Source organism: Camponotus floridanus, unplaced genomic scaffold (genome assembly GCF_003227725.1).
Source record: "Camponotus floridanus strain SB8 unplaced genomic scaffold, Cflo_v7.5 scaffold15, whole genome shotgun sequence".
Taxonomy (NCBI): Eukaryota; Metazoa; Arthropoda; class Insecta; order Hymenoptera; family Formicidae; genus Camponotus; species Camponotus floridanus.
In genome coordinates this window covers 657,122-762,519 of record NW_020229270.1, presented here as the reverse complement: position 1 = coordinate 762,519, position 105,398 = coordinate 657,122, and the positions used below count along the sequence as shown (strand labels likewise).

Here is a 105,398-nt window from a genome sequence, read left to right as displayed (position 1 = left end):
AAAGTAATGGCAACTTATTATAAAAAGGAAAGCAAAATTAAACTTAATATCGATTTTGAGATTCGAGTATTTTTATATCTAATAAAGAGACAAGTGCCTCTTTGGAGAGAACTCCGTTTGAAAAAGCATTTCCGGAAAATCAGAGGTTTGCTCGTGTACTTATTTGCTAATTACGTCCCTTACTTGATGAGATACGTCAATCTTGCTCATTTGTCCCTCGTGCAATTTGATCAAAGACCCATTACGATGATGCATATATCATATTGGGTTCGTACTAATGGTAACTGCACGCATAAATTTCGTCAGAAATTACGCTCGGCGCAAACCGAGTACAAGAGTTTATTTTGTTATTTATTTCACCATAAGTGTAGAATAAATTTATCGAGTCCACAAAGTAAATGTGACACAAACAGCTTGTGCATATTTATCTCAATTTATATAAAGAAATGGTATTGCCTCGAATTTGTCTTTTTCCTGACAATTTGTTTGGCCGAGGACACGGGGTCTCGCGTCATTCTTTTTTCCTCGCCACGAACTGCTCACTGAGAAATAGCGTGATTTTCTTCTGGCCATTGGTGCGATAAGATACGTTTCCCCCCCCCCCTTCTTGTGCTTGCGAGACGTAAGGGTTGACGTTATCAATCAAGCCGGCGCCGGACCGCATCGCCCGCGGTGATGTCATGCATGTCTCGGAACGGAAATGAACACTCACGCTGAAGTCGGCGATTAGAGCTGGCATTGAAAGAGCGATACTACACGTATTGTGCAATTCTCTTCGAATCGCACGAACGGTACTCTCGAACCGCTTCGAAACTGAACGAGCAGACCAGGCTTCGTCGGTCATAAACACCTCGCAGCTTACGTGCTTCGCGAAGCTCGCTTAAGCTTCGGCTTAAAGAAGGAAGGAAAGAAAGCTGAAGACGTCGCCGTTACTATCGGAAGCAATAGTTTCCGCCACACTATAAAGGAGAACGAGACGTTTTACGATCTATTAAGGTGCGATAAAGTCAGCGAATGAATACTTTGGTGACAAGGATTCTTTTAGAATTATATGTGAGGATTAAGAAAGAATTGATGAAGAGGATATACTATTGACTTTCCCTTTCTCTCTCTCGAGGAATTCCTTGTTTTGTTCATTATTAAATTTGCACGTTGCGAGTAAATTCGCAATCGTGTCAGTGACGTTTTATAAAATTTATTTTGCATCCGATATAGCTTATATTTTGATGTAGGCATATTTGTTTGAAAAGATTGATAGTTGCACGTGTGCAACATTATCGATATTTTATTATTGAAACTGATTAAAGAAAGTTAAAGTGCTGCGATATAAACGAGATCCGATAATCAGTTAACGGATCGATGGAATCTGGGAGGAGGGAATGATTTATAAGGTGTACCTTGAGCAACATTACATTGTATAATCTCGGCCGCTGGTTTTTATTACTATCCATCAAGGAATTTATCGATAACCTAGAACTTAGAACAACACTATCGTTATAAGATCTACCGTATAAACATCGGACAAAGACGGTGATTCTCGAGACAATGGATCGAACGAAGCTATTGATCAGATTCTCAATTCCCTTGTTTTGAAGTAAGTCGGTTGGACGAAACACGTCGGTGAACATGACGTGTTTCAAACTCTAAATAGACCGATCCCACGTTCTTATATAAATGATTTCTGAGGTCGGGGCGTCCCAATAGTTTCGAGATAGTGCTTAAGTGCTTCAGGAATCGTTCGACCAGAATTGTCCAATTGGAATTCTCTGACGAGCAGTGCATCCGCGCTCTACGTTCCGTCGATCGCCGGCGAAATTATCGATCCGCATGAGGTTATTCTTGTGTTGTTACCTTTTCCTTACCGTTACCTCCCCTCGAAGTACTTGTGTATGCGCGTTATCGAAGCAAAACAGAATATAACCTCCTGCCCGATAGAAACGATATTAAAAGTGTCATCGCCGGAGGCTAGTAATGATCCTCCGGGAGTATCCGATGATTCTGCAGAAATAGCGTCTAGAGGATGAGATAAGAGACGAGATATCTGTACAAATCTCATTCCAGCGAAATCACAATGTTCGATATTCTCCTGGGCGGCAGGGGGGGAGAAATTCTACTTTCGCGATTGTGAACGAGGTCATCGAAAATTAAGATCGTCGCGATCTTATTTCCAGAGCGGTTAACGAATCGGCGGTTTTACGATCTCGTTCCCGTCGAATCGGGTGACCTCGCGACTTCGCAATTTATAATTTATCGAGCTCCCCGTGCATTTTCATTCCCACGATCTCGGTCGATGTGTTACACATATTCGCTTGAAATTTATCCGTTTGTTTTTTTCGCGAATAGAGCTCTCGCATATCGAGCAACGCGAAACTTGGTGTCGCAATATTGCTTGTCCAACGGGGAACAAAAGAAATCCTACGGGAGAAAAGGCTTGTCATGATTTACGAGGCCACGCGGAAATTATGACAGGCGGCTTGCTTCTCATGCATTTAGTTCCGACTTAATTAATGATTTTCGTACGGAGCATGCGCTTGTCCGGTTAATTCCACGACGATCATAGGATCGTCGTCTTCATTCTTTCTCGCCGCATACAATATTTTCCTTGCCCTTTATACACGAAGTAGTCGGTATATTAATATTAATGAAATATTCCCCGCGGAAATTAAAACGACAATTACCGCGAGCCAAACGTTCCTTGTCGTTTTATTTCTCTTTTTCTTTTGCGCCTTTTGCAAAGAAGAATATCGTTGAACATAAATTTCTCGTTCATCGCTTATCATCCCGGTTAATAAATAATATGAGCGTGTAACCCTTTTCCTCTCTGAGACTTCATTAATTATCATTAGACGTTCGCTGCTCCAAACAGCAGAATAGGCTATCGCGTGCTTCGAGACAAGTTCTTCAATCGAGAACAGGTGTTCGGGATTCTCTCGTGTATGCGTTTACTTGCCGGATATTCCGGTAACCGACGGCGCCGTCTGGAACCGCGCGTTAGAGGCAACAAAATCCAGACGAGCGTGAATTCTGGGAGAACTCGAAAGTAAAAAGAGCGTTTCAGCTGACATGGAACGCTCTTTGGAAAGTGGGACAGCGAGATTTTCTCTAACAAACACGCTAGGACTCGTGCCTTGCCGAAAAGAAAAGCGGGTGACAGTTGCCCTTCACGTGCACATGTCTCCCCTTGACTCTACTCTCCCGTTTCTTATGTTGAGTCTGCCCTCGTATCTCGTCTTGTCTTTCAACTTTTCATCAATATGTCTCGCTTATCCTACGAATCGCACTTGTTTCATACACTTTTAAGCGCTTTCCATTTTAAGTCTCGAACTTTCAAAAATTCACCGCGTTTCATCCCCCGAATTTTAATTTTTATATTTAATAAAATTTTCCGTTCGAAATAATCAAGGACCCTCATCGAGCAGTATCTTTGTCGCGTGTGTAAAATAAATATGCTTTCCATTATAAATCTCGAACTTTCAAAAATTTAATATTCATCGCGTTTCATTCCCCGAATTTTAATCTTTATATTTAATAAAATTTTTCGTTCGAAATAATTTCGTTGAAAAAATTTCATCGAGTAGTATCTTTGTCGCGCGTGTAAAATAAATGTGGTTCCAAATAACCGCGTATGAGAGTTGGATCGAATATCTCCACATGATCGAGCAAGCTTGTTGCGTTTTGACCTCTTGGCCATTTTCCAAGCACACGACTGTTTCGCCTGCTAAGTAATTGAAGGGACATCCGATCGATCACAACCGAAAATGTTGACTCGTCGTTGTGGACGTGGCAAACTGCTAGATGGACTGTCAGTTGAGACAGGTATCGTATTCATCAGAAAGAGAAATATCTAACTTATAACTGTTGTTCAAGGACGGCACAATCTTTTCTTTTCAAACTCGTTGTTTGCGAATGACACTTGAATGATCGCGATATTTTTAGCTGCACTCATTTGTCACGCGAAAATTCCGAGATATCTCGCAACATCGTGTCTCCACGACCGCCATTCGTGATCTTAGGTGATTCGCGTCCTCTTGAATGCTCGGAAAATTTTTTCAAGGATCGCACGTAAACGAGAATCGATTATCTTATCGCAGAAATGTCAATGAGGTTTCCCGGGATGTGCTGTTTCTCACAACATTGCTGGGTTTAACGTATTTTACGAGATCGAACGGTATCTTCTATATCTGAGTAGTGTAAACGAGGGACTAAACTGTCAGTTACATTTATCTCGACGTTTACCCCGTGTAAACGACCGAAGGAATTCGTCCCAGTTACTAACGAGGATTCGTGCTCTCAATTGAGTTACTGGTTAATTAAGATAAAGTGACTGAGGCGTCGTGATCACGTCGCCCTTATAATTAAGGCGAAACAATCCTTACTTCAATAATAGACGACATTTATGGATTCGGGCAAGTTTGATATATTGACTGCTCACTTCTTTATTATTCCTTCACGATTTGCGCTATTTGTCATTCTTGAAGATCGTAGAAGCCCAACGACAACTAATAAGCAAGTCAATTACCAATAAGTTGTTGCTATTCAATAATGATTGGAGTAACATCTTTTTCCATCATTTCTGCGTTGTTCGAATTTTCATTCGAGAAGAGCGCGCACTTAACTTGACCTAATTGATAGTAAGCTGTTACTATTCAACGAAGTTCAACCACGCGATTGGCATCTTTATTTTTACTCTTACTCCAATGTACGTGAAAGCCGTGTGTCCGTATTCGCTGCGAGATATAGAATTGGAAAGGAAACTGCTTTTATATCAAGTAAATTTAGCATTCGGGGTCATACACACACAAAGCTGAGAAATAGAGCGAAGAACGAAGGCGGACAAAGAAAAGGAGCGGAAAAAGACGCGTTCATACTAGTGCCCCCAGAAAGTTTCGTTCGAGAATTGCAGGAGAGAGAAGGAGAAAGAGAGAGAGAGAGCGAAAAAAATGACAGAATTTACTTGCGCCTGCCTGCTTAATTTTCAGGACGGTTAATTCCCTCCAGTTTTGTAATTTATTCTTCGGCCATGTTACGAAGCAACCTTTCCAGCATACCTTTCCGCGTTCTTATGTGACGCTCTCCGGCTTTTTACCAGACCGGAATTTGCTGTTTCTTTTCTCGTATTTTTTTGCGCTTTTTGTATTTTTTTAATTCTTATTCTGGCTTATCCCGCATTTCTTTCTGCAAATCTCCAGCCGACTTTCTATCTCTTGATATTCAAATTTAGCTTGCAAGCGGCGTCACATGGAGACACCAACATCATCGTCGTGCATTATATTTTCTGCTTTTATCGTCGGAAATTGTGATACGGAGGCGAGGTAGCAATCGCCCATGCGCTGTCGGGCACAAATTATTCCTATTTTACCTCTTATTCCCAATGGAACGCCTTGGTGATGTAGTTTGAAAAGCAGCCAAATGGATCGCATAATAATCCGATCCTAGGAAAAACGTTCATCGCTGTCCGAGAGACTAAACCGATGACAAGCCGTTGATGCGATAATACGATAAAAGAATCATCCGGACAGGTGCAAATAAAAATCGACTGACATTGACAAAGCAAAGGGTCGTTTGCACATGAAACCTCTCGGCCACGGTCGCAATTGATTGCTCACCTTTCGTGAAAACGGACAATCATTTTGGATATCTAAGTAACGGTCTCACAACAAGTGGCCATTGGCGTATTCTCGGCTCTTCATAGCCCGGCTACCAGCTTCATCGATTGCTCCGTCGACAAGCAATTAATTAACTAACTATGACAAATTCGATTTGCGTCTGCACGAGAACAAATTTCACGACATTTACGTCAGCGTCCGCTACGTCTTTGAAGATGTATAAAGTTTTTCCAAGAGAAAGAAAAAAAGAGTTTACGTGAAAATATTATTTTTTAATTTTACAGGTAAACATGTCTTTCCCTTCTTCGAACTCCAAGTTTCTTTCGCGTAGATTACACGTTAAGTGTATACGTAGAAAAATTGCAATCATCGAACATCGTAAACAAAACGGTTACGTCATTTGTCTCGATATCTCTGACACAGGCTGAAAAATTAAATGCGCGACGATCCCTATACAATATTTCTTTGTCATAACCGTTCGAGAGATTTTATTTCTGAACGAGCGTACTGATATGGTAAATTATTTCATCACGATAGGTGAAAATGTTCTTTTACACGTGCGCGAGCTTCAATCTGGTTTTCTCGGTCGATCGATACTTACGAAGCAACGGTTTAAACTTTGGACAAATTTAAATGTTTAATATCGCGTGAGATTACAGTTAAACATTCTACGGTTACATCGGGCATTGATTATGCATTGTTCATTTTTCTTAGCGCTTGTTTTGACACATGCAAAGTATCGGAGATGTAACGGCGGACTGAGCGTCGATTTTAACCACTGGCTGTATCCAGTGTAGCCTATTTTGGCTATATAATTACAGGAAGTTTGAAAGTTTTGAAAGTTTACGAATCTGCATGCGTACGCTCGAACCAGTTTAACTTTTCTTCGCTAGAATAAATCCCTTATCTTCATTCTTTTCACGCCGCGGTGCATGACCTTTTCATAACTCTGGCAGGATTATGGCGCTTTACTTTTATTTTGCTGCGTTTTACTCTACGTCTTATTTAAAGTACTTACATATTTATTTTTTTTATTTTTATGTTATATACACGTTCATCTCTTTTATTTCCTTAACATTAAACTATGTATTATCATTGCAATAAAATAAAGAGTGGGTCTGTTGGATAGTATCTGAACATTTATTATAACAAATGTTATCGCATGACTTTAATCAGTTCCAAGAAATGTATCAATTAAATTATTCTCGTAACAAGAATGACGTGGTTCATAAACGAGAATGAAATAATCATTAAATTCAGGTAACAATCCGTACAGACATGTATGTGAGCATCGCTTAACAAGCTTTCCATTGTGTCAGTTCCTAACTACTTCGAATGACCAGATTAACATACCATCTTTGTCTGATTAGAGCTATAAGCAAACAACGAAAACTTTCAAAGAGCATGTTACTTTAGTTACTGGAAATTTGTGTCGTATTGCAAACTTTTGTCGCGTGCAAATTAATGTAAACGAAGGACGATAAATGTAAGAAAAAACGCGAATGTAAGAAAAACTTCGCACTCTTTTTATCGATATGCAAAGTCAATTTTTTTGCACTCTTAATGCACTTCAAGAAAGGATTAAGATAGCAAAGAGCATGTCACGTATACTTTTGTTGCATTATATTCTTATATTGTACAATACGACCGTGTTTTGTATCGTATCTTTTCGTATATGTCATTGTAGAAATAATATTTATCATATTTAAAGAAAGCAAAAGGAAATAATTCTTGTTCTTGTTAGATTTTCTCCTATTGACTTTCATTACGACAGTAATGTAATTACGACGTACTCGGACTTTAAAAGAATAAATTGAAGCGAGTAAAAGAGTTACTCCTTTTTCATTGTTCTTCTTTGATAAATTAAAAACGCATCATATTATTTATTTAAGAAGCATAAATGTTCATTTGGTCAATTAAAAATGCACAAATTAAATATTATAATTTTTTATATATTTATTATAAGTCAGGTTTTCGCAGATTTTAAAAAAAAGAATATTTTTTTGAATTTCGCTAATTTCATTTCTTCGTTAATCATAATATCTTTATCATTTTTAAAGCTGAGAATCAGATAAAATATGTATATACCGCTATAATATATGTTTGTGTGTGTTTATGTGTGTTTATGTGTGTTTTTATGTGTCTTTCTATAGTTACATATTATATAAGACAGGATTATATATATATATTTTCACATTAAAATAGTGGGATATAACATTTCGACGTATACATTATATGTCTATCACTGTTGCTGTGACGTGAATTATTTACACAGGCGTAAATCTCTCTTTCTCTCTCTCTCTTTCTGTTTTCCGGTCATACATCTTCACCGGCGTTCGTGATCTGGACCTGTTTCACGGGCCAGGTTTTTATTCTCAGCTGTGAATCGCGCGCGTACAAAGCCTCCTCGATAAAGCGCATATGTATTTTATGCTGTACCGACGCTCTCGGCCCAACCCGCCATTTTCTCCGGACTCAACCTTAGGGGTTAGCCACGATGGTTAACGACGAAGAACCGGTCGCTCCGTCCCTTTCTGCCTTTCGGTCTCCCTCTCCGTTTCTCCGCCTTGGAACCTCTTCCACCTCCTCCTGCCCGTCTCTCCGTCCGACGCTTTCTCTCTCTTCCACCATTCCAACCCCATTCCTCCTCCCCTCCCGGAAAATCAATATGAAGTGGCGTTGGTATACGATGTGGTGGCTGTGCTACCGCGTGCCGTCCCTCTCTCTCTCTTTCTCTCTCCATCTCTCTCTCTGTTTACAGCCTTTCTTCCTGCCTCTTCATCGCTTTTCTCTGTCCTCCCGTACCTCTTTCCATTTCCTCTTCTTTTCCTCTTGTTGGCGCGCATACGACCGTTTCTCCTCCACGCCGTCCGGCTCTCCGTCGTCTGGTTCTTCCACTTGACGCACCTTACATCTCCATCGTCAAATCCACCTGGATCTCTCCAGGGACGCCTGAGCTCCGATAGCAACCTCCGGCCTTGCCTCCGGCCGGCGGGTGGCGACAGATCGGTCACCGAGTCACCAGGATTCATTCGCGCAAACTGGCTCGTAGGTCAACATCCACCATTCCGCCGCCACTGGTTGAATACCGCCTCGTGGCAGCGCCGTGCGTGTCATCGTACTTGGCGCTTCCGGTCGGCGATCCGGTCGGCCCGCTCCCTCTCATACGCGAGGAAAATGATTTCTCTCGAGATCGCGTCCCTCCCTTGTCTTTCCGACAATGGAAAAAATATGACACGTCGGCGCGAGGTCACGGAGAGCAGACTCTTTCGCACCCTCCTTCGTGAGTTCGCCTCTTATAATTCGATCTTATCTTTCGGACAAACCGCCGCGCGAATGCAATGTACGCAATTTCGCGCACCGTCTCGATCGATATATCGTCGTTGTGGCACGCTAACGACGCAATGCATCGTGATCTGGTTTTGATAACGTTCTCCCCGTACGGTCTTTTTCGTTTTGCATTAGACGATGCCAGAAAGAAGTTTCTTTGCACCCCGTACACGCAATACTTATTTATCATACGAGATACCGTAGCGGTATCATGAAAATTCTACGAGCTTGAATGCATCGCTACCTTAACATTCTTAATATTGTATCGCAAATATTCCAGATGATTCTTTATAAATATAGAAGGTTCGCGTCTGAGGGATTGCATTTATTTCAAAGATATAAACAAACAAATGTCAAATATATACAGCCAACGTGATAATCAGACACGGAAACAGATATAAATCCTAATCCGGAGATCCATAAATTTTAATTTCTAGATGGGGAACAGAGATACATATCTATTAATATTTTTCTTGGAAAAAAAAATCTCTTCTTTCATTACTATAAATGACGTGACATTTCGCTACGCGTGCAAATGTCTTACATTTGTCATATGAGGCATCGACATATAAAAAAAAGTGATAGAAATAGAGATTCAGCATTCGTAAAAAAAAAAAAATCCTTTCTCCTCCGGGTACTCTGCGGGAAAAACACGGCACTGCGTCATGCGCGATGGCGCCTCGACCGGCAGGGGTGGTGGTTCTTGCGCCCTAGGGGTTGATCGGCGTCATAGTGTGGAGACTACGGGGCGCGGGGAGGATGGGTTTGGCCAGGTAGCCGTGGCGAGAGGGTCGGCGGGAGAGGAGTCACGGCGAGGCGAGTCGAGGCGAGGCGCGGCGAGGCGAAGTGAGGTGAGGCGAGACGAGGCGAGGCGACGCGAGAGGTCGGACACGCTAGGTTAGTAGCGGAGGTACACGTTGTACCAGCCGGCAGTAGCGAGTGCCGTGCTTAACACGGCCTACCCGCTGCGCGCGTAGAGCGTAAAAGGCGGCCGCCCCTCGTCGATCCGCTTCTACCCGCGCCGCGCCAGGGCGAACTAGTGCGTCGTGTTTCCCTCTTTTTTTTTTCTCCTTCCCACCGGAAATACATACGGCGCGAGAGGCGCGCGCCCGGCTGTGAGGAACGGAGTGAGTGGATAATGGTAGCGAGGAAGTGCCGGCGTCGTCGCCGTCGTCGAGTGGCGTCCCGCCGCCGCCGGCAGCCCGAGCGACGCTGTTACTCGCGTGAACGACGACAACCCGATGAAGGCTCGGAGTGAACGGCCTCTCGCGTGATCGACTCCTCCGTTCTACGCCTCCGTTGGACGCCTCGGCGTTTCAGGATTTTGGGACGAAGAGGGCGAGGAGGGCTCTCCCGTGCGCGCGTGAACCCGACGACGACGATGCGTCGTCGTCTCCGTCGGCGGTGCGTGCGCGCGCGCGCGCGCGGATGTGCGTCGGGAGGGAAAAAGGGCTTTTCGCACTGCGGGGGTAGCGTGTACTGATCGAAGGGCCCCGAAGAGTGAGCGGCGTGATTGCACGCGGCGCTGTGTTCTCGCGTGAGGTTTCGCTCCCGCAAACGAGCGCTCGTTTTCGTTTATCGGAAACTTCGCGGACAGGCGTGAAAAAAGCTCGCGAGCGTGAACATTCGTGAGTGCGCGAACGGTACGTGCGCGCTTCTCTTTCTCCGGGGTATTTTGTTTCAATTTCTAAAGAGAGGAAGGGAAATATAGAATATATTTTGATGCTACTCCGATACAACGTAACGACGACGTGGTAGATTGATTAGTAATAAAAATTCGAGGACTTTGAATTTTATGCATTCGTCAATTTTCGTAAATCAAATGTTTGAAGAGAGACAAAAAGGGAGAAAAATATTATCAATTAGCTGGGTGCGCCCTTTGTGGAAATTTTATCAGTCGTACGACGTTTAATATTTATGTCTATGTATGAATTTTGATTGTTTCAATTGAAAATTTTGCATAACTAGCGTATGAAATTTCGATCAAAATAGAAAAACGATAGAAGCGCATGCCTTTTCCTCTATCGAGGAAATATTAATCGATTGCGCCGGCAAGGATCGATACGCTAAGCAAACAGATGATAGGCTTTCCGGATTCACATAGTTTGCGCAAAATAAAGCCGAGCAGGCAATTTCGGTGTGCCACGAGAATTCCGCGTTATAACAGAATCGTACTTTTACGTACCACACTCTTATAGTCGAAACTCTCTGACTGGTTTTCCAATCAAACGTAATAAAATTCCACGGCTTTGCGTTACGGAAATTGATACCGCGGATGAGCCGATTGTAACCGCAAAAAAAGTGATTTACGCCTTTTTACTGTGAATATGAAATTTCTAAAGCTTCGATAAAAAAAAGTTTCATCTAGATAGATTAGCAAGTTTATTATTACAAGAACATCTGCATAGGTATACAAATCAAACAAAGTTTCATAGAGATAGTTCTGATATAATCTTGCATAAACACAAAGTAATACAGTACTTAGAGAAGTATTTTATTAATCAATACGACACGTGTTCTTTAATTCAAGGTGTAGCGTATTTATTATTAGCATAGCAAGTTTTGTAAAACGTTATTTAGCGTTGTAGTATGTTTTTTTATAGTAAGATTTGCATTACAGAGAGAGTGCAAATACTATGACTGTCAATGCACTTTTCATAGACATTGTATTGTTGCCAAATAGGACAGAATTGTAAGACATTTACTTTATTGGCAAAATACGACACTATTAATCTTAGCTAAATAGGAATACTAACCGCTATCATTTTTATAGTCGCGCTGCGACTGGCAGTTAATTACTTCAGACTTGACATAACAATTATAAGGAAGGAAGAATTAAAAAAAAAAAAGAAATCTAGTTATTTATTTCGTGGAACTTAATTTTCCGGTTCAAGGAACTGTTATCTCTCTTCTTTGCCAGAAGCCTGTTTGTAATAACATAAACTATTGAGTTACAAGGGCGAACTTTGCTGTAAGTCTTTCAGAACGGAGCGAAATGCAAATTTGTTAATCCAGTAACTTCCTCGATCGAAGTAATAAAATAATTCTCGGAACTTTCTTGATTACGCGACATTCAATGCTTTCCCATCGTAACGAAAGTCACGGATCCCTAATGATGAAGTTGCACGCGAAATATTCCCCATGGATTTGTCGGAGGAAAGCAAACTAAACTTTTGAAATATTAAATCGCCTTATGTAGACTTGCATTTGCGGCTACATCTCTCTCTCTCTCTCTCTCTCTCTCTCTCTCTCTCTGCAAATTATATAAAAATTACACACTTACATTCGAAAAATTGTGTTAAAACAAATGTAGAATATTACATGGAAGAAAATGAAATCTCGCGAGCCTATCGATCTGTCATCTTCGCATGGCATATTGTCGTTTAGCCTCTCCACGTGCGATCGCGGCAATTTGCTTTCTTAAAATTAGCGACAAGCTGGCGATAAAGCCGAGAATAAGATGCCCGCACGTATCGATTGCCGGGAAAAAAATGCGAAAGATCGTTTGTTTCCGACGTAAACGAATTACGAGACGGCGACACGTCGAGCATGTGTGTTGTGTTTTCAGTGGTACCACAATCTGTAGAGAAACTACTCCGAGAACACGCGTGAGAATCGTGACACGCGAGTAACGAGAATTAAGTTTAAGAGTGCTCTAAAATCTCAGTGTTATTTCACTAGTGTCTCACGAAGAGAGGAGAGTCGTGCCAAGACCCGGCAAAACTGGAGCATCAAGAAGGAAAGAATTCGCGCGATCGAGGATACGAATTCGCAATTGGATATACGCAGGGACCAGCATCGTAAATGAGTGATATCTGGTGACATATCGGGCGGAGGTGACAAAATTGGGCGAAAACGCTCGCTCGATGAATTACAAACTGGTCTATGTTGATTTAATGCGATAACATCATCACGAATAAAATAATCCTATTAATAATAATAATAATTCTCTTCTAAATATATAATAATAATAATAATAATAATAATAATAATATATAATTTGTGTGTGGAGTGTGATTAAAATTTACCGTTTGTTCTAAATTTGAGAGAGATATATATCGTCGTATAAAAGAATCTATAAATATATGTATGTATACGTATATTTGTATACATGTATGTCGTTGATGAGATAATGATATAGAACGCCGCAGAAGAAGAGAAGGAAGGTGACACTTAACGACCAAACGAAAGTTGTCAATTACTATTTAATCGTCGTGTTAAAGTTTCCACAATTCAATTATTATAAATGTTAAAGTTGGTTCGTCTGTAGTTCCCTGTTAAATCTACCTCTCTTGAGTATCGACAACGAAAGCTCGAAAAACGGCCTACAAACAGTATCTATGCTGCGTGTCACCCGCAATTCGAAACCTCGACAATGATTGTACCTGGTTTGATAAGGTATTATATCTCCTTCTTCAAAGACAAGAGCGCCGTGTATCTCGTTTCAAAGGTAAGAGAAGGATTTATTTTTCAATTTGCCCGAACAGTTTCCATGGTGATAATTTTATATTCTCGGAGATCTTCTGCTAAGATCCTCGCTTACTAATTATAAAGTCAAATTATATTTTCCTGACATCGGGAAAAAAGGATCAGCTTTCGTTCGGCTTACTTTCAATAAAAATGTCAGCTGCATATTATTTCATATTGAACATGCATATATGTGATGTGCGCACGTGAAAAATTTTTCGAAAATTAAAATACCTCGGGCGCAGTGACATTTGACGTATAATTTGTCGAAAAGTTCGGTAAAACTCGGTATTGCAGCTGCAAGAGAGGATGCATACGTAACGCTTTTGAGTACGCGACGTGACGCGCCTCTTGATCCGAGCCGCGACTTTTATTTGCCTGCGTGCATCCGATACATGCCGCGATACATGTTGCGACGTCACATATATATCTGCCATTTTCCCTGCTGTCACAAAACCGGAACAGAACGGAACGAGGTGCATCGCGGCCGATTATTGCCGCACGCGTATACAATAGGTCTCCACAATGAAGCTCCATGCATTTGTCGTTGTCACGTTCGCTTACGGGCGGCATAATGTCTGCAAACAAGAACAACATTTGCCTCAATGTACCTATTGTTTTAAGAAAAATGTCGGGATAGTTCTCGGGGGGGGGAAGAAATGAATGTGAATGAGTCGCGTGCACGTGTTATCGTCGCATTATCCTCGTAGTAATTAATAGTTTGTCGGGCAAATTACGCATAGAATATTAATTATTAGTCGCGAGCTAATTTAATTTATCCGCGTGTCTCTTAATAAAGCACTAATTGTCTCTGAGCTTTATTTATATTATATCTCAATCACCTAACGAATGGTGATACTCGTTCGAAACTCGTGTCTTCGTGGGAATATTCGGTTACGTGACGTGATAACAAAGATGCTGTTGATCCTGCCAGATTCGAATCTTCTAATAAGTCTTCATCTAAACGCATTGCTCTTTCCGGAAAGTCTATCGCGCGCTATTTTCTGAAGCTTAGAGACGACAATTAAGAATACGACGTGGATCAAACTGTTGTAATTTGTTGCCGGAATATAACCGCTATTACAGCGAATGCTCCCTGATATTTTTTGCTCCTTTCTCTTCTGATCGTTTCCTTTTATCGCCGTCCACCCCGTTTTTTCCGCATCGTTGATCTCAATTACGTATCAGTCGGTTTGGTCGAACAGTAGACTTCTCCGTTACACGATGATCATTCTGTGGTCGTTTCCATTGAATGCCTACGACAAGGCGGAATAGCACTCAGTCGAGACAGTCGGCTTTCCGATCGACTTGATTGAATGGCCGCGGAAAATAGACGGAGGGATATAGTTAACGTGTAGCAATAATATGCAAATCAATCGACTGTCTGATTTTTCAAAATCATATTATTAAGGGAAGCGTATTCTATTTTATTTTAGTTTCATTAAATGGAGATGACATATTCAAAATTTATCGAAATATTCGAAGTATTCGAAGCAATCCTAATATATCGCTGCAGTTATTTTGTCAGACGTTTTTCTTGTAACATATTGTCATTTTAGTATATCTTCAATCAATTGTCAAAATCACTCTAATGTGAATCTTGAAATAGTAACTAGAGAATTTTTGAAGAATAGTTGACGTAAGATTTAAATAGTCTTGAATTAGTAACTAGAATTTTTTAAGAATAGGTGACGTAAGATTTAAAGACGATATGAAACCATTTGAAAAGCTGTTTATGGCTTTGCTAATAATTGTGATTAGTATTAAAAAGCGTGCAGACACGTGTCGCGATACTTGTTGGTGTATTTTCAGATTCATCAATGTAATAGCAAAGTTTATCTGCGCGTGTCTGAAGGCTTGTTGTGTTGGCTTTAATGTGTTTCGATTCACGCTTAGTGTTTTATGCAAATCCCGGAACACGGGCAACAAAGTAATGATACGACGCGTGATATCGTGACGTCGCGATAAGTAATATGCAGATGAGCGGCTTTGCTGGTGAGCTGAGCAGTTTTGTGCTACTTTTGGCATATTAAAAATATAACGGGGCACAAAACATCACACACTTTTCGGATCGATTAAACCGTAATGAAAATTCAACAGTCTTCTTTCTCGGCGTATTACGATGGTTAAGCTACTCGTGTCTATTAGTGCGCAACAAACGAGCCGGGAACAAACCGATGCAATTTCAGCTGAGCTAATTACGCGGTTGATGCCGATCGTTGCATGAAGCTGAACGATTCTATTCGACGTCGAGATATTTTTCCGTGGAAATCACTGCGCGCGATTACACGAGCGGTAGAGACGCAATTGTGCGAGAATCAAGATACGCGTTCGCGTTTATCGATCAAGACATGACAATGTAAAGGGAACGTAGGCGTGACCATCATGAAAATTGAATTATGAACTTTGCGCGACGTGTTAACGTTGCTCTTCTGTACGTAACGCCAGGCGTTAAACGATGATATAAACGGTCAGTCGGGTCCAGCAAACGTTATCTTTTAAAGTGTGAACAATCCCGATGCCACGTCGCCGAATATTCCAAATCGAATATCACCCCGCGCGTCACCCCTCTCTGACCTCGTGCTTTAAATATTTACAATCGATGCCAAGGGTTCAAGAGTCGTTGACTCCTTCTCTGTCTCTACTGCTCTCTTTTTTCCGTCTCTCTTGTTCGCTTCCGTTCGTCGGTCCATCTCGCCCTCTCGTGTGTCCGTCTCTCTTTCCTTCCACCCCTTTTCTCTCAGCGACCCTCTATTTTCACCCGCTTTTCTCTCCCCCTTCCTCGAATCTCTTATCGACTCTTCTTGTAGCCCATCTTCCTCGCTCTCTCGTGCTCGATTCTCCGCACTTTCCCCGATCGCCATTCTGCTTTATCTCTTTCTCACGTGGCCTCTCTGTTTCTCTCATCGAATACTCGAGTCTACTACTCGACTTCGGAAAAGCTGTCTTCCCTCACGTCAAGGCCGACTTATTTCGAACTCGAGATATGTGCAATGATATCGCAGTCCGCTCCCCAGAAGCTCGCTACCCAGAGACTTGCAAACTTTTCGCAATAAATATACGTATTTGAGAGAGCTCGAAGAATTGTTTCGACGGATATCGCGAATTCACGATTACAAGAAAATCGTGGTTATTTTCGTTAGAATTTATAGCGTGCACGTAAGAGTTATTTGAGGGCAGCCAGTGAAGGAAAATTCAATTTGTCTGGAGGTACAATGTTCGGATATTAATTTATTTTATCGGAAAAAGAGATTGATCCGCGAATGACGATAAACACATCGTGATAATTATGTTCGCATTTAGGTGAAGATATAAATAGTTACAATCTTTTTTGCATATAAAGTGATTTTTGCAGCGATAACGATGATATGTCATTACGTCTGCTCGGAACATGTTTTATCGTAGAAATATTTGAAATTGCGAAGAAAACTCATTCTGAAGAGGGCGAAGAGCACTTTTTTATTTCTCAAACTTTTCCATTCTGTCATCTATATCGTTTCTCAGATCTCTCGCCACAATTTTCCATCTTAAACAATTATACTCGATTTAAAAAATTTCTTGTCGCTACGTTCTGCTTTCGTTGACGATTATATTTTTCCAGAAACGATGTGTTTTCTCGCGGAATAACCACGTTCGTGTTTCAAAATTTGATTGTTATTTTTACGACTTGGCGAGAATCGCTAGATTGTCAGCGTTTGTGACAGTCGTGTCCTATTTTCTTCGTTTATCTCTATTATTTCCACTGTCGCTAGTTTCTCCAAGGAGGCAAGGATAAGCTCTCTGTGTATTTCGTAATTGTTCCTCCTGGTGTACTTTCGCCGCGGAATAATCCGGTTGTCGATGGGGACTTTTTATCTCGCTTCGTGAGCTTAAAGATTTTTTTATTTAAAACACGTGGATGACGACGGCGTCATTTAAATTTTATCTCACATTATATATACAGTACCGCTACGCTATAATGTTATTTAATTTTATAAAAATGGAAGCTGCTCTGTGTCAGAGTCATCGACGTAATTAGAAACCTCCGGTAAATCTTGATTATTAAAAGAAAAATGTGTCATACATATTTTGCTGGAAATATATATTTGCGTGGAAATTGATGACATACGACAAATTTAATTTGCAGAAATTTATCTCGGTGATATTACGATTGTCATATTATAATTAATCTAGACTAGTTTTGATTAAATCACTGAGGACTCAGGAACGACCTGCCTTCGAAAAAACTGAGCATTTCATTTAATCTGTGTCAGCGTTAATTGTAACTTTTCTTAATCTGCATGTCACACCGAAAGACACTATTACGCAGCCCGCATTTGACCTCTCAATTTTACATTCGTAAATCTCGCGTGAACTTGCAACACTGCGACCTGCAAGCGTCACTAACTATTATTTTTTCATGAAAATGTTTCGTGTATTTTCAATGCTCGGTTGCAACAATACGTCACTACCAAATCAATACCTTTCTGTTTACCGCTCGTTATTTATTTTTTGCTTTACACTTAAAAATACTGCATCATAAATTTGTTGAATGCAAATCCCATATAAATATCGAATTTATATCTATTTGCAACTACCGCTGTTAATCCGAACAATTCTGTTATCGCAGTTTTATTGCTGTCAACAAACAGGATTAGGTACTATTCCACGGTAACTTTATAGCAATAACTGTGATATGTCACTCGAATTTTTCAATATTTAATGATTTTTGTACGATTCGAAACTCTCATCTGCACAAAAGGTCACATTTTGGTTATATATCCCTTAAAGCTGCCAGCACTTTGGAATCGTGAATTTTGGATATGAATTGTTACCTCGTAACTTTTTGTATCTTTAATTACAATAACAGACTATCGCAGTTTATCTTCTCTCTTCTTTTCTCTGAAATATCGTAACAAAGTTTACGAGATATCGAGCTCTTTCAATAAATTGGGTAAATTATCTGATAGTATAATTTATCAAAGTTTGATAAATTAATAATGCAGCAGTCAATGAGTCGGTGCAAAGCAGATGATATAGAAGATATTGACGAGATTTCAATGTACGTCGCGCCGGAATAAACCATCAACCGTCGAGTTCGTAATAGAAATATCCTAGCATTTGAAGAGTTGTCATTGATTTTGTATTCCGCGAGGTTCGCCATTGTGGAAAAACTGAATTTATTGCGCGAAAGCGCATTACGCGAACCTCAAACCGAATGGGCTTGGAATTTACGAAATTGGCTAGAATTCACAATTCGCCACAATAGCTTTAGAAATGAAATATTCTCATGATTATATTCGCTCGAACTTTGATTTCATCAATTTATTTCTGATATATTTTTACGAGAAAGAAAAGCTCTGTGTATTTTCTTTTTTTTTAGCTAATGACCGAAAACGTTATAATTTCGACGTGTTCCATTTTCGACGCTATAAATACGCATTGTCGTAGATAAAAGAATATAAAATGTACTGTCATAAATAAAAGAATACTTTGGAGCGACTCTGATTCATTATAATTTCAGAAACAATTTACTGAAATATCGCTCGTTTGACCCATGAATGTAGGGCTCCGAAAAATCTGATTCTTGAGTATTTTCTCGACTTATTACATTCCGATTTGATGCGACAGCGGCCAGGACTGTTTTGCACGACTCATCCTTTAAATCCCATTATTCAGGAGAGAATGCAATAGAGTAGAGACATCTCGTATTTCTGCTCCTACCCTCGTCTTTGGAGCAGTCTGTCTCCCTTTCGTTGTTTTTCATCGGGATACATGTATATACATATATATGAAAATAACTCGGAAGATCAAAAGGTTTCGGGGCTATTATGCGACAGTTCCGCAGATTGCATTGTTGAGCTCCTTCCCCTTTCTCCATTCGTTTCTTTTTTCATGGCGTTGCATTCTACGAGCACGCGCGTACTCCGATTATATTGCACACAAAAGGATGATCGGCTTGGAGTAATGTAATCTCCTCTTGAGGAGACATGATTCGATAGGGGACAGAAAGAGGATGCACGCCGGTGTTTCGTACCGACGGTGAGAACGATACAACTTGCATCATCACGCCGGGAACAGAAGTGCATTCTCTTATCCAGAGCGCGCAAGCTTGCGCTTTAGTAGGATTCTATTAGTGCGAGAATTCCAATTACCTTTAACGCTATTAGGCGATCTTAGAGAGGCATCGAGTTGAGTCATTAAATAACTGGCGAGCTATGAAAATAGCTGATTACAATTTTACTCCACGAAAATATTCAGAGCGAGAAAAATAATATTATCCTAGAGCGTAAAAATTCATTAATTATTTAATATTTTATTTAAAAAGATCATCTTTATTAACATTACAATGAATGAACGTGAAGGATGATTTCTGTGCAATAATAAAAGAAAAGAAACTTTTCGGTTTTCCATCCATCCATTAAAAACAACACGCTTTTAAAAATCTATATATATTCTTTTACGTAGTATACTTATCTAGTATGCTTTAGCGTATTTGCTCAACAAAAGGTACATTCAACAATGGGTTTTCTATGTTAATTAGCGTATATCTGCTGGCGCAAAAATTTCGGTCACGAACGATCGTATGAAATCTACACGAAGAAAAACAGTGAAATGTCGGCTGCGAGGCTAATTCATAAAATTGACGTTGATATTAGAAGAGATGATTAATCTTTCTCGGCCTGAAGCGCGCGAAAAACGAGGACGTGGATTACAGATAGAGCCCGTTATCGTTCTCGCCATCCGTAGCCTGATGACTCTCAGCACTTTTCATCGAACGAGAAAAACAGTGAGAGCACAGATGTATTAACGACTCGAGCGTTTAGGACGCTACACCTCCATTTTATCTTTGGACTCCGCGTCGCGATACCGTCCTAACGATGTTTTCATGCTGTCGTCTAATGAAGCGACACGGCTGATACCGGCGATGGAAAGAAATTGCGTCAGCGCGACATCGTTACGGTGATAAACAACGCGGAAAAACGAAAATTGAAAACGGACGCTGCGACTTGTTCGATTCAGTTGTTGTTTCGTTTGTATCTCGAAAATGTTGGATGTATTATTTCGAATTTCACGCTGACATCCCATACGCGCGTGATATGTCTTCATTATTTCGCTTTTCGCAATTTTCGATATTACGAGCGCCATTATAAAGTTATACATGAAATGAAAAATGCTAATAACGTCATCAATGTATCGATTTATTTACTTATAATAATTAAAATTAAAAATTAATTATCATTATCTCGACATATTTCATGTTTCCTCACGAAAGATATCGGTTGAATAAATATTTGGGACAACGCGATTAAATTTCTCCATAAAATGAGATAATAAATACAAAATGAAAATTAGAAATGTATTTATAAAATTTAGACGGGAAATAAAGACGGGAAATATAAAAATTTTAGATAGATTACGATATTAAATAATTAAATATCAAAACTCGCGGGTTATAAGTCATAAATAAATAATTACGAAAAAAACTTGGTACCTTTCCTACCTATTTAATAATTTATTTATAATTTTATAATTTCACATTTATAATTTTTGTTCTTTATTTATTATCTCATTTTATAGAGAAATTCAATCGCAATCTCTCAAATATTTACCCAATCGGTATTTTTTGCGATGAAACATGAAATGTTACGATAATGAGTTAATTGATTTTTAATTTTAATTATTAAAAATAAATAAATCAATAAATAAGCTTAATATATAAATTAATTTTTTTAAATTTTAAGTAATGAAAATAACTAATTTTTGTTATATAAACAATATTTCTATGATAAAAGGTTTATACTATTTGCCCGTTCTATTTCTCTTATGTACATGATAATATCTGAATCATATCATTCGCAAGAGTTGCCTTTGGAAAATTTATTGTCGTACCAATGCATCATATGCAATCTGCCGACCTCGATGCTATCTCACATTTTCACAATTTGTCCAATAATTGATCGCGATTATTGCTTCCTGAACGCAATCCTCTTACGGCTAAAGTTTTCGATGCAAATACATGCGAAAGAATCTTACAACTGCAATCGATTAGTTCGGTCTTTTTTTGCTCTTTTCACTACGTCAAACTTTCGCGTAATTTCTTTGATCGAAATCAAATGGGTCTCTTAAAATTTTTCAACATTATTTGACATTATAATAATTTTGCATCGCCATTTTGTATACGTGATTCGAATCAAATGTTATCAGATTTTATTATGCGATCTTGATATCGAGTGAATGAAATATTGTATATCAATATGCATCGAATTTTACGAATATTCGTCAATCAAATGTATAGAAACTGCTCCTTGCACGTCTCGTATCGTTCAATAATCCCGTGCTGTGCATATCCGCGTCAAATTTGTTGAATAAACGTCACTGAAGAGGATCGCGTTTAGCCGCACGCATCAGAAAATTGTATAACTTGTCGAGAAGATTATGTATGACTGCAGTCTATCCATCTACAGTACGCGAGGGAGAACTTTATGGAAACTCTAGACGTTTGTGCCCTCTTCACATTTTCCCTTGTTTCCTTGAACGATAAATCTTATCGTACATCGCTTGCATCTCACGAGCACAATCTCGGACGAATTTCTTTCCAATTTTCTGCCTGCACTAGAAAAAAATTTATATATATATATATATTTATAGCGCATTCTTTTACTTTTTCTTCGTTTATTTTCTAGTGCGGTTAACCGACATATGTTGAAATATCGAAGTCAAGCAATGCAATTGCAATTTTAATCCTGAGTCACGTTTCTCGTTTTCTTTATAAGGTGAGACTGCGCAGATCCCCTAGACAGACGAATATGCTTTATACTTGAGACTACGCAGAGAATTAACTTTCTTATGCCTATTTTATTATATATATATGCTCCGAGAGATGCAAGAGAGAGAGAGAGAGAAAGAGAGAGAAAGAGAGATCTCGCCCCACTTTCTGTATGCGCGAATGACACTTGACGTTGTTGGAAGTTTTGTGAAATAACTCGAGGAAATGCACATAGAACCCGGGAGCTTTTGCACATAATGAAACTATGCAGACACTACTCACGGATTCTTGTAAGTCCGCGGACGGGATGGACGTGCGATTTAAGTGAGTTACACCCGGTCTCGTCAGAAAATTTCATTAGCAAGCTTAACCAACTATGCTGCGGAATAATTGCACGATGCAGCTATTTCATAACGATACAACTATTATATGCAATTTTAAATAATGAAATAATTTTCGTTTTTTTCCTCTTCTCTCCTCCTATAAAACGGAGGGAGGTAAACAAGTTAATGAAAATAACTTTGTAAGTATACAAAACACTAATGCTGTACATAAATATTTGCATCATGTCCCGATCGGTTGACTAAATTGCGAAATAATTACTACATATATTATACTCTTTTGCATGCAATTCATTATTATTTCTTCTTTTTATCCATTTTCCGTTTTGAATTATACGCCACTAATGCAAATACATAGAACATAGAATAAAATGATTAAATTATAAAATTTGCAACTGATTATTAATTATTGTTACTATTTTGATATTAATTAAATAAATAATATTTAACCGATTAATTGTGTTGACTATGATGTACGTATTTTATTTTCGTGCAACAATACGTTTTAGTCTATAGTCTTCAAGATGAATGATGCCGCAAAACACGATCGTGTCCATAAAAAAAATATCCTATTTCATCCAACGAAGCCATCGATCTTCCTCACGTGTCCTTCTCGATGGATACGTGATTACAGTTAATAAATTGCGATCGGACGCAGAACACTTTAATGCGCAAGAGCATCTCGTTTAATTTCAAGCGAAATATAATAGATAACATTGTACAAGTGAAAATAATAGTGAGCAAATTAATCGTCCTAATAACACAAAGTAAAAATTGAATAGACTTGTACAAATATATTCGCGTATATGTACATTCGCGCTATTTTCCCACTGAAAATATCCTTTCTCCCTCTGCGGTTTCTCGCAAAAATAAATATTGAAGAGATATATGATTTCTTGTTTTCTTTTTCGCTATTCGACCCGTAGGGAAGCTAGTTATATCGTGAATCGCAAGAGCTTGTTTTCGTTATATATAATTTTTCAAATGTCGCATACGATTTTCCAAAATTCAAAAATGCACAACAATATTTCCTCTCTCGGATGGCTGAGTTGACATTAATATTATGTACATACAAAAACGCACAGACATAATGATATGTATATTTTAAAATATTAAAATAAATACAGTAAATAAATAAGTAAATAAATAAATATATACACACACGGATCGGATGCAGAATGTTTTAATGTGCAAAAACAACTCGTTTAATTTCGAGTTAAGAGAAAAGAAGCAAAAAGGAACTTAAACTATATAAATTATAAAGTTAATTAAGATTCCGAGAGCAAAATCCTGAAAGATTTAGCGAAAGTATGCAACATATATTCGTTCTTTTCTAATTTATAAATTACGCTCCGTTATTCAGGAAGCTCCGCAAGTAATTCTTCCGCGACCATGGTCAATATTTTCCTTCTTCATTCATCGACGTATCCGAGCTATGAGACTGCTCAAGATCGGAATCCAGATTAAACGGAATCCTTGAATTAGCGCGTTCCTTCCAGGGTCGTGCTTATTGCCTCACCTTGAGAAACGTTAGAAAAGGAGAGCGTGCAATAAATATTGAATCAACACAGTGAAGAGATATCTTTATTGTTAGAAGTCGGATTGATGCCATGACATAACACTAATGACAAATATGTTTGCAAAAGAGAAGAAAGAAGCAACTTTTACGAAAAGGAAAACGCGAATATAAAGCCATGTATCACGTTTTATCGAAGTTATCTCTTTTTACTTCTTTGGAACTCTATCTACATATATAAATATTCATGATTCTGATATTTTAAATATTACAGAAGTGATTTTTTGGGATTATCCGGCGCGCGCAATCTTGCTTCTAATTATTCAGCTAGCGATACTTTCATTTATGTGAAGAAAAATAATATATATGTGTTATTTTAAATTCTATCTAAATAATAATTGCGAATCCTATGCAGTATAATTCTGTATAATATTTTTGCATGCGTAAACATGTTCCTTCACTTATTTTTTCAAATTCTTATAGTTCACTCGTTATTTTCTTTTCTTACCATTTTATAAGTTTATATTTACTACAAGGACTTTAGAAAGGTTGCCTTAGATTAATAATAACTGCTTTAGCACGTTTTTTTCTCTTTCTTTTTCCCTTCTTTATTCTGATAAGCGGATAAATTTAATTGCGTCTCGTTCCATGCGAAATGTTTTGCTTGGAACTTGAGGCAAACCAGAGACGAAAAAGCACGATTGCGCGATCGCGAGTCAGGATAACAGCTGACATTATTGCGCTTCATGGATATTCAGGGCCACGCTGTAATCTCTCCATTTGAATATCCGGTTTGTGGCCTCTCCCGGGCCTGGAGTTTGTACTGTACAAGGTGCAAGGGGCAATCCAGCCACTAATTCGATAGAAGCACGTAGACAACTGAATATTCTCTATTCTTCCTCTCCTCTTCTCTGCAGTAAAATCGTAAAATTTAACTTATCATGTCGGAGAAGAACATTTTTTATGACGCTCACGTTTTCGATTCACTCGATTCTTGAATAAAGCCGACAAATGAAGGTACGTTCTCGCGTCAGTACGTCCGCAATGTGACAGCTCATTAGAAAAATTAAAAAGGATATTACGGCGTGGTTAGAGAAATACGAGATGGGAATCTCGCAATGGGATTATCGAGAATAACGAAAGGGGAAACTCGGTTTTATCACATCACGTATATCTACTTTCGTTTCCGACGAGTCTTCTTGTCAGGTTGAGTACAACAAGAGTCCCTAACGTTTTTCTCTTCGTCGTCACCTCGCCCAGAAACAGAAAGAACATCATTTACGCGGGTTTAGAAGTGAAGTAAAGCAACTGGGAAATACTTTCGTGGTTCGTTACTTGATACTTTGAGTACACGAGTCGAACGGCCATTAATCGATCGCTTCGTGTTCGAGGCAACGCGAGCCGTCTTGAGATTTTCGAAAAATGATCCGTTACGATGAGTTCGAGGGGAAAAATTCTCCCATCGAAGCAAAGGTTAACGATCTCGAGATTCGCTCTTTGTATTGATTTATTTTGCAGTAAATACGAAACAAACAAAATTGATCATGAGACCTTAAACTTTCTCGGACATGGTAAACCTCGGGACTATTATTATACTGCCGAAAGTTGCGGAGAAGGATCCCACTCTCAAATATAAAGTGAAGTAAAGTTTCGATTCATGAGTTCTTCAGCAGTTTGAAAGATTGCTCCCGTTACCGTCAGCCCTCGCGGCGCCGTTAATCGGTTCACTAACTGTGAATCGTTGTAAAATTGCTGAAGTTCAACGCTTAAACTTTTTCAAGTCTTGTTCTATGTCTACAGAATGTATACTCGATAAAATGACGTAATTCGATTTTTGGAGGGAAGCGAATATCATTAAGTAACTAACCATCATTATGTTTATTATGAAAATGGACACCCTAAAACCCGGAAAGATATCAGATACCGTTCTGGCTCCAACCAGCCACGACTGTATGCTTCTCTCTTGTTCATCGAAGCGAAACGAGGAGCCAAGAAGCGATGGATAGCATAGAGGGTTGAAAACTAATTGTTCCGTTGGTTGACTATTCCGAAACACTAGGGACAGAGTAATGGACTGGCCACGTTTCGAACTGTCGTATACGTATAACAGCTAGACAATTCACCGACATCGATCGAGGTCAAGTAAGCCCGATGAACAAAACGATGAGTTTATTCCTCCTCGGCCACGTATATCCGTCGATCAGTTTGCCTGACACGCAGAAATAATCGGTCATCTCGTAAAGTCTCGCGGTCTGTCTGTTGCCAAAGCACTGAAATTCTACGTGTTTTCTTAGTTTTAAAGGATTACTTACTTATTGAGCCTTCAATCTGATGAGCCAATGCGATTTGCAGTAAACAGCTTTTGCGAGGAATTCGAAGAGATTAAAGTTTTGATTGAATTTCCTCAATTCTGATTTCAGTCGCCACATAAGATGTTCTAAGATCGTGCTCTTTTTATTTGAATATTATATTGACATTAATACATGTATAAATATACGTTTATTATTCATAACGGCTACGTTTGACGAGATTTAGTAAATAATCCGCAACTATGTGAAAGCGAATTATTGCCTCATCCATCTTGCAAGACCCATCGCGTCTCTTGCAAACTTGGAATTCAGGCTTTGCTGGATGGTTTAGGGATTCAAGGCTACAAGTTTTAGGATCCTTCCTTCCTTCCTTCCTTTTGAAAGAGCAAATGGGTTAACGGTCTCAAAGCAAATCGATTCCTCTTCCCATTATACGTGCCGTTCGGTGTCGACTTTTTTTTATCGACTTCTTTTCGATCCTCGAATTCCTCTACAAGTAACTACCGTCATCCGAAAAGAAAATGATTGCCCTAATTAATCTTCTAGTTACTGCACAATCATCTTGCGATTCTTTATTTTAATAAATTCTTTATTTTAATAAGCAGCTTGCGAAGCTTGTGTTTTCTAGCTATATAATATCTCGTGAGTTAAATGCAAAAAGTTCGTAATTAAAATTTTTGCCAATAATATAAATTATTCATTTCAATATTGCATTTATCTCTGGTGCGCAAAAATTTCTCTATCGATATTTTATATATAAAAAATAACACTATGAATAAAATATATTTATGTTAAATTATTATATTGAATATATATATTTTACGTGTTAAATTGTAAAATTTTAACTATGAATATTATATTTGCAATGAGATATTGTGCAATTTTTCACGATTATTCTGCATATGTAGATAAAACAAATGGACATACTAACGACATTCGCCATATTGACGCGGATGGAAGTTTGACAAGTGTATATCTCGTCGCGGATGCTTTGATTGAATTAATTGCGAGAGCATAAAATATTCAACCAACGCTGACCGTAACACAACGGCCAAGTGGACCAAGCACTTTGTTATGCCGGATCATTTGAAAGTTTTAACATCTGTTGACCAAAGCACTGCGGCAAATATCTGGGCTTGCTTTAATCCTGTTCTTGTTACCGACAGAAAATTAATTAATAATGTTTATGGATAACGGATAATAATGGCTGCCCGCCGTGATACGCCTCGTCGTACTCTTGATCGCCGATATATAAATTTAAATATTAAAGCATCGTTATATCATCGATAATAACAATCACGAGTGTGTGATTGGCATTCGTTAGGCTCGTAAAGATACTGAACAAATATTGAATTTTCGCTCCCGCGACTCTTGATTTGCTATGCACATCGTTTCAAACCATGTATTCGAATAATCACGATGTCGTGTGATGATACTAACTCAATATACTATATATGTATGCATAATATGATCCGGGATAATTCCGCCTCAGAGGGATACGTTTAACCGTGCCTTTTGCGCGAATATATGGATTCGGGCCGCGTGTCTCGATGATCATCTTCGGAAATCATGCGTCGCGACATCATTAAACCTATGTCACGTTCCATCAAATAATGGAACCATCGAAGCGAACACATATCTGTTGGTTCTCAATTGTACGTTCGTAATTTACCTCGCTAACGAACTTGCACGTCGTAAAGATACGAGTACATCGTGAATGCAAGTTACAATACGACGCGAAGCGATGTTATACCTCTTGCCGCAGAATGTCAGAACCTTTTTAATACACGTGTGCGTAGGCGTCCCCAGGTTACTGATAAAATTAATTGCATGCGTTCGGAGATAAATGTTATACTTGTTTGCGCAAAAGTGTCAATAACAGAAGCGAGATGAAACACCTTACTGAAAAGGCCACACGTGCCACGAGGATTGTGCGCGAGGGTACCCTTTTGGGCGAACAATGTAAAAGTTTCAATTAAAACTTTTATGTCACTGTGGGGCACATGTGATAATTAATTCGTGCTTAATTCGCATCCGTTTGTCTGCCATTTGAAATATACGAGCGCCTTCGCGCAGAGTTTTGTTTCCTCTCTCGGGACGTAATAATATCCAATTCAGAATTTCATTCGAATGCATCGCGCGGGTACGCAAAATTTTACGATTCATCTGGAATAATCGCAATGCGTGCGAAATATCGCATTGCTTTCCTCGTAAAAAAAAAAAAGTACTGCTCGAATTTATCGTTAAATAATTTTCACATATATGATTTTCTGTAGACTAACTGCGCATAAAATAATTCTTTCAACCTGAAATATATCCAATAATTATTCGCATTTTTCTTGTTGAAATATTTCCAATAATTATTCGCATTTTTCTTGTTGGACATTTTGCGAAAAATAATGCAAATAAAAATTTGAAACCACGAAAAGTTTCCTCCGGCATTTTTTTGGCTTTACGAATTTAAAATGAATTCGAAAGCAACTGTCACACGATTGGAAGTCGGCCGAGAATGCAAATCCACGATTGCTCTTTTTCCTCGCGATGAACTCCAATGAAATCGATTTTTTTTTCTAATTGTGGTAAAGGCTACGGTCAAACTGGAAGCATATGGTGAAAAATTGTCCTCGCATCAAGTCAAAGTTTAAATCGCTATTTTATAAAGGGGAAAAAGTTTTTCTTCAGCTTGAAGCATGGCGACGAGAGGTCTCGAGAAGAACAAAGGGAAAGAGGAAACACTCCAAGGAATATTTTCAAAAGAAAATTCTTACGTCGAGACGCAACGAAAGCCTTAAGAGAGAATATCGTTCCCTATACAATTTCAGCGAAAAAATTGCGAATTCTTTGATAATTCTTGTGAATAAAACTATGTATATATCTCGATGTTTAATAAAAACATTGGCTCTTTTATAAGTTTCTTTAGAATCGATTTATCTGATTACGAATGCGAAAATTATTGCGCAACAATATATAAATTTAATCATTTAGTCTATCTTATTTAAATAAATACGAGCTGCATTGAGTCTTGAAGTATCATAAACGTTCGAAATTTTTAGAAGTACAATTTATTTAAGAATTTAATTTAATTTAACGCTCTAATTAGTGTTACTACCTACGTTATTTAATATCTTGCAGTGCATTTGAGAGCCGCTAATAATTTTCTTTCGGTCTTAACTGTCAAGTAGTCGCGTATGGTTTAATAAATCGAGATCCGTTAACTTAGAGATGATATTAAATCTATAAATTTCCCCGTACAAATGCACAAATTTCTCCACCGACGCGCGAATTTTACACGAGATATCACCCGATAAAACGCTCGATTATGCCAATTATCTGTTACAAGCATGAATATCATGAAGACACTTTTGTTCTAAAACAAACTTTATAGCGCCTATATCAGCGCTTGTTCAGAGATTAATTCATAACTCCACTTGATAACAGCGCTTTGCCGACTCTGCCCGTATCAGCCCGAGCAGTCATAAACCTCCGACCGGAAGTTAAGGCACACCAACGTACACACTGGCGATAACGAGCTTGGTATTGCGATTGTTTGTACTACGCTTCTGGATACAAGCTTAATAAAATGAAGTCCAATTATGTTTGAAGCAACTAAAGAATTAATGGCGAAAAATCAATTGCAAGGCGCATTAATTTCATGCATTTCGATCAAGAATCGTAATGAAACATACAACAATTCGTTTCGATTTATTTCCTTTCCGTTGCAAAAGAATGAATTAATGATCACGAATGATAAGTGATGGAGTAGTAAAATTCTTGTAGCTTTCTCAAACGGGTCAGTTATTCACGAACTTCTCCAACTGGAAGTGGAAGACCGATCGGCACATGTGGCCTGATTCCTCTGCATTGATCAAATGCATTCGCGTGAACGCGCGTTTCCCAAGTTTTGACATAATTCTATCCCATGCGACATGTCGTCTCGCGGAGATTTGATCACGCGGACGGCTTCTTTCCTGGCCGGAAGCAGGGATGATTCTGTTATGCTAACTATTGAAACTGTTGCTCGAAGCGATGTCACATGCTTTGTCTTTGTCTTCCGGTCGCTCGATTGGTCGAGCGCGCACAATGAAAAAATTCTTCGCGTGTATTCTCTTCAGAGATGTACGGTTCCTTTGAAAATATACCGGCAATACGTCTCTCGATCACCGATGAGAGGCTTTAGCTAGCGAAGTTGGATGAGCACTCTCAGAAAAAAGAAAGAGCTACTTTAATTCTTTCGAGACGAAAAGATTCTATTCCAAGTTATCGATAAAAGCCTTTGCCGGAGTTATTAAGAATCAAAAATTGAATTCTATGATATTGTCAATGATTACTGGTGTATTTTAGGATAATATTATATTTTAAAAGAAAGCTATAATTATATATAATAATTATGTATATATAAACTTTCAGTGTTCTCTAAAAGTGTTAATCTAATGGCATATAAATACATCAGAAGCTCTGTTGATTGTTCACTTTTCGTCCTCCTTATTTATTAAACAGTATTATTCCAATTCGCCTTTAGAGTAACGACCAACCACCAGTCAGGCAGAGTGTAACGCAATTATTTAGCGAGTAACGCGAAACTTTCGACTTGTTTCTATGCAAGATACGTAGATGGTTTCCTCAATCCCGGGATTTCGGAAAACCTGGGACTACCATCCTGACTATCCGACCATTTCGTCCTTGATGCCAGGAAAGTTCTTCCTCCCTTCGTGGCTTCATCGTGTGTCCGAATTGCAAAATATTCAGTAATTTCGTGGAAGCTCCGGTCCCTTGCGGAAATTTTGCGAATCCCCCATAAGCCGAGCTGCAGCTGTTATAAAGGCTTTAAGTAGGGTCGGATTAAACAAGTAACTGCATTCATCTCGAAAATTAATAAAAAAATGTACGCCACTGCTACGTGAACGATAGTACCCTATACCTTTGTGCGTATTTCAGTCGCGTCTTTTCTGCGCGTTTATCCAGATGAACAAACAGGCGATGAATACAGTACGTGTCATTGCGACAACATCTGTACGTTTTGTGCAAATGCTCATTGTGTGTATAAACGGCATTTACTCACTTTCAGCTTTTCATCTGCATGTCTAGTGAATAATTAGGTAAATACTTTGTAGCTAAGTTTACTTTGCATTGTGAGCATCTGCTGCGTCGTGACTCAGCCCGCGATGTTTTCTTAGGTTTCTTGCAGAATCGGAAACTCGAGAAATTGAACTCTCTGTTTGCGAATAATCTCACAAGCTGAATAATAGAGCTATCTTTACTGGCGCGGCACGATTGAAGGTATAACGTATGCATTCAACATCGCAAAAGATATTTAAAGGGTCTTTAAAATTTAAAGAGCCTCAAATATCGATTCGCGAAAATGTTTTTAATCGCAATTTAATCGTAATCAATGTGTGACAGGGACAAACGTCATTGCGAGTTCTACTTTCTTTTCTCGGACACACGGTTACAATATTGATCTATAGTAACGAAATTACGCTCGCTTGCTTGAAATTACATTTAAGCTCGAAAGGAAAGAGGAAAGTACATGGAGTAAATTGAATTCGAGTCCGCGTCTTACAGGAACACCTTTAAGGAAAGGAAGCGGTGGCATGTATAGATGTGTGCTTTATTTAGCGACGAAGCTCGACTAATTACGAAGCACACAGCTTGATGGATTCTCTGGGCTCGTCTCCGCTCATGGAAGCTGCCACCGGATTCGATTTTCTCTCGCTAAATAAAAGGACGATTAGTTCTCCCCTCGTGTACACATATGACACACACACATACACACACACACACACACACACATCACAAGCACGCATGCACGCATTTATTACCCGATGCTTACCCATTCGAACCAATATCGATAACGAATTAATTTAACACTTTGTTCAATGCCACTAAAAGGATGATGAAATTCATACCCAGGGACGTATTATAATTTTCTGCAACTTTTCACAATTATAAGAGAATTATGGGACTCGAAATTCGACGATCCCATGATATACGTCTGATTCGAGAACGTTGCAGTTTCTCAGTGATATCATCGACGACTTTGAAATACTCTCTCGAAAATTATTGTTAGACATCGACCCAATTCAGAAATTCGACTGTCGTCAGCTAATCAATACTGCTACAAAGAGAGAGAAAGAGAAAGAGAGAGAGAGAGAGAGAGAAATTAGAGAGAAAGTTAGCTATCTCCTATTTTCGCGTATTTTTCGCGTATTTTTAATACCCTTTTTCAGACAGGTAAAAATCACAGCACTCGATGTAAAATTCTACGTATAGATTGGAACACGTTGCATTGTTATATCTACGGATTATTATTAAAAAAGAAAAAGAGTTGACTATTCGTAAAAAAAATCTCCGATTTAGTAAATTCTCAGAGCGACGGAAAACTTCAACGACTCTTCTTTACGACTTGATATCCAAATCGGCCGATCATTGGGGGGATCATTGAGAGAAAAGGTATCGAATTGAGTTTGACAGAAAAGAGAACTCATAAGAAATGAATTTGAGAACGCATGATACGGAAAATTTGAAGTGAGAGAACATTTTTACGGCGCTATTTCATCTTGGGTTTTATGGGGGAATTCTCCATATCGAGATCCGCGCGATATCAGATAATGATAGCTGTATTTAACAGTGATCACTATTCAGTAAAGATTGCTCTTCTAGCTAGTATCTAATAATTTTCTTCACAAGAGGTCGCGATCGATGTAACACGTGCCGCTGTTATTAAGCTCTATTTAATCGCCTATGCGAGATTGCGTGTTATAACGTATGCGTGAGGGTTACAGAGCGTACGCAGCCGTCACGTCATTTATCGCAAGCTTGGAATTTCAGGGTTGCACGCGTTCACGAGCAATTGTGCTTCCACGTTTTAACCCTGCCATTTCTTTCGCCCTAAAGTCGATCTTGATTAAATATAAAACTAGAACACTTTGATTATCGGTTGTATTTTGCGCGTATTATAATTTATATCTTGTATTTATTTAAGGCGGTCTTTAATTTTATTCAAGACTCTTATATCCGAAAATTAAAAAGATATTAGACACGCAAAGATAAATTTAACTTCTATTTTTTGACGAAGAATATCGTTGGTTTTTTTCATAAGATAAACATTGACATCACAAATTTACTTGGAGGGAAAACGATAATGAGCGTTACGATAACAAAATAGGATTCCCCCTCCCGTGTCTCCGATCCCGACGAAGAAACTCCTTGATTCTCTTCCCGCAGGGGGATGCTTACCCTCCCCAATCACTTTTCTACCCCTAGAAGTGTTACCTATCGATCCGTTGATCCATCTCATTTGCATCCTTACAACCTTATTATCATGTAATCGATATTGGACAAAAAAGAATGTAACGCGGTTTTCTTTTCCCTAGCTCTAATGTGACGAAGGTTTAATCGAAAATATTATTTTTCTTTACATTTTATCTATATATCTTAATTACTGCAGATTTTATCGTCTTTTCATTATACGATATCGATCGCCGGAGTAGGAAATTTTGTTCGAAAACTTGTAGGAAGCTAATTAATCATACTCCTCGCATTTACAACTTTGTATTAGAATACTCTCATCTACGTAAAATATGAAATCGATTTGGATCTTTAATTATCGCGAAAATAACACGCGAATAATTGTTAAAATATTATTTCATTGTAATATTGTAATTAATAGAAGATAGGAAATAGAAATAGTGTTAATGATTATCAATTTTTTAATCGACTTAATTTTTGCTACGTTTTTATTATTTGTGGAATTTCTTTGATAGAATTATAAATAGAGATGGAGAATTACAATATCGAGGACATATGTGTACCGTTCATAGCGTCGCGCTTTTCTCATTCCTGTCCGGTTGTATGCGGTATAATTCGAAATCGATAACTCGAAAGTGAAACGAAGCAGTTACTGATTGACAATACGGGCTAACGATCATTTCCTTTTCGTAAATGTGCCTATTATTTGAATATCCGCTACGATTTGCTTTTCTGAATACCAACGATAGCAATGGAATTATACAATTGCGTAAAATTTTGCCCATTGTTCGATTGCGATAACAACATATTGGAATAATAATGTCAAAAATTAATTCTCCCGAGATTTTAATGTTTAAAAAGTTGTTTTGACACTAACATCCCAATATTATAGATTTATTAAATCAAGATTGAATTCGTCGCATACATATTATTTAACGAGTGAAACGATATGAAAAAAACTAAGGAAAAATCGTTGAACAATAATATTTATTCTGAATCGCCAATATTTATTCTGAATAATTTAAAAATTAAACGACTTTTCTTTATTCTACGCGATATATTTGTTAATGTTTATATGAATGAAAATTTAGAATGGATTACATGAATGAGAACAATACGTTCCGTAAACAATATTTTACGCTCTCTTTTTCTTTTATATACACACACAATCTCTTAACTTTCGAAAGTCGCTGCGAATGAATGAGAATTTTAGTCACGCGAGCAGGAATGTCGATTCGAGAGGAATGAAATAGAGACAGAAAGGAGATAAGAGAGAGAGAGAGACACAAATTGCACAAAAACAATTCTAAAAAGAAGAGAGAAAAATCATCAAGTCGAAATCTCTTTCGACCCGAGAGAAATTGTCTCGGAGGAATAGGATTCTAGAGCGAGGGAAAGCAAGCAAATACTCAGCATTGCGAGGCGCAGCTGTTTAGTGAGAGGGACAAATGTCAGACAGGGTAGATTTACAGGAAGAAGGAGAAACCGCGCAGATAAGAAGGACATGAGCACTGAATTCAGCACGTATATCATATCAGGAAAGCACCAAGAAGAGATGCAGAGAGAGAGAGAGAGGGAGAGAGGGAGAGGGAGAGGGAGAGAGATTCGCACGCGGTTTCGGAGGGCGGCTGGCGAATATTGATCTCCGACGAGCGGGAATGAAAGCTGGGTCTGGGGAAACCCACGGGTCCGAGATCACGCTCCGCCTGCCCTTTACGTGCTCTATCCGTTATAGCGTTCGTTAGCGTAGAAGCGAGGGAAATTCGAAGGGCCATCGCGGCATGGAAAATGGTTGGTGAAACGCCGGTATTACGGTTCATGTATGTGTAATACAAATCGTCCGTCATAATTATTATTGACGGCCTGGTAGACACGCGTCTGCAGATCCGATCCCGCAAAACACGCAACCCCCTGTGTGCGGTGTTACCGTTAACCTAATTACGTGCGGATCGCGCGAGCGTGAGTTACTCGCGCGTTCCCGAGGGGGATTCAATTTGCGCGGAGAAACTTGGATACCTGCGGAAATAAAGTTAATATTCGCAAACTCACCAAACAGCCGAGACATGACAGAGTCGTGCAACTTTAAAGCTTACTCGAGGTTTATACCAATTTTCGATCATACGTTGGCCTATAAAGCCGCAAAGTATTTGCAAAGTATCACGCTGCTTTTATGTATTTACGCAGTTATATATAGTTTTCAAAGAGGATTATATCCTGAGACATTTAATATACGGAATATAAATGTAATTGAATTGTTTCTCTGCAACACTTGATATATGACCGTAATATACTTCCATATGAACTTTACTTATTTTGAAAACGCAATGTCCATTATTTTATAACTTCATTAAACTGTAATATTTACGCAATCCCAATTTATATTATTTATATTATTTATATTATTTAATATTTATTTAATTATATTTATAATTAATTTTATTTAATTATTTATATTATTTAATACGTTATTATGTCATAATCTTATATTTTTCCAATTGTAGATTTATTTTATCATCTATTATTTTCGAACTGCGTATATTGCATTTTACAATAACGATTCTATTACCGAGTCTCCAGAAGTCATCATTTTCTAATGGAATTCTTAAAAATTCGAGGACAATCACAAAGTTCAATTTCCTGATACGATTCGGTTATTGCAGCAAAAGGAAAAGCAACGTATCGTCAGAATTGTGCGAGCTTTAAACTTCGGTGGATCGAAAACAGCTCTATGGTATGCCGATGAAAGATATATATTTTTGCGGAAAGAAAGGAAGTATCTCGATCATGCTTGCTGGAGAAATACTTCTTATAAAACTCCATCTTTCGAATGTCAGAACTTATGAGGAAAGTTTAACGAGAACGTTGTAAAAAAATTATTCTTCGTTACATGGGATTAATTGATCGCAATATTACCTCGAGCATACAAAACAACAAACTTGTGTTTGTTCTACATCCATGTCTGATAAAATAACAAACAAATAATCTTTTGCGAATGTAAAGAGAATATACAATGCAAACAATTGCTTTTCAAAGCAAATAGAAATTACATTCGAAGTTCAATGCTCGAATGTTATTGCTCGGAGCATCGAGGAACGTATCTCTACCTGTCAGAACCTGGCTTTTTCAATTTATCGACAATACACGCGCAACATCCGTGCAGAATCGAATTCCATTTCACCGTCGGTCGCCGCGCTCCTTCGGAAATCATGATTCGTTTTACACTTCTCGGCGGGTTGCAAAGTGAGTCATTTTTCCCATGTAACGTCAGAAAGATACTCCCGAGATCACCTTCTCGGAAAACAAGCGATTTTTCCGAATGAGTCCTGCAGGAATACGCGAGAATATCATCTTAGAACGCCCGGAGCGGCCATTATTCTCTTGTCGCGAAAATTTAAAATTATTGCTCAATTGCGCAAAATATTGCTCACAAAACATGGTAAAAAATGTCTCTTTATTCTCCCAGATTTATCTTTATTACGCGAATGCAAGCGTAAGTGCCTCACGTATTGAAGTCTTGCGCGAGGCTTACAAGCGAAATCCAATTCCATTTTGCCATAGGTTCTTAGCTATTCGTTGAGAAATAAATACTCTCTCGCTGGAAGAAGATCACGTAAATCCTCTTCTAATGGTCTTGGGTGTATTTATGCGTCCGTAAGGGCGGCGATGGCCGTTTTATCGAGTCTGAGTGAAACCAAGCGAGAAGTATTATGAAAATTTTAGCGGAGCGATTTGAATGCTTCGGCGAAATGTCGAAGAACGATGCAGCGCCGATGGAATCAGGAACTAAAAACAACTTGAATTATCGAATTTCTTTCAAACATTAGTAATTAATTAATGAAACGGACATATAACGGAATGGCTAGCGATAGCGCGAGTATCATTTGCAAAATATCCGAATATTTTTCTCGAACAAGTCCATAAATATCGTACGGTTCGCGTAACCCGACATTTAGCGTAATTCGGTCGCATAAATAAAAACTTCGGTAAGATTACCCGTAAATATTATGGAACGTTACGCTATGTTGCATTTGGTTGGAGTTAAAATTTATAAACAAGTATACTACTCCGGATATACCGTCACATGTCTTGCATCTTGTCGCTTGGGATTAATTATTGATCCATGCTAACTAGGTCTTTGATAGTTTCTGACCAGTAATTTGTTTTTACAACGATCGTACATCACTTATATGTATATAAACTTTGATTAAGAACGCGATACGATATCGATATACATATATATTGCAGCGAAACCGCTGCGAGTTGTTTCCAAGAGCATAATGCCTCTTCCACAACACGATGCGGTTTATCGGGGATATACAAACTAAATTACCAGATAACCACGATATATTGTATGTACATTACGAAAACGCATCTTGTCCTATCGCCTGACAATACGAGCGAGCCCGTAAACAATTAATAGAAGAAATATTTATAATTATTTATGAAATAATATTATAAAGAAATGTTTTATAATTTATTAATAAGAAATATTTTATCACTTGTGCGCAGAATTTTATATATAATATGAAAAATATACATAATAAATAAATATATATATATATAAATTACATGTATTAATAATTTATACATATTAAATATATTATAAATAAATATAAACAATTAATATATTGCATATATATATATAAAGAATTTTATAATTTTATTTAAATTGTGCAATATTATGAAAATATATGCGTCAATATATAATATTTTATGTTCCATATACAATTTTGATATATAATTAAATTCATTTTGCGAAAGTCCGCTATGGTATTATAGTAAATAGAATATTGGAATGAAATTTCCATTGGCTCGTTAAATATTGTATAGATGAATGGCAATAAGCATGATTAATTTTATAATGCTCATTACATTTTGGATTATGTTAAATGACTCGTTATATTGAGATTGCGTTTTCATTGTCATCACCATTTTGAAAAGTAATTTATGTGATTATGCTTTTGTTGATTAAAAATTTATGAACAAATGATAGTGACAGTTTAATCGCAATGTTAGCTTTGGCGAAATAATAATACAAATTAATTCTTTCATTCTTTGGCGAAATAATAATACGAATTAATTCTTTCATCTTAAAGCGAGATTACCGCACAGTTTCTGCCGTGTAAGAATGGTCTTAACAACAATTAATAATACTAACAGCGAGAGAGAGACCTGTTGCTTGACGCTTCCTGATGAACTTTCTATGCGCGATGCATTATCTCTAAAAATTAACTTTTGCGACATCGCGTTTATAAATCTCGTTGTTGACCTTTTATCAGTGGGAAAACAATTTTCTCTCAGTCGAAAATAAGGTTAGTATTCCATTTCTAACACACAATCTTTGACCTACATATATACGTCTTAGGAATAGATAAAAAGATACGAAAGTTTGTAGGTCCAAGTAAAAACAATATTATTGTCGTGACTATCAGCAAAATGAAACATTTGTTTAGAGATAAAACTTTAATAAAGAAAGAAATATACAATTTTCCCACGTTGTATGAAATGATTAATATTTAATTAATGGTTAATATTGCCATTATCTTAATAAGACGCTTACGATATTGCGATAATGCAGAAGGTGATTTAATAGAAAATATACAAACGCTTCTGGATATAATCCGCAAATATTAAAGAGAGCGAATTTATCTTTTTTTCTTTTGCAATCTCGAAATTAAAAAAGAAAAATTTATATCTTTTCCATAGAAATCTCGTGAGAGAAACTCCATTAATTGGAAACCATCTTAATAACTGTATCGCGACTAAATTGAAAATTAAAATTTATGAGCGTATTAAACAATATACATCGAGATAGCAACTTTCCAAACTTCTACAACAAATAATAATTAAATTTTCAAGTAATAATAATTAAACAATTTTTTTCTTATCCTTAAGCGCTCTCCTTCTCTCTCTTTCTTTTCCTATCTGTTTTTCACTTCCTCTTGACCAGCGTCAAAGGAAAATTTTCCTCTATAAACACGTGTACACATAAGAAAATTTCTAGTGGTAAATTGCAAAATCCCGCAAGGCTGTCCTATTTTTCGTTATACGTGACGCGTTCTGAATTAATCTCAGCCCCTTTTAACAAGATTACCGTCTTTCACGCTTTCCAGAAGCGGCCGGACGAAAGTTTTTCTCTAACGAGATGTTTCACCTGGTCTGGCAAAAAGTATTTTATGTTATTTTCCGTTAAACGTAAGCTCATGTCGCGCATATAAGTATGCATTTCTACAAATTATTTGAAATATTATTTACGATATCGTGTATTGTGAAAGAATAAATAAATCAGCGTTTGTTGGGCTCTTAGTGCTCGTTACTTAATTATTATGTTGAATAAATAAATCATTACATTCTAAAGCATAATTCTAATTTTTTAACTTTTTTCCATGTAAAAAGCGTTTTATGTAAAAAAGCGCGCAAGGTTTTTTCGTGCGAGATTTATGGGATAAGGCAAACTCAAAACAAAACATTAGATGCTCCAAAAAATTCCAAATGTTCCATGGACCAACGAATATTCTTTCTACGTGTAAAGTATAATAAATTTTATCTCACCACATTAGTTGATATTTTATTTCTGCGGCCTCATCGAAATTCCTTTTGAAAACAAAAATCTCCATGAAGCTTTAAACGATCGTTTAAATTCAATCATGTACGAGAGAAATGTATCAATTTAATTCGAATTAATGAATTAATTAATTTCGCAAAGACATTCAGATTTCTCCGGTAAGAGAACAATCTTATACATCTTGGGATGATTTGGCAAATGAAATCTATTCAACAGGCATGATATTCGACATATGTTTTGACTTGTTGCGTCGAAATACTCGATATCCGACGGATTCTCCATCTCCAATCCGCCGGACTTCCGTTCTTAATTGAATTAACTACCGGCGGGCTTAAGTTGGTTTAAAGTAAAATCTGAAACAGGCGAAGATATGTCCGGAGATCCACTTTATTACGGCGTTGCTTTTCATTCACATTTACGGAGATATAGAAAGAACCGAAGGAAAACTGGCTTTGCCACCGATGAGTCTAGTATGGAATGATACTTATCGTGTCAGTAATGACCGCCTTGTGACATGAAAAATATAAAGCTCACGCGAGAAGTGAACCGCCCTATACCGCATGAATGGTAATCGTGCTATGACACGGATATAGCACAAATAAACATTCCAGTTGATACATAGTAGACAGTAGATCGATAATCATTCGGCTTTACTGCGTTTACGTGACGTTAGTCGTCTGCAATCGGAAAGATGTAGATCGACGACCAATAAAAATAACTGAGCACGTAAAAAACGTCGTCTGTGGCACCTAAATAACCTTTGTATATTAATAGCTGTTAATTGTGTGATTTAACGACGATAATTTTATAACACCTATGCTGTTATACATAGTTAAAGCATGTGCGAATACGGACGTGTTATAAGAGCGCATTATATTAAAACGCGGAACAATAGAGTAACCTTGTTTCCTGTTTGCCGACACTCCAAGAGGCGCGCCGAGGGAAAATATTTGCAAGCGAAAGAGGAATCTTCCGCGAGTTGAATCTTAGCAATGGCGTATAACCGTTCGTCTCTTTTGTGATGCAACTCGCGAATGCCCATTTTGACCCGGCAAAGAATCTGCCCGCTGTGTATCTGGCGCAATATCGTCGCGAGGGTATTCTTTTCTGTGCGGTTTGCGACAGCTCGCTTAACCGGAAGGAAGCCGCTGAAAAAGCAAGCAGCACGACGGAGCTGAATTCCGAGTATAAAATATGAAAGGAGCACGAATGATAAACGCATGTCTCACCTGATATACGATCATAAATAACAAGCCACCCGCTGTTAAGATCTTGAGAACGAAATAATTTATACATATATAAGCCAAAAAGATTAAGCATCTCATCTGATATTCTGAATACATTATGTTAGCGTATGATTTTATTTTACAATATTTGTCGATATGCATCGAATAAATATTAATATTCCTGAATTAAAGAGTAAAAATTTAAAAAATTTATAAAACATAGTGTTATAAATTATTATTTTTTTCCCTTAAACTTGATATATATTAAAATAGCACAACGATATAATAAATAATGTATATATCGATGAGAGATATCAGTTTTTATATCAAATAACATAATCTTGTCACGTGCCGTAAAGTCAACAATTATAATTATAACTCTTCTTTTATTAATGCTGTTCATAATTCAAGCGAAATTAGGTTAACGATTTTCGAGATTGCGCGCTTATTTTAAGCTAACTTTAAGCGACTTTAAGTTTTCTTATTATTACGAAACGATAGTAACTTAATTGCCAAACATAAAGAGCAAAATTTTATACTGCATCGTCGGAGGTAAATCGTAGCAATAGAGTTAGGCATATCGATATACGTGCAAGATGGCAATAACAGAGATAAAAGATAGACTCGTCGACAGTTTGTCGAGGATCCAGGATATAGATACGATCGACCGTAGGTTTTCAGGTCGTGATGGTTATTTTGATCATTCGAAGAGATATGCGAGGTTAATCCTACGATAAAACATTGGATAGAATCGCGCCGGGCGTTAAATCAATAAGCGCGACGTGTGATAGAAATGCCGTTTTTAAATCTTTTATTGTCATAAATTATATAATTAATCGATTTTATCACGCGATGTAATATTTAAATAGCACAGTATATTTGATGGGATTTTATTATACGGGATTGATTTAGGGATTTTATTTCAAAATAGAATTTTGCTTGTTCGACGCCATCAAATTTAGATTGAGAACGTAATGAGACATAATTAAACAGAAATTTTGATAACAAAATTTATCATTTCTAGCGCACCTAACGTGTGATAGAAATGCCGTTTTTAAATCTTTTATTGTCATAAATTATATAATTAATCGATTTTATCACGCGATGTAATATTTAAATAGCACAGTATATTTGATGGGATTTTATTATATGGGATTGATTTAGGGATTTTATTTCAAAATAGAATTTTGCTTGTTCGACGCCATCAAATTTAGATTGAGAACGTAATGAGACATAATTAAACAGAAATTTTGATAACAAAATTTATCATTTCTAGCGCACCTAACTGACACGCTTATATAAATTACATTATGATATTATATTTTAATAATACTATATATATATATACATATATATATATAGATTATACACAATATTTTTGCAAATCTTCTTTGTCTTGTGGATGTACGCAAAATGCCTAAACATATTTCTAACTTTATCTCGATCATATGATATCTTTGGTATATATTGAGAAAACACCATGGAAGCTGTATCGGCGTGGATTTGGTACTCGGTTATCCTTGTACCAAGCCACACGTTGGTTTTTCCTATTTTTCAGATAGCAACGGCGGCATGAACGTAGGAGATTGGTTACAAAGTGCCATTTGCAGCGCAAAGTGTCGCGCGATCTCAAATCTTCTATCAAGATCGCACTTCCAAGCTTGGTGTAGCCTGTAGAACGGAAGCTGAAGAGAAACATTCGATATACATGTAGACGTAAAAGTGATCAAGAAATCGTAGAACATAGTTAGACTCTGTGTGAAATGTGAAAATTTGAAACAAGTCAACATGGAGATTATCATGGAACGTGACGCAACGACCAAAAATTCGACTACACCAATGGCCTCCATGAGGTTCGCCAAGCTACAATTCATGTTCCTTCTTGGTCCACAAGAGGGGATGTGACTTGATTTAGAAGCGAACCTCGACATACGATGAATCGCCTCAGGGATCGTCAGATAGAAACGTAGGCGCATAACAAAAATAAATCTAAAAAGAAAACAATAAAGCAGTTACGACGCGTAGCGCGTTCAACAAAGCTGGAAAATGGATTCGACAAAATTGGGCGGTCCGACGCCGGCTAGTCCGACTCACTCGCCAGTTCTGCCGAGTTACCCAACGTCTGGCGAAGGTAATATTGATTACATCATAGGTGATTATATGGAGAGACTGGGTACGAGACTGAATATTCTCGAGACCGAGCTGAAGTACGCATGGAGAGCATTGGATCTCCTCAGTCAGGAATATATCAAAATGTGGGAAAGATTAGAAAAGTTGGAGGGCTTGCTGTACGAACAGCAAACTGTGATCAGCCAGTTGATCGAGTTTTATACCAGTGGTGGCACTCACGACAATGTAAACATCATTGAGGAAACTTTAGCTAATCAGCAGGGCTCGGTGGGTGAACTTGATGCGATCGCAAAGAGCCTAAGTGCGGCGATAGATATCGAGGATACTACCGTGCTACGGGAAAAATTGGCTCAACAGGAATTAGCAAGGATGCATGGGCTTACGCAAGATAGTACAACGGCTGCGACTGTAGTCACCGACATGCATAGAAATGTCAGAAATCTCGATACCTTGGAGACCCTCGAGGAAGAGGGCAACATACCCGATGAAGCATTCTACAGAAGTCTGAACAACGCTTATAGAGAAGATTTGATTTGTGGCGACACATCAAGACCGACGTCGCAGCTGGGTATGATCTGGGAGGAGGCTGAAGACGAAGATATAAACGGTAAAAAGGAAGTGGAGCCTAGCATTTTCGATAAGGCGATTCCAAAGGAGAAAGAACTAGAGGAACTGTCTAGTCAGCCGACCAAGGAGGAAGTACAAACCTCTATAATGAAGAAGCAAGATGAAGCAGACGAGGATGAAGGCGAGGTATTTAGTGCAGCCGATTACAAGAGCTACCGAGGGAATACACCATGCATCAGTGAGCAAGATCTCGCACAGCTTTCTAGACTCAGTTCTCTCGATCAGGTGGCGTTAGAGAAATTGCACGAGATAGATAGATTAACCAGTAAGCTGCAGAAGGATTCACAAAATCTGATAGAATTGCAATCGAGACTAATAGATTCACCGAAACGAAACCAGTATTCGTCCGAAGCCGAGGCAAAACTGGCTGAGGAAGCAAGTAGTATAGATGAGCAATTGAGAAAGATTTACGCGGAGACTGACGTCGACAGCTGGACTTTTTCCAAAAGTCCCGGCTCTACCGGCGGCAGATCAATTTCCAGAGTCAGTACCGATAGCGGATTGGCTACTGACGGCGACTTTACAACGAGATCTATATCGCCAAGACTGACTTCTACGTCCAGGAGCAACTTAGACTCCATTTCGACTACCTATACTCCGCCTAGATTAGGTTATACGTCGGCCATACTGGAGAAGAGCCCAGAGCCCGTGATTCAATTGCCGATCGATGTCGGTAATTTCGCGAAAGGATATGCGGAGAATAAGGAGCTGACAGATCTGATGGCCGAAAGCTTCGCCGCTGTCACTTGCGCTTCACCCAATATTTATAGTACAACCACCGACAAGGTACCATCACCTACCTTGTCAGCCAGTAGCGTGCAAAGCGTTCACAGCGTTCAAGGTCTCCGCACCAGACAAGATGGCTATTTTGGTAGCGCGGCTCGGCTTAATCTTGAATTCCAAGAGAGCCGGACGCCACCTAGTCCGTCGCCTAGCTCGCCCCCTCCACCGGCGCCACGAGACACGACCGAATCCTTCCTCATGCCTGGCGCGGATCAGAGAGAGCCAGATGCGAAGAGATCTCAAAGTCCGAGTTTCTTACGAAACGCGGAGAAACTAGTCTCCATGGAGCAAGGTCGTCTCAGTCCCCGCACTCCTCATTCGCCCAAGTCACCGAGAGTTTCGCCGAAACACGCGGTTAAATCCGTTAGCGCCGCCAATATAGTAACGGCAAAATCCGACTCCGGTTTATCATCCATGAGCGGTTGGAGCAGCTTAGATAAGTCACCGAGTTCCCCGAAAAGTTCCATCACTAAGATGTTGACTTCCTATTCGGTAGATCACACTCGTGCAAGTAATCTCGTATCCAGCACGCAACCCGCTAGAATTTCCAGTCCAATACCGCCGCTTCCCGAGACGACCAGTGCCGTCACTATTACGCAGGAACCTCTCTATGATACTCCCGAAGGTAGAGATGCGTTTACGAGCACTTTAACGACCACAGCCGGTCATCCACCTTACACAACAACGATGAATCACTTATCATATACCACCGCCAGCAAGTCGCCGGCTAAAGAAGATTATTCATTTGTACCACCGCCAGCTCCGGGTGTAACCACTACCTGTCAGAGTCCCAAGAAACGCAGTCGTCAGCAGAGTCTCCAGCATGCTTACGGCTCGATGCCTTCTGGTACAAGTACAGATTACATCTACAGATCGGAACAACCGGCTATTTATTCCGTGGCTGGTAGTAATCGGCAGCAGGTTATCACAAGCGTATATACTAGCGGTTCCGGTTCCTATGGGCCAAAAACAACTACCTCGGCTTATTACTCTTCTTCTGAGTCGATGGAGCATCAGTATAACAACTATCAAGATTACGGTGCTCTTCAATATGCAGAGACGACGAGCGCTACAATTATTCACGCAAAGAAACCGTTGCGTGGAAGTTCATTTACAGAAGGCATGACGAATCACGAAGGATACAAGGCGGCAATGTATCGCACGATGTTTCCCACTGGTAACATCACCGATGCGCTCTCGTACTATCCGACCAGTGCGACTAATCTGCCACGAACGGAGATCAATGAGAGCACATCGTGGCTGAATTCAATGGAAGAACAGATACCTCACGATTCGACGTCTTCCAGCATTAGATCCTTAACTTCGGACGGTAGCTATTCTCAGAGCCCGTATACGGACCGTAGGTATCCCCAGCCACCGGCCTATCAGGCGCATACGGCATATCAGCAGCATCATACTTACGCGAATCAGAACTATTCACAAGCTTATCAACAACAATATCAGTCTTATAGTCAACGATTGAGTAATGCCGAGAGCGCACAGCTCGCGGATGGTTATCAAAGACAATGGCAGAGAGAACATCAATATATTCAAGATCACGACAGCGGAAGGATGGAACAACAACAGGCACAACAGAGCGAATATTACGACGCCTCGAGTGTGATAGTCTCGCAATCCGGATACATCAGCATCGCTACGAATTTAAAAGATCACGAGGTCGATAATAGCAAGTTGGCGAAAAAGATTAGAAGAGGCTCTTCGTTGAAGAATGCAATGAGTTCTATGAGTAATTGGTTACCCGATTTGCATCTCAGTAAACGTCACAGAAGTCAATCGTTACCGGGCGGAGTCAGAAGAGAGGATCTGGACATGCCTCAAGACGCTCAACAGCAAAGATTGCCTGCAGAGATGATAGGCAGAGGTCGGGGTAGAAGTCAAACTGCCAGGAAAAAGAAAAAGCACACACTGGTTTCCACGGTCTCCGGTATCCTTCAGAAGGCCAAACGTCGCAGCCATCAGTCGCAATCTTTATCCGATCCGGAGCAGTCCGAAACCGAATGGAGCAGTGGTAGACAGAGCGGTCTGTCAGAAGACGAAGATAGCGTCATATCTGACATCGCGCCAGAACCACCTTTCTTTGCCAAAGTAAAAACTGCTAGTATAAAAAGGAAGCAACCGCCGCCACAGCAGATGATGACGTCACAGCAACAGATGATGGCACAACAGCAGATGATCGCGCAGCAACAGCAGATTCAAACGCAGCAAAAAGATTATATACAACAGCAGCAGCATCAAGTGCTTCAGCAGCAGCAGCAGATTTATCAACAGCAGCAAATGCTTCATCAGCAGCAAGCACTTCAGCAACAGCAAACGCTTCAGCAGCAGCAAACACTCCAGCAGCAGCATCAAGCGCTTCAACAACAAATTCAACAACATCAAGAACAATTACATCAACAAGCTCTTCAAGATACATGGACCAAGGAAAAGGACCAGAGAAAGAACGAAGTTAACGAGCATGATATAAACGAGCAGTTGGGCATGCTCGAGGAGGAAGCTTCGGGAAAGAGTACCGGCTCAGGATCCGGTGGATCATCAATCTTCCAAACAGTCGGTGACATTAAGAGATCAACGGGTAGCTCAGACGAGGCGCCTAATGAGAAAGCGCCGAAATTGCCTCCTGTCACTCTGATTGGTGGCTCTAGCATGGAGTTTGCCGTGTCTCGGGCACTCGGAAAGTATCGTCAACGGCAATCCTCAACAGTATCCGATGAGCAACCAGCAAGCGAAGAGATTAATAATGAAAAGAGGATCGAGGAAAGTCCGGCGCAAATTCTGGAGACGAGCTTTGAATATCCGGAGGATGTATCGGAGAAGAGCGAGAAATCGAGCAACGCGAAATTGCCGGAACTTGTTACCAGTCTGTCGGAGGAAGCTCCACCGTCGGAAGGTAGTCCGTCAGCGTCTAGCATGAGGGGTTATAGCAGCACGGGAGGTACACGGTTTCTACCGCGCCACCAACAATCTTTGGAGATTCCATGGACTGGTTCGCGGCCGGGAGAACCCGACGAGGATAATCGCAGTACACATTCGTACAGGAGCACATCGAGAGTGTCCTCGAGGCGACAGAGCACCGAGGATTCGATCGATTCCGAGGACGAATGGTATTGTTACGAATTAAGAAAACTCGAGGAGATGGAGAGGCAAAAAGAGTCCGAAATGGAAATGACCGAGGTATTGATCGAGGAACCCGAAGACGAAGCCTTCCAACCAGACGAGACGGTAAAAGAAAAAATGTCGTTCGTACTGAAGGAACTGAAACTCAAAGCTATCACGAAACCGAAAAATCAGAAGAAGGAAGAGAAGGAAGAATCGCGAAGCGCCAGAATGAATGGTGCGGTCATTAAGGAGCATCGTTTCGACGAGGGCGATAGTAGATATCGCGACGAGAAACCTATTCCGAAGCGAAAGTCCGCGGAAAGCGTGGAAGCTGTGTTCGCCAGAGTAACCGATTATCATACATGGGCGTGCGAATTAGAAGCCAAGAAGGAGAAGCCTCCACCGTCCATGGAGGAGGGTTCGTCCGGCGAGACGTCCGGCCCGGACAGTCCCGGACAGTCAATGGATGAGGAGGAAGAAGAGGAGGAGCTGCCGAAGGATCTCGAAGAACAGCAATCGCGACGAAGTTCCAACGGTTCGACGCTACGTCATAGCGAGAAGATGCCGCAGGGCTCGGATTCCCTATCCCGCGAAGGTAGCGTAAGTGTACCACCTAGCGAAGTGTCGGTCAGCATCCCGGGAGCTTGGGATTCTGAAAGCACTGTCCTTGAAGGCCTCGAGCGCGACGGAGCCGGTAGCGCCGAGACGGCTACCACGGCGACCTTGAGTCTACCGAAGATCAAGATCGACTCCTCGTCCTGCGGAAGCTCGGACACGACATTGAAGGAGGGCCAGGTGAGTCCTGGCCCGCCCGGGTCCAAGTGGAAGCTGCTCAAGGCCTTGAAGGAACGTAAGGCCGAGGAGAAGCTCAAGGAGGTCGAAGATGCCTCTAAGGAAAACGCTATCTCGCAGGGACCCCCGGCAGTGAGTATCATGATCAAGTGAGGACACGAAAATCTCTGTAAAGCGTACTCGAGATTCGGAGGTTGGGTGAAATTGTAAAGTAAATTATATTCACTTCGTTTTTTGCGAGTCATTTTTGCGATTGGCATCGATGTTTCATTGAGCGCAACGATATTAATATTTAATCACTAAAAATCTAAATTCGTATTTTTATTTCATCAGTGATAGATTTGCGCACGCCGAAAAGGAGTCTTTCATCTACAACGTCGGTACTTTAGCGTCTCGATCGGTTTGGGGATTTGATACATTCTTGACAATTGATTCTTCGCGTGCTTCGAATTTATTATATACGTAGCACGTATTTCGAATGTCGAGTGCGCGTGATACGTAGACCGACTGGAAAGCGGGCGAGATATTGTGAATTAAATAATACTTGGCGTTAAAATTAAGATCGTGCCACGAAAGGACACGTATACATAGTCAATATGATGCGCGACACCAAAAGGAAGTCAAGCTTTGCTATCGAAGAGGGCGACGATGGTTTTGTTCTCACCCTCTTTTACCGAGGTTGTTAAAGAGGCGCGCAGCCTCTAAAATGGTTGTACGAGATATATACGTTACAAAACGGTACTAGTCAATTTAAGTGTAACACCACTAACGCTTGGCCAAGCAATATTTCTAAGGGACAAGGGACGTTCGCTTCGGTGACGATCGATTTATCGTGATTGACGATGATTGATCTCGAGATCCACCAAAAGCTCATTTAATAAACATTTTAGACGTAATATTATAGATGGTGCTTTATTCGTAGATGTACGCTTTAAGGTAGTACCTATTATTGTTAGAATCTACTGCTGTGTGTCTGCGCGACGTGGAAAAGTGTTGTGAAAATATGCCTGCAAAACACGACAGTATTATTTGTAAAAAAATTTTATTTCATCATTTGTTAATTATTTTATTAATAATATTTAATTATCGTATTTCATCAAATATTATTTAGCTTAATTATTTTATTTATTATTTTTTAAATTTTTCTTACATGCGTTTCATATTGTCAAAAATTATAATTGCAAATTATAATTGCATCGAATATCATTGTTTGCGCGTTTACCTGAGAATTGCAAAGGGCATAATGACAAGTCACATTATAGCGATAAGAACATACGTCGCGCAGACACTCGCGGAAACTCGCATTTCGTAAAACATCGAAATTCATCGCTCCCGTGAACACCTGTAAAGAACCAGAACGAAAATACTTGCGGATCGCGCTGAGAGTGGGCAAAAATGAATGTGGTGTGTGTACGTGTAATGTGTGTGATGTATATGAATGTAAAAACGATCCGAGGTAGAAACTGCGCCAGTGAATGGCCCGACGTTTCCTGGGATCTACGCAAAGATCCACATCGCAGAATAAAATGTACGTGATGCGTACCTAGAAGAACTAGCGTCACGAGAGCTCGCGAAAAGCACAAAATGGGTCTTTGGATGCGCGACTATTAGAGCGACAAGATGGAGAAATTGAACGGCAATTAACCGCCGATGTAAATGTACATTTTGCGTGATTCGTGCAAACAAATAAATACGTGGTATATAGGGAAGATCGTAATTCTTAAAGCGGTATTCATAAACTCGAATTCTATATTCAAGATGGTCTTAAGAAGCACTCTTAAGATACTATATATAAATATATAATCGTGACATATAAGGCGATCTCAAGTCTTAAGTCGCATAATATGAACTATATAACATCCTAAGAGACTTTATTTTTAAAACGATCTCGAATATCTGCATAAGAATGTGAACCGCACTCTCTTAGTTCCTGGCATAATAGAATATCGACGAGCACTCTCATTCACCATTATTATGATCGCACATTCTCGCATCATTCATGCAAATGCGACGTATATAGAGCAAATATTTGCCATTTTGCAAGGTTTCCTATCAACATTGACGATTGTCCGAATCACCTTCACTTAATGCATCTTCGAATCGATTAAGGGATTATCCGTTCGTGTATCGATCGGTACAATCGGTTAACCGTCATAAATACAAGGACTTCCAAAATCGGCGGCGCTTATCGTTGTCCCAATATTAATGCCATCCGGGGGACGCACTCGTTGAAGCGATATATTTCACGGGCCAATATATTCCATTCAATCACGCGTGAACGTAGAAAAATCGATACCTCGCGACGTAATCCGCGCCGTCACGTGAGAGACAGTATTACACCGACAATATCTCCGCAGCTTGTACTCTTGTTACATTTTCTACACGCTCCCTCGCGAAGCGAAATAACAACGGGAATTTTATCTCGTGGATTTTCTTCCGAGAGACAGGGGCATTTCCTAGAAAAAAAAAATCGACAAATCCCTCCGATAATCTTCGTGCCGACCGCTGCAGATACATACAATGATCCGTAGAATGTTACGCGAAAATGCACGTGTCACGCCGTATATGGTGCGTGCCCAAAATTTTTCTAACTGTCATCGTACGTTACAGTGCAGCTACCAGTAAGGTGGAAAGCGACAAGACTAGTGATCGTTGATATGTACGTCGTATAGTAATAATTAGTATACATTACCTATACCGTAGTAGCATAATAGAACTGTATCGTGACCATAGATAATTAAAATGTCATTTATATGCATCGAAAACGTATGATTTATGAGACTTTTAAATTCGTGTTATGTGTTATAAGCCGCGTAATAGTTATTAATCCAATTTTAGTATTGAAGTTTTTTTCTTTTTTTCTCTCTTTCTCTCTTTTACGCAAATTACATTTAATTTTACTAGTGTGTTACATTACACGAAACAAGAGGGTAAATTTATGTTTCGGTAATTAAAGCGGTGTATATAAATGACATGGAGTATTACAACCATTTGTGGATAGCCTGCATCTTAAACATTTTTCCTTGTTCTCGTTAACAGACGTGCATACTATTTCATACGATCGATCGCATTGCGTGACAACCATTCGACCTTCATGAAGAGTATCCAGTAATGATCGAATGAATGAATTATATGAATACGCGTGCGAAAGACATATATACCACACATAAACATTCACGTCCGATGCATATGCTTCCGTATCTAAAGATTTACAGCTATATTATAGAATTGTACTTAAGCTAATGTTATTCTGCATAATTTGGTGTTAGAATTAGGTGACTGGGACAGTACCTGGCGTTCGAGGAATGTGTAAAGACGCTGATTTCGATACTACATGCATATTTATTAAGCAAGTGAATTCAAAAGAAGCAATTATTATGAAAAGAGTAGCAGACATTTTTATGCATATAAAAGCAGATGTGAAAATGTATATGTCGAGGTCAAAGTTTTGCAGTGGAAAAGTAAAAAGTTCATACAGTTTGGGTAACCGTAAAAACTTCTAATAAACTACCGAGAATTATTTTCGGATACTAGAGAACTTTATGTAACAAAGTTTCACTTGCCAGAAGAGTCGCAAATCTTAGACATTATTTCTTAAAGTAGATAGGGGATCGAAAAAGTACCGAAACCGGCGTCGCCAGTACAAGAGTCAATAATAATGGAAAATAACAAGATTTTGGAAGCGCTGTTCTTAAGAAAGAACGAAGTAGGGACGGATTAAGGAAGAAGGAATATCTTTGAGATAGTTCCTTCATTGATATATATATATATATATATATATATATATATATATATATATATAAATAATAAGAAACTTTCTCGAAATTATATGTCACTGAGCCTTGCGCATTCGTAAAACGATAAAAACAGGAGAGCAATCTCTGCAATTGCATTCAAAATTTCACTTTCGCTCATTTTATAATGTACTCTGAAATTATTCTGTAAATATTAAATTTTCTTTAATATTTTTTTATACATTCGCACACGTAGCATTTCTTAAAAAAAAGTAAGTTCTCCTTTTTCAAAAACGGAAAATTAAAGAAAAGATTTTACATTCGCGATAATTGCAATTACTTTTCCTGTGTATTAGAGACTAATTATAATTATAACCGATGATAAAAAACACTTTGCCACGTTTCTCAACACGTTTCTCTTATATAAAATAAATTATAATTTTTTATGTTAATTCAATTATTATAATTCATGGTCCGATTATTTCAACGTTGTCAGGCGAACATTTTTAACGAGGCAGTAAAAACGCAGATTCCGCCTTTTACCAGCAGAAATTGAAGGAAAATTGTCGCCTGTTAATTACAACATGTCGAGGGTACGCTGAGTTTTCAAATAAAAAAACGCTCACTTTATTCCTAGCTTCGTTACAGATATACCGCCGCGACACTTGAAAGAGATTTAAATGGCCATCTATAATTTGTTAAATGTATGTTGAAAAAAAATATTACGATCATAATTTCATTTTTGCATAGTATCATCTTCAATCATACGAACAAACCGCTATGATGGATGATATCCTCCATATCTCTTTCTATTATATAGCTTCCTTAATCATTCTTGTGTCTATTAACGACAAGAGAGAATGACAGATTACTAATTAATGGCTGCTGATGATACATATGCGTTATCGCGAAATAACGTGAAATTTGTGTGCCACAAGGGTGGCTGCATACAAGCTGTTCTCGTATTCTTTTTTCGCCTCTTTAATTTTACGACCGTTTATTCTTAAAAATTTGTCGTAAACTATAATTCGGTATTTAATTTAATTTGTATGCAACGGATAATCAATGCTTCCTCGTGTAATCGTATAGTTTTACAATTTGTTTTTTTCACACGTTCACCGCATAAGTCACTCGTTAAAATTTGCGATTATCCCGCGATATATTCCGCGTCAACAAATATTTCAATAAAATTCTCATTATGTTTCATTAATATCTAATTCGAACTCCTACAAATTGCAACGGCTCGTCTCGAAAGAAAACATAAAACTTTGTTAGAAAGAGAGAGAGAGAGAGAGAGCGAAAAAGAAAAAGAAGTATTCAAGAAGCGAGAGAGAGAGATACTTTTTAATTGGATGATTCGATCGATATAAGGGATTTTTAATTGGACGAGTTATACCAAGCGAAGCGAGTCTTCCTGGGACGAACGACTGGCTCCTCGACGTTCTATGTGAATCGCCTTCGAGATAATCGAACGATTCGACTGACGTGACACAGTCGGGCCACGAATTCGTGCTCGCAAATAAATCAATTGTCGCGAATTATCTCCCCAGTGTTGTTGATGAGGGCTGATCGATTGAATTTTGTCGAGTTCCCGTCAGTCGAATTTATAAGTTCTCCGAAGGATCGACGGCGATACGAGGCCAATATACGACCAGACCAATTCTCTACCGTTTCTCACTTTTATATGAGCGTAATGCGAAGGGAGCGAGTATTACCGCGTCCGCGTCGAGTTAAGTACGTACTAAATGCCTATAGTATAATTGTCATTAATAACTGTATATGTATACTATCGTGGTATATATCACTGTAAGTGTCTGACACATGCTCGTAATCGTCTTCTCGTCGAGTTATTCGCTCGAACGGTGGTGCGTCAGGCCGATTTTTTCTTGGCTCTCTCACACACATAGTCTCATACATAGTGTGTATCATTGTAACGACATTCTTTCGACATCCATCAACACATCTCACACACATATACGCCTAATTCACGTATATATATACATGAAAGTATATATCTACATATATCAATTTAGCCTATGCGGTAGATTTGTGTCAATTAATACTATAACGAAATGTTTAGTCGTGTGTTTTTCCGGAGGGGAAATGAAAAACGTAGTATATAAACTTTTGTGTGATAATTGGGACAAAGGGAATAAAGATTCGTGATGGGAAATGAACGTAGCTCATAGCATCTCACACGCTCACATTAAAAAAAAATCCTATTCGTTTCTTTTTAACGTATAATAAGATATCACAGGGATTAATAAGATATCAAACGTGACATTAAACGAATGATATAGTGAACATTCATGAAAATGAAAAATCGAGATAGTGAAAAAATTAGTTGTCAGACGTGAATAACATTTAATAGAATTTTGTGTCAACATTTGATAACGAGAAAATGAGAGAGTCATTTTTGAATATTTTTTTGCACTAGAGTTCATGATATAAAACATTCATTCGATATTTGTTTTTTTTTTAACTATGATTTTTGATGATTTTTAATCGGTTTTCCATCAGCATTCCTTTTTCTGTATTTTTTTCGTTGTGCAGTTGACAGCGTGGATTAATTTTAATTGATTTGTCTGGCAATTCAGCCAGGCGCAAACTTGTCAGTTTTTCGATATATCGACAATGCCACCTAGCACGATTCGCTATAGGGGAATTGCGCGGAATAATAGAATGATCGATTACATGGATCCCTACCCCCTTCCAATACTTGGCTTACACGCGCGACACGTTCAATTTTAAGATGATTCTTTTAAAAAACTGTCAGATAAGAGAGTATGCGCATATCGTTATCAGAAAGTTCTTGAATTGCAAAGTTAGAGAATAATTTAATCATACCTCAATAGATTTTTATTTTATATTTAATGGTGCAAAAGTTTACGTTCATAGCTACTCGTGAAACGTAACGAAGTTCGTCAAGATGCAATTAAAATCCATTATCCTATTTCACTGAAAGACACTCCGATAACGAACAAAAAAATTGTTCGAGGATAGTGGAGCGTTCTAAACGGTCTCCTTTACGGAAAGGAAGAAAAGAGGAAAAGTTGACAGATGATATATACGCAGTGTCGGGATAAAGTAAAAAATGGCATGACATATGTTGGAGAGGTCGCATCTGGGTTAGTTCTTTGAGAAAATAAATACGCGGCTCGTAAAGATGGTAATTTGGCGGAATATATTTCGTGAAATAGCGTGAAAAACCACGCCACGCATATATATATATATATATATATATATATATATATATATATATATTTATGCAAAAAACCCTTGAGGCAAAATACCCTTGCACAGACGAAGTGTGCGAAGTGTTCCTGGAGGAAAGTATGGAAAAACAAATAAAAATTGCGAGTGCAATTGAATGACATTAACAAATATCCTGTTGACGTTTCAGTCTCGTCGTGATTTATTAAATATCTTCCCCTATTGTTGCGAGACTGTAATAAGATCGTGCGTAACTTTAGCGCATTCAGCATCTCCATAACTGAAGTTACTGGAAGTCGCGTGCAGAGCGCATTCAACTTAGTTAATCCATTAGTCACGTCGAACTCAAGTCCTAATATACCGCATAAGAGCCGCATTATTTAATGTATATGTCGAAAGGATTGAAACTGTATGATGTAAATTCCTTGATATATGCACATTATATACATCTCAATTATAGAAATCGGATTCGAAATTGCATCTTGATAGATATGGAAGAGCGCAATTTATTAAAAATATCGAGAATTTAATTTTGTTCGTTCAGTAATTAAATGATTCATTTCATTTGAAAGATATAGATGATTGTGATTTCGATTAGGATTCAAGTCGTCCTCTCGAATTAATCAAGTCACACAGATTATTCCACACTTATCTGCCAACGTCGCCAGGCTTAAGATAGAATGACTAGACTCATGTCTGACGACTAATCGTATTCCCCATTTATTCGGCACCTTGTGATTCATTGTAAGCAACCATCCGTGAACGATTATCAGAATACTGATGAGAACGTAAACACGCTAAAATTAGACAGAACATTAAACGCCTGACGCGGGGCGTAAGAAATCTGTCGTACAAACGCAAGATAGATGTCTTTCGAACTGCGGTACAACGATTGTCAATATAATAAAAGAGTTATCAAACGTGAAAGAAATTCGAGATTTGTATAAAATCGATCTTTCTAGTTTCCTCTCGTAAAATATTTGTATGTCTTATGTGTTCAGATATGCCGCCCTATTCAAAGACGGTAGGGCAAATACATATCCCGTAATTAAGATTATCGACGTAACAATAAAGGTGCTTACGGATGCAAACGGATACGTATTGTGTATAATCATAATTTACGACGGGAGAATATGTATCGGGAGTATTACTATATGTACATTCACGTACGGAAACGGAAGTTCAAGATAAATCGCGGTGAGCTGTGGGATGATTAGGCGAACGTGGGATTAGATTCACCACACGGTGTGGGTCTACAACTTGGCTGCTAGCATAATTATGGCGCACATCATGCTACTATCGTCACACCTACACAGTCTGACATATCATTCGCAGAAATCGCATACCCACATGTACACGGTGTCCATGTTACTTACCACAAAATCATACACATATACAGACACAGACGGGCAAATGCCTCTGGTTACCTGCGGCCATACCCAGTTTTGGGACAACGTTGAAACGTATGCGATAATATGTTCAATAAATCCGTTACTAATTCGATTGATTTATCGATTGATTTTATCTTTCGAGATCTAGATAAGGATGTTCTTCAGATAGTATTAATATTATCTTCATTTTTCGTCTCCAGATAATTTGTTTGTTTACAACTTGTTTACTCTGTCGTCCTGTTATTTTCTTCAGGCATTAATATATTACTGTAATTATTCATAATCGCATATACATATTCATAAATCATGGCTGTACTCATACATATCGTAGTAAATTTTGGAATTTCGACAATCTTCGTAAAATTATATTGTTTTAGTAGCTTACGCTTACGTTCATCGTTTTTATTTTTTTTACGCGTGCAGATGCACTTGCTTGCGAGCTCAGTGACAATTTCATATAATACTGGGACGCAATGCAGAATTGACTTTTATGCAAAATGTACATATCGCATGTATATGTTAGCGACGTCGTTTCTTGAGCCGCTTCTTCCTAAGGTCGTATTAGCTCTTTCGTATATTTACTCCATTTCCATTTCCATTAATCACGAACATTCGCGCACTTTTATGACATTCGGATTCAACTCCATTTCCGAATATAGACTCTTGGGAAATCTATTCCGGCGACTCTTTCATCGTAATCTTTTTTACGTACGACGTCTATGACCGACTCGCAATATTCTCCTCTTCTGAGAGTCGGATGTAATTTTACACTCATAAGTATTTTTATTTACATATAATCCATTATAGAGTTGTCCTTGAATTTATAAATAAGTTATGTTATCAGCTATTACGAATATTATCGCAAATTTATTATAATATACCTCTCACGCAATGTAATGATAGCCGTAATCGCTACTTGGATTTAATTTATATAAGACTGAGAGGGCATTTTTTAATCGCGTTTCTCACGTGATATATTTTATTTTCGTTGAATTAAAGGACAGTCTAAATTATACATATACACGAAGATTGCCGAAATTCACAACGTCTTATCATCTCTAGTAAATCATCGCGTTTGATACGTATATTGCGGCGGAAGTTTCGCAAATATATCGGCGCAAGTCACGCATTTACATATCACACGTATTAAATGTAGACATTTTTTCTGGAATATACCGTATAAATAAACTCGTAAGTAATTAATCGATGGGAGAAACACGAAACGAGGATTAGATTACTGCAACAGCAAATATTTAACAATTTCCGGCTAATCGGCGTACTCCAATTTGCACAAAGTGGAGAGAGAAAGAATCTCTCTCCTAAATATCTCGCACAGCATACGTTTATTGTTGGCCGCGGGTTACCTAAATACGGCACCGAGAGCTTTATCGTGAGTGTCTTCTCGTCGAGATGAGACGACGGCGAAGTTTCGCATAAATTATTCCGCGATTCGGATCCTCTTTGATGTCAAGAAATAGACTAGTTCATGAAGACGACGCGATTCTATCCTCAGCTGAAAGGAGCTGAGATATTCGCACAGGATCCGCTAAAAGGATCATTCGAACACGATTGAATTTCCTCTTTCAATTCCGCGAGTCACAAAGTCTCGACGAGCGGACATTCTAAAATTGCACCTGCATATCATCGATATCATTTCATTAAGTGTCATATCATTAACAGGACGGAAGGTGGACGCCAACGCATCCGCCTTCCATCGATCGATGTAGTACAGCGAAGATTTCTTAAGGCTTCTCAACCTAGCGAATAGCGCCGTCAATTGACGACTAGTGTCTAAGCGAATTAAAGGAAAATACGTTGTTAAGGCCTAATAGATAACGGAAAAATTTGTTAGAGAGTAACGAATAACGCAGACACACACATATGGATATACATTTACACAATGCGATTAAGTTTTGATTGTTAAGCGAACGCTTGTCTCAGAATTATATTCGCGAAGCGATACTATTCTGTGTAGATACATATACCATTGAGTTATACGTATACTTCCTCGCCTTCGAGCGCATCTCTCTCCGTGCTGTCCTATATTATGTGTTTATTTTTCTATATCTTATTCATCGTATGTTGAAATTAACTCGATGTCGCATGAATTATCGCATGTTAGCAAAAAAAATACGTTGCATAACATTGGAAATGTCGCATCTAATTACGCTATGCGGCAAAATTTACGAGTTAACCGAGCTCTAATTATCCGTTGCGCAGTGAAATTCATATATGTATACATATTATGAATAATTAATCTGCGTATCGTCCTGCCGGCAGAAAATGTCACTCTACGCCGCAAATGCGGAACATGGCTTTTCATGCTGATAATGAAATCAGATTTTATTTTAACGAAACGTTAGAGATTATTTGCGCAATTCCTCTTATTTGAAGTTTTACGGTTTCACAATTACATACTTGTCCGTTTTTATAGCGTGTCATATTGTATAACGCTTTAACTAGCGGTGCAGAATTTCCGCATCGTTTCATTTCTACCAAAGATAATCCTTATTAGCAATTAAAGCATTCTCATTCGATGCAATTACGAATGCAAATTCATATATGAGCGTATTGCGAAAATGGGAATTGAATCTCATGCTTTATTTATGCGCCCTCCCTCAACGAGACGCTCTCGAAGGCCATCACTTCGTGATTAAATGTGAAAATGAAACGAAAATTGTCATACTCCAGTGTTGTCTAAGCTTTTTAAGAGAACAGAGGAAACAAGAACCCTTTCCGCGAGACTGTTTAGAAGAAAGAGAGAATGAGAACGAGCGACCGCGAAAATTGGAGAGAAAGAATCAGCGAGCGAGTAGCGCGAAAGTGAAAATGAAAAATTGTAATTCGAGAGACTGAGAATGAGAAAATGAGCGAAAGAGTGCGAAAAGAAGCGAAAGAGAATGAGAGAGTAAGAGAGAAAGAGAGAAAGAAAGACAGCGTTAAGGGACGAAAATACCTGCGGCTCTAACTCTAAATACTTATTACACTTGTTATGCTATCGATAAGTTTATATTATATCTCTATCGTAACAGAATTTACGACGTATTGTACGTGATATTATATTTATACGGGCTGTTACACACTCTCTATCTCCGAAACTTCCATTTCACCGCGCGGCCGCAGCGAATGTGGATTAGCAGGAGAAGCGCAGGAGAGCAAAATAACAAGAAGGGAAAAGATAGAAAGAAGACAGATATCCTCGAAAACGATGGAAGCGTGAACAGCATCCAACATGCCAACTGGCGCAGATATATCCCTTTCTCTCTACCTCGAAGTATTGATTAATCCTCGAGTTTTTCTTGTCCAGATCTTTAATATCGACACGGAACTTTTATTGAGAAAAATTGTTATCAGGACGGGGGCCACGGGTAATGCCAACTAGAAGGAACTCTATGGATACTGATGCGAAAAGGAATACTATGGAAGAGAGAATCTCGGTGACACGAGGACCAGGTCCGGCAAAATTTATCGCGAGTTCACTACAGACTCGAACGAACCATGAATCCAGCCGGCTGACAGACGACAAAATGCCTGTGCTTCTTCGAGGTCGACCGGCAGGCCGAAGGTTGATTAATGACGACAAGCGAGACGAGAATGGGTTCGACCTGTCCGGCGAATGAGAAAGGGATTAAACGGAAAGCGGTGGTTTATGTGTACGTTAGATTGGGAGAGAGAAAGAAAATAGGTTTACCATCACGTGTGACGATGCAATCGATGAAGCTTATTGTTCGCGAGACTCGCGTTGCGAGGAACAATAGATGGGCGAAGAGGATACTGCAACTGTAAGTGCGATGGGAGAGATATAAATAAATATAACAATCGAATCCAATTTTAATCTAACGCAAGCGGCTGAGATAAAGGAAAGGTTGACCCAAGAAACTCCGTAATTTTAAAAAGTATCAAGGAGATTTCGTTTTTTGGAAACACCGCGTGCGAGAAATAGCTTTCTCTCCCTCGCTTTCTGCATCTATTGAAAACTCCCCGTAACTCGGCGATTTCCTCTACGCCCCTCTCATCCTGTTCCATTCGTAATTTCTCTCCTAGATGATAGAACGTCTCAAAGCAGAGCATTGTGCGTGTGTGTGCGCGCGGCCACGGAAATTAGAGCGAGAAATTCATCTCGCGGTTTTGCAACATCGAGTCAGTCGGGAGATTATTAGAATATGGCTTTTCGTATGAAGAGAACAGGGATTTCCGCAGTCAAGATCGAGATATAAACCGTGTATTCGCGTCGTCGTTTTGCTCTCGCTCCTCGTCTTCCTCGCGTCGTTCCGTGGCCGTGCGTCTTCTCTCCAAGACTGTGTAATTGTGCGAAAATAAAGCAGAATCCTGCGCGCCACGTTGCGTTCGCACGAGTGGCATATCGCGCGCTCTCCATTTCGTTTTTCAAACTGTTACTAAGCTTGTTTTTAATAAACTTGTTTTTTTGTTTGTTAGAACGGCAGTGGCCCGGGTGGCGAATCCGGTGGACGAGCGAACGGGTAAGCGCATTATGATGTTAATTTTATAATTAATCTCTTCATGGTTTTAATTAAAATTTACATATATTTTTGGAGAGACTTACATTAATTTCATTATATATAAAACATGTACACAAATTCTATATTAATTTTAAGGGCAATTTATAATTTAATTTTTTTAACACATAAACGTACAAATATAGGATAATTTAAATAGAGTACATATTTTTTGCTGAATATGTTAAAATTATTATTAAAAACAAGTCTTTTTTTTCAAGTGTTTCAATAAGTGGAGAAATATCGGAAATATATCTGTATTCTTTAAAGAAATAATATTTCAATCATTCTTTTTAAATGTCAAATGGAAAACTTCTTCCATTATTCATATTACGTATATATCGACAATTTTTTATTTCGATCGCACGAATAACAGTACATCTTGCGACTTTTTATTACTTCGAATTTAAGAAAGACTCTATGAGTGGCATTTCTTAAATTTTGAGAGATCATAGATGCTTATTATATTTCATTGCATCTTTTTTTCAAATCAAAATTTTTATGACGTAACAATATTCATTTATTAAAATGGACAAAGATATTCGATATGTTATTTTTAATGAATCTTTACATAATGAGGATCAAATATTATAAATTTTACCCTCATATTGACCAATAATTTTACAGCTTGTTCTGATTTTAAGACGTGGTTTTATTTCGCACACGAATACAATGAGGAATCAAAAGCCTCGATAAAATTTCAAAGATGATTTTATATTTATAATAGATTGCCGAAGCAGAGATTTAGACTTGCGAAAACTTGGATTTCCTGAAAACTTTCTAACAAGCACAAATTTCCATCGCGTTGCCAACGGATTTTCAAACATCTTGAATCGCGCGTGAAAATTTTCCTTAGAAGTATGACTAACTTAAACCTACAGTCTGAATCGAAAGTTTAGTCTATTTTCAATCTACGCGGTATTAATCTCAGGCTTGACTTGCAAAGGCTTTATTGATTTTTTTCCCGATATTACACTATCCAAACATTCCAGTTTCCACTTAATTTTTAAAGTTATTCAAAAAATTCATATTATGTCTTACAGCCGAAAGATTATATTCATTCTAATGAATATTTCAAGTAACATTACGTAATAAATATTAAACGATATGATAATAAGTATGAATATAATGATAAAAAAATATAAGGCCACAAAATTTTAGCGCAAACTGTTGGAGTAAAAAAGATGAACGTGATCGCGGGTCCGATGCTGACGTAATTTTCGAAATCTTTTTTGTTCCAGACATCCGAGAGACAATTTCTACAGCACCATCGACAGTATGCCGGACATTCGACCGCGCCGGAAGTCGATACCATTGGTTTCCGAGCTGGTAGGTAACCGATTGCCCATTAACACCACATTCCGTCATTGTCTCTCCGCGTATATATACATAAGTACACCGTGTACACACATACATATATGTACATTGCCTGGACCGTCCGTACATATATTCGTCGGAAATAATTATCAATCCGACGTTTTCGTTGTTGTCAGTATTATCGTCGTCGTCGTTGTCGTCGTCGTCGTTATCATTTTTCTTGTCCCCGTGATTATCAAGATATCATTTCAAACGTGATCTTTTTTGCACCCTGACCTTTCTCGATCTCCGCGATGATTATGCGGCCGGTTGAATTTAATTAATTCGCTCAACTAGCTCGAGGCCATCTCCCGGTTATGCGTAGATCTCTCTCAAAATATTAACGCGTCGCTCTGTGCGTTTTGTGATTCTGTATTCCGCATTTGCAGAGTAAAACAGAGCCAGAATTAATTACCGTGATATGTGCAGCGTGTGCATTTTTGGCAACGGTGCTTACATGAGATACGTGAAAATTCACTGAACGGCAGTATATAAATTAGTAATGTTGGCTAATACAACCGACATGTGGAAATTTCTGTAAATTATTTTCATAATGTATCGAATTTTATATATATTATATAATTATATATAGATAATTAATTTTTCATCGAGTTTATTCAAGGGAGGATTAAAAAATTATACTTTGTGTTTATCTACGTTTTTTTCGTAGATACATTAATAATTCGGTGAGAAATTATAATTAAATTGTTATCTCGATCGTGATTAATTCGATAAAAATATAACGGTCTACTCATATCTCCTCATATTCCCAAAACAATCATAGCTTTTTTTTATAATTTTATCTTGCGAGACGACGACGGCGATCTGAAATACTTTCGTCGCGAGACCTAACTCTGTGTATCGTACGACGCATCTGAGGAGATTTGCCATAAAACCGAAGAAAATGTAAGCAACATTCAAGTTATGAGAAATATTCTTTTTATCGTACTTCAAGATAAAGCGAAATATCCTCCGATGCAGTCCAACAAACGTGTACCTCGTCGTAACCTAATTGCGTGTTTTACGTTTCAGTGTTATCGTCGTTTTCTGCGACGAATCAAATTGCTAATTTTATCAGAAACCATCGCAAAGCGCCAACGATCGAATCTTACGAAATATCTCCTCTCGTGTAGTTTCCTCTTTCCTTTAAATTCCCATAAAAAAAAAGACTCGACATTTTATCTATTGAAAAAAACATGGTTATATCTATTTATTAATATTTTTCTCTGTCTTTCTTTATCTCCCCTAAATATTTAAATATTGAATAAATAAATGAATAAAGCACATCGATCAAAATTTACTAAACGCGAATATTGAAATTTTATTATTACGATATTTCGCAAATATTGTATATAATCGCGTAAATGATCGTTATGCAATCGGCGAGAACATTCTGCTGCAAAAGTTGAATTCAATGATGCAATCGGTTTTCGAGCGGTGCTTTTATCTCCGATGGATCGATCGAAAATACTAGGAAACTCGCGATTTGAAATTCGAATCAGTCGCCCATATACTGCGATGATCTGTTCCGCTTGTCGTATAGACAATGTGCAGAAAAGAGACAAATGGTCGCGAATCCTTTTAAGTAAATCGCCTTCCGCGTTTGCTTATTTCGGCCGGCGATTCAATAAAAAGCGGTTAAAGAAATTGAGTTTGACTTACGGGAAGAAAGAAAAATAAAACATTGAGAGAGACCGAGTTTATAAAATGCGGACATATCCTTGCATATTTTTCTGTTTCTCTCTCTCTCTCTCTCTCTCAACTCAATTATTATATGTATGATGACGCGCGTGTTCTGAAAACGATAATAAAAATGTTTTGCCTACGTCACACACATACACACGCAAGGATGCCATTGCAAGCTAAGAGCTCGCGTGTACAACTAGTGCGTGATGCTTTAAATGAAATTCTTAAGTAGTTTATCGATCGTGCTCCGGAGAAAAGCGCTCAGTGGGGATAAATGTGTCGCGATTTAATTTAATACTAAGGGAGCGAGATACATTATTGGCAGACTAAACGTAATCTCATCAGATCAAAAGTTGAATAATAGAAAATTAGATTTTTCGATTGACCCATTTAAATTTAAATTTTACTTTGAAAATCGGGGTTTTGCATAAGTACTGTAATTGTATTTTTCTACAAATTACACGAACTTTATGTTAGAAGATTTACCATTCCTATTCTTTCCCGTGAAAGTAGCATTGTACTCCGCATCCCGAATAAAATCTTTAATCTCTTTTTAGATCCTGGAATCCGATGTCTGTCTTCTGTATGTTTGTCTCCCCGTTTAATGTTAACAGTTTATATATATATATATAATTGTTGTGTATCTCTCACATATAATCTTAAATCCTAAAATCTCGCGACGCGTAAAATATATTTTATGTGATATCATGTCGTGAATAAAATTGTCCAGGCAGTACGCGGAAAGTGCGAAAAGATTACTGGGATTATAATCGCGAAACGTTTATATTACGGAAAAATTGCAATGAAGTAGCAGTGAACCATGCATTACCAGCATTAATGTCGAACGAACGAAATTGATCGACCACGTGTAAAACGCGATTATCGCCCAGTAATATTGACCGTTTAAATTCATCATGGAGAGAGACATATAAACTTCTAAAATATACATTATCAATATACGTAAATTCTTAATTAATTAATTCTTTTTTTAAATATAATATCGTTTTTAAAAAAGAAACGTAAACTTATTTTTTATATTTTTCTATTATCTAATTAACTATATGTGTTTCTCTCTGTGATGGATCAGTTCTAATTACGTCGAACATTGTTTCTGTGCCTCTCTTGTGCCTAATTTTTAAAATATTATATATCATAATTAAAGAAGAAAAAAAGAATTGCAAGTGGTACACGTACTAACCGGCATATAATGCTATTTTCTTTGTTTGTTCTCTGTGGCGCCCATTGTTGTATCCACCTGAACACCTGAAAAAACCAAAACCACTCACTGAAAAAAACCTCTCAAAAAATCTCAAAAACTCTACCTCCAGGTCTTGAAGGTACTAATTAAATGCCTCGTTAGCCAAGTCAGTTAGAAGGTTGTTCGAACGTTTGCATGTAGATTTTTGATTCGTCTTTATTACTATAGCTCATGTATGTTATAACATATTTTTTTAATTTACATTTTTTCCATCCGTTTTACGATTTATATTCTTGTCTTGATTATTCTTGCTCTGTCTCTCCCTCTCTTTTTTATAACTTTTTATTTTCTTTTTCATATTCCATTTCCGACATTACATTCTTTTTCTGCTGATGATTCATTATATGCTTCCCTACTTGCGAGTCGTTGAAAGTCGCGTTCTTCTCGAGGGTAAGGTCAACGATATCTTGATTGCATCTCTAATTTGATACGATTCTGTTAGGTATATATTCATTAGTAAACAGAGGTCAAAGTAATTTTACCATTCCGCGAAGCGTGCTATTTTATTTTCCGCGGATGAAATATCGATTGCGAGAAAAACATGTCAAATCTCCAGCGACTCGTTAAATGAACTGATGGGTGATATTTTGATTTGTATAATTAGAAACGAGAAATGTTTGCACTTCAACGAAACGCATTGTTACCGTGCTTTTTTAATGGCTTATCTGTAACTTAATGTTTTGCATGCGAATGTATAATCACACATTTGATAAGAAAACCATTAGAAAAATTAAGCAAATAAATTAGCAATCTATTTTCAATTTAAAGGAGCTTTTGGATAATTCATCACCCTCTCCCGCTCTCACTCTCTCTCTCTTTCTCTCTCTCTTTCTCTTTCTTTCTCTCTTCTTTCTTTCTCACGTGCATTTAAATTTAATCTACGATCATTCGATAGTTGCTAATCTTTTTGATAAAAGCAATTAGTGTCGTGAAATAATTTTGCCTCATTTTATTATAGTCTCTTTCATCTGCGGAATTACTCACTTTAATTATGAATAAATGTTCTGATAGTCGTAGGTGCATGTATTATGAATAGTTATGAAAATATCATATAATCAAGTGAATAATTTTGATAATGATATTTAGAAGCAATTAATTTTAACAGCAGCTTTGGTTCGATCGGCAATATTTTTTCCGTTTTTCTCGTTTATTTTATTCGCTTATTTTTCGTGGTGAAAATAAACACGAAAAACGAAGCGAAGATAAATACAATGCCATTTAAAACAAAATGATATCGCGCGCAGGTCTCTCGAAAGAAATAAAATTAAATTACTATGGTACCCCCGTGCAATCTTGCAGCAATTTCTTACTCGAATAAAAAAATATATTAGAAAAACAATGTGCATAACAACATATGTCAGTTATGACCGATAAAAGCGAGATTAGCATGCGCGGAATTAATGCTTGATTATCGAAACGAAACAATGGGGCGTGCACGGTTCGCGGGGTACGGTGTACATAATATCTTAATTGAAATCTATGCTAACCACAAATCCTATCGCTCACCACACCTATCAGACACCATAAGCTAATTAGATTAGATTCCCTCTCCGTAGAGATTCCTCTATGAGCGCTCTCTCTCTCTCTCTCTCTCTCTCTCTCTCTCTCTCTCTCTCTCTCTCTCTCTCTCTCTCGTTTCTTTTATCCTTATCTTTCACTATTCCTCTTCAACTAATTTACATATCTTCTGGCGTTTCCTCTTCATTCGTTTCCTATTTCTTGCCTTTTTTCCTAACTTTTCTCGCTATCGCTCTCTTGATTCTAATTTCGATTTTGTATTAAATACACTACATGTATATATGCATTTTCAAATCGGACATGCAAATCTACGTAGCATTGAGACTGTGCTCGACTTTATTAATTAAACAGGATTAATCTTTGATTAGCCTCTGATACAATTTCCGTTTTGGGTCTCGAAATATCGTATAATCTGTTCGAGTTGAATCTTATCACCGGTTCAAATATTTGCAATCTCTGTTTATTGACCGTTAATTTCAACTCGACTTTGCGCGAAGATAATCATGAGGATAATATATTAAATTTATAAACATTTGTGCACGAGCGCGAACATTTCGCATGTGCTCTTTGATATTTGTTAAAATATGCTCAAACGTGCTGTCAGTAACTAGTAGTTAGCATCAAATTTGTAATACATTTCAGAAACACGTGCACTCTTGTCCAGTTATATAAATGTCAAGCGATTGCATAAGAGACTCTGGATTAAATATAAAATATCTAAAGAAAGCATCTCCTTTAACATTTGCAATACAATCTCTTAGCACGGTTCTCTTTCTCTCTCATAAGGGTTCGATATGTGTATATATATAGTATATATATATATATATATATATATATATATATATAATATTCATAAAACTCACGCTAATACTTCATTGAAACTTGTAAATACAAGTTGAATTTCATCGATATTTCATTTGGCATGTAATGTCACTGCTTTTTCTTACGTCACAAGGACTTACGTTACATATAGGATTTCTTTTCGGCTTTGGATTTGTTTTTACCTCGCAACTTTTCACGACGTTATTACGGCGGATGCAATTTAATCTCGATGTGAAGTTGCTTCTTTAAAAATGTACTGACACTTCTCGATTGATTAAAAATTGTTATTACTTTTGAATAATTCTCATCACGTAACGTTCTTTCGTCGTGTCACTCACTCTTGTTTTAATCTCGCAAATAGCCACGTTCTAATCTCGATGTTGAAAATTATTTGTAAATAACACTTTTCGAAGTATTTTTCCTGCGTTTCTTTTTCTTTCCGTTTCTTCATGTCTCTCGATTTGTTTGATCTACTCTACGCTTTCTCTCAATCTCTTTTTCTCTCTCTTTCACTTTCTTTCTCTCTTTTCCTTTCAGTTTCTCAGTCCCAGGACTTGAAAACTGACTATGCGATAGAGAGAGACTGGAAGATTACTCTTTTATCACATGTACATTAATCTCTATTTTTTCCCAGACTATGGCGGCGACGAAGAGGAACGCTGGTCTTACGTCCGCTGTACCGCGAGCGACGCTGAACGACGAGGAGCTGGTAAGGACTTGCCCTTTAGTCACTGTACTTCATCATCGTCACTCTGTGTCACTGTTTAATAAATCAAGAGAAACGTGTCTATTTTATAAAAATAAAAAATTAGCTATCATCGCGCTGCGCCGTCGATATTTAAATATTATTTAAAAAATCGGAGTAGTTAAGCTCTTTCTCTTAGAGGTATTTTTCAAGATAACTGTTTCGCGAGTACGCAATGCATCGCATTACGAAACGAAACTCTAGAGTTTCATCACTTTTTATAACACATTCGGGAATCCTAGCAACGATTGCATAAAGGAAAAGCTCCGAAAGCGAGAGTAAAAAGATGTAGCTTCTAGTTAGAAGGAGATTTATGGCGAGAGGTAATATCGGAAGAAATATGGAGACAGGTATCAGGCAAGAGTTAGGTCGCACATCATTTAATTTTAAGTTTCAATAGCGGCGGGAAAGACCGGCGCCGAAGGAGCTTGACTTAACTATTGGACTCTTTCTTTTTTTTTCATACGAAACATGCTGCATTTTATCCTCATTTCCACGCTATTTTCTTTCACGTAAGTGTGATTTAGTGATGTTTCTGCTCTTTCTCTCCTTATTTCTATTTACTTCCTTTTCACACTATGTTATTTTCGAGCAACACGTAGTAACCTAGTGTAAGGTACATTAGCGGTTAGGACCATGATACATGCGTACGCGTCACGTATGTACAAGAAAGTACACGCATACGTATGTATTGGGTGAAAATAGCGGTTGAAACACTCACGCGTGTGGATATTTATATATTTAGGACATTTATAGGAGTCTACAAGATATCACGGCGCAGGATATCAATTAGAGAGAAATAGCTAGATTAGTATTAGGAGTTTCTGATTTCTGTGACGTATTGAATGTTCCTATATCGAATATCTGAGGTCCTATTGCGCAAGGTCATTTTGAGGCAAGATATTCGGTATCCAAGCTGATCTCGAATGCATAATTTAAACACCTCGAGAAAATAGATCGATGCGATTTGAAATTCAATTATATCATTACATAAATAAAATTCTTGTTGCTATTAAATCTGTACAATTTCAACGCAATAAGATTTATTATTGCATTCAAAAATTCGGATCGAAAGTATTTATATCGCGTTTCCGCGGTATTTCTGAAAAATAATGCGTTGAAGAGTAATTTTTGAAAAGTAATTTAATTATGTATTTATGTCGATTTTTACATCAAGATAATATTTGAAAGATTCATGCATCGAAGGAACATTCCACACGCTTCACACGTTACTAAAGTAGTGCTTTTTAGCGGATCGATGCTTTTACACTCTTGCTCTCTCTTTCTCTTTTTTGCTAGATAATTTAACAACATCTAGAAAATATGCTTGTTATAAAATTTCCCGGCGTACGAGACTTTATGAAAAAAAAAAAAAATGTTCGCGAAAGAAAAAGAAACGGCGCGTGAAAATTTTAGATGTCCGACACGAAACGTCGATGATCCCTTTAGGATCGACAAGTTTATCTTTATGAGTTTGTGAAAATCTCTTAGATAATCCTTATTTCAAGCATGGAAAAAAGAAGAAGTCCGGAAAAGAAAGAAAAAATCGTTTTTAAAAGAAATGCTCTCGAAAATCAGAAGCCGAACAATGAGAATCATTGTTCTTGATTTCGAGTTGCACAAACAGGAACCTCAAAACAATCTCTCCGCTTCCATTAGACCTTCATACGGGTTCCTTCCTGAAACTTATGTACTGCAATATGGTTTACGTGCACATGATTATATAACTAGGAATCAAAGGCACAAAGATCCCCGATTAATAATTAAATTCATGAGAGGTAGTTTTTACGCAAGAAACCGCTTGGACAAGAATGAATGCTAATCCTTCGGTATTCTGCTTACAATTTAAAATGCAAATTTTAAATTAAAGCGAGTGGATCTAGATACCTCATACAAATTAACGCGCATTGAAGATCGATAAAAGTAATGCGAAATAAACAATAAATTGAGAAAGCAATTTTCTTAAAAGGTCAGAATAAAACGATCTCATTTTTCAACTAAAAATAGCATTGCTGAGATATAGTTCCTGATATAATCTAATGTATCTCTCATACGGTTGTTCGATTAATTTTTCATGCACGAGGTAATAGAATGTTATAGTATGTCAGCAGCCGTGACATGCTCACTTTATCATGTATTGCTCTTTGAATATCGGGAGCTCACAGTGTTCAATTTCTTTTCAAGTTACAATAGATGTCGCCGGAATAATATCGGAAAATTTGATAAATGACATAAAACGTATTTTATTCGTTACATTAATATTGGGGACCAAGATTTTTTAAGTGTCAAAGGTGACATTTATTTTTCCAAAGGATTAACAATTCACGATAATGTCCAGCGAATCGTCCAGCGTTTCGTTCTCTCGAAGGTCGTGATATGTTAACGTTTATGCGAGCAGGAGACCAAAGTAGAAAAACAAATATTTGCGTAAACCGCTTATCCATATTCCTTTATCACCTTTCCTATCTCTCTCCTTTTATCGAATGCTCATTTTCGACTTATCGGCGATACAATCGCGATGATACATCCGCAGAAGATGCACGTGTACAAGAAAACCCTGCAGGCGATGATCTATCCCATATCGTCGACTACTCCTCACAATTTTGTCACCTGGACTGCCACATCGCCGACCTACTGCTACGAGTGCGAGGGTCTTCTCTGGGGCATCGCTCGACAGGGAGTGCGATGTATGGAGTGCGGTGTTAAATGTCACGAAAAGTGCAAGGACCTCCTGAACGCCGATTGCTTGCAGAGTAAGTAATATCAGCCTTTATTTTTGTAAGTTAGCCTCCAAGCGCATAACTATAAATGATTATTATTATAAAGATGTATTGAATCAATGATATATTTCGTTTCGCGTTTTAATTGTTTAATCGAGACTTGCTATACTCGTATGAAATGATTAAATTTCGGAAGAGTATCAAATAAATTAATATCATTAATTAATCAAAATCTCGTTGACGAGATTAAAGCGATATCTCCCTCCACAGACAAGTTACAAATGTATTTAGAAGACTTCGAGGTCACAAAGGCTTTCCTTACTGGACAATAAGTAACCGTAATTAAGAGTTTCGAATCTAGTCTTATTAAGTCTCTCATTAACAAGTATGCAGTAAAACCTTTGGCGAACGAACAAGAGCCAAAAGAGGTCGAGAAAGGCTTTGCGGTTTCGTTAGAAAGAGATTAGTGCGAATGAATAAATTTCAACAGACATACATTCGATTCTATTTTCCTCTTCCTTCGTCGTCACTACTTCGATGTGAATTAATACTTAATTTGTTCCGTAAGACACTCCGATTTCAAGTCCGTTGCATCTTGTAGTCATTCTATTTCCGTCGTCTTGTCAATAAACGGATATTATCCCCGTGTCGTAAAATCGATTCATACGACGGAATAATCGGGCCATTGTTAAACCGTGCAATTGAATTTCATAAATTAAATTGTTTCGTGCGGAAAAATAACTTTTATGAACGCGCAAGAAGCCATTTTGCGTTTTGATTCGCTAGATGAATCGATAATGCAACGCGAATTTTACGAACCAATTTTCATTACCTGGAAAAATCGAGAAATAACGACATGTAATGTCGTTATCCGTTACACTTTCAATTTGAGCTCAACGGGATCTTCGCAGTTTCCTATATACATATTCTTTCGTCACGACACCATTCGCCATTGATTTGTGATGAGGTTTCGAAACTAATGATTTCCATCATGTATCCGATAAAATTTCTCCCTTCGATCGGACAGTCCACGATTAATTTACGGTCTCTCTATCTTCGATTCATCGCACGACGCTTTCCTTTGCTTTATAATTCCGTTTGCGATTACGTAATTTTCCCTTCACCTATTGCAATTTGTAGCAAGAATTTTACGTTACGTCTTCAAGATTTCTTTTCCTTCTTCTTTAACCGGTTTTCGACTCGCTACAAGATTTTTCAGTTCGTTTAATTGAAATCTATGTCATCGGGTACGAAAGATTCGCGTTCGCATAGAATTCGAAACGCGATCAATCATTACATGTATCGGATCGCATGCAAAATATTTCGTTATCATTCGCTATCATTCTTGCATCTAACATATCTGATGTCCAACGATTACATGTCATCAAAATTGACTCGACTATTATACAACGCGCAAAATGCATAGCCATCTATCACGATTTGCGATGCATGTTTTCAAGTTTGTATATAATTTTACGAAATGCAATACCCCCATTGTTATACATGCGACGTTGTGTTATTAGCGCTTTATTCAGGCGATACCGGAGTACGAAAATGTTAGTATTACGCAATTATATATCGATGATGAATCGCACGATTTTTGTATAGAATTCTCTCTCGGGAAAAGCCCGAATGCAAACGTGTTTATTTGTAAGCTTTATATAAAAATACGTCCATAAAATGCATATATATAAAATAAATTTCATTTGCATGTTAAATACATTTTTCTTTTTATCAGAAATAAATCGTTTTATCAATGTTGACGATAATACATATACATTCATGTCGAGGTAAATTAATTTACAATAAATAATTGTATGTAAATAATTAATCAATAATTTTGTTGAACTGTTAATAATGCAGTCAACTAATTACATATATGCAAACATATGCGAGAGAACCTCCCGAATATATTAATGCTTTACTATTCTATTCGTTTTTATAGGAGCGGCTGAGAAAAGCTCCAAGCACGGAGCTGAGGATAAGGCGATTAGCATAATTACAGCGATGAAGGAGAGAATGAAGCAACGAGAACGGGAAAAACCGGAGATCTTCGAACTGATTCGGTGAGTTTCCGCTTACATTACGCTCGCTTCTTTTTCTTCTCTTCTTTTGTCGCAGCCATGGAAATTGATGCAAAGCAACGAAAACCGTACTGTCGATCGATGGCAGTTCGAGGACGAACAATAACGTTGATCGATGTAGATCGATCGCGACGCGATTCACCGGTCGCCACTGCTCGCTGCTCGATTAAAAAGTTCATTGTCAGTTTCGAAAGAAATTATATATATGTATCTTGTAAAGGAAAACTATTTAATGTCGTCTGCGAAAACGGTAACACTTTTAAAAGTGAATCAAACGTCATTTTGCGGAATTAATTAGTCGCCGTTATTGAAGCTTTCGAAGCTTCAAGTTTCTTTCCACTCGGAACTCGTTTCCGCTTTGCGTGAGATGAGATTGTAAGGGATTTCGTGAATAAATTACCGCTACCGAGCCGGATCTATTATACACGATCTCAAACATCACAAATTGTTAAATGCCCTATAAACGTTGCTTGCGCGATTATTATAGTGTCATGATGCAACAACTTCTGAATAGCATAGTGTGTAAACCCACGTGGACAATGCTTTACGATAAATGGCAAACACGATTCACGCTGTAAACTTCGAAGTATGTATTCTGTTATCTTTGTTGGTACAGTGTATTTATTTTAGGACTTCGCACATAATGCATATCATTATTGAAAATCTATCATCTATGATCAATTATCTTTCTATTCAATCGCAAAAGCTAGAATCTATATGCCCAAACAAGTTAGATTATATTCAGATATTAATTTGTAGATATGTTCAATCGAATAAATTGTCGGGAAGCTAAATAATCCCACAAATTAATATTATTTCCGCTCAATAATTGACATTGACATTTACGTGTTATATTTAATATATCATTTTCTAATTTCAATCCGTAAGACGCGAAAGAAGTAAAAATCTCACATTATTCAACATTCCGCGATAATTCGATAAATTAAGTAGATATAAATATGTTTACACGATAGAGATAATTTTGATCTGTTTACGATTCGATATCAAGCGGATCGTATGTGTTTTCAGGCGATTTGTATAATAAATGATAAATGGACAACACATAAGCGGCTTAGGCACGCGGTATTGCCGTAATAACACAATCTAATCACATTTGCGTATCTTATGTCAATCTGTCGCATATCTGCCGTCGCTCGTAATTAATTAAAGCGTCGAGCGATTCCGGACATTTCAACCTCTCGCGCTGCATTTCGATCTTATTATCCGTATCGGCTTATCACACGATTATAAATATCGATGCTACGAGAAACTCTGTAGGAGGTAGGTACAGTTTCGTAAAAGTCAACTCGGCAGGCAGACGATATTAATGAATATCAACGTTAATTAATCTCGCTCGTGCGATCTGCATTATGAAAGACCGAATAATCGTAGCGATAAACCAATCGATCGATACTTGTTCAATTAGTCGCACGTTAGCATATTATGGAAATATGCCTCTTTTTCGGTGTACATATAATTGGAAAATGTATTTACGCAATTGACGAGATTAATTGTGAAGTAGTTAATTGCTCCGTTGCATATGCACATCGATAATTTTTGCAAATCATTTTCAATTAATACGTTGATATAATTTTCTCTGACGAACTTAGCAAAGGTGATACACTTTAATACGCTTTCGTCAGTAAACGTATGAATTAATCAGTGCGCATTAATATTTGCAGATATTAATGCACATTGATATCTTCGCTTACGCTGAGTATTACCGTAATTTTGCGCTTCTACTGTAATTAGTACGTGCGAAATTAGTGGAACAGCTGCAACATTCATTATCACACGCTTCAGGAAAAGCACTCGAGTCGCTTTTGCAAGAAATATATTCTATACATCGCGAAATGCTACGCTCGCGATAATTATACATATTATTGAAAATTATAATTAACTTAATATCTCAGGCGACAATAATTAGTTGTCAATTAAAGGCTGTCCGCCTGTTCGACGACAGGAATATAATCCGTCATTAAAAGAGACATGCAGAGACAATAGCGATGCAGTGGCGACGGTTGTAATAGACGGAGTAATATGTAACGAAGAGTAAGCAAAGCTAAAGCGCGAAATCGTCACCATTACCTGGCCCGATCTCGTCTTCTCTGATGGACGCATGCTAATCGCGACAATCCGTTCCTGTCCGTATTTCGTGGATATAGCACTGCTCATCGAACGCCGATACTATCGGGCCGTACTATCGGGCAATCAACGTTCTCGTTAGCGGCTTGATCGATGTCGCTTTAATTAGAGACAACCGCTTGTCCAGTGCATTCCAAAAATTTCCACTTAAAATTTCCGACTTAATTGCCGCTGCAGTTATGCTCGATTCTCGTCGTTTAGCCTCTGCGCTCGCGAAATAGGAAAAAAATTCAGCAAGAACAATCGACGGCATGAAACAATTGATCCTATAGAGAGAATTCCTAAACCGTACGCATACGTTCAACGTTTCGAATCGCTAAAATGAGCGTACGGTTTTTACGAAATTGGAAAAGAATAGCTAAATAAACGCGTCAATTTCAATTTCGCTTGTCGCATCGTCTTTTTATTGTCTTCCTTTTTTTTTTTGCAACATTACTGAAATAAAATATTTCGCGACCGAGATAATCTTCCTTTGAGAATGTCTCGTGACGAAGGCAGTTTCACGAAGCTACCTCGCGACGGGCAAGCTATTTCGCGACAAAAGATTATCTCGGAAGAACGACGAGAATCCACGATGCGAGAGAGACAGATAAGACGAGATCGCGGCCGCTGGCACAGCTTATGTGAAAGAGAGTCTCGTCGGAGTTTAGGTCAGTCTTCGGGGTCGACGAAAAGGCGCACTCGGGTCACATGATGGCAGTGGAGCAATCAGTTTTGGACGGTACCAGCAAGTGGTCGGCGAAGATCGCTATTACAGGTTTGTGGGCAGCTCGTGCTCGCCGACTCCTAAACTTGGTCTTTGTGCACCTCGTGCGACGAGCGAGCATCGGTATCGGTGCTCGCCCCGATATATGTGCTGCGTTATGCCTACGTATTCTTTCGTCTACGAGTCACCCTTGTGTATATCCCCGTACATATATATCGTATACTTATATTTAATGCGTGTACGCACACAATTTTACACCTTAATATTCTCTCCTTCTTATCGTTATTATCGTTAATATGTACCTTGCATCGTCAGATCTGGCGATAATGACACTTGGCTCTTGATGGCTACCGCGCGTGGCTGTGTTGTATTGATTGCCATGAACGTACCAACATTATACAGTGACTGACCGTCCCATTATGTAATTCCATTATTAAACGTCGTTTGACCATCGTGCGACAACGCGAACGTTACGAAGAGGGCTGCTCTTGTGCTCGAGCTAATCGCTCGTATAAACTTGTCTACCTCTATCGCTATTGTTTCCCTTAACTTCTTTATATCAGTCGGGATATAAATCGCACAATTTAACTGTCTCGCGAGCTTACGTAGAGTCACGATGGACGAGCTACTTTCGTATATCCTCCTCTGGAAGCACCTTGACTTACATCCCGTTTAACAGATATTAAACTTACTACATGTGTGTGCGCGTATATGCTATGCTGCTGTTTTACATGTGCGTGTATGTGTGTGCGTGCGTGTGTGTGTGTGTATTGCGTTTTTTTTTTTTACGATTTTACATTTGTTCGCTGGATGTAACGATATTGCGCGTCCTGACTGTTAGTGTTCAACATCATTAATTGGACATTACCTGATATTCGCTTCTTTCTTTTCCCTATCAGAGTACCTGTTCTTTTCCTTTTTTTTCTCAACTGTACTTCTCTCCCCTTCAATTTCGTGCCAATTTCCCAGCTGTCGTCGTTGCAACCGGTCTCTTTCTCAACGAAATCGAGTTTGCGAGCAGTTCTCGCCTCATTCGTGCGCTCTCAGCGATTTGCAGGAACTTTTCTTCCTCAGGTAGAGAGCGCGGAAATTCGTGTTTCAAATGAAATCTCTCGCGAATCGGTCCGAATGGTTTTTCCAGAAACAACAGCTCGATTACATAGTTCGATAGTGCAGTGAAATGCTTCTCAAAATGCTCGAAATATAACTCGGACAGCCAGTTTGCTTTCTATTAACGGATATTAGAGATCGTATATAACCCACGTATACCGTTTCGTATACAATCCAGTATTCGCACGTTATTCTGATTCCGCATCAACATGAAGATGTATGAATTTTCACAGTGTTAGATGCACGTGCATACATTTATCTACGTGTTGTGCGGTTGTGTTAGCCAGGTATCGCTCTTCTCTCTTCATTGAGAATTCAATCCAAAGTCCATTAAGGTCACGTGGCAACTTGTGGCGGCAAGTATGTGCCGTTGCCATTGTTTAAGGTAAACTGTCTCGGCCTGACTATAATCGTCGAGCTCCCATGAACGCGAATCCCTGACCGATAAGCCAATATCACACGCAACGTCTATCGAAAGCAATTTACATCAACCACCTGTAATTTTACAGGTATATCGAACACGCGTTTTCTTTTCCTGCGTTCTGCTGCGAGTTGATAGTGGAAGCATCGATCATCGTCTTGATCGACACATTATTCCAGCTTTTGGATCGAAGCGTTTTCGAAAGAGAAGTCTCGCGTGTCGAAGATAAGGAATATGGATTCATCTTTATTCTTAATTCTTCTTTGTTGAATATAAGTTAAGTTTGCCTTCGTGAATACAATCAATTTGACGATTTGCATTTGCACTATATTAGGATGGGTCACGATTCAAAAATAAGAGATAAATATATTCATCTTGACATACATCTCGAGAAATAAATTGCGTTTATGAATTATAGATGGGGCAAAGTTTGCCAGACGTACGGCAAGAATGGATCGATACATTCTATGAAAGTCTAGTATAGTTTCTTCATTTAAAAGTAGCCTCATAAAGTTATTACGAAAAAGTACCGTATCAAGTTAGTATCGTTTATCTACTTCTCGTAAACAAACAGTGTGCTGTATCGATTCCGCGATTTCTCTTCCACGGGCTATTACGGCAGGAAATATATTGCACGAGAAAAGTACACGATTGTGGAAAAAGTAACCTGACCGAAATAACAGCGCGAGCGGAGGTACACATTTGGCCTTTTTTTGTATTCATCATTTCTATTCCACATGGTAACGCGTCCCCGAGTCCATTGTGTTTCCGAATCAAAGAAAAACACGAATCTTTTCTTTCATTCATCTCATACTATTGGGAATAGAAGAAACATAAGTATATATAAGTATATATAGTCTCTTACAACGTATTCGGTGTACTTTACGGAGAAAAGTTTGACGACATTGATCGATAGTCGTAATTCAAAAGAGAGTTTTGCTCCATCAATTCTTTCCATATTTGAAGACGCTCGGGAGAAAGTCAAATTTTACCTTCGTCTTTTAAAATAATAATCTGCCTACAAAATTACACTTTAATGTTTTTATAATTTTTCATAAAGTTTTAATTCTCTCTTTTTCTCTTTCAATGTAGAGTCTTTATTCACGAGTAAAAAGTATTCAGCATTATTTTTCCATGAAAAAGAATAAAATTAGATTTTTCCGAACTGTACAGACAGCGAAAATATATCTATTTTTAATTAAATTATATATAATATATATAATTAATATATATATTATATAATATATAAATTATATAATATAACATATAATATATAATATATAAATATTTATAGCCAAACCTATTTGATATCTTTATAACAACTCATAGAGCGATAGCGCGTTGCATTTATAAAATTGTTTGTGTTCATCTTCGTGAAATGATTACTACCGCGAAGAAACCAACGGAAGTCCCATATTGGCGATGCGCCACATAAATCGAGCAACAAGTTTTCTTAAGCGATAGACGCATCGCCTCGATCAGCTCTTTATACGAGGCGATTAACTTTATGATGGTAGATTGTTAACAGGTGGCATGACAACATTCGTTACCAGATTTGCACGCTCGTGACGTGACAACATGTATATCATCGATCGATTTTTCTCGCATGTTCGCACGTTTTGGGCGGATATTTGGATAGAATTTCAATGGTTTTCTGTTGATCAACTTGATTCAATTTTGTTTCTTCTACCCTGTATTCTTCTTAATATCGTCTTCTTCGATGTAAATGAAGTCAACTGATTCTGACGATTTAATTTCAAGAAATAAAGGTCTCCCTTTTCTGATCATCATCTCATATTTAGTTGTCGAATATATAAATCGTATAGAAATCCTTATAGAATTTCCGGCTTGTGTGTCGGGAACTTGCGAGGAATACATTGAGAAAGAAATGGAAAAGAGACAGTTTTCAAAGCTACTCCATCTCGGATTGAGGCGCGGATTTGAAACACACATCTCGCTTTGCTTTCACACGAGATACACAGGTGCCGAGATGTACTCATATTTCGGATTAATCTCCGGGAAAAATACTACCTAGTGTCCTGGCTGCGCGAATGCGTTCCCGCTAGTATAGCTGAGCTGCTGATTATGACTGCCGCCGCTGTTGCTGCTGCTACTGTTGCTGTTGCTGCTGCTGCTGGATGGCTGTTGGGTAATTACGGACGATCCCCCGCCTCGCAACGATTCCACGTCCTTCGGTGGCCTCTGTAAGACGTACACCTTCTGATCGTCTCGAAGATGTCCCATCTTGGGAGGATTCTCTTCTTCGAGCGGTCTTTAAAGAGCGTGAAATAACGACGGCACAAAAGAGGGTACGAGAGGTTGTCGAAGGACGATCCGATGACGAGGACATTGTCTTCTTTTCAGCACAACGTTTTCAGTGGACCCGGATACACATATAGACAGTCTCGAGCAGGCCGAACAGATCGTCCTTGAAGGCACCAGCAAGTGGTCCTGCAAGATCGCTATCACAGGTGACACGATACTGATACCTTTAGAACGTTTTTAATCATCATTCACCACAATCTCAATAACGAATCACTCAATTCTTCTATAATCACACACGCTTGAGACACACAATTACACGAAAACAATTAGTGAAGTTTTATGAACTAGGCTGTAACATTTACTTCTCTTTTGTAAAAAATAATTACTCTCTCTCTTCTCTTCTCTGAATCACGAGATACTAAATTTTCTAATCGCCGAAATATATCGGGATGTGTGATGACCAAGGATTTACGATCGCTGATAGATTCTCGGATGAACTTGAAATGAAAGTTCGCCTCTCGCAGAAACATGAGTGCAGATTCATCCGTCAATCCGTAATCGAGAGCAGAAGCGGGGACATTATGCATCTTGCGCGCGGTTCGTCAAGCACGGTCTCACATATCTCGATTTTCCATCACTGTATTCTCGTACACACAACTTTCGCGATCCAAGAGCAAACACGAAAGATCTATGTCACAAAGCACTATCGGGGTGATAACGGATCGTGATATATGATGCACGACGCCGCATACTCCTTCGCGTACTCGCAGTTGTGCACCATCGTGCTTGTGTATTGTATACGATCGATGCACTTCCGTCCGGTACGAAGTCGAACCTCTCGAGGATCGATCGATCGAGCGACATAAACCTGAATCTCCGAGTCGTCGTCTGTATCTGTGGGCGTTCTCTCTCTTTTTCGCCAAGTTTCGAAATATATTAAAGTTGAACAACGCTATTCGCTATTGTATCCTCGCCACGCTCTTGTTGTTACAAGGAAAACTAAGGCAATTTGCGTCAAGTTCCGCCGGTTGGTGGGTCGAAACGCATAATACGACGCTCCGTCATCGTTGTCGGTTTTAACGAAGCGATTTCAATGTATCTGGGAAGTATCTCGTATGCATTTCTAGGACGGCGTTGTATCGAATCGGTAAATATAACGGACATATACGCCATCCCCAGGAATAACTGAAAATTACCTCCGACCGTGCAACGTGCGTTACCTTTGACAGCGGGGACTTTTAATTCTTTCGATTTTCATCAGACCGTCCCGTTGCCGTACGTCAATAAAAATGCCAAGCGCCGAGGCGTGTAATAACTTTGCACGATATTACAAGGATAGCACGTATGTCATAGAAAATTACACTTCCCCGTTTGAAATTGCAATCGCGGTGCACGGCCGCGAACGACGTGGCAGACGGGAAACTGCATATGTATGCGCTCCTTCTCGGAGGAGATCGATAGTTCAACGTGCAGACAAGTATGATAGCCGTGCTCAGCCTCCTCGGCTCATTCACGTCGCCCTATGAATACATGTATTTTTTTATCTACTCGAAAAGTGCATAAAAGAATACAATCGAGGACGAGAGCACATTTCTTATTAACCGAGAAATACTGAAGAGTTCTCGTCGAATATGATATTATTCCATCCCTTTATCGCAAGAAGATACTATCGATTCTCTCAGCTCGTTTATCTAATATTTTAAGCATGCAAATGTAGCAGAGAATGCCAATGTATCCGAATTGACAGCCAGTAATAAGGATACAGTCGAAATACGATCAGGGATACGTCACGTTGGAGAACGCACAAGAATAAAAGGACTTGACGGAAAAGAGAAGGGATTTCCCATAGGATTTTATTCCTTTTCCTTCTATCGTTTTCACGAAAGCACTGCCAATAGTGAAATCTGCGAATAAAGTTCTCTCTTCGAGACGTGAGCTCTCGCTGCAAATTCGTGTTTCGTGTTTTGAGTTAAAGAAACTTAGTGCGAAACTCTCGACAATCCGGTTGTTTCAAATAATCGAAATCCTCGCTAATGCTTGAGTGAAGAATACAGGTACATTTTTTATACATCTCATTATCACTCAAATATCATCTAAAATATCGATAATGAAAACTATAATATGCGTACTTCTCCTCGTGTTATTCGAAGCTGAACGAAAAATTGCTAATGAGAAAAAAGACAAAGAGTCTTAAATGAGTCGTGTGAAATTTATAAATTGCATTTCACGCATCTAACATAATGCACGAGTCGGACGAACGCCAAGAGAGAAAGACACTTCATTATTTACGATCAGCTGGAAAGACGAACGAGAATATTTGCGCGCAGAGCGCATTCCGACGAAGGAAAGTCGATAAACAAAGTCAGTATAGTGAATTGCAACGAAACTTTTTTACCTTTCAAAAGCTCCTGGAAATATCCAGCGGCGCTCTCCTAGTTTGCCGTTAACGGCGGAAATAGCGTAAAAAAGAGAGGTCGGAGGAATGAAAAAAAGAGGCTACAGTTGTCCCGGTTGAAACGGAGTAAGTAAATAGGACATATAGCATGAAAAAAAGAAAATCAGCGGAATGGTTTGCTTTAAACGTGACGTCTTCTTTCCAACCATTTTATTCCTTCCATCGTGAGCGTTTCCTTCCTCGCGCCTTTATATACTCCGGCACACTCTTAAATACGCGAAGAGAGATTTTAAATAATGAAAGAAGCAAGAGAGAGAGAAAATTGAGAAATTTCCGAGGTCGAAGTTATTTCCGATATTATGAGTTACTGTCGTCAATTAGTGGTTACCTGACTGTATCTATTTGCGATTTTTATTTCCATAAAAGAATTATATCAAGAAAAAAGAAACAGCACGATTTTATTCTCGAAGTTAAATGTACATTTTACGTAGGAATCAAGTGCTACTTTCAACCGTTGGAATGAATAAGGATCGAAATTTAAATATACCGAGAAATGAAACTGGATCAATCTCCTTTTGTACATGGAATGCTAGTTCCCCTCGATGTTTCATACGCGAATTTGAGAATAATCTAATTTTGAACGAGCGCTCTTTAGCAAGTTAACGGCCACCACATGGACGAGATGGAAGGAAATGAAGGGCCGAACGGGGGCGCGAATTGTGGTGAAAGAGATAGAACACATGTAACAGTCGGCGCCACTTCCTCTTCCGCTCTAGTAATCAAATCTCTTGACTCACTGGGCGCGAATTAAAATGGCTACGATCTGGCGAGATACCGGCCGCAGATTGCGTTATGGAGGACGAAAAGGGAGAAGCGAAAAGGATCGTGTCCGCTAGAGAAAATTCCTTCTTTTGCAAGAAAGAGAGAGAGAGAAAGATGATGATAAAAAGGGCGATACATGAGCGCATAATCATCGGAGTACACGCATCGCCGCAGTGTGATCAATTAAAAATTAATTAAGTTCGCAGCTGCAAAGACACACGTTAAATTCGCGTTTCACACGAGATTGGATTCGTGTGCGCCGAGTGTCGTTCAACACGTAGAATCGATATGCGTTGATAACGATCAACCTCGTAACGCACACGCAAACGAGAAATTATACGTTCGATGCCGATGACAAGTGCGATATTCTGCATTGTATCGCGGTCAGCTGACGTTTCCTTTTTCGAAATCGGATCATGACGCAACGCGAGACATATTGTATCCTTGACCGTTTTCGATCTTAAAAATTATATTTGCAAGAATTTCCTATCAAAACGGGTCACATAGAATCCAGTTGCGACACGACGACATGTAAAATATGTATAACATATTCATCCCATTAATATCGTGTCGTTTAATAACAGGAAATTTTCGACGTTCGAAGCGTTCGGAACGTGTTTTCCGTTCAGAATTATCCGATTTACAGAAAATCGTCTTATATATCGCGTGCAAATTCGAACGAATCGAGTAATTAATCGTTATGCGATTATATTTAATATGCGATATAATATTCTCGCAATGCGTACCTATTAAATTAATGAGGTTGCAGCATCCGTCTACGTCAGGGAAGTGTACATACACATTATTGTGCACGACCAGAGAGCGTAAAGTTCTGTTGCGCAAATTACAACACACACACATAGACACACAGACAACCCAGACGCGCTTACATACGCGCCGAGACTCTTGACATCTCTCACGAAGTGGATTGTGGCGATGACTCGATGATTAATGAGATTAGGTATGAAATCGACATTCATCGAGGGGGCAGGGAGCATCGACGATCGTCCCCGCTGCATTCGGCGATGCGAATCGCAAAGAGTTAGTAGCATGGGCATGTGATGTCCGTCGATCCAAATCGGAGCACGTATACAACTAATATATATGTGATATATCACAAATACTTATATATATATATATATATATTTATTTACCTTATGAATATTCCCTTTATGTCTGCAACACATACGTCTATATGTAATTGTACGTATATACATACATGCATACATATATATAATATAAAATGATATGTATATAATGATGTATGATGTATATAATTCACGCCGAGCTTTTGCACGCTTTTAAGATGGCTGTCTATAAAGGATATCGAGTGTCCAGTCCAAATAAATGTTGAGCCTTTGCATGCATTTTCACATGATGTATATATATAATTATTTATAACGACACGAGATGAAAATTAAAGAAGATATTTTCCACATAATTTTGCGAAAACGTCAATCGTAAGACTCGCTACCTCATTAATTTGTTACCCGTGTGTACGCATATTTTTGCTCAATTTTCATTCATCGCAAATTTCTCTTCATTTTACAAAATAAAGTCGAGTATTTTAATTGCGAGTCTGAAGAGTTTTGCAAAATGAGCGATTTAATAAAGAAGATACAATGGATCGACTGTTCTCAATTCCTTGAATATTTCGCGATAAAAGTCCTGCGGGACTCGCTACGTTTTTAAACTACCTGTTTTTAATTAAATTCTCACATAAAGCAGAGTCATATTTATTCATACAGCACGTGTGAATAGATGAATATGAAACGTTTGAAAAAAAAATTTCTTCCAGAGCCCGCTGTCCATTATCCATAAATGCTGGAAGACTTATATCGATGATGACAAATCGAAACAATTCGTAAATCTATGTATTATTGCATTGATATCCGAGAATAATACAAGAAAAAATATAAACTTTAATTCTTTCATAAAAATTTATAATTATTAAAGAAATTCTCGAAAATTATTATTAAATAATATTAATAAATATTAAATTATTAAATAATATTAATAAATATTATAAAAATAAATAATAAGAATAAGAATAAAAATAATAATAATAAATGTAATTTATCTGAAATAATAAACGCGAAAAAGAGATCGAGACAGATAAAAATTAAGAATGAAATAACACTGAGATAGAGGACGTGTATAAAATCCCCGTAAATCAGAATCGGGACGGGACAGTAAAATTTCATTACTTCGCATATGGTGATGCGCGGCCCCGATTTCCTGAACCATAACCACGCGTTTGTGGCCGATCATTCTGATATTCCTGGAACGATGAGTTGATTTCCCGTCGACGAACGACGAGCCCGCAGGATAAATCGTAATCCTGGCTGCTCGTACTTCTTATCGTACTTCTTATAAGTGTGCGAATCTCTGCGAATCTCGCGTCGCTTCTCGAATTCAAGATCTTATACGATACTTTTATCGTCAATGCGATTTTTTATTTCCGATATGACTTTCTCGCGATTGCACGGAAAAAAATATAGTTCCATAAATATAGTTCCATAAAAATATACGGAAATTATATGCATATCTGTTTGTATTGCTACACGCGAGGCTATTGCGTTTGATTACAAATGGAAATGCGAAGTTACAAGTTTGTTTTGTTGACAATATTTTTTGTAAAGCCATGTGAACAGATGTTCCGACGGATATTCGGAATTCTGTGTTAGCTTTATTGGATTAAAGCTCCGCAGCCGCGTTCTTGGATACTGGCCAGCTGGCAAACTTCGATCCTAATGTTTTCATTCGATTGTCTCGTAATAATCGCATTATATATGCCGCAAAATTGGAATTCTTTACGTTTCCGCAATTGAAAAAATCTCTCACGTGTGAATTCTTTAGGCACTTTAGTCTAGTAAGTAATAAATCTGATCGCATTCTTCTTCCGCGTCCCTAGTGATCAGCGCCCAGGGATTAATCGCCAAAGATAAGAGTGGCACATCCGATCCATACGTGACGGTCCAAGTTGGCAAAGTGAAGAAACGTACGAGGACTATGCCTCGAGAGTTAAATCCAGTATGGCATGAGAAGTTCTACTTGTAAGTAATTTTAACAAGTTTCTTCGTCACGCTCGCAGAATATGTAATTTTCTCAAATTTTACTGTAAATTTCCCTAACTTTTCGCGTGACGTCAATTGTCATATTTTCTTCGTACATACTTATTACTCTATATGTACATTATATGTTTACATGTTTACTACCTCAAATATACTTGCTGAAAACACAAGATAACATTTATATAAACGTTAATCATAACGTATGATGATATTTGTTAAACATTAATCATAACGTATGATGATATTTTCATCAGTAAATCACTAATCATTTAAATATTCGAGAGAGAACTCTTCTTTCATTTTCAAAACAATATAAATTAAAGAAAAGAGCAAGGTAAAGCGAGCGAGGATCGATTATCAGCCACCATAAAAACCACCAAATTGTTTACAGCGAGTGCCACAATTCGTCTGATCGGATCAAGGTCCGAGTGTGGGATGAAGATAACGACCTGAAGTCGAAGCTGAGGCAAAAGTTGACGAGGGAGAGCGACGACTTCCTCGGGCAGACCATCATCGAGGTCCGGACACTCAGCGGCGAGATGGACGTCTGGTACAATCTGGAGAAGAGGACGGACAAGAGCGCGGTGTCGGGCGCGATTCGACTGCACATCAGCGTCGAGATAAAGGGCGAGGAGAAGGTGGCACCTTATCACGTGCAATATACCTGTCTGCACGAGAACCTCTTCCACAGCCTGTGCGAGGAGAACGGCGGTATGGTGACTCTGCCACAGGCGAAGGGCGACGATGCCTGGAAGGTCTACTTCGATCCTCCCGGCGAGGAGCTCGTTGACGAGTTTGCCATGCGTTACGGCATCGAGAGCATCTACCAGGCGATGACGTGAGTGCCGCTAAAAAATCACTCGCCCCACAATTAATATTTATTAATATTTTCGTTATCATCTCGGAATATTTTTTCAAACGGCAAATTTGAATATCTGACTAAACAACTTTTATTCTCGTTATTAAAATTGAGATTAAAACTAGAAAAGAAATAATTGGAATAATAATTGGAATTGAAATTGCATATTATATATTTACTTGTGTGAGATTAAAACAGGCAGTGATTTTTTTATTACTTCGAAACTAAAACACATTTTGAATATTTCTAATTTATCGTTATTGCAGTAGTGTAATAAAACATTACAGCAACATTAGATATGCATTAAATTTTCTTGTATAACAATTTTTCCGACAGGCACCTTTTCAATCTTCTCTTGAAGAGGTAATCTTTCCATAATGTTATATTTAATTGTAATTAAAATACAGGCAATATAGGCGATAGAGCTTTGAGGTAATTATCGTAGCTTCGATCGAGACGATCGATTTTTTAATGCGATTTTGGTTCCACATCGTGAACTCGACCTCGTATTTTCCAGGCACTTCCACTGCCTCTCAACCAAGTACCTGTGTCCAGGTGTGCCGGCCGTTATGTCGACTCTCCTGGCAAACATAAACGCGTACTATGCCCACACGACCGCTAGTCCGGCTGTGTCGGCCAGTGATAGATTCGCCGCCAGTAACTTCGGGGTGAGTGCCGGATGTTGAAGGTTGCGCCGTGGTGCGTGGTAGGTCGAAAATGGTTCGAGCATGGTAGGTAGGAAAGTGAGGAATGGCTGATGCTTGGACTGCGAGTAGCGAGAAATACTCTTGCAATTTCCTGCCAACCAGCGCAATACGTTATCCCGAGTTGTGCGTCTCGTATTCTAGACACTTGTGCAAGGATGCGAATCTATTTCCACCTCTATCAATTACGTTCTCCAGGTCACGAATAAGGGATCAGCTGACGCGAATATTCAAATAATTACTTTGCGAACTTTCGAAAGGGATTAAGCGACATATACCCGGCAGCGCCAAGTCACTTCGAGTAAAATTGAAATCTCTTGGCAAAATTGGACATTTAGCGGATTAGAATAGATTCGTCTTTCAAAAGAGCTTGACTTTTCGTTATAAATTGTGGGACGATAAAATTTAAGTATATAACAAAGTTTAAATATTTGTAGAGAATCTAAAGATAAAAGATCTACAAGATCTTCTTATTATAAATTGGGATTTCTTTGATTGGGATTTCTTTTATTCGGATTAAAGTTTCAAGATTCTATTTATGATTGCATTTTTTTATTTTATTGCTCTCTTTTCTAGAGGTCTACTCTTTTCTTAGAGGAAAATTACATGTTAGTTAATTAAGATTTTAATTATGATTTCCTTCGACCGCATTTCATTTTTTCCATGTAGATTTTACTGGGTAATAGTCAAGATTGGCCAAATGGATTTTCCTAGCGTGAATAGAGAATATGGAAATTTTTTCGCGAACTTTTTTCGGACTATAAATCGACGTTTTTTCGTGCCTTGTAAAACAGCGAACGGTATGTGAGCCTAAATTTCGCATAAAATTTAAATTCGCGAATTTCTTAATTCCGGGAGAGAACGAGTGTTTTTTATATTCCTGAATTATGCATGATATTCTCCCTTCCGAAAATATTACGGCGGAATTTTTCACGTCCGAAGAATTCGCCGCGGTTGAAAGTTTCGGACATCGAGATAACCGAGACTCGAGAGAGCCTTCACAAAACACGTAGCTACTTTGCATTGGCAAAAAGCTATCGGAATAAAATATAAAAAAAGTCGACGTCAACGTATTTGTTTGAGAAAAAGAAAAATTTATCGCAACTAAATTATATTAATTGGAAACCCGCTCTTAAATGGATTATCTTCTCGTTGTAGAAAGAGAAATTCGTCAAGCTACTGGACCAGCTGCACAACTCTCTCAGGATCGACCTATCAATGTATAGGAACAATTTCCCGGCCTCAAGCCAAGAGAAACTAATGGATTTAAAGAGCACCGTGGATCTGCTGACGAGTATCACGTTCTTCCGTATGAAAGTCCAGGAACTGTCGAGTCCGCCGCGGGCCAGCACCGTCGTCAAGGACTGCGTGAAGGCATGCCTGCGATCGACCTATCAGTTCCTCTTCGAGAACTGTTACGACCTGTACAATCGGGAGTTCCAGGCGGACCCGAACGAGGCGAAGAGGGACTCGGACGATCACGGGCCGCGGCTGGACTCGCTCGACTTCTGGCACAAGCTGATCGCCTTGATAGTCTCGGTGATCGAGGAGGACAAGAACAGCTATGCGCCCGTGTTGAATCAATTCCCTCAGGAGCTCAACATCGGTCAACTGTCGGCGGCCACAATGTGGTCTCTGTTTGCGGTGGACATGAAGTACGCTCTGGAGGAGCACGAGCAGCATAGACTGTGCAAGTCCTCGGCCTACATGAATCTACACTTCAAGGTCAAGTGGCTGCACGCCAATTACGTCAAGGACGTGCCGCCGTACAAGGGCGCCGTGCCGGAATATCCGGCCTGGTTCGAGCCCTTCGTTATGCAATGGCTTAACGAGAACGACGATGTCTCGTTAGAATATCTCCACGGTGCCTTTAGTAGAGATAAAAAGGAAGGCGTAAGTAATATGAATTTTATCTACACGAACATCTTGTCACATATTTATCCGACCTAGAAGCGTTTTTTAATTGGTTCTCTAATTTGCTCCTTACAGTTTCAAAAGAGCAGCGAGCACGTGCTCTTCAGCGTTTCCGTCGTCGACGTCTTCACACAACTGACACAATGCTTCGATGTAGTATCGAAACTCGAGTGTCCAGATCCGGAGATCTGGAAGAGGTACATGAAGAGATTCGCCAAGACCATCGTCAAGGTTCTGGTGGCCTATGCGGATATAGTGAAGAAAGAATTCCCCAGTCATCTGAAGGAAGAACGAATCGTACGTTTTCAAGAATGATATGATCTGCAGAAATTTACGAAGCACGAACTGATTTCATTATAAATCGACTTTATTCCACAGGCATGCATTCTGATGAACAATATCCAACAACTTCGAGTGCAGTTGGAGAAGATGTTCGAGTCGATGGGCGGCGACAAACTCGAGGAAGACGCGGCAAATATATTGAAGGAATTACAACAACAGCTGAACGGCGCGCTGGATGATCTGGCCATGCTCTTCGCGAATAGTCTGGAGCCGCGAATAACAGTTTCTGTTAGAGAGTTGGGAGATCTTTTGTTAGCTATCAAAGGTGGAGGGCAGGTAACTTTGTCGCAGCCAGCTCAAAGAAACAACGTAACTGCAGAAGCTGACGATGTTTTGAGGCCGCTCATGGTCTTACTCGACGGTAGTCTATCTCTGTACGCCGAGTCGTGCGAGAAGACGGTATTGAAGAGGCTATTGAAAGAATTGTGGAAGATAGTTATGAGAATTTTAGAGAAAACCGTCGTTTTACCACCTATGACGGATAAGAGCGTACGTTTATCGCGTTATAATTAAGTTTTTACATTATAATTATAATTAAATCGATAAAGTATTAATAACATGTTTTTATGGTTAATATTTTTCATCTCTTGCAGATGATGTTCAAGAACTTGACAGATAATGCTAAAAATCTCGCTGCTAACGCTAAGATAGAAGATATGTCGAAGTTGTTTAAGAATCACATGGCCGGGAAACCCGATGTGAAAAATGCTCTTAGCGGAGTTATGGTAATAAAAATAAAGTATTTAAATTAGATATATATCTATATGAAATTATGATAATAAAAATAAGTTATTTAAATTACATATATATCTATATTTAAATTTAGGAGTTAAGGTAACAAAAATAAATTATTTAAATTAGATATATATATCTACACGGAATTGTAGTAATAAAAATAAATTATTTATAAATTACATATATATCTATTTAAATTTAAGACAAACTTGTTTTGCAACTATTGTTAATAAGACCTTGTCTCTCCAGGATATCTCCAAGGAAGTGGAAAAGAATCTTTCGCCGAAGCAATGCGCGGTTCTCGACGTCGCCTTAGACACGATTAAACAATACTTCCATGCCGGTGGTAATGGCTTGAAGAAAACATTCCTGGAAAAATCGCCGGAACTGCAGAGCCTCCGTTACGCACTGAGTTTGTACACACAAACAACGGACACCCTCATCAAAACCTTCGTTACCTCGCAAATCAACCAAGGTACATCACTTCGAGTTTATCGTTTGCGTAACAAATTTATATATTATAATATATATTATATTTATATATTATTATAAGCTGTAATAATTATTATTTTTATATGTGTTTTTTTACTACATTGTGAACGCAATCGCGATAAGAGATAATCAGGAAACACTTCGATAGTCAGACAACACAAACGATATATTCTAATAACACATTACATTACACGATCCGTCGCGCGATCAATGCGTAAAGAATCGATATATATCGGCGTATGCGTTTTTTACACTCACATTACGACGTAATGAAAATTGTCGGGACAGTGCCGCTGAACAACGCGTCAACGCTACGTCAGCGTCAGCGTTCGATGAGCAGCGAGAGAGGTGACGAAGGGGAAGGAGCCGAGGGTATGGAAAGCCTCGAGGAACCCCTTCGACAGAGCAAGCCCTCTCTTCGTCGAGAGAGCCGACAAGGTACCCACAGAGCAGACCTTAGTAGGTCGCGGGAGGTGTCAGGAAAGGACTTTTAGGTCGTAGTGAACTGATCGTTGCGTCGAGACGTCTTTCGAGATATGATTTATGTTCTTTGATATCCACATTTTTTTTTCTACTTTCAAGTATCCATTTAATTAGTAAAGAAATAAGTTTCTCTCTTAAAAATTTTACCCTTGTACCGACTTCATTCGTTTGTCGAAGGAAGAAAAATATTTCAAAGATGTCTTGATGTTTCGATAGCTGTGTTAGGAAGCTGTGCTGTTATCACTGCCGCTGCTGCTACTGCCGCCACTCTTGCTGCTACTACTATTACTACTGATAATTTTAGTGATCCACAAAATGTCTCTCTTTCGATGTTTTTTTCAACACGACGCTTTGGACACACACACACATATATATATATACACATATATATGAAAAAAGTCTGTCATTTAACCACTTGATCACCTGTAATCATTTGTACATGATTTTCTTACGAGCGTCATTGTCTAACGCTACATGTCACTTTATTTTTACAATGAAGATTCAAAGGAACGAATATTCTCAAAGAAAGGATAAATCACTCACATTATGGACACTTGTAGCACCCGAATTGAAATTTTACCCGTATTTTTAACTTCAATTTTTTCATATTTTATGCATTTTAGAGGATTTCGATAGGTTTATTTGATATAAGAATGGAACTCTTACTTTATATATTTAATGAACTGACAATTTTTTATTTGAAAATTTAAAAGAGAAACTTTTGACAAAAAACTATAGATTAAATAATTTCAAAAAAAGATAACCGGGCTGTTTAAAATAGATGTTAAATCGAAAATTGAAATGAAAAGTAGAAGAAAAATTTCGATTCGGGATGCACACTAAATTTTCCGAGCTAGAATTCTCCGAACACTATAAATGACTTGTTGCAAAATCAATGAAATCATTTAAAAGTCTATCACACACCGTGTGATAGACGCACACAAAAATTTTACATGGGCTGACTTCGTCTTCTCTGATAATTATGCTGACGAGAATCAACAAGTACCTAAGCTGCTTATTATCAGAGCATGTAATCTGCTCTAGAAATAGAAAATCGAGATTAGATTCTTAGCCTTAGTCTCAAATTGTAGCATCAGATAGAATCAGACGAAGTCCGCGTAGTATATAGATGCATATTCTGGCTTCATGGCATCGTACGCGAACTTAAATTCTGACTATGACTTTTTTAAGTTCCAGATACCGCCGGTTCGGATGAAGGTTCGGTAGGCGAGGTGAGCATCCAGGTGGATCTCTTCACACATCCGGGAACGGGAGAACAGAAAGTCACCGTCAAAGGTACGTTTGCGGTCTCGTCAAATTACTAAAAGCAATCTTATATGCATTTGGCAATCGATAATGCAAATTAAGTGTACTTGTTAATTTATCAATAATACAATGAAAATAAAATTTTTTAGTTGTTGCCGCGAACGATTTGAAGTGGCAATTAGCAACAGGCATGTTTAGACCGTACGTTGAGGTGAATCTGATCGGCCCGCATCTCACTGGCAAGAAGAGAAAACAGTCAACAAAATCAAAGAGCAATAACTGGTCGCCGCAATTCAACGAAAGCTTCGACTTGTAAGCGATGCAATTTTTACACAATTATTGAAAAAGAATTTTGTTGACAAAATTCAACACTTATCTTTGTTCTCAGCATGATCGGTAACGAGCAACAACAGCTGGACTTTTACGAGCTGCATATTTGCGTGAAAGATTATTGCTTCGCGAGGGAGGATAGGCTCGTTGGCGTCGCGGTGATGCAGCTCAAAGACATCGTCGAGGAGGGTTCGTGTGCGTGCTGGCTGTCGCTCGGCAAGCGCATCCAGATGGACGAGACCGGCTGGACGATCCTGCGCATTCTCTCGCAGCGCAACAACGACGAGATCGCCAAGGAGTTCGTGAAGCTCAAGAGCGATATCAGGCAGGAGACACCGCTGCCGAACCCTACCTGAGGAGATGCGGCGCCGCGTTAATAAGCCGACTGCGAAGCGACTCGAGTACTTCGAGCTTGGAAAGAGCTCGAAGAGAGGGAGAAAGAAGAGGAAGAGGAGGAACAGGAGGCCGTCCAAAGGGAGTTAGCATATTCGATGCCTATGGTGCCACGAGCGAACGAAATCTTTCACGACTAATTTCGCGAGAAAGAGAGAGAGAGAGAGAGAGAGAGAGAGAGAAAGAGGGAATGAAAGAAAGATGTAATTCGCGCAATTCACATGACGAAAACGATTATACTCGAAACCTTCCGCCCTTCTCCGCTACGAGACACAATGCCGGGGAGGAACGATCCTAGGCAGCAGGATGCGATTTATCGTGAAATTTCCTCCCTCCGGCTTTCCTCGCACCGCAGAATTCGGTCGAGTTTGGTATTCCTCTCCCTTTTTTACGTCTTACATACATATACATACATACGTACATATATACATATGCACATATATATATATATATACAGAGCTTTAACCCCGTCCCTGGACAGCGACGATGAGCACCGGGAACCACCCACAGATCCCGAACTAGGACGACGAGCTAGGTCAACAATCCCGCGTGGCTCGGCGTTCGTCCGGCATACAATAAGGAAAGAAAAGAGGGGAATTTCTCCCATCCAGATTTACGAAAAGTTAAAAATAATCGAGGAAGAATAGAGCTCGACAGCGACGACGACGACGACGAGAGACGCTTTAATACTATATAAGACATAAGAGACACATCGGACTCTTGTTCGTGCGAATGCCGCAGGTGAGAGAGGGGAGGAAGGGAGGAGAGTGTTCGCGAGACGAGGAAACGCGAAACGTGAAAATAGTGCTGCCAGTATGCAATATATTTGGTAATATTCGTAACGTAAAATAGGACGAGAGAGATTAAAACACCGCGAAAAGGACTGAAATACGGTGTTTTTTCGCACAAAACGCGATGTTACTCTCTCGATCGGACGCGCCGCCGTTCGCCGAAAGACTGACCTCGAGGAGGGAGAAAACGAAGAGGAGACGAAAAGGGCGGATCCAGCGTATGCAGGATTATTGATTATGCAGAACGAAGAGGATCGCAACAAAAAAAAAAATACGAAATTCATAATACACACGTAACACACATACACGCGCTCGCGATACGACCGCGTCGTTTCTAGGCCGTTTGTTCGGGAAGACGAGTTTACTGTAGATACGTGAAAACATTGTTGACGAAAAAAGGTTTTTCTAAATATACAGTTTAAATGTAGCATTGCGTACGACCAAATAGGCACGTCCTGTGACGTCACTCAGCGACGTGCCGTTAGTAATAAAAACAAAAAAAAGTTAGTAAGGCATTGTAATTGTAAAGTAACGTTCTTATTCGTATAAGATTATACCAGAGATGGATCGTCTGACTGCTGCTGATGTTATTGCCGCTGTTGCGAAATGATGATGCCGAGATTCGTCCGAAAGCTTCGAGAGTTACGTAAGCGCGTGACGATTCCAGACCGAGCGATCGATACGCGATAGATCGATATCGCCGCTCGCGTCTCCGACAATCGTTGGCGTGTATTCACGTAACAGAGAGGGTAAAAAGAGTCCCGGATATATCCGGACGACTCGTGCTCCGAAAACAAGTTCACCTTCTACGAACCGGCGATCGTGCGAGCTCTAAAAATTAAACTTTACACTCTTGTAATTAGTACTGTCGAGAATGCTATTCGAGTACTCGGGGATATTTCGGGGCTGTTATCCGAGTGATCGATCGGTATTGCTCGTGGGTAACTTTGACTTGGATAAAACCCGACATCTCTTCGAGATCTATATTCGTGAATCTTGAATCGGTGCTACTCGTAGTGCGCGCAAAGTAATCATACCGTAGCTCTTGATTCTGTCTCTAGCGATCGCTGCTTCTTACGCGTCTCTCTCTCGAAATATCATGTATCGAGAGTGGACGTTAAAACTGCTAAACTATTCCTATTAACGCTATTAGCTTCATCTTCTGTACGTCTTGTCTCGTCCTATACTTGTACATAGCGGACGTTCGCCTGTTCGTAGGGATGCGTATACGCGCGATATTGTCTCCGCCGATCTCTCTTACCGAGAAATTCATATCGAGACGAAGGAGTGTCCTCTCGAGAACGATCGCGATACCTTCTTTGTGATATTTGCGATCGTACGAAGCTTTGGTCGGATCCCTCCGTGAGAGAAACACAAATGCACGCAATCTCGTATTCGATGAATCCAATCATCGCCCAGCCCGCGCAGAGCCGGGCAGGTACAACACAACTCCGGAGAGATTACGCTATATTCAAAAGTTTCTACTACGTAGTACGTCTAGATTATACTTACGTATTGTGTATAGTGTCTAAATTGCTGATGTAGCTGCGAGCGCGGGATTTTCGATCGGCAAAGAGAGAAAGAATCGAGTACAACTTAAAAAAATAAACGTCCGATCAACACGCAGATACACATACACAAACATACACACGTCTCAGCTGCAGATGCTTTCCAAATTTGAGTGTGTATGTCGAAACATCGCATCATGAAATAATTGAAGGATCTTATGCAACAGTGATGTTATCTACCTCTTTGAGAACTTTCGTGAAAGAATTAATCTTAAAGTTAAGAAAAATAAATTAATATTAATTAATTATAGATAATATCATTTATATTCGTTAAATTTAAAATCGAATGGGAGACAGATTCTATATATATATATATATATATATATATATATATATATATATATATATATATATCGGGACATTGATATTTCAAAATATTCTCTACGATCATACAAGACATTTAGAATCATACTAGAATCTTGCTAGAGCGTTTCAACTTCAATTTCATGATCGATTTGAAGAAAGCACCTGCATCTGCATCTGTCGCCGATGTTGTCGGAAATTCAAGCAGGAAAGAAAAACACGGGTCCGCGACCTCGCCACCATCTTCATTTGTAAAAGTGTCTATTTTCTCCGCTGCCTAACTAAGTACATTATTGAATACAGAAGGGCTGGCGAATTCGGCATCCAGATCGATCTCGTCGACGAACACGTCCGGACAATATCTCGTTCGATCAGATTGATCGAAAAAAATCTCGATCGACGCGATTATCGACGGGATCGGTCGCTAATTTTTCCTCCTACTCTCCGCTTCGATTAATATATCTCTTGTAAGCTTAAATGAAAATATCTCGTGTATTCTGTGATAATTACCCCTTAAAGAGGACACTAAAACACGCTACACTATACACGCACAAAGAATAACAAGACATACACACGTACGAGGGAGACAAAGTCCGCTTATGCGGAACAAGAAAATTGTACAGAAACTCTGAACAGACATAAACAAAGATAGATACGTCATTACACCGATCCCAAACATATAGCAACAGTATTCTTCTTCTTTAAACACATTCCCATGTTTCTATTCTCTGTAATCATTAAACGTCCGAGGAATGTTGTCGGGATGGTAACGAAAGACTAAAAAGAGATATACATGTATATACTACGTACGTATATAGAGTGTGTGATCCAGGCTCGCCTCCACTTCCTTGCATCTACCGATCCTGTGACCAATTCGCAGTTGATTTCTCCTTAGCGAAAGATTTGATCCTTTTCCACGACTTTCTAATGTCAAATACATCTTAAGCCTCTCAAATAAAAATGCTGTGAAAGTAAAATTCACTTCGAATTGAATAAAATTTAAGGCTCCGCCGTTCGTTGAAATTCTTAGACTTTTTATCGTCTTGCAGTTCAAAAGTTATCGCTACCTTGACGCTTTTTGTTAAGGAAAAATACACGAAATTGAGTCGGAGAGTCCGTAGATACGGGGTGCGCGGAACCTGAGACACCCTGTATCGCGTTTAACAAATTGCAACGATTTCATCAGCCGCAAGGAGATACGGATATATAAAAAGATAAAGGACGCAAAAGTATGCAGTGCGTAATGATAGTAACGTACACGTTTGACCTCAAAAATTCAATCAACGATTAAATAAAACAGTGACGCAAAAAAAAAACAATTCAGGAACTTTAAGAATTCGATTCTTGCGATCAAAGTTCTGGAAAAATAACGTGTATCATATATTTAATAGGTTTATAATTCAAATGACATATGTGTATCATATTTAATAGTCTATTTTATATCGTATTAATTAAATATTTGATATACATCTAATGGAATTTTTTATAGATATTTTTGCTAAAATCTTTTCTAAAATCTGTTTTTCATAATTACGTACATTATGTATAATTCTTGGTTCTCCAAATTACAATGCGAGACTCAACTTTTATAAGTGATATTTTCGGTGAGATTAGATTCTGTTTCAAAAGATCAAAGACAAGTTCATTGATGAAATGTATGCAGACTGATCCACCATTACTTTTCATTCTTTCGATGACAAAGAACTTCAAAAAAGCTTTAATAGAACGAGGTCAAATACTTTCGATTACTTTCTTGTTTGTGTTGAAGAGACTCTTGCCGCAAACTTTTGCGTCCGGTCGAATCGAGGTGAATCAAGACCAAAACTTCAAGCCAGATTTTAAACCGCTGTAAGCGAGACGCGTTAACAGAGGGATGAAAGAGAGAAACGAAGAAAAAATTATCGAGAGAAAAAAAATACACAACTGTTGACAATACTATGCTTGAGAATCGTATGACACATATGTGTAATGTACCTAATAAATATTTAAAACAATACGGGAGATGTTTGTGTTTCGTAAATAAAAGCGTAGAATTGGAAACGATGTATATTCGCGCATAACTTTTGCGCGAATTACCGCGAGGTTTATTAGGTAATTGCGTCTAACGAGCAGTAAGAAGCAACTTTGTCGTTCCACAGAGAGCACTGTTACTGTCGAGACAATTTATCAAGGAAAGAAAAAAAAAAGGAAAAAAAAGAAGAGAAAGGAGAGAAATTTCAAGGAGACACCGTCGCTAAGCTTCAAAACAATTGTATATCCGAGTATGAAACACGCACATTCGACACAAAGAATACCTATTTACTGTGAGAGAATCGAATCTCTCTTCGGTAATGCACATGTTTCCTTTATTCGTTCATCTACGAGTTGTTTTCCAGCGAAATGGATACGTATATGTATATAATACCAAACACAATATATACAAAACATATAGAACACACACAAACACACACATACACACATACAAACATATGGGCGAAATTGCACTTGTGTGATTTCACATTCACACGATCGAAACTCCGAATGCACGCGTCGTCGTTACATTCCTCATCCGTGAAAGCGAATCATCACTATCATTATCATCATCATCATCATCATCATCATCATCATCATCATCATCATCATCATCATCATTATCGCGGATGACGGCAAATACCGATAATGTTCCGATATTGTTAATCGATTCGCTGGATTTAATTCGTCGTATCGAACAATTGTACGATTCGGACAAGCGTATTGCCTCTCGAAATCCTGACAATCCTAGTGACATCAATGCATGGCAAGACGCGATCGCGGAGGATATCGATTTGTAACAATCGCATCGTTCAATTAAAGATAGAGATCCATATACACGACTTATCTCATCTTAAGAATATATCGCGCGTCATTCACTAGTACTGCGTGCCGCTTATAGTTAGCAAATAAAAGACTTAGAGGCGTGAATCTCTTTCTCTTGGGTTATAAATTTTATTTCGTACATGTACGTTGGAGAAAAAGAGAATTATCGATTCTCTTATCGATCGATTCGTTAACTATTCCATGTTAATATCGAACGTGAGATTTATATAAATATCGTATGACCAATATTAAGATTCGATTTAACGTAAATGCGATTGTTTAACTTCTGCACAACGTTGACGTTAAAAGATATCTTCTATATATTTTCAGCGTTAACTGTACGATGAGAACACGGTTCCAATTATTTGTTATTTATATTTATTCGATGGATCTGTAAATATATAGAGAATAATTGAATGTACGGAGAAGAAGTATGATATGAAAGTGAAAGTTATTAAATAGAAGGGATTAAATCCAAGAATAATTAATTAGTTAATTAGGGGGAAATATTGTAATAACGGAACGAGAGAGAGAGAGAGAGAGCGAGAGCGAGCGAGCGAGCGAGCGAGAGAGAGAGAAAGAGAGAGGGGGGGGGGGAGAGGATTTAGAGCTATATCATCGTTGAATTATTGCATCATGTGCCATATCATCGCATTATATATCAGAGAGGAAAAAAAGAAAAAGAATTTAAATATTATTATTAAGTTTAAGTCTTATACACGCGCGTAGTTAGATAGACGGCCATATACATATGCATATACATATACAGAGTGTGACAGAATCATGCGAGTAGAAATCTGGCATGTATACAATATTCGTTTAACTAACTGTGATTTGTTGCTGATCTTTATTCGAAAGGGATATAATATCCTATATATATAATATATATATATATATATATATATATATATATATATATGTAATTGCAGATGAAGATGCGAGAGGTAGATGAATAAAGAAATTCTATATAATTTTATTTGAGGAAAAAGTAGCATGAAAAGAGCTAATATAATTAATGAATATTATAAAATATTCATTGTGTAGTAATCATAAAAAATGTTTAGTTTGATTTCAAATTCGACTGTAAAACCGTTTACAAACTCAAGACATATAAATATGATATAATATATGCACCTTTCTTATTCATTTGCCTCTTACATGTATATAAAGACAATTTTTGCCGCACCAACTGCTCACAAACATTGACCATCACTATCTACTCGCAATCGAATTGCTTCGACTCTCGATCGGGGATCTCGAGATTTTCGATTCAGCGAAAGATGAGGGGAATAATCATTAGTGAATTTATTCATTCAATCGTCATCCTCATCGTCATGATAAGCGAGTCATTACGTCGAAGCGTCCGTTCGCAGTTATCCGCGAATGCCCTTTGTAATCTAATTTTCTCGCATTGACAGTACACACGCACATGTAAGATATTATCGCATCTCGATCGTATAATCACAGAATATATTGCACATATGACTGCACATATTATATACATATTTACACACAAGTGTGTATATATACATTATATATACATATACATATATATATATATATATATATATATATATATATATATATATATATAATATATACATAATCATGTCCGTTGCTATCTCATTCGCTCGATCGATTAAAATAATTTTGACGATTTCAACAAATATTTCGCTACAATTTCTCAGTTTATTTCACTCCATCTCTTTACTACATATCACATCTTATCTAAAATTCAAAGACAAACTTTATTTTTCCGTTCATATTTTTTTCCGAATTTTTTCTCATATAATCCTCCCTCTATTTTTTAATATTTTTATGTTTAGTCTCGACAGTCTCTTCTGAGAATTATCCGATAAGAAATATTGCTCCTTTTATTATAGATAATTCTTGAATTAAGATTTTATGTACGGTAAGCACAGACTTTTACATATTAGAAGTCTGTGACAGAGTCAACGTACAATATTATGGATAAAGATCAACATTTATTTTAGCCATTTCTTTGCAATTTGTATGAAAAGTAAAATAGTATTTATTTTTAATTGCTAGATAATGCTTTCAATTTTATTGCTAGTAATGAGTTTTTATCCCTTCCTAAAATAAAAATATGCACTTATAAAAACATCAAAAAAATTAATTAATTATTAATTATAATCTAATCAGTTAAATTTATTATATCGGTTAAACCATTTCTTTCCGATGATTTTGCAAAATTCTAAAAAACCGCGCCTCGTTATCGTCATTCGTACTTCCATATGTAACCAGATTTTGGAATATCTACTAATCCTAAAGTCGGAATTTATTCTGTATACACTGGACCTCGAAATATACTAATACGAGGCTCTGATCCACTATAACGAGGTAATCTACTTCTGTCAAATTCAGAGCCCTAGCGGCCGCATGTGGCTTGCACGAATATCAATTGTTCATATATGATTCGTCAGCTCAATAATGCCTTAAGTACAGTTAGTTCTTTTCCTTAGCTCGACATGGATAGAAACGCAAAATATATTCGGAAAATATGAGTTGCTGCGAAATTCACGCAATTATTTTGAAAAATAAAGGTGAATCGCGTTCTGAATTATTTAATCGACTTATTTAATTTAAGTGAAGATGGAAAAAACTATCAGTTTATATGAGAATGCATTTTTTTCATATGTACTTTAATAAATGGAGAAATAGCATGCGTATTAATAAACGTTTCTTATGTCAAAATAAAACATGGTTAAATCAAGAGATAAAACTTCCGCCTTGTGTGTATCGAAGTCTTCCCAACTTAATCTAATCTTTCCCAAAGAATAATTATTACTGAAAAAAATATAAAGTAAAATTGCAATCTTTACTTAATTATACTTGTGTGGCAGATTTTATTCTCAATTATTTTTTTAGTTCTCTTCTTTGTAATTATTTAACATTAATATACATAAGATTTTGAACAGGAATAAATAACACCAAAAATTAGTAGCAGAAAATAATAATATCGTGATATGCTGCAACACTTAAGCAAAAATTCTTGGCATAAAACAATTAGATTTTAAACACTGCATGTTGGCCCAATATGTCAACAAAAATTAAATCAAAACTAAGCATAACATGACATGCTATCGGTAGAATATCGTCAGAAATTGAACTTATCTGCCAACGTGACAGCAGAAATCAAATGGCCTGCTATTACAATATAAGAGTAAAAACGCGGCAAGAATGTAATATATTTTATCAACTGTTGCAGATAAAGAAATTATAGTCTATTGCACCGACAAGGTATTGTTAAAGATAAGTCTTACAAGTATTTGCATAGCTTGAAAAATCCGTTGTATGCTAACACTATCTCAGGATATATAAGAAGTAAAGTAAGAAGTAATAAATATAATTGATAATAATAGAAATGAATGAGAAAGAAAATTATTATATCTGTGAAATATACTTTAATCTAAAGTTAGCACAGCCACTAAAAAAAATTTTTAAAACGCAAAACTCCGATATATTTCTTTAGTCCTAATTTGTTGCTAATTAATTGCTCTATTCGATTTTTTGCACCACTTTTAAACTCCGAAAACCATCTCCAAAATTATCCCCTATATAAAAAAGTATTATAAAATTGATAATTAATCAGATATCTCAATCGATAACATTTCAATGATTTTGTTGTCATTTTTATAATTCTGATTTTATAGCTCCACGTTTGCCTTAAAAAATCGATTTGAACAAGTGGCTGTGCCAGCTTAGACGCTTCTTTGCAAAATTCCCTATATTTACTACTCTTTATTTTTTGCTTGCTTCTGTAATTATACTCATTTTCTCTATTTTTTTTTGTCTGCTCCTGTATTTCTACTTATCTTTTCTATTTCTTTATCTGCTATTATATTTTCTCTAGCTAAATCGGAAAAAAAGAATAATTATCTATAAAATTTATTTTAACAATATACATATACAAATATATTTAATATTACATTTAATGTTAATAAATGTTAATTCCATAATATAATATACATGCAAATTTCATTCTTTTTGATTGTACATTTACAAACAAATTAAGTACTTGTGTTCATATTAGTAGAAAAAAAGATATTAGAAAAAAGCTTAGGGGCTAATTTCACACTCAAAGTTCAAATTTTACTAAAATCTTTTCATAATGGACTTATGATAGGCATAATAAATTTTTGTTTGAATATTTACACACAATCTGAATTTTGGTTCATATTTAATTCTTACTTTTTTTTGTTTTGTAGAAAGATTTTAAAAAATTTGAACTTCTTTGAGTGTGAAACAAGCGCCCTACTTTTTTTCTTAATATATATCTTTATTTCTACTTATATGCAAACGAAAACTCAATTTGCCTGTAAATATGTAAACGAAAATCTATGGATTAAGCTTGTTACGAAAAGAATTTTGCAAAATTTGAATTTCTTTAAGAGTGAAGTAAGCCTCTTATCTTTTTTTTAAATACATATCTTTATTTCTACATATGTACACTCGGCAACCAAAATGCCTTAACACCTGAATTTGCCCGTGTCAAGGCATATTCGGACGACGTACTTCCACTCTATTATAATTGCGCGTCATGACTATTTAATATCTGGCAACGATGTTTCAAAGTGATTTTACGCAAAATTCAAACTAATGTGTGACATATCTGAAAAAGTGGTTTGACATATGTCAAATATGTCAAAATGTATATGATTAGAAAATAAGTAATGCACATTAATTATATAAAATATTAAAATAAAATATATTAAATATATAAAAAATATAAAGCGTGATATGAATTACACATATTAAGTTTTTATATTTGAACAGCAGTCGCTCATCCTCAAATCTGCGACACACAATAAAAAACTGGCATTAATATGTGTAATTCATATCACGCTATATTTTTTATATATTTAATGTATTTTATTTTAATATTTTATATAATTAATGTGCATTACTTATTTTCTAATCATATACATTTTGACATATTTGACATATAACCACTTTTTCAGATATGTCACACATTAGTTTGAATTTTGCGTAAAATCGCTTTGAAACATCATTGCCAGATATTAAATAGTCATGATGCGCAATTATAATAGGGTGGAAGTACGTCGTCCGAATATGCCTTAACACGGGCAAATTCAGGTGTTAAGGCATTTTGGTTGCCGAGTGTACGAACGAAAAATTAATTTGTCTGTAAATGTGCAAACAAAAATCTATTTCATGATAGAACCAAACATATTTCATTTGCTACTTTATTATATTGGACTTTCTGACGAACCAAATATAATATTCAAATATAATATTTAAATATAATATTCAAATTAAGAAAGAACGCGAAGTAATAATCGAATTGTAGAGCCAAATTATTAGCATAACAAAAAGTTCCGTGATACATTAATTGTGTATATAATACATAATTAATTTATATTTTAAATTATTATTCCGCGTATATGTTAAATATTTAGGCGAATTATTATTAACAGTGTTCGACATCGGTAGTATAAATAACATAGCGCGCTATTGTTTATGAGTCATGATCTTGTTATCACTTGCACGGCGACGCTCGAATAATAAAGTAGAAATGCGAAATACTTTGTATATTGTGGAATTCCTTTTTTA

General features: G+C 38.0%; 2 protein-coding genes across 9 annotated transcripts in view; both read left to right on the top strand.

Annotated features, from left to right (window-relative positions):
- The first annotated feature begins 13,044 nt into the window (after positions 1 to 13,044).
- Positions 13,045 to 95,375, top strand: LOC105254874. 8 transcript variants are annotated; one of them, XM_025406601.1, is made up of 21 exons: positions 13,045 to 13,386; positions 42,916 to 48,938; positions 61,582 to 61,625; positions 62,903 to 62,990; positions 66,032 to 66,040; positions 68,936 to 69,010; positions 71,580 to 71,799; positions 73,712 to 73,832; positions 76,646 to 76,752; positions 86,629 to 86,770; positions 87,180 to 87,626; positions 88,165 to 88,315; positions 89,510 to 90,244; positions 90,341 to 90,562; positions 90,644 to 91,096; positions 91,201 to 91,332; positions 91,592 to 91,817; positions 92,123 to 92,272; positions 93,509 to 93,613; positions 93,733 to 93,895; positions 93,972 to 94,269. In XM_025406601.1, exons 2-21 carry the CDS (start codon positions 43,404 to 43,406, stop codon positions 94,267 to 94,269), a joined length of 9,423 nt encoding a protein of 3,140 aa, XP_025262386.1. In that variant the 5' UTR covers positions 13,045 to 13,386; positions 42,916 to 43,403. The 8 variants fall into 8 exon arrangements, with proteins under 8 accessions (XP_025262386.1, XP_025262388.1, XP_025262389.1 ...); XM_025406603.1 differs by lacking the exons at positions 13,045 to 13,386; positions 76,646 to 76,752 and adding an exon at positions 80,597 to 80,703 and having other exon boundaries at positions 42,735 to 48,938; positions 93,972 to 95,375; XM_025406604.1 differs by lacking the exon at positions 13,045 to 13,386 and having other exon boundaries at positions 42,735 to 48,938; positions 93,515 to 93,613; positions 93,972 to 95,375.
- A 9,864-nt stretch (positions 95,376 to 105,239) lies between these two features.
- The window catches only part of LOC105250491 (glucose dehydrogenase [FAD, quinone]), a 6,637-nt gene continuing 6,478 nt past the window's right edge, over positions 105,240 to 105,398 (top strand). The window contains exon 1 of the mRNA XM_025406648.1: positions 105,240 to 105,398. This exon is cut by the window's right edge and continues 107 nt beyond it. The gene's annotated coding sequence lies outside the window, so the exon portion shown is untranslated.

Coding starts and splice junctions, on each gene's coding strand:
- LOC105254874 (XM_025406603.1), top strand. CDS start 43,404: ATGGATTCGACAAAATTGGGCGGTCCGACGCCGGCTAGTCCGACTCAC. Junction 87,627..88,164: donor AGCATCTACCAGGCGATGAC/GTGAGTGCCGCT, acceptor CGTATTTTCCAG/GCACTTCCACTGCCTCTCAA. Junction 91,818..92,122: donor TACCTCGCAAATCAACCAAG/GTACATCACTTC, acceptor TTGTCGGGACAG/TGCCGCTGAACAACGCGTCA.